This window comes from Perca flavescens, chromosome 17 (genome assembly GCF_004354835.1).
Source record: "Perca flavescens isolate YP-PL-M2 chromosome 17, PFLA_1.0, whole genome shotgun sequence".
Lineage (NCBI taxonomy): Eukaryota > Metazoa > Chordata > Actinopteri > Perciformes > Percidae > Perca > Perca flavescens.
This window is the reverse complement of record NC_041347.1, coordinates 1,419,122-1,558,046: the sequence shown is the minus strand read 5'-3', so window position 1 is coordinate 1,558,046 and position 138,925 is coordinate 1,419,122. Positions and strand designations below refer to the sequence as shown.

Below are 138,925 nucleotides of genomic sequence, written 5' to 3'. Positions count from 1 at the left end.
ATATGAGACAATGATGCATGTAGTTAAATGTTTGTTTCAAACTCCCAAACAGCGATCCATGTCTTTTACATCAAAGACATCGTGAATAAATTTGATTAAATCAAGTGACATTAATCCTGTCAGTGCACGTTTAACGCTTCATAGCAGCACTTGAAGCTATTATGCTTTCTAATCAGATTCACGGAGAAAAAAAAATATGTTGGTCTAAAAAATCCAGGGAAGGACGCTCAGGGGCTACAAGTCAGGATGGAGGACCTTGTGCCAAGGTGTTTGCCTCGGATGGATGGAGCTCTACAACCTTCCCTAGGCCTCACCTCTTTGCCTCTACGTGGGTGTACACTTCCAACCAAAACACCCCAAAGGGTGTTAGGGGTGGTCAGTCAGGCAGCAGCTGATCCAATCTGAGCTCACATGTGAGCCACAACTGTTGCCACTCAGTGGCTGCATGGTAGGGCAGGGGAGTGCTGTGGTGCTTTCATAGAGACCACCAGGGTTCAAGTCATTCAGCTGAAGCATGCTTAAGTAGGACAGAGAATCCCTTCCGCCCATTGATATATTAGCTTCCACCTCCAGGGAGGCATACTCTCTTGCTGACCCTGAACCTGAACTTAGTAGGGAGGGGAGAGAAACAAGAGGACTTCCCTATGGGGATTATTAAGGCATTAGCAGAATGGAGCTACAGTATATATTATGTATTTCAAAGAGGCAGTGATTCTTTGGAGGCATTTTATTGGTCGAGTTCAATAAAGAAAATTGGAAAAAATATTAAAAAAAATGTCTTTTGGAGATCAGTTCAATCTTGAAAAATATATGTTCGTTTTACGCAACACAACTACCAAAAGTTTGACAGTCAGAGGAACTGACATTTTAGCAACCTCATTCACACTTGTGCATTTTGTACTCATTTACACTTACAGTTAGGCGGTGCCCACAGATGTGATGCGACCTGGCAGCTCATGCTGTGTAAATGTGACATTTATAGTTCGAGTTGCAGTGGTCACAAATTGAGTAACAGGGTAGGAATGCAGAAAGATATATACTTCTGCAGCAAAAGGGTGATGTCTATTTTTCTTCAGGTTTTGCTCAAATCTTTGTGTTTTTCTTGTGAATTTCTTAACAATTTCACCTCCTGGGGCCTAGTCAACAAATTATTAAAACAAAAGAACTTGAGAGAAAAAAAATTACTCTTTGGCTAACTGTTCACAACTCGCAGACACACAAGTAGTAGTTGCTTTGTTTTAAAGTGAAAAAGTTGTAATCCAATGCCTTTGGGTAATTAAAGAATCATTTTACTGTAGGGAGCTAAAAATAACAGTTAAGAAAATATTCACTTTTCAGACTGTATCACGTAAAATAGAAGAAAATGAAGTATGGTAGTCTGACTTTTGAGATCTTGTTACGCCCAAAAAGCCTCTCTATCCATTCATCCGTCCATTCATCCATCCATCCCACAATTCAACAAAGAAATACAAGTCACATCCAGAAATGACCACCTGCCATGTCTTGCTGTCCTTGTAGCGTGTTCCAGACTTAATATCTTCTATTCTCTATCCTTGATGTTCCAACAGGGGACCCTCCCCCTGCCATTCTTTATGCAGAGAGGAACAGACAAGGGAAAAGATACGGCCGCTAACTTGAAGGCCATCATGCCGGCAACCTTTTCCTCCAACGACAGGCCCGCTTGTGATGAATCTCTCCCTGTCTCATTTGAATCCTGGTATTTCGCCATCCACCTGAGCCCTCATTCATCTGCTGCTGCTGCTTTCACCGAACCATCTAACCCAGGGTTATATGGCCATCTGCATGTTAAATGCATGATTTATGTGGGCTGTGTTCTCCTTTTTTTTCCAAATGTGGCAGTGAAGTAAGTCTTTGGAGTGTTCCAGTTGCCACTGAAGCACTTCAGAGTGTCTCTGTCTTGTCCAATCATTTAACATTTGACCACAGAGCCAGTAGAGCTAGCTGGGATATTAGCATGGCCGTGTATTATGCAACATTCCGACAACCACAATCTTTACGTTTAAACAATTCATCTAGATAAAAAAAAAAAAGGGTTTTCAATCAGTTGCAAGGTGACCCTGACCTCCCAATCTGTGTGATGGATTTCAGTGCAAAGCCTCAGGAATCACTCATCCACAATTTATTTTCCCAGCACAAGCGTGTGGCCTTTGCAGAGCTAGATCCATGCCGTCAACCATGGATTCTGCCCTTGACTTGGAGAGGTGAAGATTTATATCTATTTGGCAACAATTTCTGTACCATTAAAGCATTGTTATTTCTAAAATGACAATTATTTATAGGGCAAAAAAATGTCTTGACCCTTTATTCGCACTAGTTCAGAACCATGGACAGCAAACTGTTCTCTATGTCAGTGTGAGCAGCAGGGACTACAGCTGTATGGAACCCAACGGGGTAAGCTTCGCTTCAGAACTCGAGCCATCATGGCGCCATTTTGTTGCTAACTGGCCATCACCTCCTGTTAGCATTCCGCTGACCGCCATTTTTTTTTTTTACGTCACTTGACTGCGAATAACTTTACATCTGAAGCGTTTAAAGACTCTATTTGTCAGTTGTTTAGTTCCTAAGAAACACGACAATGTATAAAAGGCTCCATTACCTTGTACCTCACCTTATGGCTCCGTAGCAGACGTTTTTGTAAAAATAAGCTAACGATTGTGTCATAACCAAGTGACTTACTGTCGCATAGTAGAGGAATTACCGTATAGTACAGGAGAAGCTCGCAGGCAGTTTCGACTTACATTAGCTGTTTAGGTTTAATTACTAATGTTAACTAGCATGTTAGTGATCAATAATTAGCCTGTGCCCATGTTATCTCCTTACATACACCTACAGTCTCCGTATCTGTAAGATTGGGAATGATTGAGATTTCTCTTGGCACAGCTACCAGAAGACTTACAACTTTCAGACACGTTGCTCACGTCACATTCTCTCAGTTGGAGGCTGCGCAGTAAAGCTGGCCATCACCGGAAAAGTGCTTCTAATAGCCTTCACTGGTCTCCGTCCAGAGCAACGGGGTCTATTGGTCCATTATATACTGTCTATGATGGAACCCAGTGTTAGCAGTGTTAGCTATAGCTCCTTTTACTGTAACATTGAACGACCACAGAGAAAGACTTTCTGTCTTATTGTTCTTCAGTGCTGTGTGTCTTTTTCCGAGGAGCATCTTTAGATTCAAAATGTGGCAGAAGTAACAAACAAATATTGGCTGCTGCTGATATTGTCTCTTCACTTTTATGCTGACGAATGAACTAAGCTCACAACCGCGCCTAGCTAGTTAGTTACTCAGCTAGTTACATAATTAACATGTGCAGCCTTGTTAAGCTCAGTACATGAAAATGAGATGTTAGTTTCTGTGTACTGAGTTTATTTACAGCAGCAGCTAAGCAGTTGCAGCAGCTGGCTGATTCAGAACTACTTTGGCGTTTCTGCTCTATCTAAAAGGAGCTAACTGGCTAAATCTGCTAGCAGTTCTTTCCAGACAGACAGACAGACGGATAGATGTCTCTAGCTATTTGGAGTTACCAATAGCAGCTATTTATAGCTTTTATTAAATATTAGAACATTTAAAATTGTTTATTTGGGATTTATTTATTACAGTGACTAAACTATGTACAGTTTAATATTGCCAGAACCAGGGATTTAAACCTGCGTCTTAACACATGTTTACCCATTTTATAAATGTGCCCCCCCTTCTTTTTTTAAAGCTTATGTTTTGGGAAATTTTAGGCCTTTATTGACAGGACAGTTGAAGACATGAAAGGGGAGAGAGAGGGGGAATGACAGGCAGCAAAGGGTCACAGGTCGGAGTCGAACCCAGGCCCGCTGCGTCGAGGAGTAAACCTCTAAAGATGGGCGCCCGCTCTACCAACTGAGCTATCTGGGAGCCCATGTGCCCCCCCCCCCCCCTTCTTTATAAACTTGCCCCTGGTCATTTCTATAATCACAACCACAATAGAAAATGTGAGCAATGCACACCGTGCCTATTTGATGGAGTAAGGCCACAATTTAAGGCCACATTTAGCTTTCAGTCACACCTGAGTTATTTAGAGTTGGAGCCCCTAACTTGCAGCGATTACAAACCAATACATAGCTTGTTTAATTCAATATATGCCCCCAGCTTGGCTTGTACCATGGAAAGTAGACAAATACATATTGACTAGAAGCATGCAGTCCTATATTTTCTCCATGCAAACCCTTAAGATATATTTTTATAAATGCAATAAGAGATGAAGCATCTGGATACAGATTGGTAGAATTCGATTTTTAGACATCCAAACCTCTCTAAGACGTCTTATACATTTTAGCATTTGAGCTTTTCCCTCCTCATTAGATTGTATCTTCTTGAAAAGTTAGCAAACCTCATGATATCAAAGTGCCGTTATGTCTGGCTTCACAGGAGCTACTGTGCACCCATATTAGACAGATGTTAATGCCAGAGGGGACTGTGGTATCTGGGGTAAACTGTTAGTGGCATGCTTGCTTTCCTTTCACAGGAACAGATGTCAGAGGAAGATAGACTGCCTTGTCATTCCACCTGAGGTTTCCATCCTTTCATTTTCTGGTGTGTTCATATTGAATTGTTTTTTTGTGGAGTGTTCCCCCACACTGGTGCTGGGATGACTGGAATAACCCTGCGTACAAGGCTAGGTTGATGAATAAATCAAAACACGTTGCAATGATATGTGTCATTAGCTACGCAAGTAATTACAGAGCTAAAAAGTCACTTTCCAGCTTAACAATGTTATCTTTTTGCATGTCATTTATATTGCCTAGCTAGAAGGGATTTGGGGTCATTTAAAGTATGTGCTTCCTCTTTTTTTTAAAACAGGAATTTTATTCAGGAACATAAGAAGGAGATCTTTTTTTTGTAAAAGTTACTTAAAAACACAAGCACAACCAATTTAAGCATTGGGGGAGCTGGTAGGAGCACACCAAACATAATTGGTTCCCACAACACATTTCCCCGTTTCTTCCCCTTGTACCTTCATCTCTCACTCCTCTCTGTAAATATTTTCCCATTTGATCCCTTGCTCATTCAACCATGTTCTCTATCTTTGTCTTTCTCTCTGTTGGTTGTTTTACTCACATAATACAACATTACCCAGTAAAAGCTGACATTGCTTATTGGACAGAAAGAGAATATTCAGACTGGTAAAAATGATTTGCTACCAAGAGTTGAGAAAATGAAAACTTGCTTTTATCTTTCAAAAGTGAGTTGTTTTTTTTAACTTGATTCCCTGTCAAAATAGCCTTGAGTTTGCTTCACCTGTCAGCCTGTCACCTTGTTAAAATAATCGACCGGATTTTATCTTCAAACTGAAATGGCTACGAATGCAAAAATCCATCAAATCATAACAACACAGTGCTGTAGTTTGACAAACCAAAAACGTCTTAACCTTGCAGATACTGAGATAAACAAAACGCTATAAAAAGACAAACATTGCACCTCCAGTGGAATCGTGCTGAAGTTATTGCAATAAAATGTGTTCTGTGAGTCATCCGAGTCCACTGGAGACCCTTCCGCTTTAAGTACTCACACTTTCAGTTTGTTTTTCTCTGCTCCTAACAACTGGAGAAGCATTTGCATCACCCAAAAGTCGGTGAGTTACGAATGAACCAAGGCTTGCAAATGAGTCTCAGTGTAGTTTCAGAGTTTGTGACTAAGAGATTTTGTCAGAGCAAATGTGATTCCAGTTGATGCCATTCCAGTTGAGGATTTCTTTATTTTCTTGGCTGTTCATCCCTGGTGTAGCCAGTGGAAAATGGCTGAACATTATCTTTAGTGCAGGCCCATGTCTTCATATTTATTTCCTGCAGCCTGATCAACCTTAAACCAGCAACACCTGTGTTTTCTTGAAAGAGATGTGCATTTTCAGATGCCAAAACAAACCTGATTAATGTTGTCAATGCTGCAGACTTCCTTTGAATAAATAGTTTAACATTTATTTTTTTAATTTTTTTTTTGCCAAGAGTTAGAAGAGAAGATCGGTAGCACTTTCATGTCTGTGTGTTAGGTATGGAAATAGAGCTAGGAGGCAATCAGCATAGCTTAGCATAGAGACTGGAGGAAAAGGGTAATCTACTGTAGTCATTTCTTAGGAAACAGCCGGACGCACTAACTACTAGGAGTCTTGTCATTATTGGGAGCCAATCAGAGGAAATGACCAACTCAAGTGGCTTTGTTCACTCTTTAATAGCATAATCTTTGGCCAGAGCGTGTAGCTTTTTCGGTGTCAGCCCTAATCGTCAGTTCTCATAATCCCGTTTGTACAATTTGTATCTCATTTGATAGAAAGTATGGCTTATTACGTCTTTTTAATGTTCCGTAAAATAAAGTGCTGTCCTCATAATCTCGTTGTCCCTCCAGTTAGACATTTTCGTTGATCGCGTGATAGGAACGTCATCAACACGCCCACTCGCTCGCTGTGAATACTCAGAACCTCATCCTACACTGCAAATCCAGTGCAACACGTTGTATTCACACTGAATACTTCAGTGTTTGCTACGACCAGATCAATGGAAGGATGGTGAGGTGGGTAAAGAGGGTACGAAACTTGAATATGTAGGGCTGCATTCTGTCTTCCTTGAGCAACATCTGTACCAGTGTATGCAAGAAAAAAAACTAATTATACTAAGCCATTATGGTGTAGATTTGACATATTACACTATAGTACACATTTCATAAGCGGGTGAAAAATTGCAGTGGTTTATTCTTAGTTTTGTGATTTTCTCCCTAACCCGTATTAACATTCTTCATGTTGTAGAACAATATAAGCAAGTGCACTCCCAATTTGCTTGTTTGGTTTGACAATTAGACCGCTTAAACACTGATACATACTGAGGCAAATGTAAAAAAATTTTGTTGGTCCATGCAGAGTATGTTTTGTTTCCATGGTAACATCAGGAATATGCTTCATGTTGATGTCTGCAGGGATATTGATGGAAAACATAAGAAGACGAAAACAACATATCCCAGCTCTGACTTTAAACAGACCGGAGCTTGTATGCAAATGCTTCAAACATCATCAGCAAAAAAAACGAATCCCTCTGCAGGATGAGCCAGCGTCACTTCCACAGGACACTTTCATTTAGCCGCTCCTGGACTATTGTTTGGGCAGCATTTGCATTTGAGCAAATTTTGGCACCTCTTTGTGTGTCAGAGTTAGGGTTGGGTATTTTTTTTTTTTTTTTTTTTTACTTTAAAACGGTACCGGTGACTTAGCGGTGCCTGAACTGATACTTTTTAAGAAAGTAAAAAAAAAAAGAAGGGTACTAAACAACAGTTGGCGACATTAAAGAATGGCTTGTTTATTGCTAAGGCCATATGGTAAAAATTGTATTATTTAATAATAATGTAATAACTATAACAATAACTTATTTCACTAGTAAATAGCTGTTGAACGACAAAAACAACCATCAGATGGGGAAAGGGCACTTAACAATAACTTTGAATGCACCACAAGGCTGTAGGTTACCAGTTTCATTGAACGCACCGTCTGTGTTTTTCCGACAACGGCAGCAGCAGATTGTTACATCCCGGTGTCGGAATCCTCTACAGTGAAACACAGACACACTTTACAGCGTTTAGCGTTAGCTGTCAGCATTGTAACCGTGTTTAATCCAGCTACTAGCAAGCGGGAGGCTAACGTTAGCTGATGTTGAGCGTAGTGTTAACTAGCGTCACGTGCAGCGATGTGCAGGAATATCAGTGACACCGGAATGAGGCACCGAAATCCGCGTTGCTATTGTTAGGTTTTAAAAAGTTAAAAACGATGCTGATGTTTTGAAAACAATGTACTTTTGGTTTTTTCTAGCCTGCAGCTAGATCTAATCAATTAACTACACTTAATTAGCATTTGTCTGGCTCACACCTTCTCAAGCTTCTAAAGAATCATCAGGTCTTGTCTGTCATTTAGCATACTGGAGAAGACTCATTGTCCCCACAGGAAAGGTAACTGCTGTTTTTTACTTTTTGGGGAGCCACTCCCTAGTGGGCCAGACTTGATTAGAACGAAGGAAATGCATATCTCTGTGAAGTTGAATAGAATCGGCACTACCGTGATAAACGACCTTTGTCTGTGACCTGGAGTAAACCTGAATTTAGAGGTGTGTCCTTATCCTGGGAGAGTTTTCAATCAAGGAAACACCCACAATTAAAAAGGAATATAATGCTGAAACAGAGGTGATTTCGGCGCTGCAAACTGTGACCCCGACAGGGGAAACATGCTTGCAGACTGCTGTTTACAGTGTATTCTTTTGTCATGTCACGGGACTGGTTCTTATGTGACTCCATCAGGGAGAAACATAGATCCGCTGTTAGATAGATCATTAGATTATCATTTATTAAACCTTTTGCTTAATCTTCAATTGGACCAAGCCTATTCTCCTTCCTCATCAATCTAACAAACACATCTTAGATTATTTCTAACACTATTTGGTCTGGTAGATACCGGTTGTTAAGGCACCAGTGCCGTTTAAGTTTGAAAAATAGATGTCTGAAAAAACAGATTGTAGGACCACTGTCTCATAGCTACATACATTATTTAGAGAGGTTGCAAATCAGCCATATACTCCAGGCCACTCCGCTGAAAGTGAAGTGCCTGTCAGAGTAAATAATAAGCTGCTAGCAACAACTACATTTTGAAAAAACCAAACCACCTCATACTGTATCTGTAAAGATTTCAGACCCCAAGAAAATAAATATTTCAACTCACAGAACAAAGGAATGAGGCAAGGCATGCACAGGGCCTATGTGTTAATAACTCTATTCTTAGTGACTGGAAGTTACAGCTGAATTGAATCAACAGGTTCAAATAGCTGTACATATTTGTATTTCTATCACTGCACAGAAAAGTTTGGTGCATTAATAATCTCGTGGGAAAGCAATAACTTTCTGTTGGGTATCTGGCACATAGTTTGTTGCTGGCGCTTCACTTTTCTGTGCGATTGCGGCTGCTGAATTAACAGTAACATGGTACCAGGAGAAATGTTCAGCCAGCAGTCAGCTCAAGGGTCAGACACATAAACACACACATACACACACACACACACTCTGGTAATGTATCACGCACCGGCTACACATTGTTTTGGAAACCAAGAAAGGTCTGATGAGGTCAGAAAAACAAGAAGCTGCTATGGCAGATAACCAACAGTGTGTGTGCGTGCGTGTGTGTGTGTGTGTGCATGTGTGTGTGTGTGTGTGTGTGCGTGTGCACCTCTGTGGTTGCACAATACAATCTAATGCAATCTAATACAACAAAAACACCATTCCCAGCAAAACCATGCTTTCCTGTAGAGCTATTGTTTTGGATTGCATTACACTATAGTCAAATTCTGTTCAGAATACTCATACATTTTCTTCTTCCCCTCTCCTTACCTTGGGATAAGAATTTAGATTTGCCTGCACTAAACTGTCACCTACATTTTCTGTCACCCTTGTAACTGTCAGTATGAATGTTGAAAGCTGTTGTTTCTTTACTTTAGGTGATTTGGGGACAGTGTTGGACAAGGGGTTGTAAGCATTCGCCACTTTATTTCTGAAATCCACCCGAGAAAAACGGCTGCCCTTGCAGAGACATCGGCCTCTTTCCGACCAAGTAGTTACAGGAACGTAGTTATAGGAACAGTCCACTTCTAAACAGTTCTACAGGCCTCCAGCTCCGCAGTGGAGTTTCAAAAGAGGAACAGTTAATGCTGTCTGGGAAAGCCGCAAGGAGATCAGAGCGTTTGGACCACATTCACACAAAAGAGGGATGGGATAGCGAGGACTATGGTTTGTTCGTGCACCTGCATCTGCAGGAACCAAAGTTCCTCCAGCTCTTGCAGTTTTTTTCTGAGCTCATGCCAGAAGTGGCCATTCTTTACAATGTACTGCAAAAACAGGAAATTGATGTGGCTGGTATTAACCAGCTCCAGCTCCAATGGGTTGACGCTTATTTTCATCCCATTTCCAGCGCTATGCTGTGAAGCATGTCGCCTCCATCGGTAATTTGTATCATCTCAGCCAACAAATTCCGTCCGTCTCCACCCAAGTCGGCACCGAGTTTGAAAGAGAGACAGAATAGGTAACAGACTCTGGGGCGTGCGTGGTGGAGCGAATGAGAGAGGGATGGTGAATGCAGAGCGATCGGTCCGAGTGGATAACAGTTTAAGTTTATTAGTGAATATATCGAGTCAATGTACAGCAGAGTTTGCTGTTTTGTGCACTGTCGGAAAGCTGTAGCAGCTAGTTAACACTTGTCCAGCACGTTTGTGACGTTGAATGTGATGTATCACAAGTAAAGTCTATGGGCTATTTTTACGGGTTTAAAAAACCTGTATACACATGCACATTTGGGTGGATTAGGGGTATTACATAGTCTTGCTTTAAAGCTCTTCTATGAGAATATATTATTCACATGTGCGACAAGTGAGACTAAATTAAAAATGCAAAAAGAGTGATTGTCTACCTTCATTAGTGCTGTGATGGACAGGCAAACTGTCCAGGGTATCTCCTTGCCTTCGACTAAAAGCATGCTGGGATTTTGGTCCGGGACTCATGACCCTGAAAAAAAATACAATCCAATAAAGAAAATAAAAATGATATGAGGAATTTAGAGAATACAATACTATTGACACAAAAGGGATTACAAGATCTGGGCGTAATGCACGTGCAGTTTAGCAATGAATGACAGATGATTGATGACGAAGGATGATGGTTGCAGCTTCACTAGAATTATTTCCACGTATTTTCACAGTCTGCTCTGCCCGCGTTAGGGGACTGTCTGCTCCACATTTTTTCATGGGCTGTAATTAGGACACAGTTTTGCATAAAGTGTCACCACGAGGGAGAATCCATCATACTGTCTCTGTCAGCATGCTGTCAACACAAACGCATCATGAGACAGAGGGAAAGCTAAGAAACACACACATATACTGTATAGGCCTATATCCTGTATATATACACAGTACTGACAAGCATTCAGAAATCTTAGGAGTGTTTTTGCACCATGTATTTGAAGTTGCTTTTCAAAAATGTTCAAAGTCACCTAAAATAGTTTATGAAAAGATATAAATATGCTCAAAGCAAATGTGAACAATTAAAAGGCTCGTCGTAGAGCTTCTTGGCTTTAATAAGGTGGCATGGTCTCTGTGAATGTGTGCCTCTCCGAACATGTGTGGACACAAAAAGCCAGGAAGGGATGGGCAACTTGAGGCGACACATTTCCAGAGAAGCAATTGTCTTTATGTCTGTGAAGTATGATTAATAACCCACACGTTTATGGAATGAGAGTCTTTGTGAAGGTATCTACAGTATGTTGCTTCAGAAGTAATTACAGAACATGTACAAGCATCAATACACTCCTCATCAGTTCCTCATACCGTACGTTGTTTTATCAATAAATGAGAATTCCACACACTAGCGACAACTTATATTAAAATGATATTGATTAATGACCACTGAAATGAATAGAACTTGGTTGATTGCAAACTAAAGCAGTTCAGTATGGTTTTTTTTATGTAGAGACTGCGGTTCTATACGTAGCGTATTGAACAATGCATGTGACCTTCTCAAGTAAAGTGAGAAAAGATTCTTCCTTTAAAAGTGCTACATGATGATAACAGGGGCAGAGCAAAGGGGTGACTTCTTGGGCTCCAACCCCGAAGGTTTTCTCAAAAAGCCCAGAATCTTTGATGGTTTTAAAATAACTTCAATTTTGTGTAATTTCTCCTTATTCTCTCTGACTGGACCGGCAAATCAATGATGCAAAAGTTCTATAACTGGGGAAATACTGACGATCTACTCTACTGAAAATAGGTTTCAAGATTAGTAATGCGGGTAAAGTAATAACAGTATCAGGCAAATTTTGCCTGTTGTAAGTTGGCAGGAGTGAAAATGAGTCATCCTCAACATTTGTTGGGTTCTGCTTTAAGTGTTATGGAGACAGTTGGAGAACAATTAGTTACAGAACAGGATGTCAGCTCTACAGGATAATTCTTTTCCTTGGCAACTATCATGTTTTTCCCAAACAATGTATAGATTTGTAGGCTTTTTTTATCAAATGGTTTGAAAAATAGTGCCCCCTGTCCTCCAAAAGATTTAAACTGAGCCCTGAATGTTTACAACGTCTGGCTCCGCCCCTGGACAGTAAATAAAGCCTTTTTATCTTAAAGATTAGATCGGGCCCAAAAAAAATCACGCCCGACCCTACCCAAGCCCGTGCACGTTGTGTCGGAGCCCGGCCCAGCCCGACACATTAACTGTAATTATGAGCCCGAGCCTGATTTAAACCCGACAATTTTTAAATATGCTACGTGGGCCGCTATAACTGACGTTCTCAACTACAATTCTGAGTTTTTTGAATTGCAGAAATCTGTTTAGAAGGGGTATACTTGGAGAAGTGGTCCCCTAATACTGTATCTGAAGTCTCTTTTATATAGACCTTAGTGGTCCCCTAATACTGTATCTGAAGTCTCTTTTATATAGACCTTAGTGGTCCCCTAATACTGTATCTGAAGTATCTTTTATATAGACCTTAGTGGTCCCCTAATACTGTATCTGAAGTATCTTTTATATAGACCTTAGTGGTCCCCTAATACTGTATCTGAAGTCTCTTTTATATAGACCTTAGTGGTCCCTTAATACTGTATCTGAAGTCTCTTTTATATAGACCTTAGTGGCCCCCTAATACTGTATCTGAAGTCTCTTTTATATAGACCTTAGTGGTCCCCTAATACTGTATCTGAAGTCTCTTTTATATAGACCTTAGTGGTCCCCTAATACTGTATCTGAAGTATCTTTTATATAGACCTTAGTGGTCCCCTACTGTATCTGAAGTATCTTTTATATAGACCTTAGTGGTCCCCTATCTGTATCTGAAGTCTCTTTTATATAGACCTTAGTGGTCCCTTAATACTGTATCTGAAGTCTCTTTTTATATAGACCTTAGTGGCCCCCCTAATACTGTATCTGAAGTCTCTTTTATATAGACATTAGTGGTCCCCTAATACTGTATCTGAAGTCTCTTTTATATAGGCCTTAGTGGTCCCCTAATACTGTATCTGAAGTCTCTTTTATATAGACCTTAGTGGTCCCCTAATACTGTATCTGAATTCTCTTTTATATAGACCTTAGTGGTCCCCTAATACTGTATCTGAATTCTCTTTTATATAGACCTAAGTGGTCCCCTAATACTGTATCTGAAGTCTCTTTTATATAGACCTTAGTGGTCCCCTAATACTGTATCTGAAGTCTCTTTTATATAGGCCTTAGTGGTCCCCTAATACTGTATCTGAAGTCTCTTTTATATAGACCTTAGTGGTCCCCTAATACTGTATCTGAAGTCTCTTTTATATAGACCTTAGTGGTCCCCTAATACTGTATCTGAAGTGTCTTTCCCGAAATTCAGCCTTGGTGCAGAATTACAGCCAGTAGAGCCAGTTCCACAATGAGCTTTCCTTAGTATGTGCCATTTCTGTGTATGTAGCTATTGAGGAGGAGAGAGGGTGGGGGGCAAGGTGGAGAGTGGGGGTGTGGCCTTGACCAACTGCCACTTTGCTCATTTGAAAGCCATGATGTCTCTCTCTCATGGGTGGGCCAAATTCTCTGGGCGGGCAAAGCAGAGAAAGGGGAGGTAACCTTGCTCTGACTTTCCTCCAAACTTGCTCAAAGTTAATTTTCCTGTTTTTCTTTTTTTCTTTACATCTTTAAGCTCCATGTTGCACTTAAGCTACACAATACAGCACAGCAAGTCCAGTGTGATGTGTGCGAGTGGAGGAAACGCTGCGCATGATTATGGCATAGCTTTTTCCCCACCCAATTAGGCTAATAAAGTACTGATTAAAAAAAACACAAATGCTTGATCAAGGGCCTGGCCCGGCCCAGCCCGAGGATAGTGGCGGGAAATCGGCCCGACTCAGCCCGTATGTCGGGGCGGGTCAGGTTCGGACTCGGGCTTGGGCAGAGAATCTAAACTCTAATGCCTATTCAAGGAATCCTCCACCTTCCCTGTCCTTTATAAACAGCATCTCCTTTTAAAAAGAAGGTACAATCAACTCAGTCGTAAATTTAAGTTACCGAGTCACATGATGACATTTAATCAAGGCTCAATTTATAAGATTTGCTGGAATTCAAACACAGTTACCATCAAAGCTAATTGAAAAATTGAATATCACTGCTGAGGGAGAAAGAAAGAAGCATTTCACCATCTTAGAAAACTATTTTAAAACTCATTCATAAGAATTCAATGTTGTCACATGGTCCTCTTAATGCACCCTCAGGGCAGAGGAGGAGACAACACAACATGAATTCTTAACTTTATGACACAAGCTTGATCTTGCTTTTCTAAATGTCCTAAATGAGCTAGACATCGTCTTCGCAGCATGTTTCTTCTATAATACGCTGAAAAGGGATTTAGAATGTGATCCTGATTAAATGACTGTGAACTCTGAATAATGGATTGTCCAACATCTCCTCTGCTTCATGATAATGCAGCTCATCCCTGATTCTGGTTTATTTGTAGAGCAAAATCACATAAAAATGACATTGCTTCAAAGGGAGGTTACACAAATTAATTTAAGATGCTCAAATGCAGTAAGTTTATACAGTTATTATATACTGGCCACTACTTAACCAACTATATGTTGCATTCATACCGTATTCATACAGGAACCATCCAGAGTATCAGGTCACATCCATAAGTACCTAAAGTTTTTTTATGTGACCTCCAAGTAAGTCCTCCAAAACCATACGGCGATATAGGTCATTCATCCCTACCTTCTAAAACGACATACGCTTCATAAATTATACAGGAAGTAGGCAGGAAGTACGACCCACTGGGGTGTTTTCCATCCACATATCTAAACCACAGAATGTAACGTCACAGTTTGTTTAGGCACAAAAACATGTTATGTTTTAGACAGAATTGAACCCATATTGCAGACAACAACATAGAGCCGGAGAAGATTTAACAGGTTTATTACGATGTTCAATTGTTCCAGGTTTTCAGAAAAGGGGAGAACAAGTCCAGGTCTACAGATGGGTACAGGTCCAGGGATTCTGAGCAGGAATAGTACCGTACAGTTCAAGTGTCCGTGTTGAGTCCTTTGTGAGGTCCAGTTGTGGCTAGCAGGATAGGTGGGTGGCAGGAGTGAAGCAGAGGCAGGAGTCAGGTTACAATATACTGTAGCACAAGAAAGAAAAACAATCAGGACAGGCCAAAAACACAAAAAGCAATAACTAGCCGGTTTGTTCTAAGTAGTTAAAAAGTGTACTAATTTGAAAACATAATATAACATAAAACAGCTTTACAGCTAGGGTAAAAAAAGATCAAATTTGAGACTTCCACAGTGTATCAAAAACTAATACAGCTTTCTTACTGCATTGCCATGCATGGCATACTGTATTACCCAATACTTCTTCTGAGATAAAAAAAAAAAAAAAAAAAAAAAAATTATATATGCTGTACACATTACTTTAGAGTAGAGAGTTTTAATGACCCAGAGCTCATACAATAGGCAAGAAGATCTGTACAGTCTAGGGATTCATCAGTGTATGGCCTTACTCTGACCTACACTATGTTATGCACAAATACATTTTAATAACACCCTGTCCTCCACACATACTGAACATGTTCATCTGGCAAAGCAGGGCAAAGTAGCAACAAGACAACTGGTTTACTAAACAGCTTAAAGCTGTGGTAGTCAAATTACTTTATATTATACTTACTATATATTATTATGGAATTGTTGGGCAACGATTCCATAATAATTTTTCAGCATGTTGTTATTGAAGTGAAGAAAAAAAAACTAGACTTCTGCATCTCTGCTTGGCTCTGTTTTCAGGCTTTAGAAAATCTCGGCGTGACGAGAGACTTTGGCCAATCACAGGTCATTTCAGAGCGAGAGAGAGAGCGTTCCTATTGGCTGTGCATGCTTACGCCCATACGACGGAAAGGACAGAGGGAGAGCTGCAGGATAAAGTCTTACTCTACTTCAAATTCTGCAGTTTCCTTTTTGCATTCTACCCACTGAGGCTATAACGTAGCAGTATTCCAAGCATAAAGAGCCTCTTCATTGGTCATTACAGCATGCCCTCAGTGTTTAAATGAAGGGATCATGAACACAACCAAGGATAGGCTAACTCAGCATGAGGTCATCAGTACACTACAGTGAAAGTTCACTTTTGATAATCTGTTGTCTAACTACTTTTGTCTTACCTCACAATACTTTTTGCATTCACTTAGATCCATTGATCCAGAGGGAGCTGCACTGTGACTGGCTGCTGCTGCTGCTGCTGTGATTGTGACTGAGTCTGTGCCAGGGCTCTAAAGACATAGCTGTGGCTGTAGCTGTGATTATTGGCCATTGATGTTTCTGTAATCATGCAAGACATTCTCATGAACGTGTATCGTATGATAGCATGGATTTGGCACAGCATGATAGCAAGCATTACATTACCAGAGACGGTTTCCTGTTAACGCAAACTGTAGGGTTTCAGTGTTTCCATGAATAAGTAAAATAAATAAGAATTCTTTATGCACTGCATCTATCTGTAATAAATAATCTCCTGAAGCCTAGAACTTAAAAAATGGAAACTCCTTTCTGTACGCTGTAAAGTATATCATGTAACGCTGTATATTTTATGAGGCCGTGTAACTGGAGTTAAACATATGGCTTATCAGCAAGTTCAAGTCTATCAAAGCTTGCATCCGGTGTAAAATGTATTGCTTTGCATTGCTCATCTATCACGCTGCACCATCTGTCTGGGGATTAATTTCATTTTTTTCTCTCTCTCCTCATATGTATCGTCTCTCTCTATCACCGTCTGTCTCCCTCACATTGGTATGCTGTCTTTTTGATATCAGGATTCTACCAGTGATCAGGTGACAGGGGTGTACACCATGTCAGATTAGCAAGTCTGCCATGTTATCCAGATATGTGTGGGAGACTACAAAGCCCTGTCAAGAGCCAGAGAGGCTCACTGTATAATCTCTCAGTACAAACTCTGCCGCAGGACAAAGCAGCTGTTTTTTTTCTGCAACGTCACAAAAAAAAAGGAGTAAGGGTAAGGGAGAGGGATCATTCTTTTACTCCTAGTTCATGTTCGGCTGCTGTGGTTTTATACACGTAAAGGACAATATACATTTGCAGTCGTGGCCACAGTGATTACGAAAGCGGGAGGAGAAGACAAGTCAACGAGTCAAATGTCTCTCAGTCTCATCTAGCTGGTGCAGCTGTTATTAGACAAATCCTTCCTGTGGGATGGGAGGACAGATGAGTTTTAAATACTGCAGCATTGCATGATCTTTTATGTAATTTTTCCAGCCAGACATGTCAGCAAATTATTGAAGCTAATGGGCTACCTCACACTGAAGACAACGTTTTTCACCTACTACCTGTCCATCTGGCTGGAAGTCCACCTCCTGGGCGATTTCTGCACTTGGTGTTTCTTTGACACCATGAACACCATTGAAAAGATTCTCCTTGAAAAACATGGCCTAATCAAAGCCAAAGAAGGAACAGGAGAACATCTAGAAAGTTCACGATGAAGAGAAGCTAGTTTCCACGGCTCCAAAACACTATAAATTGACTCTTCAAAGCTCTATGGGTGACCTACTTTAGTGCAGCCAATTATGTTATGTCTCGCTCTTGCATCTTTTTTAAGTGGGTCAAGCAACACAAGAAATCTGAAAACAAAGTTGGTGCGTTTGTACACAGAAGGTGCTGGTATTTGTTCTTCTTTTCTGACTGATTATTAATAAACGTCTTCAGTTGTCAGGATCAATTCAACATGAAATACTTAGACAAAAAGAAAGCTGTTGATATAAATGGAAAGATTAAGTTTAGAAGTTTAAGAAAAAGACATACCGAGACCTAAGATAAAATGTAAATTTTGTTGAAAGGGTTAGGCATGGGAGCTGAATATCAACTTCTGTTATGCTATGACTTTTTGTGAATGTATCTTTAGCTCATACAGTACAGTATTCTAATAATCAAAACTTACTTTTGCCCTGTTTTAGTTACCATTTCCATTAAAGTATATGTTTTGTGGGCTGTTTTGGAATTTCTGAACACTTAAATTACCATAATCCTACTCTGAAAGTACTATTAACATCATGAGCATGTCAGACAGAAATACTGAACATCCATGATAGCCGAAAAACTGGCAACCCCAGAACAACCTGCTACTAAACAGTTGCCCAGACATGATTAATGGAGTCAAAGCATATTTGTATGATGCACAACATGAAAAACAACAGATTTGGCTTTCTTTTGATAAAGCCTAAATGTTAAAAGTGCTACAGTACAGCATGGGTGGCATTTATCTATATTACATAATATAATTCTGCCTTTTATACCTGATAGCTAACAGTGAATATGGGGAAACAAAGAGGGAGATATAAGAGCCCCTGCCCCCTGAGTATTGCAGTTACATGTTATATAAATGCAGTGTTCATTCACGTACAGATATCTATTGGTAAGCAACAATATTCACAATGCTGGTTGTCTTGTACAGGCCCAGGAGCCTTGCCAAATTATAATAATGGGACATGTTGCTGAATCAAGATGTGAAGGTTGTGAACAGCGTAGAGTGAAATGAAGCAGACATTTGCCAAAATGTCTTTTAGACCTAAATCACCTTCATCTGATGCTTGTAGATTGTAATAAAAGATGAACAAACAAAGGACATTGTAGGACAGCAGAATCTTTGATTGCAGTTTTTAGATCTCTTCACATGCCATGGAATTGTCATGAGGCTCACTGTTTAAACCTTCATTTTCATTTTCTCCTTTATTCAAATTTCTCCTTTTTTTTAAAAAAATGGGGGAAGTGCAACAATCTGTAAATGTAACACTGGCATATTATCACCTTATACAGTGAAGTTGATATGGCGAACATGCTGGCAAACTGTTGCCTCTTTATACATCCAGCAGACACAAAGCAACATTAGCATTCGTTAAGAGTTGTGTTTCTGGCTACACAATATAATAATAATAATAATAATAATAATAATAATAATAATAATAATAATAATAATTGTGAATCCAAAACTACACTCCTTTAATTTTTTTAGTCTCCACCAACTGCTGAGGAAAATATCTGTCTCTTTCGATCTTAGATGCTCATCAATGTTTACCAGCTGATCGATAACTTTGTCTGTCGGTATATTTCTCTGAGAGTTTTTTCACAGCTGCCGGCTTAAGGAAACAAGGTTGATGAGAGATGAGACAGTAAACCCAAACTGTAATGCTGTGGGCTGTTAAACCAATATGATCAGGGCAGCTTCAACTTTATGTGTAACTGATATGTGAAACATTTTCATTCATACAGTATATCACACAATAGGAAACAAGCTAATTCTAAATATGAATATGTGGGATACAAACATGAGGATAAAAACTGTCCATCTACATAGAATTTTCTTTGAGTTTTCTATCTTATAGTATAGGGCTGGGACGATATGCTTTGGTCCCGATTCGATTCTTTCACGATACATGGGTGCCAATTTGTATTTTGTATTTGATTATGCATTTCCTGCTTTCACTCTGATTTGCTGGAAACGGATATGATGTAGTCGCCGTCGGCGGTACTGTAAAAAAAAGGAAACATTTTGGTCAATCATTAGTAAAAACATAAATAAAAAAATATTGAATTAAATCACGATACATACAGTACGATTTGCGATTTTTTTTCCCCGCCCCTATTATAGTATGTTCTTTGTCCATGGTGTGTGCACACTGGTAATCCAGAATGTTAAAATACAGCAGCAGTGATCATTAATAACCCTTACCGACTGTCTCACTCAGCACGATGGAGATTTCTTCGTGCCTTGGTATGTGTGCTGTGCAGGTACCTGCACTTTTAGAAAATGACAGACAAATGGAATTAGACAGAGGCGCTAAGTCACCAGAATAATGGTGTCTTTTCTTTATTAGTACGATAATGTTGTTTACAAATTCCCCACTCTTTCTAGCACAAGCACAACAGAATACAGATTATTCCTCCCTCTCTTGTGGCTTTTCTTAAACTGTAAAAAAAATAAATAAAAAGAATAATGGCTTGGCAGCAATGCACTCAAGTTCTTTTAGAACTTCCTTACGATCCAAAGCCCCAACAAGACACAAGACAAACAGAGGTCTGAGTGGAATTTCAAATGCTAAGTTGAGGTATGAAACATGGGATAAAGCTGCTTAACAACTCCTATGAGTTCGCAGCTTACACCTCCGCCACAACAAAGCATCTGTCTGCTACACTCTCCGAGTTAACAAGGCATGACGCCTCAGTTCCAGCTGATATCTTACCTTCCGCTCTGTTGTCTCTCCTCTCTGTCTGGATATCCAACTCTATTTCACTCTTCTGAGACAGTGTTATGGATTGAAATAAAAATGGGTTTAAAGGACCAGTACTTTTTGGGCAAAAGCTGCTGAAAGCTCAAACCAACACTCAATACCAGTAATACCAAATACCAGTACTTGCTGAGAGAGGAGCATCTCACTGCAGCCTGCATGAAGGCAGGGACATCCGCAGGGGCGATTCTAGGATCTGACCTTTGTGGGGGCTCATCCCCTAATGAAAAGTTGACAGCAGTTAAGCTAGGGGGGTCCAGGGGCATGCCCCCATAAGATTTTTTTTTTTTAAACCCTTAAATCATGACTTCTGGTGAGTTTTGGGGAAAGAAAGTGTCATAATTGCATGTCTCAATCTGTCTAACTATCAACAGATTCAAGGCATCAGCTGTGAAAAAAAGATGGCAGCTACAAAGCATGATTATTGCAGCACACATACCCAGGGGCGTCGGACTGGGGGGAAAAAGGGGACTGAGTTCCTCATGTGAGGAGGGGCCCAAAAAGATGCTAGAATGAATAGTTGTGGATGCAGGGAGGGGCCCATAGAAAATGCCTTTCTACAGGGCCCAGAATTTTGAGCTACGCCCCTGCACATACCTTGAACTGGTAAAATAAGCCATAACATATTTTTAGACAGGATTATTCATGTTTTTTCTGCTGTTAATTTTCAACTTTTTCATTTACATCATTGATAGAAACTGATATGGTTATACAGCTAAATGATGAATAATCTAATCTAATAATGCCTCTGAACCAGATAGGGAAAAGCCAACATCTCTTTTTCTTAAGATCCTAGTCCTCCATGAAATGCATATGGAAATGTAACCTAATGGAATATTTTAAGTGTTTTAAGTGTTTTTGCCCGTACAATATTTGTCCACTTTCTCACCTGGTTCTTCCAGGTCCCTCTCTTTGTCCACTCTCTCTCCATCCTGCTCTCTCTCTCTCTCTCTCCATCCTCCTCTCTCCCTCCATCCTCCTCCCTCTGTCATATCACTGACAATCACATACAAAACATTTTGTAATCATCTAGAAAATAATCTTCAAATAAAAGAGAAAACAAAACACAGTAGTCCGATATATGTCTCATAGACTACCTAGCCATTTTCTCACATTGTTCATTCTTCTCTCTCCGCCCTTCTCCCTCTCTATTCTCCTCACTCCTTTGTGCTGTCAACCAGAAGGCAAATCTAATCGACTAATCAACAGAGAATGCATCATGTAGGCTACCAAAGGTTATAAATTCACCTATTTATAACATATGTGAATATGGGGTTGCTGTTCAGTGCAGTGGGATAATTTTAAAGGTTTATCTTATACTTCCTCACCTGAACCTGGCTGTTTTCTTCTAAAAAAGAAACTATAAATAAATAAATATATATATATATATATATATATATATATATATATATATATATATATATATATATATATATATATAATATATAAATAAATATATCCATCTATGAGGAAACAGACTGTGGGTCAGGGTTTGTTGTTCCAGTTCTGATATGAATGAGTCTGACGATCCGTCAGGTCGAATTATTTATTTTCCATAGGCATTTCCATTGACAAAAATATTTATTAATTTAACTTTTTAAGTAAGTGCTGTAGTATAACTAGCAGGAGACAAGTTATAATTGAGGTAAGTTTGGAGACATTACCTTATTTAATCATTAAATTAATAAATATTTTCCCTAAGTCCCTAAGCAATCTTACTGCCCGGTAGCAGCAGCAGCAGCAGCAGCAGAGAGCAGACGCCAGCAGGCAATTGTTATTTACATAAACTTCTGGTGTACTTACAAACTTTCCAATCCATTGTTTTATGAGTGCATAACCTATTTGTACTAGTGTAGAAGTTTGGTATCATTTCGGGCATTATTAGTGGGGTCATTTACGAGATACAAACGTGGATCCATTAGCGCCTGTGCTTATGGTGCGTTTTTGTCTTGTAATCGCGACTAGTAGCTCGAGTGTGACGTCACATCCGTGTCGAAAAACGAATAACCGCGGGTAGGCTACTGCTCTGCTTTCTGCTCAAGACTCGGGCCATTGTTGTCATATAGCAACCAAGCGTCTCTAGCCAATTTCAGCTGCACAAGCTACAAAATAACTAATTAGGCAGCATTTAACTCCTAATAAGACTGTAGCGACATGCCTATAGGTAGCAGTATACAGTGCTATGTGTACGACTTCTTCATTTGGTTACAACAAAGACAAAAGTGCTTAAAATTGTAGAAAACCACAATGTTTACTACGTGTGATGTACGACGTAGCCATCTTTGAAAGTGAACTCGGGGTCCTCTGAGTTCAGACGACTTGACGAGTCGTATATATACGACCTCGGGGGCGTTCTTTTTGCAGCTTCCAGTTCGTAACTCTGGAAAACGACTCATAGATCGACTTCGGTGGACAAAAAGAACGCACCATAAGCTATTCAGCTGATCACGCTAACTCGTCCAATGTTAGACCCAGCTGAAAAAAGCTTCTGGGGGTTTAATGGGGGGAAATTAGTTATTTGGCTCGAGGTCATGGTGCAAAGGACCCTAGGGTGAAATTTATCCGAACCATCACTTTAACGTGTTCATTTGATTAGCTAGATTTAATTTTCACTCCATCAGCCATACCTTTTCAGTGGTTGAAAGTAGCCATACTCTGACGACCATTCTCCAAAGTTATCTGCGCAGACTGAACAGTAGGCTGATGTGCCCTCGTTCAGGGAATTGCAGATTGACTTGGGCTACAACCGAGCTGAGCCTGTCGTCATTTATCCTATTCCATCGCTAAAATCAGGTTTGCAAAAGTAATAACGTTTGAGCACTAAACGATTTCACAAAATCACAGTAATAAGAACTCTATTTTTCAAGGGGTGCTGAGATGATTTTTAGGGGTGACTTTTATTGTAGATTTGATATCCATGATTTTATAGCTGAACAGGAATTGGTTCATGAAGAAATCAGTAGTATGAAGTGTGGGGACATTGGCATTTCTATAGATGATGTTTTGTCTTACTTTAGACATGTGAATCCCCGTAAAGCTAGTGGGCCTGATGGTATTAGCAGCAGGACATTAAGTTGGCACCGTCCTTTTTATGGCTGTTCTAGCTGTCAATAGACACTGGTGTGGTTCCTTGTCTATGGAAAAAATCTTTGATCGTGCCCGTACCCAAAAACAATAAACCTAGGGAACTTAATGACCTGCGCCCTGTTGCCCTAAACATCCAGAGCAATGAAATGTTTTGAAAAAATAATCCTGAAACAGCTTTTATGTGAGGTCACACCAACTTTAGACCCAAACCAATTTGCATATCGTGCAGACAGAGTGGTAGAAGATGCACTGCTGACCCTGACAAACAACATATATGAGCAGTATGAACAGTAGTCAACAAGTCAATTCAACTCATGTGTCTCATCGTTAAAAGCCATAAATACAGGGGCACCACAAGGGTGCGTTCTGTCCCCTATTCTATACACCTTATACACCAATAACTGCCAAGCAACCTCCTCAGACCATACTTATTTTAAATACACAGATGATACAGCATTAGTGGGTTTTGTAAAGTCTAATATTGCATCCCTAGAGGGTTTTGAGAGGGAGGTGCAGGGTTTTATTAAATGGTGTACAGATAATTTCTTTGTGGTTAATGCAAAAAAAAGCAAAGGAGATGACCATAGATTTTAATAAAAAGGGAATTATAGTTCCACCTTCAAATATAAATGATGTAGTGGTAGAGTGGGTTACAACATACATATATTTGGGTGTTGACATAGAAAATAAACTGACATTTAATGAATGTGCACAAAACAAGTGCAAAAAGTTACAGAAGAGGGTGTTTTTTCTAAGGAAACTCAATAATGTTAGAATAGACAGCTGTATTCTTCAGATGTTTGACAAAGCTCTCTTGCAGAGTGTCTTATCATTTGGCTTTATTTGTGCCTTTGGTAAAATGTTTATTAAGGACCAGAAGAAACTGCAACGAATAGTCAAAACAGCCAGTAAGATCATTGGAGTTGATCAGGTATCTGTAGCTCAACTATACAACGACCTTAGTTTAAAAAAGACAGAACAAACTCTAAATGATTCAACCCATCCTCTTCATCAGAATCTTTTAAGAAGTAACAGGTCAAGTGGCAGACTACAAGGTACAGCAAGTGTTTTGTGCCTACAGCAATTAGACTGCACAACAATAGACTTAAAAACTCGTAGCCATTTTAAACTGTGGGCATACTGTATATGTCAACACTCAACTTTTAAATACATGCTTGTCATGTTTCCTTAATGTTTGTATTGTCTTGTCTGTCTTGTCCTTGTTTTGCTGTCTTTTAATGTTTTGTATTTATGTTTTTAATGTTATGCAGTAGGCTGTATAACGATGGAGTGTGTAATGGTGACCACATGAATTTCCTACTTGTGGATAATAAAGTTTACCTTGACCTTGACCTTTTAGTTTTAGTTTGTGTTTTCTATATTTTATTTGTATATTATTCTTACAGGAATATGCCACCATTTGTTTGAAAAAATTTGAAATGGGGCTTATCACGGTCTACCCTGGCTGTAGATAGGTGGGCCAACACATTTTTTGTCTCAGTGGAAGTAATTAGGTTGTTTTTTTGCCTTTTGTTGGCTAACTTTTACTCACAACATGCTAACCGGCAACATAGAATTCCATTCAAGCTAAGGTAACTAGCTGCGGCGCTGCTGGTGTTGCACCGGACTAAAAGAATGCATGCACAAAAAATGCGTTGGCCCACCTATCTACAGCTAGGGGAGAACGTGATAAGCCCTATTTCAACAAATGGTGGCGTATCCCTTTAATATTTTATGTTATTGTTGCTCTCTGCTCTTGTAAAAAATTTTATGATTGTATATATTTTTGGCACATTTATATATATATAGTGTATATTTATTTTAAGTTCTGATAACCTATACTGTCATATTTTGTGCAAAATTGTGTTCATTGTCTTTTGGCAATGTTGAAGGTGGAGATTGTGCACCTTAAAAAGTGTGTTTCCTGTTGTAATTGCAATAGTTAAACTAGAACTGCAAGCAGTAATGATGGGTCCAAGCCTCATCGGCGCGAGTCGCCCCCGACAACCTGGGGGGGGGGAAAGCGGGACCCAAAGTGTAACGGTGGGGAGGCAAAGCAGGAAAATCAGGAAATATCGAGAAGTGTGAGCCGCAAGGTCTGTAGTACATTGCCATTGCAAATATCCCATTCACATTGATTGAGTAAAAGGGCCAAAACTGGTCTACGTTGACACAGATCCCTTAGTAAGTAAATAAACAACTATTGAAAAGTTTATATAATAAATTAATAAATTAGAATTAGAAATTAGAAACCGGGCACCCAGATAGCTCAGTTGGTAGAGCGGGCGCCCATATATAGAGGTGTACTCCTTGACGCAGCGGGTCCGGGTTTGACTCTGACCTGTGGCCCTTTGCTGCACGTCATCCCTCTCTCTCCCCTTTCATTTCTTCAGCTGTCCTTTCAATGAAAGCCTAAAAATGCCCCAAAAATACTCTTTTTAAAAATAAGAAATTAGAAACCATCAAATTTGCTTCTTCAAGACTGTGTGGGTGCAGTTTTATCAAATTTCATCGACAGTCTGGCAAAAGAAAACTTGGCAACTACGGAATAGTTAAGGTTAGGGAGAGATTGTGGTTATGTCAAATAAACTATGGTTCAGGTATGGTTAAATGTCCCATATTATGCTAATTTTCAGGTTTATACTTGTATTTTGTGTTTCTGCTGGAATATGTCTCTCATACTTTCTCATACTGTCCGTCTGAATATACCTGTATTCGCCCTTTGTCTGAAACGCTCCATTTAAGCACCTTTCGCTTTAAGCCCCCCTCCTGAATAAGCCCAGTCTGCTCTGATTAGTCAGCATTTCCGGTTCTTCCACATCGTCATTGCAGCCGGGGAATGACTGTAACGGTACTATAGCAGCACGTTTCACTTAGTCAGCCCAGTCTCACGGCAGTTCGTGAAATGTTCACGTAATTTAATATATTGATTATATATTGATATATGTTAGTTGTGCGTAGGCTCTTTGGGTTCGTGCATCATGTCATTGTGCAATACGTTAGGCTATTGGGGTTGGGCAATATGTCAGCTGTGCAATATTGTATTATTGTAATATTGTACTGTGCAAGGGCTGTGTCCCACTTATTGTGGAGAATACAGCCGATGGGTTGTTTAATGGGAAGTGCCAATGAAAAGAGTAGTTAATATGCTGCTCATTATATGTATATGGAAGCACGTTTGTATTGCAAGAGAGTATGTGTTGAGAGATATTTGTATTTGTTGTCTTTTCTGTATTTTTATTTTTTATTTTTTCTCTCTGTATTTAGTGTTGCCTTTTTTGTATTGTGTGTTGTCTTGTGATGCTGTAGAATGGACGGAGTCCAAAACAAATTTCCCTTCGGGGACAATAAAGTATATCTTATCTTATCTTTATTCGTGTACACGGACACATTTATCTCGTTTTTTTCATGATGGTCAGCACGTTTTTTTAATCTAATGTATTTCAATGGGAAGCATCTTTTGTGATCACAGCACGATTCTTTGGAAAACAATGCCAATGTAAAGTCAATGAGAAGATGACGTAGCATTAAGAGCGACTACAGTAGCGAGTATTATGAAAGCCCGAAAATCCGCGTAGGGAGGTTGGTTGGGGGGGTGGACCCAGGAGACCGGGTTTCGTTTCCCACGTGTCACGTTTCCTGAACCCAACCGTTGCTTTCTTCTTTTCCTAAACCCAACTGTCCCATTGTTGTCGAATCGTGCTGTGATCATGAAAGATGCTTCCCACTGAAATACATTAGTTTAAAAAACGTGCAGACCATCATAAAAAAAACGAGATAAACGTGTCCGTGTAGTACACAAATCAATAGATTAAATTACGTGAACATTTCACGAACTGCCGTGAGACTGGGTTGATATAGTATAGTCTTGACATCACAACCATACAGAAGTCCTGATGGCTTGTTTAAAGGCACAGTTTCTGAATAAGGCCTGTGTGCATTTCTCTGGATGGAGCTTTACATCTTCCCGGGACGCCAACTCCGCTCCCCTGCTTGAAAGCCCTGCTGTGTTTTATGACCCACCCATTAACCCTAACCTCCTCCCTATGTGGACCAGAGCGGTCATATACAGCAGTTGTCTATGTGGTGCACACAGCAAAAAATATGTGGAAAACATATTAATTGCAGTGCATTACATTACGTAGCTATATGTACGAATGGTTTATTAGAACAGCCTGGAAAATCTTTACAGTGTAAAGCCTTACCTTAAACTTACATGCTATTGTGGCCGGGTTGGGTCAATGGGCAGGCGCACATAAACTTGGAGGTTTATGCCTCGACGCAGAGGTCCAGGGTTCGAATTCGACCTGTGACGATTTCCTGCATGTCTTCCCCCCCTCTCTCTCCCCTTTCTCACCTAGCTGTCCGGTCAAATAATGGCAGAAAGCCCAAAAAAATAATCTTAAAAAAAAAGCTATCCCGCCTGAGAGCTGTTTTAATGAAAACAATGGCAGGGTTTGAAATGCAATTTGCTTTTGAGGGATTGTTTCTATCCATTTCCTCCTTTGTGCATTGGGTGTTTGACAGAAAACAGAGTGCAGAGTATAGGACTGATATGAAAACACTTAACTGAGAGATGCTGAAACAAGATTTAATAGAAACTTTGCCGAAATCAAATTAAAAGTAGATGCTTACTGATACTATTGATGTCTAGCTCTGCTGAAGTTGTTGTTGTCAGACTAAAGGAGAATGAATAATATCCATTTAAGGACAAAATGAGTTCTGGTATAGGATTGGATTTATCTTATCTTACTGGGTAGATATGATTCCATCTGTAAAAGAATGTACCTGTCCTGAAAACAAAGGTTAGAAAAGAATCTGTCCAATACATAATAATAATATAATTTAGCCTGTAGCTTTCTCACTTGTAAAGGACAATATAGCCACTCCATTACTGAGTGGCATTTTGTGTGTTTTTGTCTGTGAGTAAGAAGGCAAGAGGGAGAGAGAGAAAATGTGTGTGAGTAAATGCGAGTATAATGGGCTCCAGCAAGGAGCTGAGATTCAGAGATCATTTTGGGATGCATATGGTAGGAGGACAGAGAGGGTGGGCGGAGAGAGTGGAGAGGATAAGAGCGAGAAATTCTAATTTGCTCAGGGTTGCATGGCAAATACTTTTGGCTGATGTGTTTACAGAAAAACAGGCTGGTGGGATACTTGCTACCGTTTTCACAGCATTCACAAGCGTGCTCTAAATGTAGAATGTGTCGCAGTGCAATATGCTGCAGTTGTTACTATGACTGAGGCATTTTTCATCACCATAACACATATATACTGTATGCAGAAATGTCAAGTTTTGAGCAATTGTAACTTGAAGCATTTCCCCCTAGCTGGAAGTTAATACTGAAAAAAATGTCTTGATGTTCTTGCTCTTTGTCCTTTGCAGCTGCATTAGAACTGATGCACCACTAGTGACTTGATGTTTGTGTCACATCATGTCCCACTTTATCATGGATGACTCAATGTGTAGCACAAAAACACAGTGCCACTTTGCTAGTGTTTTATGGCAGCTACCATGGGAAATGGATGGTGGGGGAAGGGAAGCCTATGGTTCATATCACATTTAGCATGATTTTTCTAAGAAATTACAAAACTAGAAATAAATGCGTATTTATCCCACAACATCGTCCATTAGCTATGGTTGCTGTTTGAGCTGAAATCAATGGTTGTAACCTGCTGTGCCGTGTAATGAAAGTGCTATTCTGGCTTACAAATCAGCAGGTACCTCAATCGCAGTTCAAAATGTATTGTTCGATTTTAAAGTGACTCTATTCACTGGAGGATAATAGCAAAATAAAGAAGCTACCCATTTAGCCACGTTTGGCAGAAATGTGACTGGAACATACTGTGCAAACAGATGGACAGTAGAGAAGTGGATTATGCTGCAGGAGTGGTTTAAGATTTCATGTCTATTTGGAATCAATTGTAACTGATTGAATTCAGCCGGTCAAACCTTTGGGATGTTTTTTTTTTTGGCTGTGACCAGTAACTCAATAGATCCCTTTATCAACAAAAAAATCAACACGCTTTTTGCCCTAGGAAGTTGACATTTGGCAAGGAGGTCAAGTTTTGTTATTCTATGACTTCTTGCAAATGTCTCTTCAGCTCATACAGTACAATATTGTTATAAACGGAAGTTATGTTTGCCCTTCTTTAGTTTTTCCATAAAAGTCTAAATGTTGTTTGAATTTGGTTCAATGTTAATGATAGCCAAAAAAAACTGTCAACCCCCAGAACAACCTGATACTAAACAGTTGCCCAGACATGATTAATGCAGTTAAAGCAGTATCTGTATGATGCTTAATATGAAAATCTGGAGGCGGAAATTTGGCATGGAGGTCAAAGTGTTTGTGGGGTTATGTGTGTGCGTGAGTGTGTAATACATGGTCGTTGCTATTGCGAATTTTCAGTTGTTTATTTTTTAAAGAGACCAATCAAAGAGATTTTTTAAATGGAGTCCAGACACTGGCTGTGGTGAAGGAGTGATGAACAACCTAGCTGAAGATCTGGATGATGTGATGCCGAGCAGGATTCCTCTGCACGTACTAGAAGAACTAACTGTGATGAACGCTAGCCTGACAAACCAGACCCACATCAAGATGTTGGGTCTGGGAACTCACCATTGGCAGGGCTCAATCCGAGGGGCAGGATAAACGGTCTATACACGACGTGATTGGCCAGGCTGGAGTTTGGCTTTTCCAGCTCGCAAACCAACGCTTGACCCCCTGGCTGCAAATTACATTTGCTGCCGATAGGGTGCGTCTAGATTTCTAGGCTAGATGAACGCAATAGAACGATAAAAATCCAAGTGGCAGTTGCTGGTTGTATTTAGTCGCTACAGAGCTCCGGGACACCGGCTACCAGCGACGGGTGTTTAGCCGCCAATAGGTGACTGTGAGCCAGCTACAGGCACCGCCAGATGGCGGTCCTTTCAGGGGCCATGGTAGTGGAGTTTAGCCAGAAAAAGTGAGCATCATGCGCTGATGGCAGTTAACGACTAGCTACGTTTAGGAAAAAGATTGTGTTTGGATTAAAACACTTCTGAGGAACGAACAAGCGTTTCCTGGCTGAAATTTTTTGTCCCCCCCACCTGGTTTCTTCACAAATTGCACACTGACAATAGGACAGTGAAATGACAACTGACAGCAGCAGAGAAAGGGACACATTTTAAAGTCAGAGTGCTAGGAGATGATTGGCTCACAAAGGTTGTGGTAAAATCAGATTGGTTGAAGGGAAAAGTGAGCATGAAGGTATGCCCCATTAAGCTTGTGTCAACCTGTTACCTGCATATAATAGGTGATCATGACTTTTGAAAGCCTGAAAACAACAAAACCACGAAACTGATTGATGATGTCTTGAAAATGCAGTCAAAGTGACTGGACTTTGCTGGCAATGTGACAGGACCATGACAGCTTGGCCAGAGTAATCCTGATCCAAGGAAACACTGAATGAAGAAGTAACGGAGTGACAGCAAGACCTTCAGACACAAAATTGGCAAGGGTCACTGGACAAAGCCGGCAGTCAGCACTTGGCCAGCAAGGTCAGTGTTGTAGAAAGAGAATGGAGGATATGAGAGTAGTCTTGTTATAGGGCCATGCATGACTTAACCCCCCTGCAGGCTCCTCAAAAGAGACAGAGTTATGGAGGGTGTGGACATGGAGGAGAGAGAGTAGTCAGTAATAGGACATGACTTAACCCCCCTGCAGGCTCCTCAAAAGAGACAGAGTTATGGAGGGTGTGGACATGAGAGGAGGGGCATAGCCTGCATAAGGTTGAGCTTGATGTCTTGGCTCATAGGGGATAGATTTTCAGGAGCATAACAGCCCATCTGTCCCCTTACATAAAGTGTTTCCCCTCAAGTAGGATTGTGAATTGGGAGGGAAATGCCCTAATCTGCGACATTCATTCTGGTGAACCATAAAAAAGCTGGGACCAACCTAAAGGGCATCTGATGACAGAGGGGTATCCTGCCTCCCTCTTCCCCACTCTGCTGTTCTCTTTTAGATCCCTGGCTGTCATTCTTTACTAGTGACTTCACTCCCAACACCAGGGATAGAAGAGTACTGTGTATTTTACTCAAGTAAAAGGGAAATTACTTGTATAAAATGTGCTTTGATATAGGGCTGCAACTAATGATTATTTTCGTTATTGATTATTTTCTTGGTTTATCTATTACATTACATTACATGTCATTTAGCTGACACTTTTATCCAAAGCGACTTACAATTGCTATATATGATAGAGGTTGCGCATCTATGGATGCAACTAGGGGATAAGTGTTTTGCTCAAGGACACATTAGGAATTGAACCCAGGTCTCCCAGACCAAAGGCACGTGTCATATCCACTGCGCCATCACCCTCCCGATAAGTTGATTGCTCTTTGAAATGTCAGAAAATGTAACGTTGTTAATGTCGATCAGTGTTTTCTCAAAGCCCAAATGACGTTCTCAATGTCTTGTTTTGTCCAAAACTCAAAAATATTCAGTTTACTGTCACAGACGAGTGAAGAAACTACAAAATACTCACATTAAGAAGTTGGAATCACTTTTTTTTCCCAAAAATTTTACTCAAACCGTTTATCGATCAGCAAAATAGTCCACGATTAATTTAATAGTTGACAATAAATTGATTGTTAATCCATTAATCTTTGCAGCTCTTTGCTATAAATACAATGATAAATTGTTCGGTTGAAATGTACTCCGTTACTGTGTTACATTTTCAAACGGCTACAAAATGTGGAACACCATTTTCATTTAATTTCATTTAATTTTTTAATTGTATTATTTATCTCAAACAACCAACAATGCTGCAAAATTAAAAAATTAAAACCACAAAATAAAACACACTATCATAATTAAAAAAAAAAAAAAAAAAAGGATTAGTTCGAGAAGGAGCAGGCGGAAGCAAATAGCTTATTTGGTCCTGTCCCTATTTCACAAAATCATATTATTACAAAGCAAATAGATATGCAATTACAGCATATCATTTTTCAGGTCTTACAATAACTTACAATTATACAACATATACAACAATACCTTTACAACAATACCTTTACATTACAATTCCATTCCTATGTTTTGGTCTATTCTTTTCTGTATTGGTCAAGTAATGATTTCTTCTTCAATCTATTTTTGAACTGAATGATATTATGGCTCTGTTTGATTTGTCAGTGTTCAGTCCATTCCATAAGTTCCATGTCTCCCTCCCCGAGTGTGAACCACACTACCCTTATGTCCAAAACAACAAATTCCCTTTCTAGAAATGGACTTTTGCAGCCTGTGCATACAACTAATTATCAATTATAAATATCCAACCACCTTCCTGTCTATACACTAAAAACTTGAAAAGAGAACAAAACTCAGACAATTACACATAAATGAGCAACAATACATTAAAAGAAACATTCAGGCTAAATCAATTAAATAACCTGAACACTTGAACAACAGAATAAAGCAAAGCGGCCAACACAGAGATGTTAAGACAAAATGAACTCAACAGTGTAGCACACACACACACACACACTCAGAATGCTGTGTTTCTAGGCAACACAGTGGTTGTTGACGTTGTTCTCTCTCTCTGTAAATCGATGTTTGTTGTTGTACTCGCCTGTCTGAATATCATTCATTGAGTCTGTAAATCCTTCACAATCACACACTGAGAGCACTCAGTTTAACTTCTCTATTGTTTATTCCCAAAGCAGAATATAACCAGCCTCTTTTTTTTTACCCACTGTCCTTGGTGCTTTTGTATCAGTGTGTAGGCCAATGTAAGCAGCTCTGCCCTGCTTCCATGGATCTGGGTAAGTTTTAGTCAGGCAACCCCAGCCAAAGTAGATAGTGTTAGGGTATGTTTTATTTTCACCAACACGTTGATTAGCCTAATCCTGAAAGCGTTTTCTCTTGTAACATACCTGTCCACATAAATGTAGACATTTAGAATAACAATCTGAGCCTCTCAGTGGTAAAAAAAGCGCTGGTTACAATGCAGCCCGATCTGCGGCTGTTGGGTTTAGTGCTCTCACTCAATACTGGACCAATTTCAAAGATTTTTGTTCACATTAGTCAATTAGACACAAATGCATGGGAAAAAAAATATCATCCAGGTTAAAAAATACTGACATTCCACTTTAAGTGCAACCTATTTCTTCAGAAGGCTACATTATAATTACATCGCCATTATTCATCCCTTTCTTGTATTTGATCATGATTTTCTGCATTTTTTTAAGATTAACATTACCGGTACTCTTCTTTCGAAATAATAAAACCGAACATAAAATGCAATGGAATGGGTGACGTTGAGTTTATTAGGACTTACTATGACTTCGCTGTTATTAAATTGTGGGTTGCTCTATTTAGAATAATCATGCAGTGAAGGCCAGTGGGATGCTTTATTTTGGCGCTAGTCTTGAGGCTAGAGCCAATCTGTTGGGCAAACAGCCAAGGACCACCTGAGAAAAGACACAGCACAGTAACATAATGCCTACAGAAAAGACTCAAATAAATTCCTCCAAAACACTTGAATATACTATGACTGATCTAAATTAGTTTCTTTTAAATTTTGTTCTTTGACACATCTTTTTTTTTCTTCAATCACATTGTGACAGAACTGCATTTGAAGTTTCTTAAGGCACATGTTATTTTCTTATCATCAAAGAGAGAAAAGGGAGAAAGAGTGAAGAGGGGGACGGCGAGCGAGGGAGCTGTTCCCTTAGAAGTTGCTTTCATAATGTGACCGCGATGTGAACTTTTTCATCAGTATAGCATGTTAGCAGTTCTCAAGCAAGTCGCTAATATATGTACTGTAAAATTATCAGTCTGATACGGTCTGATGACCAGTTGCTTACCAAAAGTATGAGAATAGAGGAATAGAGAAAAACGAGATAAAATAAGACAGTAGTCAAAGAGAGAAGGGCAGTTCTGGCTGGTTACCATGGTACCTCAGCTCAGTGATGTTGCAGAAGTGTTAAAGTGCTCATATTATGCTTTTTGGCTTTTCCCCTTTCCTTCTTTTGTGTTATATATCTTTTTTGTGCAAGTTATAGGTTTACAAAGTGAAAAAGCCCAAAGTCCACCCCAAAGGGACTTACCATCTCCAACAGAAAGCACTGTTGGAGATCACAAACTGCTCCAAACAGCTCTATTGTAGTCCAGCCTTTACTTCAGAGACAAACGCTCGTCACTTTGTAACGCACGTTAAATACAATTATGAACCTGAAAATGAGCATAATATGAGCACTTTAAATATCACAGAGGGTCCTTTTGCTTTTCATCTAAATCTTCAAGACACCAGCTCCTGCCCCTTCCACATCCTAACAAGAGTGGCACCTGTCTGCAGAAAGACATCAACCACATGAGAAGTAAGATGCAATCATACACAATAACGCATACTCAAACTGATAAACAACAATACAACAGCAATACAAGTTCATTAGTTCATTAAAGTGTAGCATTCTGTGACTGACAAGTTCCTCCTGAAATATTCATGAAATGTCATGTCATCTTTTTAAAAAGGATGCTTTTGTCACAGTTCATAAAGTCAAGTCGGATATCTGACACTGTGCATATAGTCTTGCACTGCCAGACCTTCCTCCACAGCGCCGCAGAGGAAGGTCTGGCTAGTCCACACTAAAGTGCGGATCGGGCCGCATTTTTCTGTCCAAGCCCGGCCTGCGTCTGACAGAGCAGTAACCGAACTCGACCCGAGCCCGACAGGCATTAAGATATTTCTGTCCGAGCCCGAGCTGTACTATGCATATTTATTTATTTATTTATGTATCACTCTTTGTTACCTCCAACTGTGCAAGGTGTCATATCTATTCACCAGCAACTTATTCAATTGTATATCTGTGTATATAGGCTATACTGTCTGTTTATATAAGGATGTTTATTGTGTAAATATGTCTGTTTTGTATTACTATTATTATTATTATAACTGATTCAATTTTCTTGTTCATATACTTTATGTATATATTTTTTTCTCCTATGTCTACTTAACGTGTATTTGGGTTATTCTGATGTAGGCCTATGTACATTTATTTTTCTTTTTTCTTTTGAGCTGCTATAACACAGGAATTTCCCCAGTGTGGGATTAATAAAGTCTATCTTATCTTATCTTATCTTATCTTAGTCCACACAGCATTCCGGGATGGGGGAAAAACGTGCTCTGGTTTATTGGCATGTCTTTTTTGTCATTGCTTACAATTTACCATGCCCTGCTATAAAAAGAACAAGGCATGCATTTTAGATTTCCAACTGTGAGGAATTTACATGCAAGAATGATCCACATATCTTGGAACACATAAATAATGTAAATGATTATGTAAAAGGTGACAAGAAAGTATCTGTTTATCCAGTCAATTAAAAATATGGTGCAATGAATAGAAAATAGACTTGCATTTAGTACCTTTCTAGTCTTCGGACTACTAAAAGTGCTGCACTACATGCCACATTCACATGGGGTTCGAAATGCTGATCTTCCGATTAGTGGACAATTCGCCATACCTCCTGAGCACCCGCCCCTATCATACAAAAGCAGAATCATACAAAAACAAACACCTGTGCCATCATGTATCATCACTCATATTTTCACTTTGGAAAACACATATCTCATATACCTGATGCAGTAAACTCAATGAGCCAGGTGGAATGTATTGCATGAAACAATACAGAACATAGTTGACATATGATTCAGTTGACATTGACATGTGATGGCCTTTTTAGGGGCTACAGCCAATGTTAGATCACTAAAAGCATATTTCGGCCATCAAACCAAAGATTTGGTTAGAATTCAATCTACTAGCGAACATGTCACAAATAAACCGCCATGTTGCTGGAAAACATAACACAATCTAGAGAGCATCAAAACATAAAGCTGGCAAACTGCCAATGAACATGCTAATAAACAGTTGAAATGCGAGCATGTTACAGTCAAGCTCTTTACAGCCAGTGAAGTTAAGGTACCAGATGCTTTAGACGTAACCTTCTTTACTTGGTTTTCCGTCTGCGTAGCAACACACTGTAACTGAGAAATACTAAATACAACAATCTTTTAGTTTTGGCTAGTGACAGCTCAGTTTTGCAGTTTGAGTTTAAAGTGCCCATATTATAAAAAAAACACTTTTTCTGGGATTTGGGGTGTTCTTTTGTATCTATGGTGCTTCCACACACATACAAACTTTGAAAGAAATCCATCCATGCTGTTTTGAGTGAGATACGGTTTGTGAATGTGTCCTGCCTTCAGTCTCCGGGTGAGCTGTTCAAAATCGGCACAGCTTGTGACGTCACAGTCCGAAATGAGCTGGCTAACCACAACCGTTAGCTCGAAGCGTGAGCGCTAATGCTAACGCTAGCATGCTACGTCGTTCTCAATAGCAAAGCACTGCTACAACACACACAAGTTCACCATAACCTACAAAAGAACTACTTCCATGTGCGCCCTCATTTAGAAGTCTCCCAGCTAATCCTGCCTTGTAACTGACCAAAGTTGGAGAAACAGGCTTTCTTTTACTGTCTCTAGAGTTAGCTAGCTGACATGATCTACATCTGAGCTACTGAGCATGTGCGAGTGCAATCAAAGATAGTACAGAAGAAGAAGAAAAGAGGTCTCACTCTGTAGCTAAAACAGAAACCAGGTGAAAAGAGGATCTGCAGTAGTGAGAGAGAGCTGTGCAGTACAACAAAAATATGGTGTTTTTTGAAAATTAAACCATGTAAACCTATTCTGGTACAACCTTAAAATACAGTTATGAACCTGAAAATGAGCATAATATGGGCGCTTTAAGTCCTCATCTATACCTTATCACTCCTTTCCAATTTCAGCCTGCCACCACACAGCTGATTGAAATACTGTTAACCCTCCGCACACATATTAGTTTTCTTTATAGTTTACACTTAAAAGTAAATTTTCTCCTCATTGAGTTTGTTGACCTTTTGCAACAGCCAACAGATACACTAGCACACACAGCTTTTGTTTAATACTTATAGTTTATTTAGTATTGATGGCATACATTAGTGTCTATTTGCAGTGAACTAAATGTTCACTTCTGTACTGTCACGCGTTGCCTTAAGTTGTTCAAATTTCTGCTTCTTTGAGTTACCTGTGCTGAGAGTTCCGCTTCTGCTGCTGGAGGGACATCTTGCCCAGCTGGAGCCAAACATGCCCCCCCCAAAAAACAGAACTCTTCTAATGTCTATTAATTTATGTTTTTGGTTTGATTCATTTCTAAAATAGTTGGACTGATACTGATAGACAAATTGTCCACCTTTTGTTTTATTTGTAGTTGAGACGATAGTGTTTGTCTTTGGGTTTTCCCATTGTTTCAAAAATGTTCTGATCAGCTATTATATAGCTTCCTTTGATTTCAGTTTTTTTGTAGTTTCTGTCTTTGTTTGGTCTGTTTAGTCCGTTTGATTCACTGGGACTCAATGCACAAGCTACAGATTATTTATGACAATGAGCCTGAATTACAATCCCCTTGGTGAGGATACTCGGGGTGCAGTTATGTCTATTAATATGATCTATGGTTTATGTTCAGGTCAAGCTGTACTTAAGCAGTCAGGTGGCAAAAGATACGAGATAAAAGTGCAACCAGAGTGTGTCTTTAAGTGGTTTATTGATGCCTGTCAATGGAAATCCACAGTGCGGCTCATCACAACTGACACCCTGAGTGAATGGCCTAGAGATGGAGGTGTTGGAACCTCTTAAAAAGATCAATCAGCCTGGCTGATCCATACAGCAAGCTAAGTGGAAATGATTTAAGTCTATACAGTAGGCATTCTGCAGCATTGTGAAATTGAAATGATCTTTACACATCAGAAACGTTTTTGGATGAAAAAGACAGCTTAACTATTCTTAGATCATTATCATTAGTAGGGCAAAAGTTTAAAGTCAAAAGGGTTTATTTTATTGCGCAGATATTAGAAGTTCCAAAATGTTGTTTCCAAGTTTCCCTCTAAATGCAGTTTAATCAGGAGAGACTTGTTTAGAGTGAACAATTATTTCTTAAAGCTCCTATGACATGTTGCTTTTTGGATGCTTTTATACTGTATAGGCCTCAGTGGTCCCCTATTACTGTATCTGAAGTCTTTTTCCCAAAATTCAGACTTGGTGCAGAATTACAGCCACTAGAGCCAGTCCTACAATGAGCTTTCCTTAGGATGTGCCATTTCTGTGTCTGTAGCTTTAAATGCTATTGAGGAGGAGAGAGGGGGAGCAAGCTGGAGGGTGGGGGTGTGGCATTGACCAACTGCCATACTTCGCTCGTTTGCAAGCCATGATGTCTCTTTCTCACGGGCGGGCCAAATTCTCTGGGCGGGCAAAGCAGAGAAAGGGGAGGTAACCTTTCCCCTTCTGACGTCATAATGGGGAGATTCCAGATTGGCCCATCTGAGCTTTCATTTTCTCAAAGGCAGAGCAGGATACCCAGGGCTCGGTTTACACCTATCGCCATTTCTAGTCACTGGGGGACCATAGGCAGGCTGGGGGAACTCATATTAATGTTAAAAAAACCTCATAAAGTGAAATTGTCATGCCATGGGACCTTTAAAATGTGCACAGATGAAAAACAAAGTCTTTGGCGATTAGACCCATCGTGACGTCAGCATGATGGAGGGATAGAGAAGCCGTGAGTAGAATTAGATAGCAAGGAGAAGTGTCTGAATCTGATTGGTGTAGCAGAAGAGTAAACGCACCTTAATTAAGATGGTAGGCACTAAGAGAGGGTTTGTGAAGTAAGATAGTCTTCCTGGTAAAACTTACGCTAAGCTTCATTGCACATTTTAACATTTCCAAATAATCAGCAAAATCAAATTCAAATCAACGCAAATCTCTACTCCTGTTATGCGAAAACTTGAAAACTAGAAACTAAAACAGTTAATCCAACTGAATTGACACATTATTTCGCTTCATATTCAATCTGACATAGTCTTAAGCTTAGTCATTTTCTAGTGATCTAACCATTCAACAGCAAGGTACCAGACACCTACAATATGTGAATCACTGAAAAAATCTTCAAAGTCTGGAACATTCTGAAACATTAAGCTAGCTTCACAGACAACTTTCATTATAGTAAGCTAACAGTGTTCTTAATACCAGATATTTTTATCATGCTAAAATGCTAATGATGGGTATCCTGTAGAGCTCAACTGAAGTATTGGACAAGGGAAAAGCTTTTTTTAAGATTTATTCTTTGTGGGCGATAAATAGACTTTTTTTTGGCATTTAAGGCCTTTATTTGATAGGACAGCTTAAACATGAAAGGGAAGAGAGATGGGCAATGACATGCAGCAAAGGGCTGCAGGTTAGATTTGAAGCCATGGCAACTGCGCATGGACGGAGCCTCTGCTGGGGGTGCATGCTCTACCAGGTGAGCTATTCAGGTGCCCCGACCAAAAACTTAACATCACTTAATGTGATGGCAGTCACTCCAATAATTATCTGATATAGATATATCACTCTGGTCCAATGTATTAGCCAATGAATTGGCCAACCAAAATTGCAGTCCTGAGAATCACGCCTCTACTGCGGCTGAAAAAACATCTGCAGAATAAAATGTGTCATTTATCTTTCATGAACATCACTGTACAACTGATGAATTACTTCCCAATGGATCAGCAACCTCCATCAGATGCATTAGGGCTTTTTAATCAGTCTGTTGAGCAATTGCAGCAACATTAGACACTTAAACTGTCTAGTGATGATTTAAGTGTTTTTGGGAAGACCTTGCCAGAGCAGACATTTTAATATTTGCATGGGTACAAGATAATTACCCATAATCAATGAGATAACCAACAAGCACAATACAATAGATTCTGGTGCAGCGAATTGTGAAGCACTACATCAGAAGAATTTAAAACTACATGTACTTCATGTATTATTTTAGCCTCGTTTTACAGTATAACCTCAAACATAGTGTATATATCTTACATATTGAATCTACACTAACATATAACTGAGAGCATACATGTAATTTATATGCAGCCAAACAGTTTGAGTGCAATGCTTTGCTTCCATTAAATCGCTCTGGAGTGTAACCAAATCAGCAAAAACATGCAGTGAAGGATTAGGCATTGTGTCAGTTATTGCTACGTATGCATCCATGTATCCATCAAATCCAATCCTCACGCTGATGATGTTTAAACAAATCAGTGACATCCATCATCTCCAATAAGAGTGTAAGACCCTCATTAGCTGTCCGAACACATGCTTGAGTAGATAAGAAACTGTGTGTCTGACGGGCCAGCTCTGACAGACCAGATTATTTTCAAATGTCGAATTGTTTAAAATAGCAGATTGGGAAACCACATCATCCTCAAAGTGTGTTTGCTTAGTGTGCATAAAGTAGGACACTTAAACAGCTGAATGCAAATTTAGAGGAAATGCAACATTAACACACAGTGTTAGAAAAATCGGATTACAAAAATCTTGAGGGAAGTATATGTGCAAGCAAAGAACCTGTAAATGATTTATCACTTTAGATCACTCAGCATTACTTGGGGAGAGTGGTATTCTGCGCAAAATCTATGAGGTGTAACAAATAAAACGTTTAATAGCAGGAATCATGTTATTGATCAATTAATTAATTCATTTCATTTATTATACAGGAAAGGACTAAAAGTAACATTAAGTTACAGTTTAAATGGGCCTGACTCAGTTTAAAAACTGGTTTCCAGCAGGTTCCTGTTCTGCAGAAACATAGAACATAGAACACAGTTACGGCACATGAAGACAGAAACACTTGTACAGGACATTAGCATGGGCTAGACAGATACAGACAACTACAACAACGACAGACAGTGCAAACAAGACTTGGACAATACATGAACAATCAATGAGTGCAAGTGTAACTGTTGACAAGGAACAGTTTGTATACCTTTTTGAAATATGTGATGGTAGTGTTCTGATGTGATGGGAAATGTCATTCCAAATTTTGGTGTATGTATGAAAAAAGGATATCTGACCATAGTTGTTTTTGTATGGGGGGGACTGGAATGAATGCCTGTGAAACTGACCTAGTGAGGCGTACTGGTCTCATATTGTGTGTCGGAAGAAGTGCAGCAAGTGTTAGTGAAGTGCTATTTTGAATCTGAAAATAAAATGCAATAGCGTGGCTGTTTATGTAGTTCTGGTAAGTCAGAGCATTTGAGCGTGTGAGTGCAATGCAATGGTGAGACCACTTTGGAAGATTACTGTGGATCTTGAGACCTCGATTGTATCGTCGTGCTATTGGTTCAGTAATTTCCTTAGTGGTAAGAGACCAGATTGGAAGACAGTAGGACATTGTTGAAAACAGAATTGCATGTAGGTAGGTTTCAGAAACAGAAAAGGAAAGATATGATCTAATCTTGTTATACACATAAAGTTTCTGATTCAACTTTTTTGTTAAGTTAGAAATGTGTTCCCGGTATGTAAGGTGTGAATCAAGTAGCACACCAGTATATTTGTAAGTCTTTGTGACGACAAGATCTTGGTTTGCAAAGGTAATAGAATCAGTGAAATAAATATTTTTTCTGGGTGAGTGAATACCTACATTCAGTTTTCTTTACATTGATGGTCAAGTGGTTCTTTTTCAACCAGTCATGTAACTGAGGATCAGATTAATAATGGATTAATAATTACCCCTATTTAATAGAAAAACCTTACTACTAAGGGGAACTGAACATTATGGATCTGTGAATGAAACGAGACATCATAAGAACATTATTTGCCACATTTTTGTTTGGCCTGTCAGTTGATTTCACGTTAATTAATTAATTATTAATTAATAACCAAATGATTGATTGACTGAAAGGATTTGAAATGGGCACTGGGACAGGGCTTAGAATTTAGCCTGGGGCTCATTATTCAATCAATGATTTGTACTGGATGTCTGTTTTTTAAAAGAAGAGGGCTTTGGTTCACGAGAAACTGATCATACCCATTTTAATAAAAAAATAGCTTTCTCTGCAAATGCACATTGACTTTTGGATGCATTCAATTCAATTTACTTACACCTACATCTGTTTAGAATTCTGTGCTGGTTGAGTTATATCTTAAATGTGGGTGGTCATGTTGATTAGCTACTTACTGGTGCAGAAAACACTTGCAGTTATGACTCCCTGTGCCTATGCATACTGTATATATAGTGCGTAGGCTTGCGTGTGTTTTTAGCCATGCTAGTAACTTGGCTTTAGGATTTGAAATGTCGGTTGGTCAATCCACCACTTTTTCCAGGTTGAAATATCGCAAAAATTATTAAAGTCCCAGTGAGAGAGCATCTTTAGGTTCTGTACGGTGGCATATTTCCTAGTAAACCAGAATATTTAAGTGGTAAATTTAATCCATTTCATCTCGACTTTAAAGCTTTAGTGCGTAACTTTTTTATAATAATGAACGTCCGTTACATTCAAGCCATTGCCAAATGAGTTGCTACAAAGCTAATAAAGACTATCAGCTCCACACAACTCTCTGTATTTCTCAGTATGGCTGTGTTTAGAAATTGGTGTCGTCCGGCGACTTTTGTGCGCAGAAACTCAAGTGAAGATAATGACCTCTCTTGTTAAAGACTACACTTTAAAGATTAGACTTTAAAGCTATAGTGCCTGCATAGTTTCTGTCGCCGCCATGAGGAATTCTAAGTAATGACAACAAAACTTTCGCCATGTCCACAGGATACAAGCCTTCCGTGAAGAGGACACAGAGGATTAAAAAAACATGATGGACTCTTCAGAAGTGATAATAATCTTCACTTGAATTTAGCGAAAGTCGGCGGACAACATAATATTCTGAACATAACCATACTGAGAAATACAGAGAGAGAGCCTTAATAAGCTTTGTATCAACCAACTAATTTGGCAATGGCTTGAATGTAACGGACGTTCATTAAGCTGTAAAGATTGCTATGAATAGATAGACGTTCATGGTCCATGGAGGATGAAGCCTAATGAATTTGGGGATCCTCTAACTTTTCCTCTGGTGCCACCATAAAGGTATGTGGTTTTGAGAGAAATGTTTCAGCAACCACAAAATACCTAAGCAAATATGTTTAGTGCTTATTATTATTATTATTATTATTATTATTATTATTATTATTATTATTATTATTATTATTATTATTATTTATTTGCTCATTAGCTTACACTCAAACTAAGATGATTAACATGAAACACATAGCATTTCTATTGAGAGAATGCTGGCATTTTTATGTTAGCATACATTTATCATTTATCAACATTAGATTTCTAGTAACATGGCATGTTTGCTCTACCACAAGCCACGTTACTAGAAATCAAAGTAATTTTCCCAATGAGTCTGTACTGTGGAGAATTATTGGGAAAAGTACTTTGATTCAGACCAGTGTGAAACTTGGTACTAGTTGCATATCATTTTAATAAGCCTATCAAAGACACACCACATCTTTCTTATGCAATATTGATAAAAGATTTTACCAATTTTATATGATTTCAAAACTCTTACAAACTTTTTTTCCCTCATGCCAATGTGTCATCATCTTAATGAAAGGCTATTTCTAAGTATTGCTCTCTATTGCAGTTAACTCTATCAAAGACTGAAGTGTTTTGTAAACATACAGATAAAGAAATCTCTCTTTTCAATCGTAGATGATCATAACGGTTTTTGGCCTTTGAGCCCAACAGCAATACATCTGGTTCTTCTTTGTACTGTATTCATATAGCAAAGTATAATTGGACTCGCGTGTACAGAAACAACATAATTTGGCCTGATGTGATCACTGTTTGGCTGCTGCCATTCTTGTGTATGTGGGCTTAGCATGTGCAAAATGCTTAATTATTGATAGCAGTTTGAAAGTTGTTCAATAATTGATTTGATCCTGCTGATTTAACATCTTAAGGATATGCTGGTATTGTGGGGCTTTTCAGAGATGTTGAAAGTTATCCCATAAGGGGCATATAATGCAAAAGAGTTTGTTCCACACAATGGCTTTGATTCATTATGAATAAGAAGGGAACTTTGCATGTACGTAGCTTGACACAAATAACTACTTTTTATATCAAGATTTGATGTTCAAATTCCTGTTATCAAACAGCAAATTGTTTCATTATAACTTTTAATAGAATTAAGAAATAATTAAAAAGAGCTATGTGATATATCTTTTCTGACTCTTCTTGTTTATTGAATGCATGTTTACAACAAGCTTCCTGCAGTGAAACACTGGAGCGACAGCCTTTTGGGGTTTTGCTTTGATTCATCTCTGGAAAGTGTTGGGGTAATTAATGTAATGTCGCTGCTGGTGATGCATTGTTTATCTTTGTCCTCCACCTTTGTGTGCATCAGTGCTTCTGACAAGATTGTGACATGTGGTTAAATCCTCATTTAAATGTGGAAAGCGTCTGCGCACTGGTCCAAAGATAACACACAGACACAGCAAAGGCATTATCACTTAATGGTATTTCAATTTCCTTTCTTGTTTTACAAGAGACCACAATCCAAACATGCCGCATTTTGGCAAAATAGTATTTATGATGGCGTGTAAACAGAAGCTAAATTCTGCTATTGAGCCCTGACTGGAGCTTGGCATTTATTCATTGGATTTGACTTCAACGCACTCTTCAGTTTGTTTAAATTAAATGCATTTATTTCCACAGGACAGATGAAGACATGAAAGGGGGAATAACATGGAGCAAAGGGCCCCAGGTCAGAGTTGAACCCACGGCCGCTGCGTCGAGGACTAAACCTCTATGTGTGCCTGCTCTACCAACTGAGCTTACCGTCCATGTCCCAAAGAGGTTTTGCACTGACAGTACATGTTAAAGTCTTGGTTCTGGATTCTATATTTTTATTTTATTGACAGATATTGATAGAATTGAATGAGATTATTGTATAAATTCTGTTTCATAGGATTATACAGTAAAGATTCTTGCAAACTATACAGCAGGGAAGGGGTGTATTGTTGTAATAAAAGCCTATTCATCATCATATAATACCATCTGTGTTGGCCAGGTTGTCTGGCTGATTTTTCAAAGCCAGCCACACCATCTTCTGATATGAATTGATTATTTATTTATGGATTATTATTAATTCATGGATTATCAGTAACGTAAAACAAAACTACCTCTTCTGTACCTTCATTTTAAGAAAGTAGATTGTGCATGTTTGGTCGCATGCCCATAATTGTATCACTAATATTTGGAATTGCATGTATTATGCACAATGCACTGATACAAAAACCGTACGTCATACTAGACATGGACATAGACTATACAGAGACATGTTTTGAATTTTATCTGTACACCTGACCAAATCACTTTAAGAGGTCCAATCACAGTGATTTGTTCATCCCCTCTCTGAAATGTCCGGGAATAAAGCATATATAGGTGCTTTCTCTGCAACTCAACAGTGACCATACAGTAAAACTTATCAGTAAAAACACTGTGGTTCCTTTGACAGCTGTGACATTTTAAACTAACTACTAACTAACTAATAAAAGCATCAACTCAAACCATTAAGTAGGTCAAGAGGAAAAATATCTTCCAGTAAATAAATATATATTTCACATTTAACGCAATCCCAAAGGGTGAATATTCTCTTTGTTTGTATATTTAGACAGATGCCACGGTAAACTGCTTAACACATTTGCTTGAGGGCCACTGAGGAGCTATCGATGCTGCTTTGAAATTCTGGCAGGTAATACCTGATTCTGTAAATTTTACCTCAAACTAGAAACCCCAAGTCCATCATAGGGAGAGCCACTGTAGTTTGCCTTGCCTCACTACTTTCTCCTCTGTCACATCAGTAGCAGTATTTGGTTTGACCAAGTAAATTATGTTTGCCCACTGAGGGGCCTGATTTATAATGATGCACTTTGAAGTTTAGAAGCATTGGGCAGGCCACAAGCATAAAGAGGTGCTTTTTATGTGTGTGTGTGTGTGTGTGTGTGTGTGTGTGTGTGTGTGTGTGTGTGTGTGTGTGTGTGTGTGTGTGTGTGTGTGTGTGTGTGTCTCTCATTGACTATTGTGTGTACAGTGTGTGCGTGTGTGTGAGAGAGAGAGAGAGAGAGAGAGAGAGAGAGAGAGAGAAGAGAGTATTTGTATTGTAGTCTTTTTATTTTGTTTATATTCTTTTTAAATGAAAATGTATTTTTAAATGTAGTTGTGACATACATATTAATGACAAACAAGTATATTAGCTAGATTTGATAGCAAACGCTAGTATGATATATATACCTAAATATAATAGTTTACGACGTAAAACGACGTAAGCTTTACGTTGTTTTCACCTGTCTATGGTTTTCACCCTTTTTGTCCCATTTGTTTACCGTAGTTAAAGCCCAGTCTTCGGTTGCTTAGTAACGCTCTCTAACTACAAACACGGATGGTGGGAGAATTTGGAGAATTTCCGTCGACACTGGGTTAACGTTTACGTGGTTGTTAAAGAAACTAATAAGTGGCATATTTACCTTAACACCACATTTAACGTACGGACGTCTAACTTTTCTAACGGTTTAACAATGTTGCATTCTTGTTGACACCTGTACAGTTTAAATGGGGTAACGTTAGCGCTAACATTGCCGTTTAAACTGTCTGTCGTAGCTAGCTAATTAACTTTAATTTTACGGTAACGTTAGCTAACATACACAACTAATTTTTAGCTTAAACGTATTAGCTAACGTTAACTTTCTCCTGTCATGGACCTGGATATTCGCCAGTATCTCACCAAGGCAAAGGAACAACAAGGTTTGTAGCTAGCTACGTGTTAACGTTATTTAGGTCAATTCAGGAGCAATTAACGTTAACCTACAGTTTTAACGAGTTGGGAAAGTATGCCTTTCACTGTGTTTAACGTCATGTAACGTTTATTTATGTAGACTCTGGAGCTCTGCAGTCAGCCTACCAATTAATTAAGGACATGGCAGTAGCTGGAACCAGTGGACGAACTCCTCGCATTTCCCCGGATTTGTACGTTGTTTGTGCAGAAGCAGCTCTGCAGGTGAGAGACTTAAGGAAGGGATGAGTCAGTGTGATATGTGCCTGTTGATGTAGCTAGCTAGCCAGCGTACGTTAAGAAGGGTCAAAGCAAGGATTTTAGACATAACGTTAGGTCATCATGAGTCGCAGCCCCAGGATAAAAAGCCTCTGAATCTGTTGAGTGTGTGACTATAAGGACAAGAGTACAAGAGTGCTAAAGGACGTACTGTATTTCTAAGACAGTGAGTTCCTAGTGTGTTGTTCACAACATACAGCTTTTATTGAGGGGCTGGTTTCGTCTGGTCTGTTAAAAAATGACCAAACAATTATTAATTTCAATTACGCAAGTAATACGCAACTTATAACTCTTAATACCAAAAGTGCCAATATCATAATGGCAATGCGCATTGCCATTATGATATTGGCACTTTTGCCATTTAACTCTAAACTGCACCTGACGTTTTTTTGCCAAATTCTACTGAATATTAGTTCAATAGAGGAATTAAATTACTAGTATCATCATAGACTTCTAAATGATGTCACTAGGTTCATATACAATCATGTGTAATCATGTGTGTCTTTGCGTCTCCTTTTCTATTTTTTCAGCTGGGTTGTTTGGAGATAAGCACAGTGTGTGTAAAGATGTACTTTGAAGGGAATCCGCCGGCTAATCAATTTTTGTGTCGAGCCTACCTCTGCCAGGGCCAGCTGAAGTCTCCACCGGCAACTGGGAGTGTGGTGAGGACAGTAAATTGGGCACATCTCTTCAAGGGGGTTGTGTGTATTTGTGTGTCTTTGCCAATCACACACACACACACACACACACACACACACACACACACACACACACACACACACTACTGTAGAGATATACTTTACTTATAAACACAAGAAAAGGAGATGTTCTAGCTTCGTAAAGAACTATTTTTCCACAATGTGATTCTTAAAGGTATATATAATATATAATGGTCTTTGTCTATTTACAAGTTATTCCTTGGTATTTTATCAAACTGTGGTCTTTATTGAATAGTTGGTTTGTCTGATCTTTGTATGTTTGCATGAAGTGACAAGGTCTCACTTCCCCTTTTGCATTATTTTCTATTTCAGGAAGACTTTGAAGAGGCTGTGCTTTATTTTCTTAAAGCAATTGAAATTTCAAAGCATGAACCAAGGTATGTTAGCTCTCAGAAGTGCGCTTGGCTTTGTGTCAACTGTGTCAAGAAATTTGACCCATTTATGGCATGTACAGTTTATCATCTCTGTTATTGTTTGGCATTTGCCATTATAGTGCTAATGTGCACCTCGAAAGATACACAATAAAAGTGATATATTCTCAACAGAGAGTTTTTTATTTTTTTTTAGCTATGATAGGTTATGGTGGTTCAGTCTGCTGCATACAATATATTCTGGGACATGAAGGTTTGATTTGAAAAGAACATTGTTGAAATATAACATTATTTTTCATGCTTCACCCCAGCCCCTTATTCACAGCTGGATGATATTCAGCATGTTTTCTTCTAAATTTAACAGCTGACTGGATGTATCTGTGAGCAGGACGAAAAGCATGATGAATATAGATGTAATATTATAAATTGTAAAAGATAAATTCTGTTGTTCCTTGCTCTGAAAGATGTGATAGCGGTTTAGCCTTTGAGAGCAATTAGCGCTGAATCTCTTCGCTAATGAACTCATAACCTGTCAATAAAAGAGCTCAATGAGCAATTCCAATTAACACTAAGGGGAATACATATTTAATACGTCCAGCCCAGACTAATGTGCAACACACTCTCTGGTGAATAAATTAGCAGCACTCAAATAGCCTGTTCACACACTTTCTTCTAAAATAGTGCCTTGAATTCATAAATTTTCCTCATTTTACGTAGAAAGCCGTATACATGATGCTCTCCTGAGGCTCATTGGACGATGGTTAATCCACACACACATTTGCAATTCACAGAACCTCTCCATACAGAGACACATGGTCAGAATTGAGTTGTACTAAGAGATGAAATGGCCTGCATGGGCATCATATAAATAATTCAGTGTTCTCAACATATTTTGCATGTGGTTTCTTACAGATACCACTTCATAGTGTTCAATGCCTCAGTGCTATACTTCCAGTCAGTGTATCCTCTTCTGCAGCCAGGGCGATGCCTCCACCTTGTCCCCTCCCTTAGACAGGTGGTTCAAAGTCTGGAGGAGGTGGCAGACCAGGACCACAGCTGGAGGGCTGAACTCATGATGCAAGTGACCCTGCAATGCTCTCTCAGTTCTTCTTTATGAATAAAACCAGTCCTGATTCTGTCCAGTCTCATGTTGGATTCATGGGGATGAGGCACAGGGCTAATTAACCAGCAGTCCATGTGTGACCACAGCTTTCTGGTTCCTAGTTAATGTATTGCCTTATTCTTCTTAATGGAGTGGAGAATCTTTTCTAATGTAAGCTGTTCATGTTCTCCCATGACGCTTCAGGCTCAAATGTTAGTTTATCTTTATTCAGAGGCAATATGTACCTTCCATACAGTGATGTCAGTGATACAGTTAGCCAGGGTTAGTTAATAGGATCGGGTACATTATGTCTGAAATTCATTCATTCACAGTAATAAACTGGGAACTTGGTATAGTGCTGGGGACACTGGTGTAGTAAAACTCAACATCATGATCAATGTCCATATGTTGTAGAAAATCCTAGTAATCATTGCAAAACACTGTTCTTTCACACTGAAATAGTATCAGTCTCATTTGCACTCTGTTTCTCTTCAGGCATCTTATCAAATGTCTTATGGACTGTGGGAAAATGGACGATGCTGCAGGTTTTGCCAAAGTTACAGAAGAATTCATCAAGTCACATACCCCACATCTTTACCCAAGACTCTTTACAATACTGGTAAACAACATTTTTTTTTTTTTTTTTTTTTAAAGATAATCTTTTGGCAATTTTCAGCCTTTATTTTGATAAGACAGCTGAAGACAGGAAAGAGGAGAGAATGACATGCAGCAAAGGGCCGCAGGTCGGAGTCAAACCCGGGGTCGCTGTGTCGAGGAGTAAACCTCTATATATGGGTGCCTGCTCTACCACGTGAGCTAACCGGGCGCCCAGTAAACAACATTTCTTTGTGACTTACTAAAATGATAAAGATTAAGGAATTTTGTTTATTTATTTATAAATAAACATATACATTTATTTCAGGAGTTAACATATCCATTGAAAACCATGTATGTCCAGAATGTACATGTTTCACTAAATAAGATAAGCTTTGTTCTAACCTTTGTGGCATACAGTATAACACAATTATATTTAGAGTGTTTTTTTAGCGTAAAACAGTTTTTTTGTCTGAACCCACTAAAGAGCATTCTGAGTTTTTCTTTGGTCAGAATGGGCCATTGGGGGGACACACATTAAGTGGGGGGTCTCGGGGTCTGCGCCCAGGAAGTTTTGTGCATTGACACTTCATTTCCTGCATTCTGAGAAAGTTTTATGCACACGTTTATGGTGGAAAGATCTTTATTAATGTAAAGGAAAATGGTGACAGGTGACCATTCGAAATATAAAAAATATAATGGAATGTAACACAGTGAGGGGGCTTTTACATCAGGGACCTGGGCCTGGATCCTTGTACAGTTGACCCAAAAGTCCCCTTCATTTCTTTAGTGTGAAAATAATCTGTGCCAAAGTCCACATGAAAAGGTGGTCTTACAGTTCATGCGTGCTGTTACTCCTGTACGGTTCGCCGCCGGTCCCCGGGGCAGCACGGTTACAGAAGAGTCTGGTACAACCAGCTTGAATCTGGACAGTAAAACCAAGATCCCGTTAGCGCTAGCTTCACAACCGTTGTGATTTTGAATGCCGCTGTGTATGAGACTGCTGAAATTCAAAGACGTTTGGGTGCTGGTGATTTACCGTTTCAGCACTAGCTTAAACCTCCGATATGCAGGAAAAAGCTGCCATTTAATCTATCAATGTGTCTGAATATAGTGCTAAAAATCACCAAATACAGTATCTCACAAAAGTGAGTACACCCCTCACATTTTAGTAAATATTTCATTATATCTTTTAATGGGACAACACTGAGTGTTGTATTAAGTATTAAGTTTACAGCTTGTATAACAGTGTAAATATGCAGTCCCCTCAAAATAACTCAACATAGCCATTAATGTCTAAACCGCTGGCAACAAAAGTCAGTACACCCCTATGTTAAATTCCCATAGAGGCAGGCAGATTTTTATTTTTAAAGGACAGTTATTTCATGGATCCAGGATACTATGCATCCTGATAAAGTTCCCTTGGTCTTTGGAATTAAAATGTGCCCCCATCATGACATACCCTTCACCATACCTAGAGATTGCCATGGTTTTATGTCAGTTAGCCTAATAGCTAGTTTGATTTGCATTGAGAGATGATTTTATGGAAAGTACCCCATGCCAATCTCTAGGTATGGTGAAGGGCATGTGATGGGAACTTTATCAGGATGCATAGTATCCTGGATCCATGAAATAACTGGCCTTTAAAAATAAAAATCTGCCTGCCTCTATGGGAATTTAACATAGGGGTGTACTGACTTTTGTTGCCAACGGTTTAGACATTAATGGCTGTATGTTGAGTCATTTTGAGGGGACAGCACATTTACACTGTTATACAAGCTGTAAACTTAATAATTTACATTGTAGCAAAGTGTCATTTCTTCAGTGTTGTCCCATTAAAAGATATAATGAAATATTTACTAAAATGTGAGGGGTGTACTCACCTTTGTGAGATACAGTATGTAAATACTTGGTTATCATGGGAAAGTGTTGATGTACTATTGTGACTAACACATTAAAAGTAGTTCAAGGTTCCTATATTGTCATTGTACAACACAGGGTTGCATAACGAAATGCAGATGTAGTCCCTTTATGCTACACAAGAAAAAAAAAAAAAAGTAATGTATTCCTGTGGTGCATTTTTTTTTATTTGCATCATTAGGAATGTCAACAGCAACAACAAAAACACTGGTGAAAGATTACACTTGACTAAGATGATACTTGACTAACAGCCAATACTTGCATCTTTATTACATCTCCATAGATAACCAGAGTCCTGACTTTATCTCTACTTTCACCGTGACCCTAGGTGTAACCCATTGTTAACCTGAACCTATTTATAAAATGTACCCCTTCCCTATACTGGACACCAGCTGTCGGTGGACTAATTTTCTTGCAGTTAATGGAGTTAAAAAAAATTAAGTAGACCTTTTAGTGTAAGATTTTGGGGTGATAAATAAAGATTAACTTCTAACTTTACTCTTCACTTCTTAGGTACAACACAAGCTGACAGAGAGGGATGTCCTCGTTGAAATGAGCAGCCAGTGTACTACCTTAGCAGTCATTTACAAAATACAAGAATTTAAAAAGTAAGGACATTTTCTTATTTTTTTTTTCTGCTCTGAAATTGCTGGAGGATTTGTTTACCAGAAAGCATTGTTTTTGTGCTGTCGTGATGAAAGCACATTTCATCTATCTGCAGTTAAGATGAAGAAGTTGTACTCCGACAAACATACTTCGATCGCCTTTCATTATGAAGGCAAAATAGTATTTGGAAGAAAATTCTTTATTGCTTGCTTGATTGTTTGCTTTTGTTGGTCAGAGTTTTACCATTCTGTATTTTGTACATGTACTGTAAAGTATAATTTTTGATATACTATACCATGTTTTCTTAAGCTGTAGGACCTAAAGTGGGATATTGATGCATTTTTGATCATGAAGGTTGTATGCTTTCAGCTAACGTGGAAGTGCTACAAGCAAAAAAAAAAGTTGATCCAGCCTGTGGCATCCCATAGTGATATAGAGTATTTATTAGAAGCATAACCTTTGAGATGAATCATCTCATTTTTGAGGGCATCCTTAAAACAGTTATACAAAAAACACAAAATACATTCACAGATGCACATAATACTCCCATGCCTAACTACTCGAACACCGACTGATTCCCCCCCATACGAAATACAAAAAATAATAATAGAAAATATATGCAAGTAAATACACAATAAGTTTGCATACATCCCAATTGTGCTACTATTTACAGTACACACACACATATTAAGGAGCAGAAATGTAAGACACTAAGAGAAAAAATAGAAGAAGAAAAAAGTGGGCAAGTTTATCTGGATGCCTGCCTACAGTAATGATATAGTAACATGGCTTCTTGTGTGGCATAATACAAACCCAGTCCCAGCCCCCACCCCCTTTCTGCAGGCATGTATTCAACATGTCAAAGCTCCTTATGGCTCTTCAGTTCAGCTATAAAGGTCGGCAGCATGACTCAATCTGACCCAGCCATCATCAGCATCATATAGGTTATTTTGCCTAAGGTTTATGCACTGTTCGGATGCATGCATACTTTTGGATGCTGTCTTTGTACATTATTGTACACAGACAGGTTTTTTGTGTGTTTTGTAGCAGTTTGGAAAAAATAAATGAGGATGAGCCAACAAAAGAGCAGCTTCAGCAGATTTTTCATCTTCTAATGGATTGTACCAAAGCATCTGCTACGACTGTGAACTCCAGTCCTCTTCAGAGCCCAACACCCATCCAACCAGCTGACAGGTCTGTGACCCAAAGTGTCCTAACCAAATCTCCTATCCAACAAGCTTACCTTTGTTGCTCCCTGTCCTTTTCCTAAATCTCCCACTACCACATATGAATATCCCAAGGGCATGGCTCAGATTACTGTACTAAAGTGTTGTGGATTGTATAAATTATGTTTTATCTGGGATTTGCAGAGTTGCCTTCCTCCTGGAGTTGGCTCTGCTGGCCTTGCAAGTGAAGCATCAGGAATTAGCTCATGACTGTTTGAAAGAGCTAAAGTCGGCGGGAGTGGCTGTGAGTGTCCGGTATTCTCTTGAAACCTCAGGCAGTAGCGTGGCTACGTGCTGTACAACTGTACATATTATACTGAAGAAACATACAAATGTGTGCATGGTGTTTTGACATCCCATTTTAAGTAGGCTCTTGACAATAGATGAGATTGATTAGCTGAGCTCATGTCTAAGAGCTAAAGAGGTTGATGCATTTTTGATTACTGTCAGCAATGTAGAATTTATTTTATAGAAAGGTGTGTAGTATTTTCAAAAATGTGCCACTTTTCTCTCATAAGTGAAATTATGACATAATTAGAAACATTGCATGTTCTGGGTTATACTATTTATTTCTTGTCTTTTAGATTTAGATTCATAATACTGGGTGAACTGCTGCTAAAAATGTTGTTCATTTTGCACAATGACAATGAATCTTCTGATTCTGATTCTGAAGAACTTTTGGCATAAAATATGCCTACTTAGTTGTAAATGTGTCATCCTCTCTTGCATGCATTGCTGAACGCTGACTCTTGAAATGCCATGTATATGTCATTGTCTTTTTAGAGTATTGGCCAACGCATAATAATGGAATGTATCAACTGTGAGAATAACCTCCTGAAGAGAGAGGCAAAGATGAACGACTATTCCAAATCCAGCGTGGAGGTGCTCAATCAGTCTGAATTATGAGCAATGTGTTTCTGCCGCATGTTATGCAGGCAGTGGACCCTTTGGCAAAGTCTTGATTAACTGTTCAATAATATTTTCTGTAATCACATTCTTTGTTTAAAAGCAGTAAATCCAGAAATCTTTTTTCACTTGAATTGGTGTCCCTGCCTTTAGAACTGCTAACCCATCTAGAAGCGCTTCATCAGTTATTGTTTCAGTGAAGAAGTTTAATTATCATATATTTCACCCCAATATATCTTCAAGAATGTTTCCTCTCTGACAAGAAAAAAAAAAGTTGAAGGAAGTAGGACCATGTCATCTCATTTTGTACATATTATTTTGTTGTGAAAACTGTCACATTTAAAAAATTGGCACCACCTACTCAATCCAATTCAATCCAAGTATACTTGCCAAATGATAGAAGTGTTTTGCTGTCTTTGCCACAGGAGAGACTTTGAATCTGTAGTTGTTATCCCACAGGCCCGGCTGAAGGATATTAGCAAGCTGGATCAGTGGCTGCAGACTGCAGTGAGGGAGGGGGACCCTCAGGCCATGCAGACAGTGTGTGCTACCCAGTGGAGCCTCTGTCTGCCCCTCTTGCAGCACAACCTCAGGAAACGTATCAAGACACCTCTGCTCAGGGTGGCCCAAGTAATGGAAGACATGCAAAGGTTTCCAGCTTCTTTAAATTCATCATGATACTTTGTTATGTGTGAATGTCTCGGTGCTTTTCCATTTTTTTTATTGTTGTTTGCACTTCACTGGACATATGTTTGGCTATGCTCTGTAGCTTAGTTTATCAAAAAAGTGGCTATTTTACAGTCAGACATCAAACAGCATGGTATTGTGTGTGTGTTATATTTTAGCTCAACTTATGCAACCTGTGCATTAGATGCAATAATGTATAGTTTTCATAATCTTCCTTGGTTTTTGAGTTAATGCAGAGTCTGAGTGTAATTTATAGCTTCTTTTCAAAAGTGCAGTAATAGTTTGACATTTGGATCAAGAGAAATGCTAATATGAGGATTTATTGTAAGGCTTTCATTTTGTCAAGTTTCTTCTCTGTTGTATTTTGTTACAATTACTGAAAGCCAAACTTTAGGTATTTTTCCAGATGACATAAGTACATGTCATTACTATCTCCCTATTTTAAATTATGTTATGAGACCTACATATTTGTATTCATTTTTAATGTATTAGTTTATGGTGGAAGCGTTTGTTGACTATTTTCACAGTATGTTGCTGGAGATGCGCTGTCAAGTCCACTCAGAGCTGGCAGTTATTGAAGAGGAGGACGGGTGCCTTGAGGCTTCTTTGACTCACCTTCAGAAAGCTATGCTGCTGGATAACGGGACACAACGAGAACGCCTGTCATCTGCTTTCCGCCTCCTGCAGCTCAGAGGGACCCTCTACCAAACGCCCACCCGGACCGAGGACAAAGCCGCTATGCTTATGCAGCAGGTTGTCAGCCCATCTGTGTCAGACAGTTCTTAAAAACTTAACAAGTCAAGACTTTTACGCATACACATACTTGGCTTATCAACAGCAATCATACATAGGTACAGTGAAGGAGAATAGCATCCTTTTCCCCAGAACTTAGCTGTTGCAAGATTTTTGGGGTTTAAAGTCAAATCATTTTAACAATTAACTCACATGCAGTGTGCAGGTTCAATGAGACAAGAGTAAGTGTAATTTGTACGCCATAAGATATACATTCAGTTTTTTTGTGTATGGCGTTGGACTTGAAGTCACAGGGGTGACATAGAGTGTGCCTACTTAGAGTATTTAAGCCATGGCAACAGGTATTTCTGATCTAACCCTTCCTTCTCTTTCTCAGGCCAGAGACATGCAGCCCCAAGAAAGGACAGACATTCGTCCCATCCTGGTTGCTGTGGGTCTCCTTTTGGCCCCTGATGATTTCCAGATGGTGCTGGATGCTGACAACACCTCCAAAAGTACAGATTTCTCTTCTTTGCTTTCAGTTTTCACTAAGACCCAATATCATTTTCTTAAGGCATTTCCTTTTTGCAAGATTGTTGGGATAGCTTGAAACACACATCCATATTTACTCAGCTTTTTCCACCTTGTATCTGCACCTGCAATCACACTTTTGATTTAGTTTACTGGCCTGGAAGCATATACCCGAGATACCTCTTATCTGGGTAAAAGTGCACATTTCTCCTTTATGCAAATACATTTAAGGGAGGAACAAGAACATATGATAAGTATCTGACTACTCTATGGCATCAAACTATGTTTGGGCAAGCACTGGTGTTTTTGTGCTCATTATACTTGAACTTAACATTTGGTCAACTGTAAAATTACTTTAGGCTTCTAATCTTATGGTGTACATTTTACGGTGTACATTTTCTCCACCTGCTCTGTTTTAAGCTTCTGTTGAAGCAGCTGCTCGGTCCCACGCAGCCCTCTCTCTCTCTCTCTCTCTCTCTCTCTCTCTCTCTCTCTCTCTCTCTCTCTCTCAGCTTTTCTTTTTTAGCTATCTCTGCACTCACTGAAGTGATTTTGGTACATTGTTTTTTGTCATTTTCTTTGAAGTTTAATTTAATGAGTCCTGTTGCATTAATGTTAATAGGCTTACAGATCAGGAGATATTATAAATTATTCATTTATTATTCAGCAACAATCATTGCTCTTAGGTGTTGAACTGTTGCACAGATAAATATTATATAAATCTTGTTTGATGAATTTCAATGCAGCATGACTACTTTATAATATCTTTTCTGAGCTCAGTGATCTCAGATAAATCCCACTGTTCTGCGCCGACTTAGCACTCCTTTAAAGGCTCTGACACACCAACCAGATGGCCGACCTTCGGCAGAAAAGGCAGTCGGACTGACTCCTCCCCGAGTTGGTCAAAAAAGTGCCTTGGAACACGCCAAAGCGACGACAACTTGAGCGTAGATTCTGCAGGCGGCGCTAATCTGTATTGTCGGCAAAAAATTAAAACCGGCAGCTGATTGGATGAACACGTCACATGGGTCTGGCTTCTCCCGAATTTCAAAGACGGAATACGATCTCATATTTTACGAAAATAGTTCACCAAAACGTGTTTCTAAAACGTTTTAAGCGAGAAATAGGACATGCAGTTGCTGAATCTGTCTTGATTTCAGCTCAACAAAGGTCAGTTTAAAAGATTTTCGTCAGATTTTGAGAGACTCTAGTCACGCTCATCCCGCTCGTCATTTCCAGGTTAGCACTCCACCAATCAGATTGGTCATTGAGTCCGACTGCCTGCCTTCCAATTCAACATGTCAAATCCGATGGCTCCTCCGACTGACGACGGCATGGAACACACCGAACAGACTCGAGTCACTGACCTCGCCAGACTGTCCGATGGCCGATAATCAGGTTGGTGTGTCAGGGCCTTTACTTGCAGAATGCACCTGCAGTCCTTTGTGCTGATTGTGTAATGGGCTGCTGTCTCAGTAAAGCAGGCACTGATTTATACGCATTTTGAATGCAAATTGAATGAACGCCATAGAACAAAATTAATGCGCACTGTCTTTTGCAAATTTGTCCATTGTTCTTCAAGTCTGGACAGAAGGTCTTTCATTGGCAGTGGTAAACTTTTTAAAATGTCTCAGAGAATCAGGATGTCTTCCAATGGAGCTCGCTGCAAAGCCATATCAACTGTGTGCAGTAGATCATGCAACAGAGGGGCCTGAACTGTGGAAGGGCCTTTGATCTCAGACTTATTCCAGGCTCCTTGGTACACAGCATCAAATGAACATTCAGCAGTCTTAATAAGCCAGGAAAGAACTCAACAAAGGTTCGGTCTGTAGGGGCACCTCTTGCTTCTTAAACCTCAAGCCTCCCCAGATGATGACAGTTAACCATTGTGTTTGGAGCTTCAAAGCCACACACCAAGTATCCCTTGAGAGGAGGTTTAATTAATTGTAGCATGTATTGTTGCCACAATTTTGTATTTTTACTCAGATGCTCATCAACGAGATGTGTGTGCATGAGTGGGTATTCTTAGGGTGAGCACACAGGCACTGGAGCATTTTGCTTATTTAAAACACTTCAGTCAAAGTTCCAGACTTCTATTTATGATTCAGTCCATAAAACAAATACCCCTGTTGCTGGAGACTGCTCTGAATAAAAATCTGGAACATGCTTCTTTGAGTTCTGTTTTTGGTCCTTCATGTCTAATCGGATTACAGTCAGTCAGTAACATCCCTGTTTGAAAGAGTTGGTAATGTTGTCCCTTGTGTGAAAATGAAAGAGTCCCTTGTATTAGTTTTCTTTTACGTACAACTACGAACTAATAATCATTTTGTAACGTCCACAAAAGGATAACATTCTCACTATGTATATTGGTGCACATGTATTCAATTTTCTATGAATTAAAGACAATCATTTAGGCCCAAGGGTTTGTGTAAAAGAATGACTAAAGATTTTGATATGCAAACTAGATGAAAAATTGTATTGATTAAAATTATATATATATATATATATTTATATATATATATATATATATATATATATATATATATATATATATATATATATATAGCTTTTCAATAGCATTTATAAAGATTAACTTATGTATTTAGTCCTCCAACAATTGTCTAGTTCCTGTAGGCAGTCTTGGATCTGGACCAGTGGCTCAGCTCTCTGCTAAGGCTCAGCATCACTCTACATGTGTACAGAAGGTGGATGTACATCTGGCCAGACAAGGAGATGACACAGACAACACAGAGAGGTGTGTGTGTGTGTGTGTGTGTGTGTGTGTGTGTGTGTGTGTGTGTGTTTGTACATTAACATGTATTATTTGTGATTATATATGTATGTGTATGAATACAAGTAAAAGCTTGTCATCTTGCCAGTGTAAAGTTCTCTTAATAATTATGTTTAGGTTGTCAGGCTTCCAGAAACCCAGTTGGAAAGTTGCCTATAAAATTATGCGTTGTTGGATTTATTACTCCTTGCTGTTACTAAACATTATACACTAATGGATGTATGATCTGTTGGTCCTCTCTACAGTTAAAGTTATTGTGTGACTATAGGAGTCCACAACCTTCTCCTAAATCTCCTTATTCATAGTGCATAGTTGAGTCCCCCCGATACCAATATCATTTCAGTAAAAAGTGTGTGCACTGAATCATCAGAAATTGCAGGCTTATTGGTCAGCAGTGAGCAGAGACTTGAAGATTCCCCAAAGGAAAATGTTATTTTTCATAGCCCTGCAAACAAACAACCTTAGATTATATACGGTGTGCTGCTGTGCCCTGGCCCTGACCTCCACCTCTTTAAAAAGGAATAATTTTGAAGTGTTCTTTATTTCTTGGCTGCTCCAGATTGATGTTGTGGGCAACACTGGTGAAGACAGCCAGGAAACTCGAAGTTTGGGATGTGTGCCGAGCTGCTTGCCGATTCTGTTTGCTTTACGATGATGGGAGATGGAAGATTTCCAAGACTGACAGTAAGATAATGAATGATCCTCAGACTGATGATAAAGAAACAGAAACATCCCTCTAATATTAGAATATTCAACAGGGAGTAGTAACCCTAGTTGTATTATTCAAAATACAAGAAGGAAAGGATTTCCTTCATTGAAATAATTTACATCACAGTTTTTGTCAATTAGATCCAGAATGTGGATGCAAGGAGGAAGAAAGCTGTGCAGAATGTCTTGACAGTTGCAATGGAAGCCAAACCTGTGTGAGGGATTTGCTGCGCCTTTTAGCTGAAATCTGCTTCATCAGTGCTGAGGTGGGTGCTTGCTAACTCGTGTCAGAGATTGTTGTGCTTTTCTTATGAGCTTGTCTTATTGTGTAATCCCAATTCCTATCAAGCCTGTAGCTCCAAGTCATTATTAAGTACATACAGATATTACCTTGACAGCATTATGCAGAAAATGGAGACAACTATCCCCAGCAATTAAGCGACTTTGAGTCCTTGAAAAAGCGCTATACAAATTCAATTTATTATTATTATTATTATTATTATTATTATTACATGACCTGATGATAAAGACAAGTTCTTCCCGTCTTACCTGAGTTGTCCGCCACTAGAGTAAAATGCTCACCATTCATTTCTTTGTTCTTTGATGTACTACAGTTGAGCTTTAACAGTTCTCAACCGTCATTCCCATAGTGTAATGTGAGGTCTTCTCTTTTCTTTGTATTATGAAGTGATCAAATAAGGTCAACGTTAGTATTATTTTTGAGGTTGAGAAATTTATGTATCTTGTGTCTTGTTCAGGCCACTGTCCAAAAGTTGCTAACAGAGGGGGTGCAGCTTAACAGCCCTGTTGTCCCTGCAGTGGAAAGTGAGCTGTGTGTGTCTGAAGAGGATCCACACTGGGTTGTTTACAGGTAAAAAACAATGCTCACACTGCTAGAATCATGAAACTAGAATACTCTGTCCGTATTTTGTCTTTTGTCTATGCACTATATGTTTCTGATTTATTATTTGCATATCACAAATGTAATACATTATTCATTCATTTCTAAGTTCACATTTGTAATATTAAATGCTTTTACATTGTACACGATCATATCAAGCAATTTAAATTTTTGTGTTTATGACTGTTAATAGCTATAGCAGCAATATCAGCAGCGATTTAAAGGACAAATCAGGCGCAAAATAATTCTAGGAGTTAATTGCATACGTGTAGCGAGTCGACCGTTCTCTGGGATATATTTTCATGCTAATCGAATGTGACCAGTTTTATCGCAAACGCTAATTACCTTATAACGCCAGTCGTCGGGACACGGGTAAAGTAAAAAGAAATCACTATTTCTACACCACTAACAAGGCTCAAAATAGCACCACAATTCCACGGTAGCATAATGAGGATCCCTACATGTAAACTGAAGCATTGAGAACTTTGTAAGTGTACAGACAGTTTAAAAGATAGTTTATGAAGACAGTACTGTTCACGTGTACAGGCGGGCGAAAACAGTCACAACCAGTGACTTCACTAATGCCAGTGTTGTGCATTAATGGACCTTTTTCACAGCAGACATTTTGACTTGTCATAGTAGGAAAAGTACAGCTGAAATTGATAACCCTAACGATGGCTCAGTTCCATCAAGTGTCCCAGTAAGCTATTTCAGTGCGTCAGCATGCACAATACCAGGGCCTCTCCTAAGTGGAATGCAGCCATTATTAATGCTTTAGAATACACCTGTGCTTTTCCTATTATGACATGTCAACATGTCTGCCGTGAAAAAGGTCTATACACTAAAGGAGTGCCGTTCATTTAACATGCTTATATTTGTGGTGAATGGTGAACTGTTCTGTTTGCAAATTAACCACGGAGGGGGCGCTGCGGGAGAAATCACTTAACTGGCGAACAGACTTAAACATTAGCCACATCGGCAATGAATTTAAAACGACACCTCGAGTAGAAGCATCTGACCAGTCTCGGAGCAGAAAAAAATTAAAAAGAATTAGTTAAAAAATGATTTGCTATAAACGTGAACTAGTTCTGTGTGAACTGAACTTGAGCTAGCTCTTGTTAAGTGTGAACTTGCAAAACACTGACTAATGCCGCTATGTGCACTGTCAACTCTAGGGGCTCTATCTTGCACTCAGCGCAATTGCCTTTGTACACCGACGCATGTATCATTCCTATTTTGCACCCGACGTACAGCGGACTTTTCCCTCCACAGACACACGTCGGTAAATTAGGGAATGTATTTGCGATCCCGGGGGCGGTTCAGCGAAAAGAGTGGGCGTGTTCAGGCGCAAACAGTCCCTGGTGCTATTTTGCAGTTTCAGAAAACAATTCCGCCACAGACAAGGAAAAACCTGGTCTAAAGTCAGTGTCGCGTTATTGAGATGCTATTTTAGGGGCGCATGCTTGGCCGTAATGCGCATACACTTTGATTCTCTCATCTACACGGACGCAGCAGTTCATATTTTTGCAAACCATACATAATTACAAAGAAAAATATGACTGAAAATGCACTTCAGGTGTTTGGATCGGTCAGGAGGCACTTTACAGTACAGTCCTCAATGGCTGCAAAAATCCTCTCCAGACTTGAGGAGATGCGCCCGAGAGGCTGCAACAACATCGCCACCCGGCCAAGACGGGCATTTATTACTTTGCTGCATCCCGGACAGCTCCCGCTGGCGTGCGCCAGGCAAATCCGCCGTTATAATAGCAATCCGCCATGGAACAAGCGCCAGGCTCTGATTGGTTTATTGCACGTTACGCCCAAACCACACCTAGCTACTTCAGACCAACCCATTTTAGATTTGCGTTGGGCGCAAGAGTCAATTAACCCGCCGGTATAATAGCAACAGTGTCCGAGATCCGCCCACAAAGCTACTTGCATTTCACGTTTGATACGTTTCAGAAAATTGGGCCCTAGCTGTTCATAGTCTCTGTTGGTGTGGTTATAAAATGTAAGTGTATAAAGGGACAATAACTTGTACTCCAGGGACAGTGGCTCGTTTAATGGGGCAGTGAGCACACATTTGCATAACTCGTCAGAGGTGATGACAGGCAGTGATGGGAATGAAACAATCTCTTGAACTATAAAGCCATTTCCTAAAAGAGGTTTTGTTTCCTTATCTCTTAAACCAAAAATGCACACCAGAACTGAAACCGTTCCTATAACAATAACATGGTTTAACCAGCCTGAATCACACAGTCTCAACAGCCTATTTTCTTTACTGATTTGACAAGACCTGACTTGTGATTTCATATTAAGCAGTGAAATTAATGCACTAAGTTTACCTTCAGCACATTGCTACATAATGCAGGCTGAGAGCTATAAAGAGCTCATACTAATATATATATATATATATATATATATATATATATATATATATATATATATATATATATATATATAACTTACATGATATAGTTAAAGTGCTCATATTAGGCTTTTTGGCTTTTTCCCCTTTACTTTATTGTGTTATATATCTTTTTTGTGCATGTTATACGTTTACAAAGTGAAAAAGCCCAAAGTCACGTATCTGTTCTTTACTTAAATACAATCAATAGTGCATACTTTTGACTTTTACTGTGTTACATTTTGCAACAATTATCTATACTTTCTACTCCACTACATTTCCACAACGTTTCGTTACATTTTAGTTACATTTCCTGATCAGTTTTCCCCCCTGCCAAAACACCTTCCTGACCTTCACACGTTTGCAGTCCGCAGGGAAGCCTTCAGCAGCGGCCGTACAGCTCCCGGTGCCGCTCGCGATATTACCAATCCCACTATGGTCACGCTAAGACCTGCCCTTCAATAGCATTTATTGGCCATGCGCTTACCGCTCCGGGTACTACCGCTGCTCCTGTCACTGCTGCCGCTGGTCCCGATACACTGCTTGGTCATATGTGAAGCATCCGCTCACACAGGGTTAATATACAACCTGTATATTTATCTTAAAAACACTCTCGGTCCTCCTCAGCTGTGAAGCCACGTACTTGTTGTTCAAGCCCGTGTGTTCTCGCTAGATAAATGTGTGCAACATTCACTGTCCCGTGGGAAATAATGCAAAGTCGAGTTTCATGCGGATCACCCTGACAGATAACCAGAACTTTAAGTCAGAATGTAAACTGGGCCACAGATGGTAACCACAATTACATTAACCTAAAACTAACTTAATTCAAATGCCACAGGCCATACTGTTTTTTTTTTTTTATTATTATGAGAATATAGACATTAAGAGAATAAATCGTTATGCAAGTACCTTTACTTTTAATACTTAATGTACATTTAAAATCAGGTACTTTTTACTTTTACTTAAGTAGGGTTGTCATTGTTGTACTTCTACTTTTACTAAACTAAATATATCTCTGGTTATTTGTACTTTTACTTAAGTACTGAGATTCAGTACTCTGCTTCTGACTGGCTAGTAGTCCTTACCTAGGTACTGCGCATGTGCGACTCCCAACAAAGATGGAACAGAAGTGAGATGGCTCACTCTGTAGCTAAAACAGAGAGCTCAACACACAGGGTGAAAAGAGGAGCTGCAGCAATGTGCAGTACAACAAAAATATGGTGTTTTTTGAAAATTAAACCATGTAAACCTATTCTTATATAACCTCTAAATACAATTATGAACCTGAAAATGAGCATAATATGAGCACTTTAAGTTGGGGTTCCACTCTCCCTTGTGCATCAAGCAGTAAAGCCTGTTAGCAAATGTATTTATGTACATAAAAATCCAATGCTTGCAATCAAACAAGCAACTTTTTAAAAATTCATCAACTTTTTCACCTTTGGTTTAATTGGTCACTAGAGACAACACCATGGGGCCAGGATACTGTCTTTCTCTCTCAAACAAAACACACAACTTTCTCTCTCCCTTTCCCACTCGCCACTGTACTTCTCCATCTCTTTCACCCAGAGACTGGATCCAGGCTCTGTCTGCCTACGCCACCTCCAAATTCTTGCGGGCAGCGGAGCTCGGAGTAGAGATCAGGGAGCCGTGGGTGGTAGCAAATGCAGCCATTTACCTGTGGAACTACAGCAGCCACTTGTTGGCAGCTGGGGAGTACCAATGCCTGCTGCCCACCTTCCAGAGTCTAATGGCAATGCTTCAAAAGACAGAGTTCACTGGGTAGGTTGGATCTAAATTAGTATCCGTTTTTATTAGTGTATATACCTGTTAGGTAGAATAGTTTTGGTGATTGGCTTGGAGTTCTTGCAAAGTTTATTTTGAGCCAAGCTACTTCACCAACAATGAATGAAACAAAAATGTGGGTGCTCAGTGTGTTTTCATAAACAGGTCTCAGTGATTTTTTTTTTAGCAGTGGGGGCAGCAACCCCATCATTGTTCAGAATCCCGTTTATCTTCCAAAATGTAATGCTTCGTATACAAACGAATTGTGCTTGAAGCTGCAGGCCATCCAATTATAACGACCTCATCCACGTTGTCGAAATCATTTAGATATTGAGCCATTACATTGTACATCTTTTAAATAACAGGAGCCTATCCCGTTTCACTCTCCACAACGCTGTCTTTGGGCAAAAAGTCACGTTGTGAGATTGATAACAGTAAGCTTGCTAGCCTGTTTATGTTTCTTGTAATGTTAGCCATAGTTATTTATTTCTTACCTTGATTTTGGTTTCTGCGTTTCAAAGCCATCTCCCGCGGTGACGTTTTTGTTGGAGCTGGTCGTTTAATAGTCGACTCCGAAGAAAGCGAACGTTTTGACAATAAACTACATCAACACAACAGCATGTGGAGTTAAACTGGACGGGCCCAATAACCTCTGAATAGTTCTACTTGTTGTTAAATTGCAATGTGAGCGGCAGCCAACCTTATGTTATGTTGGCAGGATCATTTATTTTAAAAGGCAACCGCGACTATTGAGTGTCTGCCCTATTTCTGATACTGTGGCGGAAGAAATTTTGCCATGGCACACCACCACAATAAAATCAACATAGAGGAAACACTGGGTCTAAACCAGAATATCACGTGTTTGATAAAAAAACTCACAAAATGTCAACATTTCAGCAAACATGAAACAGCTGTTTTTAGACCGATGACTGTACATTTTTTAAATTACTTAGTGAGTTTTGAAATTGTTTCATCAGCCCAGCAGTAATTTATTCAACCCTCAGTGGACTACTGTGCCAATATAGTCTTTCAATTGAGGTGAAACTTGAAATTTTTTTTTTTGCTGGTAACCAATATATACACTTAAAATAGAAATAGAAAATTATTTTATGCACAAAAGTTGACTGAAAATATATTTTCTATGGCATTGTAGCTCACTCACACAAAAAACCCCGGCTGTGTTCTTATTTTGGCTATAGAAAGAAGCAGTGAATATTCATGAAAACCGATGAAACTGTCCTAGGGCATACAAATAATTATGTGAATGTTGGGATTCAATGATATTCTCATGTAATGATGTGGCCAAGGAGAGAAACATTTTGCAGTCCTAATCTGTGGTAAGGGTTTTCACTTTTAGGAAGAACTAAAATATAAAAACAAAGATATTTGGCCTTCAAGCCAAACTTTCAGTCCTTGTTTTTTCCAGATAATGTCAGTTTGGAGCATTCTTCAACTGTATTTTCAGGAATCGTGCTTTATTTGTGCTGCTGTGTGATGCTGTGGCCCGAGGGTTGATCCAGCCTCTGTGTAGACCAGACAGCGCTGAGCTAGCCCCGCCAGGAGACAAGGACATAAACAAACCTAAGAAGGGGATGGAGAAGGCTGTCAGTGGGGTTCTCTTAGACCCTGTTGCCCTTCAGGATGTCCACAAGGCATCAGAGGTATGTCAGTATCTGTGTATGTGTGTGTGGGATGTGGGCCATGGGCACCTGTGTGTGGCTGTGAACTGTCTTATTAATATATTTAATAAGTACCATAGAATTATTTGTGACGAATAGTGACTTTCGGTTTTGTTAAGTTACAGTTACATTATTGGAGCATTCGTCTTTGGTCTAATAAAATGCCTTTTTAAACAAACCCGCCTGTTATGCAGTAGCAGGGGTGAACCCCGACCTACACCAATTCATGTCCCTATGTCCCTAACGTGTGCATAAAACCTACCTATGTCACCCTATTTTTTCATAGAATTCTCTCTGACTCCATATATTTTTATAAAATCATAACCACAGTTGGATACAAATTCCTATGTCACAATACATTTGCATTAAAGCTGCACACATCACTATACATTTGCATCAAAATGCCCTCTCTTACCATACATTTATATTAAAACTCCCTATATCAACATTAATTTGCACCATATTTGCATAAAAGATAATTACTTAGAGGGCAACTATCTGGTAAGATTCCATTGGTAATTGCACAGTCACTAATTCTGCCCAAAATAATATAGAAGATAAGAAATAATCAATCCCAAAGAAGGATTGATGAGGTTGAGAGGGTTTTGAAACCTCCAATTAGTATGCAAATTATGAAAACTCAGAAACCAGTTTTTCTGGGACCTACATGAACATCAGATAGTAAAGTAAAATAAAACATGTTTAGTTGGGAATTTTTTGATTGGTTGCATTTTGTTGAAGCAAAAATGATTGATCCTCTGTCAAATCCCCAGACTGAATGTGGTGGCTTGAGCTGCTTCTTTTCAGTCTCTGATCTTTCCACTGTGAAAACAATGTCTGAAATTAGAGGATGGATACCCGAACCGAGCCCATCGGGACCCAGCAGTACCCAACGTGCCGGGCCGCGTTCGGACAGATATTTAGAAATGATGTTTGGGTTTGGGTCGGGCTCGGTCACATCAGCGCGATAAGGCATTGAACATTTAAAATGAAACAGCTTATTAACGTGCGCTTGTTGCCCTGCGTGCACTGATGCGCTCATCTGTTGATGTTTCCGAATGCCTTCCTACAGTTGCTTAATAAAAGCGGGCTTTCCACACAAACAAACCTACATGTGTCATTATTATGAGAAAAAAAAATTAGATTTTAACTGGGTCGGGCTCGGACATAAATATCTTAATGCCTGTCGGGCTCAGGCCGGACTCGGTTACTGCTCTGTCGGGCTCGGAGAGAAAAATGCAGCCCGATCTGCACTCTATCTGTAATGTCAGCTTGAAAACAGATCACAATCTCTGAAAAACGCTGAATGGAGTGTGAGTGAGACTCTGAAAGGAGAAATGTGTATAATCTGCATGGAGTTTGCCTAATCTTTGCAAGACGTGTTCAGAAACTCAAATTTTAGTCTTTTGCACAGATAGGTATAAAACGGTTTACACGCTGACAACTCATTGAATGTTTTAAACTTTCAAATTTCCTCATTCAAACTACATTTCAAACCATCACAGCTTGCTTTCAACCTTCTGCGTGTTCTATGTTAATTTTATGAATTATGAAACAGGTTTCAAACTTGAAATGATAAGCTTTTTTCATGTTATTTCCAAGCTATCAAACTTCATGTCATTCTCGATAAAATGTAAACTTCTAGTACATCATCTCTTGGAATGTACTGTATTTCAGCCCTTTTATTAGTATTAATAATAATATTTATTATTACTATGTCATAAAGGTAATGGGGTTTATCAAAGCCAGAGGTGACAACGAAACATGTTGTTTTGCTAATTGGCAATTTGTTATTAGTCATGAAAACTTCATTTGGAGTACCAATGCACAAATACTTACCAAAACATGCTTCCGCAGATTAGATGTGGAGTTATCAAATGCTGCCAGTTCAGTCACCTTTGGCAGGCACATCTGGCGTTGCATGATGGTACTCTTGTGGCCAAGGATTTTCATTGTTTTGGGAAGCAGAATTCAATGTTTCAGCTAGCATTTCTACTGAAACAGTCACTAAACCGTCGTGGCTCGCCTGATCCACCTCCATCTCGTTCTCAATCTCCTACAGAAAGACTTGGCGCCTGCTAGGCAGCCTAGATGCTGATCATTCGTCACTGTAGTGGTTCCGGGCGCGATTTATTTTCTTCCTTTCGGTTTTCGTTTTTTGTTCAAAGTTGTTGTTTTTTTACTCCATAACGGATGTAGCAAAATACAATACTTCACTCAAAATGTAAGTAAATTTTAAATTACTGATTTAAAAAACTACTTGAAAAATACAAAATACAAAACTACTCAATACAGTAACATGAGTAAATTTATTTCATTACTTTCCACCTCTAATCAAAGCATACAAGAATGCAAAGAAAAAAAAATCACTTTGTATATCTTGAGGCTTAGCAATCGAGGCAAAAAAAGGGTTATGGACACAGACATTGTTTACACATTGCATTTGTATCTGTATTTTAAAACTATGAAGCCTTTCTGTCTATGACAGATGTTGTTGACATTCCTATGTTCTTTTCTCATCCATCCTTTGAAACACATTACACCATGCATGCACACACATACATACACGCTCACTCACTCACTCACATGTAGTTTCCATGACTTAGTGTCTTTATGCCATTGAAGTCTGCTGTCTCAGTTCTCTTACTGTGCTGCAGTTGCCAATTAAACCCTGTTTCCTTTCTCCTTTTCTATTCAAAGGATCCACCATGAATATCAGCTCTAAATCCAGATAAAAGGCACTTTATCAGTGAATTATTAACTAAATTTCATCGTGTCTGTTTCCCTTTTGAAGGAAAGATTAAAAAAAAAAATCATTCCAATACATTTTTTATAAATAGTCTTCAGTACAACAGGGTCAGATACAGTGTCTGACTTGAACAAAGTCTTACTGAGTTCTGAGTGTTTCGCGTGTTTTGTGTCCCTGCAGCTGATAGACTGGCAGAGGGCCTTGAGCTAGAGAAAACACAGGGTGTACATTGTCTTACAGATGTGTATCATCATGTATAGTATTTGATAGATACTTTGATCCACATTAACATTTTTAATATCATTTAGGATTATGCCTAATCTTGACTATGTTAATGTCATGTCCTACTTCATGTCCTACTAGCTTCTCAGACTGCTAATACCGTACCAAGTACTTCATCTAGTTGATAGAATGCAAGCTCACTGTTGTTTTCTACACTTCCTCCTAGCTGTGTGACTACGCCCTTTGCATATCCAACATCCCCGGGGAGACTGTCCCCATCGCAGCAAGGAAGCAAGTGGTGGCCACATGGGTGCAGATCAAGAGGCTCTTGCAACAGCAGATTGGCTCAAAGATGGACACTAACGATGAGGTACCATTCTCTGTGTCGTAGTTTTAAATTGCTAAACCGTTTTTAGGGCATAATCAACATTGTAAAGCACTGTTCATAACATTTTAGTCCAGGATTAGGTTGCACTAGTTATTCATAAATCAATTACTATGTTTGAATATAAAGTCCTTCCCAAGCTCCTTCCCATAGTAACTACTAGCTAGTAATTTACTAAATCAGGTTGCACCATTGAAACTTAAGAAATGTCTTAGCTATCAAAGATTTTAGTAATGTGTAAATTAGTGCTGTCAAACGATTAAAATATTTAATTGCAATTAATCGCATTAATGTCATAGTTAACTCACGATTAATCTCACATTTTTATCCATTCTAAATGTCCCTTGATTTCTTTTTGTCCCATTATATTTTTTCATTTTAATACTCTTATCAACATGGAAAAGTGGATCGGCTTGCTTTGTGTGCTTTTTTTTTGTTGAAAACAACATTGGCATATACGTAGTGTTCAATTTCACACTAACATTCTCACTTGGAACTAATAATCTGTCACATAATGTAACACTGTTACATTTGTGCTCTTTCAAATTCAGTGTCACTTTTGAAGATGCAACATATAAGGTTAACTGACAGCCCCATTGCTGTCATGACAGTAAAAAAAAAAAAATATATATATATATATATATATATATATATATATATATATAGTTTATTATTGTATTTTATAATTTTATTTTCATTAATGTTTCATGTAAAGCACTTTGAATTGCCTTGTTTCTGAAAAGGTGCTGTAGAAGTAAAGTTGCCTTGCCTTACAACCTCAGCCTGTCAGTCAGTCCCCAGGGTCAGAAACCACTGTGCCTGCCTGCTCGACTCTGAGGAAGTGTAACATCAACAGCACCGTGACCGCTTTCGGCTCGCCATTAATATCATATCGCAGCAAACGCTGTCTGCGTGAAGTTATGAAAAACTGTAACCACACTTGAAACCACTTTATCTGCATTGCCGTGACATCAAGAAAACTGCAGACCATTTGGTCGCAGTCTGGAGCCCTGTGTTACCTTCATTTTCCATTGCTGAGGCGAGCGTGGCTGGTCGTCATAGCGACTATGGTTTCCCCGACTCATTTCCAGGTTCTCCTTCTCCCAACGCAAAATCAAGGAGAGGGTTAACTTTCCCTGCTGCAGGTTTCCCACCGTGGTCAGAAAAAACAGGGGAGACACTTTGTTTCTCTCCCTGACTGTAGAGTCACTACTCGCTCCGAAGCTAATCGCCGTGACGAGCCTACTAGCTAGCTACACGGCTCGCAAGCTATAGCCCAAACAAGTGTGTGCGGCTGCAGCGTGTCTGTTTTGTTTCCGGTCTGCTATGGCCACGCCAAGACCCGCCCTTCAATCACTACTATTGGCCAGGCGTCCAAGGTAACGTAACCCCATTTGTTCAGGTCCTATCCCCTGACCAATCGGCTATCCTAACCACCCCCGTAGGGCGGGTCTTGGCGTCCTTTGCTTCCTAGCTAGATCCGAAAGAACATTAATCCTTCTTTAACTGTTATGCGTTAATCGCGCAATAAAAAAATGGTCGCCGTTAAAATGGGTTTGCGTTAACGCCGTTAATAACGCATTAAACTGACAGCCCTAGTGTAAATCATTGATTATTTTGTGAAATGCAATTTAAAATCTATAAGATTTACATCATTATGAAAGCATTTGTCAATTTACAGCTTAGATATGTCAACTTTATTCCATTATTACCTCTTTTACCCTTCACTCATATATTAGCAAGCTTTCGTTCATTTTAACCACACAATGGTTAAATCACTAAATAGGAACTATTTAGTATCTTTAATCTTTATGTAAAAAGCAACCGGTCATAATTCATTGATGTGTAAAACTCCAATTAGTAAACGCTTACTGTATGTTAGAGTTAGGCTAAGTTTGGACTTACAAACAGTGGGTGCAACCGGCTCCAGTGGTTGGCAAGCTTTTCTCAACAGATTACTGTCAATTAACAAATATGACAGGTGTCAGTAGTGTTTGTTATTGAGCATGTCATTTACTTTCAATTTATGCACTGATAGTTACTAGAGTTACTAGATAGTGACAGTTTTATCTTGTTTATAATAATTATAGAGATGTGGACCAATTATTTGCACAGGGTTCCCTCTTTTTGTTACTCATTCACACATATGAATTCATGTTGTGATGTAGGCAGCTGCTGAGTAAAATGTAAACTGGTCTTACCAATTATAGCAATCCCTGGCCCTGCCTTTCACTGCTCAGTCATACTATGTCTGGTCTGCATGTTGATACTTTCAGCTGCACACATGCCTCTGAGTGGTCTGTTGTCAGCCGACTGTGAGATAGATTAAGCACAGTCTCAAGATGTGAAAAAGATCTGTTTACACATGTAGGTAGATTCAAATGTTGAGATTTATGCAAACGCCACCTTCTTCAAAGAAGCTTTGAAGTCACTTTACACTTTTTCACCACATTTTAGAAGTTTAATGTTCTACAAACTAGGATTTGCAACTTGTGGAAGAAGTATACTGTGATTGTGAAAATAACCAGAAATAGTTAAAAGTTGGGTGAATGCATTAGGGGTTGTGATTAGGGTTGCAAGATATATCAACTCAATATTGTTATCGCAATATATCGAAAGTATATATCGAAATTGCAATAAGTATGCAATATTTAGTTTATTTTGTGGAGCGCTGCGTCCCGTCCATTGGCTGTGTGGCTTAGTTGTGTTTGATTTTAGAGCCCGCTTGAAATGCTGTAATGATCATGTTTACTACGTGACAAACCCTATTAAGGCTGTCCCAAACGATTATTTTTTAAACGATTAATCTAGAGATTATTTTTTCAATTAATCTAACGATAAATTTTTCGATTAATCTAATGATAAATTTTTCAATTAGCGATTATTTTCCCATTGCTCAATTATTAACAATTTACACAAAACAAACTTCAATAAGGTTCATATCTCTATTTATTAAAATTGTTTAACACTGCACTATTCAAGTAAAATGAATTTGTAGTGCAACCTGAAGCCAGCTTTCAATGCAACAACAAAATAAAGTCACTTTCAGGAGGAATACAAAAATAAAAACTTCAAGTAAACCGAGCAAGTGCAAAAAGAGTAGCCTGTATTTGCTTTTTTTAACAGTAGTAGGTAAAATAACGAATAAGCTCTTGTTTAACATCCAAGCTCTTTTCCCTTTAATTTAACTTTAATTATTTGTATCTAAAGGCTGGTTAAGCACTGTAGGGAGGATAAGTTGGACAGTTTTTTTTTTTCTCTCGTTACAGTGATTGGCACATCTGGGTGATGGCGTCGGATATGCGTTAGCATGTCCTGTTCTATAGACATGGTCGTTATTTATTTATTCATGTTGGACCAGTCCAATTAATATCGATATCGCAATATTCATAATCGATATCGCAATATCACGTTTTGTCAATATCGTGCAACCCTAGTTGTGATCACTGCAATTGGAGTTTGAACACCCTGCTATTTTGAAAGTTCTCCAACTTAGAAACAATGGAGGGGTCTGAAATTGTCATCGTAGGTGCATGTCCACTGTGAGAGACATAATCTAAAAAATAAAAATCCAGAAATCACAATGTATGATTTTTTAACTATTTCTTTGTATGATACAGCTGCAAATAAGTATTTGAACACCTGAGAAAACCAATGTTAATATTTGGTACAGTCATTTGGTACTGTTTGCAAGTACAGAGGTCAAATGTTTCCTGTAGTTTTTCACTACCACAGTGCAGGAGGGATTTTGGCCCACTCCTCCACACAGATCTTCTCTAGATCAGTCAGGTTTCTGGGCTGTCGCTGAGAAACATGGAGTTTGAGCTCCCTCCAAAGATTCTCTATTGGGTTTAGGTCTGTAGACTGGCTAGGCCATGCCAGAACCTTGATATGCTTCTTACAGAGCCACTCCTTGGTTATCCTGGCTGTGCTTCGGGTCATTATCATGTTGGAAGACCCAGCCTCGACCCATCTTCAATGCTCTAACTGAGGGAAGGAGGTTGTTCCCCAAAATCTCGCAATACATGGCCCCGGTCATCCTCTCCTTAATACAGTGCAATCGCCCTGTCCCATGTGCAGAAAAACACCCCCAAAGCATGATGCTACCACCCCCATGCTTCACAGTAGGGATGGTGTTCTTGGGATGGTACTCATCATTCTTCTTCCTCCAAACACGGTTAGTGGAATTATGACCAAAAATCTATTTTGGTCTCATCTGACCACATGACTTTCTCCCATGACTCATGGATCATCCAAATGGTCATTGGCAAACTTAAGACGGGCCTTGACATGTGCTGGTTTAAGCAGGGGAACGTTCCGTGCCATGCATGATTTGAAACCATGACGTCTTAGTGTATTACCAACAGTAACCTTGGAAACGGTGGTCCCAGCTCTTTTCAGGTCATTGACCAGCTCCTCCCGTGTAGTCCTGGGCTAATTTCTCACCTTTCTTAGGATCATTGAGACCAGGCACGGCGCCAGGATTCCAGTTTTGGATGGGCCAGACCAATTGTGGGTTGGCCTTAAATTAAAAACGTTATCAAATCCCTGTTTAACCTAATAAAAATGACTGGCTAATATACTGTTATATTATATATATTATATGTGCTTACATAATAAAGATTGTAATAGCCTGATGCTATTTATATGTTGTTGCATTGTAAAAAGTTTCGGTGCAAAGGACGGACCTATCCGCGATCGCTCTCCTTGGTTCTGCCCAAAAGAAGAGCGCTTTGGAATCTCCATTACGCACCATACCTGGCTGCGCTATAGCGCATCTCTCCTAACCTAAGGCCTATAGACTGTAAAAGTGGTCGGGAATCTAATATTTACCTAAAACATAGTTTATGAGAATGAGGCCGAATATTTCATAATTCTTTTCAACTGTTTTAAGTTTTCAACAATATACAGATCAACAACACTGCCTGACGGTTTCAATCAATACTCGGCCACAGAACATGTTCATTGACAACGTCAACTGTCATGTAAAACAAGACTCAAGTTATTTCCTATACTTTAGTGTGATGATTCATGTTAAAAACATGTTTAACAAAAATAAATAAATCGCATTAATAGCCCTAAAGCATTATTGGCCATAACAAGAGAAAACCATGAGGGAAAAAACAACTTGACAACAGTAACAAGCTGTTATAGAAATAGAACTGCGCCTGCAGCTTCTGTAGTTACGGTTATGAATTGATTATTTTAATCCATATATCTCATATAACGACATAATACAATACAGGCAGAGTAGCCACATACCTTACTGTTATCCTCTGGCGGTCCTACACAATTAAACTCAGCAGAAGAAGTGACCGGATACTTTAGCACTGGTTGAGTGGCGGGCTCATCCACGGAAGACGGATCCACAGGGCTATATCCATAGGGGCTATATCATCCACTCGCGAGGAAGAGGCAAAGGCGGTCGCGCTGGTCGCGCTGGCCGCGTTAGCATCCTGCTGTGGCCGAGACAAAGATGTGCTAGGCGTTGTGGATCTCAGCTCTCCTTCATCTCCTGGTTGCAGCGATGACTCTGAGACCGTTCGTGCACGTTTAAGGCACCTAAACAACGGCTGTTGCAACCTTGTCCTTTACTGGAAATGATTTTCACACTCTCAGATCACTGGGAGCTAGCCTAGCATACCTACCACCTACATCCGATCCGAACGTCACTGTCTGCTGAAACATTTAGACAATTTTAGCACAAACTATGAGATTATTTGCCGATTTTTAATGATTCTTCACCAAATTATAATATATTAATTAATTAATGTTTTTTGAGGAAATGTTTTGGGTGGCCCTGTTGAAAAGTGGGTGGGCCTAGGCCCGTCAGGCCAACCCATAACGCCGTGCCTGATTGAGACCCCACGAGGTGAGATCTTGCATGGAGCTCCAGTCCGAGGGAGATTGACAGTCATGTTTAGCTTCTTCCATTTTCTAATGATTGCTCCAACAGTGGACCTTTTTTCACCAAGCTGCTTGGCAATTTCCCCGGTCTTTGAGGGTCAGAATTCTAGCTGATAGACAGGTGTTCAAATACTTATTTGCAGCTGTATCACACAAATAAATAGTTAAAAAATCATATATTGTGATTTCTGGATTTTTTTTTAGATTATGTCTCTCACAGTGGACATGCACCTACGATGACAATTTCAGACCCCTCCATGATTTCCAAGTGAGAGAACTTGCAAAATAGCAGGGTGTTCCAATACTTATTTTCCTCACTGTAGTTGGCAAGTGCAAAAGTGCAGAATAATGGAGAAAATATGTAACAAAATTGGTTTTAAGTAAGGGCAAAAATTTTTTGTGATGTATGAAGGATGATATTCTTATACTTTCCTATGCAGTTATTTTCTATTTCTTGGAGGGCCGGTATCCTCTATGTATACTATGTCTAAGATTAAAAAGCCTGCTTTAAAACTTATAATTGCACGAAAAAATGTGTGATATGTAAAGGAGGGTGAATACCTGCTGAGACAACTGTATAGCTGATTTTCATAACATAATCATGTTACATTCAGAAGGTATTCTGTATTATGGTCTCAGGTCACAGTTATTGTATAATGTGTTTATAATATTGTAGACTGATGATGCCTGACATTTTCATTAATCTTTTTGATGTGGTAGGTGTTCCGTTTATCCTTATTACATTATTGTATCCACTGGTCTGTAATCACCTCCAGCTGTCTTCTTTCCTGATTGTACTGCTTTTCAGTGGGACAGAAATCTGGGCGCTTATACAATTTGTCAGTTAAACAGTCACAATAATCCTCCAACCATTTGTCAGCCCAGAATTTCCTGCCCTACATTAGTCCCTTCAGCCTGATGTGCTTTGAGTCACAGCTAAATGGGGTTTGCTTCTTGCAAATTAAGACATCCAGTGTTAATACAGTATAAATGGGGTTGTCTCTAATCTCAATAAATCATTCATCAACTCATTTTCCACACAATAGCAAGTCATACATTATCAATGAGGTTATCTCTGCGGTATTTGGGACACATACTATATCATATAGTATGATAATCATACTGCAGGGCCATGTATAATTTATAAGCAAATAGTAATACATCTATATGTCTTTTGAAAAACTAAAGTTGGTGTATATTCAGCAAAGGACTGCATTGCTCAGTATGCATCGTTCTTTTCCCCATTTGCAGAGTGAGAATGACGAAGTGTCAGTGATGACGCGTGTGGTGGTTGGAGTGGAGATGCTCCAGTGCAATAGGAACCCGAGGCATATGGAGTTCTCTGTTCCCAGTCTCTCAACGGTATGTACTTCTTTGGTCATGTTTTCTTACAATAGCTGTTGCCCAGATGGTAACAGCAGATGCCAAGATAGCCTGTGCACCATCAGACCCTCTCTGCATCATCATGTGTCAATCTCTTTAAAATACTCTAGCTGCCTTTATCATCATGCATGATGAAGAATTTCCTTGACATGAGATGTGCTATGCAAATCTGTGGAGAATCCCACTGAAGGCCCTTTGTCCTTTTTCTACACTTATATTGTCTTATACTCTTTCCTTCCTTTTCTTCACATAATCTGTGCATCCTGTCCTCTTTTGAATCCTATGCACTTGCCCCATTTTCCCCATAATCTTCCCATCACTCTCTACCCCCTTTTTCCTCATCCTTTTTCCCTTTTTCCCTTGTTTTGTATTTTTATTTTCCACTTCTCCATAATCCTTCTTCCATCTCATCTTTCATTTTCTGTGTACCCTCACTATTCTCATTCATTTGCTACCTTCCTCTCCATCCCTGATTACCTCCTACATTTGCTTTACCTTTGTTCTTTGCTATTTCTTTTTCCCACTCTTGTCCTTTCTTTTTCTTTGGCAATCATTTCTTCATCCCCTTTCTTTTTGACTTCAATGACTGTTTTGCCTTTCCTTTGCCTTTCACTCACTCCTTCCAATTTCTCCATTCCCGGGTTGCCTTAATTGCCCCTCCCACACACACACACACACACTTTTCCCTCCCCTGTTTTCATTCCCTTCCTACTTGCCTCCCCTACCCTCTCTCTTCTCATCTTTTCTCTCACTCAATCCTCCTTTCCTTTTCCCATACTCCTCTCCTTTTCCCTCACCACCTCCATTTTCCTGCCCTCCCTTCTTCTCTTTCCTCACCTAAAGCTGGTGAGCATGGCGTCTGAATGCAGCTGGACTGACGCTGTGGTGAAGTTGCATGTGTGGTGCCAGCTGGCTGCCTTCTGCCACAATGCCAAGAACCACAGCTTGGTGTTGTGCTGCACCAAGAACGCTCTGCAACTGGAAGAAGCAGCAGCAAGGAGCCTTAACACCATGCCCTGTGTTTTGTAAGTGTAGTTGGCTGATTAGTTTTAACGTTATTTCAACAATAAGAGAATTTTAGAAATGCTTGGGTAGATCTGTCTTTTTTTCTCTAATTCTTAAAAATGGGCAAGAGACAATGCACTTGATATGAATGTGTGCACTTTGTTATGGAAAGCACTAAAAGTAGGTGTTAGGAGAGGTTGAGACATTTGCTTCCAAAGCTCTCTGAGGAGCAGGTGACATCTTGTGCATATTCAAGAGTATTGCAGTTTATATAAATGAGCAAGCATTGCTTTCCATTTTTACATGAAGTCCCAATGTTTGAATTTCATGAATATGCAAAGTGTCAGTTTTCTAGGTAATGTCAGTTTTACATTTTGAATGAGTGAGTGACTTTGAATGACAGCTAATACATATCTTCATATCCCTAGGTATGGCCTGACTGCGGTGAATGAGATGCTGAGCAGTGCCAGTTGTTTGAGGGGTTTAAGTTTAGTCCATGAGTCCAATGGAGATCTACACACTTACAGAGAGGCTTTGAGGGTGCTTCTGTCCAGTGTCAGGTGCTGTTTACAGTCAGTTTATGTATTGACTAATGCCTTGGGCAGCTAAAAATTTGTTTTGAAAGATTTTCCCCTACATTTTTAAATTATTCACCTTATATGTGCTTGCTATCTTCTCATGTCCATAGCTATGCAGAGAAGGCTGAGAATCCAGCAATGTGTGCCACTGCTGCCAGGCATTACTGGAAAACATGTCTACCCCTGACACAAACTCCTGAGGATAGGTGGCAGCTCCATCAGTCCCTGGAGAAGATTCTGTTTGCTCTGGTTCATACCAACACAAAACATGCAAATGTAGGGACCCATCTTTAGCCACATTCATACATTATTATTTATTTTAGTGTCATGTATAGGCATGAGCCAGAGTTGATTTTTGTATTATACTTACTCCTTACTACATAAATCTTCTTTTTTATTGTGAACAAAAGCAAAACTAAATCCTTTTGAAGATACTTCTGTGATGTTTAGACCCTCCCAGGTCTTTATCAGGCAAATGGTCAACATGACGATAGACAATGTACTGTATACAGTAGATAACTGATGACATGTTGTAGTCCTAGCCAAGTGATCAGGCAAGAAATATACAGCCACACACAACATTAAAATTGAAATAGTTTTACAAAAGTTTTATAAATTGCAAAATGTAAATACACTATTTCAATATATATAAATATTTGAGCTATTTAAAAAGAGGTGTACAGCAGTTTTTGGGAGCTTTAATCTAGCGTCCTCCATGAATCTGTTATTCAGCAACACTTTAAATTTTTAGTCTTGCCAACTGCTGACAGGACAAAAGTTCCGCCATAAAAGTACTAGCAACAAAATGAATAGCAAGTGAGCAAAACGAGAATTGAATGACAGCCAAACTGACATTTCATGTTCTGCTATATTTAACAACTGTAGTTTAGTTGCTATTAAACTGAGTAAAATATGCTGCAAAGTTCTTAAACTTGCTCAGTCATGTTTAATTGATTATAGAATTGATGAAAAAAATGTTGAGGGTGCTACAGGGGAGAAGTGGGAGAAAACCTATCCTGCCTGCGGACAGCAATCTAGCCAGGGGGATAAACACTCGTTCAAATGCAAAATAACTCAATATCCATAATTCATTGATTCATCTGTGGTGTTTTTTTCCAACTTATCACAGTTCAGCTGTGCTGTGAATCACAATAAACAAGGAAAAAAGCTAACCCGTACAGCTGTGTCTTGTCTAAACAGACAATGTGATTATTTTTTTCTGCATGGGATGCCCAAGTATGAACCCAATAATGGGTGTGAAAGGAGATTTACAGATAAAGGGGCAGAGTGATAGACAGGGCAAGGCCAGATAGCAGTCTGTTATCAGTAAGCTTTAAGTATGACCAACTATCCAACATTCTTTTATCCCCTTGTAGCAACTTAAATATTAACCCTTTCCCTTTTGTTCAGAAACAGGGTAGAGTGAAAGGCTTGCTGACCTCGACAGCACTGCCTCTCAGGAGTTCTAAACATGAAGCAACAGGTGAGTGGTAAAAGGACCCCGACATGTTTCAACTGAAATTTCTTTTTGAATTTTGGAAGATAGCTTCATGTTTATTTTTTGTTTTTTTTGCTTGCTGTTGTGATTCTGATTGTTTTTCTATATATGTATATATAATATATAGATAAATCGTATATAGATGTTAACTTTTTGCCATTTGAAAAAAAAACATGAATTTGGATTTGTCTGCATTTAACACCAACTTAAGTTGAGTTAAATGGGACTGAACAACATCAGGCAGGCTGAAGGAATTAATTATTGATGGAACAAAAAAAAATGTATTTATTCCACAACAAGCAATTAAGCTTTGGTGCCTGTGACATTTGTATTTGGACAGGCTATTTGGACATCTGAATTTCTTAGATCTACATTGATAGTTACATTATTACCACACGCCTACATTAGATTACTGATTAATGATCTAAATATGCATTTCTGTGTAACCATAGATGAAGAGGACCTAATCCTGAGAGCAGCCATTTACAGCTTGTTGCTCCACAACCACATTGATAAATCAGCCTGGAAAAGTGCTTTGCAGCTGCTGGACCAAGCTATTAGAGACATGCCTCGCACCAGACACCAAGTGTGAGTAAAAAAATAAATAATGTTGGGCAAGAAGGGCTGGGGAACAAATATGAGAGAGACTGGCAAGGTAGATAGAAAGAAATCTTATTGTCCTTTGTGTTTTACCAGACCTTTGCTGAAACACAGAATTCTGGTAAAAGCACGACTGGGAGAAAATGTACTGACGGACATGCAGATGTTACAAGACGAAGGAGAGCAGTGCTGTTCATTTATGTGGCACCAGATGGCACTGTGTGCTGGCAGTCTAACCCAACAGCTCACCTGCTACCAGAAATCCATCACCTCTTTGTTGGTAATACCTCTGTTCTGGCACCATTTTTACATCCTTACCCAAACCTGATACATCAGCAGATTCACGCAGATCGATCATGCTTTGAATCTGTCATATTAGAAAGTTGTAGTTGTGAAGTTCATAATTTGATCTCCTGTGTAGTCTGACACTGAACAAAGGCAATATTTCTAGCAAGGTCTCCAGCACCATCATGTGCAGCCACTGTGTCATTGCAACTGTGTTTACAAGTGCACATTGCGATGACTTGGAATACCAGAGGAGATTGTTGGGATAGGTTAAGTTTAGTAGAGTTAGGTTTAGGATGAAATAAATGTGTTATACCATCAATAGGTGTCACTTCCAAAACATCCAAAAGCTCCAGGCCACAAAAAGGACTATTTCCTGTCAACTATCTAACATAGGCGAAATGGAAAAAATAAATGTTTTGATTGACTTGTGTTTTTGTGATGCCATTTGTGAACAGAATGTAGAGACTCAGTGGCAGAAGGCCAACCTTCTACTAGAGTTTGGAGAGTGGCTGTACTGTCACAACTTCCCCAAATGCAATGCCCAACACCAGGTCCAGTGGGCCATAGATATCCTTCTACACTTGGAAACTGAACAGGCAGAAGGAGCAGGTACAAATCATTGACTCACCTTGTTCACTGTATCATGACAAAACTTTGTAAATGGCTTGTGGGTTTTGTTAATTATGCTTTTAAATCTAGAAGAAAAGGTAACCGATTTAGAGAATTCCCCTTAACGCATAAATCTCAGGGGTCTTATGCCACATGGATTCAGTTGTGGCTGTGTACTTTTATTTTAGAAAATCCCTGAAGTGTTACACTAAGGGGAATGTATGGTTTTAAAACAGTCTAATAAGTATATACAAACAAATTTCAAGTTACATAACTCGCAAAACGCAAACTTGCATTGTTTTACAAATTATGTAACTTGAACTTGATTTGTTTGTTTTAACACCATATAGTACAGTAACGTCTGATCTGTCTGATCCAGGAGAGAGCCGTGCCACAGCTTTTTGATTATTGCATCAGCAATGTAATTCAGTGTTTTTACTTTCATTTCAATTGTTACCCTGTGTAAACATTAAACCAAGCAAATGTTGTTCAGAGGAAAAGGAACTGACCAGACAAAGACACTGAATTCTTAACATCCCATGTGGGTACTGCTGAGAATTGCATAGCATATTTAAAAGCCTGCTGTGAGAAGTCGTTTTAGTCTCCTGCTATGAGCCTCGTGAACTATTCCCAGAGAGACAAACTGAACACTGTTTACATAGATATGTGCCTGTGTATTATTATCTTTTTTTCTATAATTGCTAAAAATAATGGTAATGTTGGTGTTCAAATATGCTTACAGATTATTGTACATATCTGTCCTGTTTCCTGTTAAAGTCTTTGTCACAGTAAATGTTATATGTTATCTTTCCTCCAGAGGATAAGTCCAAAAGAAGGGATTTAAGCTCCGTTAAATGTGAGTCCCTGGTGGGAGTCCAGGGCTTGTTATTTACACAAAGTTTGTCAAATCTGAAGGAGGTGCGGCACCTTGACAGCTTGGTTCGAGCACACACTCTGCTCGCTGTCATGGCAGACAAGACTTCACTTGAGCACCAGCCTAACCTGCTCAGAGCCTACAGTTTTGTGCTTCAAATATGGCAGGTACTGTATCTTTACAACTTCACAACATTGTCCTAAACTCACCCAACTCTGACAATGTGGATGAGGCTTTCCTTCAAATGCAAATTATGTTTAAGTTGAGTATGGGACATCTATGTGCGCTGTTTGTCACTCCAGGTGTCCATGGCAGTGGCTTGTGAGATTTCCAATGAGATGGTAAAGAGCCAGCCACCCCAGCCTCCTCCCTCTGCTGGATCCAAAAAAGACAAAGACAAAGACAAGGGCAAAAGCAAAAAAGTAAAAGATGTAGGTCTGTGACTGTGTAACATACAGTGCTAGGTATTTACTTTTGAAAAATAATGCAGTTACTTGTTTTTCAGTAACTGTCAGCTATTGTTGTTCACCCTCTAAGTCTGTATGATGAAAAAAAATAATGCTTTGAAATGCTGTCTTATGATTTTTGTCATGTTCACTAGTTTCAGTATTTTATTTATTATATTCTTTACAGATATTTACTGAACTTTAATTAGTTGTGATTCATTTAAAAATGGTGACTGCTTTTTAGTAATAAAATATCAATTCTGTGTCTAATCTGTTTGACCAGCCTCCCCCTGCAGAAGAGAGACCTAAACCTGTTTCCTTGGATCCGGCAATTCCTTCCAGCCCTAAGGACTGGGCTCGCTACGTATGTCCTGACCAGGCCAGGCAGATCTTCAGAAGCAACATTAACCCCTACTGTATCAATACACAGAGCATAACAAAGCAGGCAGGACTCCATATCTTTCCTTTACATTTCTCTCAGTGTCATAACCATCTACCATACATGGTATTGTCACTGATTTCAGTCTTGTTTTTAACATAGCAGGGATTGTATGGTTATATATGATCAAAGGGTCAGCTGCCTAAAGCATCGATTTGTTATTGATGTCGCTCTAAGAAGCTGTCGTTTATTGGTCAAGAGGATGTACATTTATTGATCTGTGTGGCTCCAATTAAGATGTAAGGTTGAAAGCCAAGTATTCTGAATTCAATATGTGTTGTAACTGACTCATTAGTGGATCTCCAACCAGACTGGGATGACAGTAATGAGAGAGAATGATATATGATAGGATTTAATTCATTAGGAAATGCCGCAAACAGGTGAAACCATGGGCCGTTTCCTATTATTGTATTACAATTTTGTGAGTATCCCTGTGAGAATAAGATTTTTATTTTTCCATTTATTTGTTTTTTTGCTGTAGACGCAAAGCCTGTTTTATCTCAACCTTCTGGAAAAAGAGCTCCACTCACTCTCACTCGACCACCTCACCCTACCCATAATGCATCTAGCTGAGACCATTGCTAATGACCTTTTGGATAGGAGGAGCCTCTCCGACCTCTATCGACTTAGGTAAGAACATAGACTCCATAGATTTTACATGTTAAAGTCTTGAAGAAAAATGTTGTATGAAGCCTTTTGTAAAACTGCGGAAGTGAGGAATTACGTTTTATATAGTAACTTTGTTTTTGTTGCTTTGTTTTTTCCTAAATAGAATTGTGAGGACCTGTTGTCAGCTGGGTTTGGAGACACATTCACCATATCAGGAGAATCTCCTGAATATGAGTAGAATCCAAGAACAAGAGCAGATGGGGTATGTCAACTCAGCTATAGCAAAAAAATAAAATGTTTGTACATTTTGCTTTAATGATCTTACGATATGATGTTTATGATTCCAGGTGCCAAAAAGTGATTGCTGTTTTACAGGAGAGGAGAGGCCTTCACAAAGCTTACAATCAGGTCAGCCTGCTTTTCATAAAAGAAATATATGTTTTAAATTTGGCATCAAACGCTCCACAGTGTGGAGCAGTTTGATGGCATATTAATACATGAGGTTCACTGGAGTTTTTAAGCCAGTTATGTGTGATGATTTTTTAATTTAAAATTATTAATAGTTATGACTTGTCTTTCTCCATGTCAATTTCATATTGAAATCTACAAGGTTCATCCCATAAACTATAAAGACTATAACTTTTTTTCTTCAGTTGCACCCATTTTTTCACATGGTGGGGTGTGTGTGTGTGTGTGTGTGTGTGTGTGTGTGTGTGTGTGTGTGTGTGTGTGTGTGTGTGTGTGTGTGTGTGTGTGTGTGTATGTAAAGTGTCTTGCATCTATCAAAACTGTTAACAAGTTGGCAGTTTTAAAAATCATAATCCGTTTAAACCATTCTAAACCATTTTAAACCATTTTCAATTTAGAAAAAGAGTGAATTGTCATATATCTTGGTGATTTTTCAGAAAGGTAAGGTGGATAAAAAGGCTGCGTCTGGGCAACAAAGTATGGATGTGTGCGCTCAGGACATCTGGCTGGACAAAGCTGAGGTTTGCCTCAGCATCGGGCTCTTCCAACCAGCCAGGCAGCTCCTGGCAGAGGCTCACTTTGTGGCTATGGTGAGTTATTACACAGGAAGGCCGCAGTGTTAGACTCAGTCAGAATCTGACCAATCAGTCTTGCTCACATTGAATTTTCAAAAACATTGTTTTACTATCTTACACATACCAGACTGATCCATTTTATACATCTGCAATATTGACAAAAACACTGATAGCCTTACTATTCAGTCCTTCCAGGATTTTGCAGCCTTTTTTTTGAATTGAAAATTGCAATAAAAGTTGCGATGTCTTTTGTATTTTTGTTGCAATGAAGTTACGAGAGACAGTGAAAATTGCGATTTTTTGCTGTTGTATAGTTCTTTAAAAATAAAAAAGGAAACTTTTTTTTGGGGAGAATAAAACTACTCTGGTCTGAGTTTTCCTATTAGGGTGCTGCAAATGTTGGTATAATATTAAAATGGTTGGTGGATTTAAGACAAAAAATTATAATTTATTGAATGAATCAAATGTGTCAGTGGCTTGTTGATCTTTACATTGTTAGTTAATTTCCTATCCTGGGCTGGGACACCATTCATACGGTTTGATAAAGTACTTATTGGACTTTAAATTATCATTGCACTTACAATAACGAGCGTAGCTGTCCTCTATTTAGGTCATTGTGTCATCTCATCTGTGTTTGTGTGTGTGTGCGTGCGTCAGTCGCAGGGGGAACTGAGCAGCAGCCCCGCCCGCTGCAGTCAGCCGACGGATTTAAACAGAAGACGCTTTCAGCGACTTTAGAGTGAAAAAAAACGTTACAGCGGACCTTGATGTTTAAATGTATACAGGTTTGCAGGACGGTCTGAAATGTCTTTTGCTGTACGTTTTGTTGGTAAATGTGAGATCTTCAAGTCACACACGTCTCGTCTTCATATCAAAAACGAGGAAATTAATTTGGCGTTGTGCGTGTGTTATGTCAACCCGTTCTCACTCCCGCTTGGTCAGTGGCTGTCAGAGTCACATACTAATACAAAGTCTGGCACGTGGGACTGCTGGGATTGGTTGAAGTCGCGGGAAACTTCGGTTATTGGTCAAATTTGCGGAAAAGTTGCAGTGACTGGTCAAAATTGGGAGTCGCACCAAATTCACGGTGATTGGTTGAATTTGCGTGAATTGTTGTGATCGCGAAATCCTGGAGGGACTGACTATTGGCCGTTAAGTTATGCCCACTAAAATAATATTATAATTGTTCTGCTAATTTTCTTCTTCATTATAACTCTTTTTTTAAATTTGTCTCTGTTCAGGAGCTCGGAGACCAGAAAGCAATGGCTAGAAGTTTGCTCAGTCTGGCCATTCTGGCTTGTGAAGAGCAGGACAATGCCCTGGCTTTGAACCTGCTGGATAAAGCCCAAGCCCTTGGTGGGGATGAGGAGTTCTGGTACCAGCTCACCCTCACCAGGGTCAGAGCTGTAGTGGGCCAGAGAGACGAGGACGCAAACATCAAGGTATACAGTCGAATTACTACCTTCCAACAGCCCTTTTTGAAGTGAATACTTTTCCCATCATGGCTTTTTTCTTTCACAGGCTGGTCAGATTATAAAACAAGGCTGTGGTGCTCTGAAGCTGGTTCTGGAGCAGCAGGTTAACAGAGTCCCAGAAATCACATTCCTGATTACCTCATTAGAGATGAGGTAACCCCAAACTTCTGTGTTCAATCCTGCTAAATGTATCATTTTTCCTGGTTAAAATGCTAAAAATGTGTGTTTGGCCTAATGCTATATGCATTTAAAGGCCTTCCTGTTCAAAGGCACAGAATATAGGAAGAAAGAATGTAAAAGCACCGGTTTTAGCACCACAAACTGATCATTGTGGCAGATGAAACTACATCTAAAATGTAATGCCTGGAAAAAGAACACTGTTTTATAGGACCTATAATTTGTATCTCTGCCGGTGTCTGAATGTATCATGACTAAACTTAATATGGATATTATACTCAATCAAAAGTCAACTTTAACAAGTGAAACCTACTTTTAGCATGTAACTGCATGCATTTAAACATCCAGTCAATGTCATATTTTAAACAGGGTTCCCACGGTCATGGAAAACCTGGAAAAGTTATGGAATTACTTGAATCCTTGCAAGTTTTGAAAATGTCATTGGATTTGTTAAATTTAATGAAATCTGTGGATAACCTTCCACATAATGTAACATAAGCTGTTGATGTAATGTAGCTTTAACATGCTTCAAAAGGTTTTGTTTACCATCAGAAACGTTTCTTCATTTTCTCAATTTGACCGAAATAAATAGTCATGAAATATTCTGAAAATGCAACATAAGTATATGTAGCATATACTTATGTTGCAGTTTCCGCATTGTTAATCAGACTTGCATCTAGAAATTAGTTTACAATCCTCCTCCCCCTCTCGCTATCTCTAGCACTGCCCAGGACGGTTGTGATTAGTTTGAAGAAATGAAGACAAGTCAGAGATTTTAATTCCCCTATCCCTTAATAGATAAGCTATGTAGCCAGGCCATAATCCAGCGCTGACACAGCACTGTGGAGATAGGTCTGTCAATGCCAGACTAAGAATACACTGATAGTACAATCGGTTCTGTTTTCCCTCATGTTTGAACGCCAGTGCCTGACTGATATAAGTGCTTGTAAAGTATAGGACAGTGTATTGACTGTGCCTGTAGTTTGAAGTATTTGAAGTGAATATGAACATAACTAGTTTCAGAAAAGGTTGCTCTTTATGTCCATACAATAATTACCATTTGGAGTTAATGGGCATGGACTGTACATTTTATTGTGTCCTTGAAAAGTCATGGAATTCTTTTTAAATGCTTAGCCAGACACACTCAAATAAGTTTTGACTTTGACAGGCATTCATGTAATCCTGATCTGATGAGATGTCTTGTGTTCCAGAGGTGCCATCGAATGTATACGTTCCCTTGGTGGTGGTGAACCTGGAGGGCCACTCAGCACCGAGGTTGTCAAGAAGCTAACGGCTGCCTGTGATACACTCAGAGAGTGTGCCAGTGGCTTCACTAAACTCAGCTATAGAGAACACGCAGCAGAGGCACATGTAGAGTTCGCACATGGTCTGAGGTTAGTGCATCTGCAAATGGAACAACAAATCCCCCTCCCCCTTTTTCGATCTTTTTCGCTCTTTATTTGATTTGATTTTTGGATTTTGGATTATTAATTTATTTATTTATTCACGTAAAAAAAAAAAAAAAAAACCAACAATGATACATTTAAGAGACATTAAAGGAGAATTCTGGTCGATTTCAACACGTACTGTAGCTCTGATGTTTGTAAATTTGGAGTACTGTCAGTAGCGAGAAAAACGAAAAGAATCGGTGTTGCCTACACCGTGTTATCCTCCTTCTAAATTTTGCACTCAGGAGGCTGAAACAGGCCAAGTTTTAAACGTGCTTTTAGCCTCTTAACATGTTCGAAATGCCATTACAAGTGCCTAACCATGTGAAGTGATTCCTTCCGAGTGAACACGGTGAATCTGACTGCATTATATGTGAAAGAAATGCATACAATTTGTGCTGATTCAGCTCTGTTTAGTTCCGGTGTTGAGAAGACAAGACGAGTGCTTCGGGACCGTCTACAAACTACAACACCGAAAAGAGATAAAAAACATATTTTCAAAAATAGGCATATACTTATTTTTTTAAAGTAAGTGCTGTAGTACAACTAGCAGGAGACAAGTTATAATTGAGTTAAGTTTGGAGACACTACCTTATTTAATATATTTAATATATTTTTGTTGTATCTCTTTTCGGTGTTGTAGTTTGTAGACGGTCCCTAAGTCTTGCTGCCTATAAATTACTCGTACTTGCCACGTAAGAACTGTTTGTACGAGTGGTTCTTGTATTAGGCCCAGTGTGATTTGTCTGTTTGACTCAGGCTCATTTGATGTCTCACTCACAAACTGATACTTTGTTTTCTTTGTCTGGTCACTCTTAACAATATTGTCTTACAGAATCCTAGCCAACCATACCACTTATACAGAAGACAAACAACGCTTTCTGCTTGATGGCCTTTCCCAAATGCAGCTAGCTGTTACAGAGCAGGAACATGTGGCGTTGAATGCTCAGAGACTGCTCACCTCACAGGAGGAGGTAAATAAAGGGCATGCATGTTTCTTAAAAATCCATCTTTCACTGTGATGAACCATGGGAGGCATTTCATCTCTCACACGTTCTGGCATTATCCACACTTTTAACCAGTCTTAGCCACTCTACTCAGAGGCGTAGCACAAAGTTCTGGGCATTATTGAAAGGCATTCTCAATGGGCCCCTCCCCGCATCCACAGCTATTCATTCTAGCATATTTTTGCCCAGTCCAACACCCCTGACTCTACTTAACTTTCCTTCAAGGACACTGATCAGCACAGAAGGTGGCTGAATATGAACACCAGAAATAGAGAATCAAATTTTTCAATTTTTCAAAGTGTGGAAGTGCATTTGCTCGGCTGTTACCCTCTAGCTCAGAAGCTGAGAAGCTGAGTTCTGGCTAAAATTGCTGGCCCATTAAGGATGTGCAGATGGCAAAATGTTTGATCCTATTTAGAGAACTTGTATCTGAACATTTTTTTCAGTTTTGAGGGAAAAAAGGATTTTCCTGTGAAAAGCCCTTTTTAATGGCTAAATGACAAAGAGAGAGGCTTTGTTTGTGCTTTCCGAATCTAATTTCCTAAAGAGTCTAATTGACCGAATCACAGTTAAGCTGCTGCATGAGGTTAATAAGGCCCTGTTGTGTCACTGTCGTATTCTGGGCTTCTTGGCTGTGTGATATCTTAGCTAAATAGATGTGTGTATTGCTGTTTATATCTTAAAGATGTTTTGACACAGATAAAGCCTCCACTACTGTTAGTTGTCAACAGCAGATGGCTATTAGAATCCTATTTTATCCAGACACTATACAAGCTGTCATACAGATGAAGTTATCTGAGGGCTTCAGTGCCAGAGATGGCCTGGCATTACACTGGCTGCAGCCTTGATTTTACATGTTGATAGAATCATGAAAGAAAGATTGATTGAACTCTCACACCTGCTGCTTGCTGTATTAAGTTTTTTATTAAATTGTCTGTGGATGTTTGACTCAGCCATTGGAGGCTGGATTATAGCAATGTGCTTTCAGCAGATGGTGCTGCTGCCCTGGTAAATTTGGCATCCAATCTGCTTTGGAAACGAGAGAAAAAGCTGAAATGTTCATTTATTAATCTTCATGAGCTGGGCTTTTGTTCCATATTCAGTTCTGTCATGTTTAAATTAGTGGTTTTCAGTCTGATTCAGACCATTGCCCAAATTTCTCATTTGCCTTGTCTCATAATATGTGATCACACATCTTGTCTAAATTACTATTTGTCTGTGAACTCATCATTACAGTCTACTCCTGCACCCTAACCTGCCACTTGAGAAGTGTTTCAAATTACCATTTTAATTGTAGTGAGACTTTTTAATATTATAAAGAAAAGGTGCTTCTGATTTCAAGTTGACAGCCCATTGAAATAGGAAAACAAATAGACTGCTGTGGTGTTTTATCTTTTAAACTTGAGTTACTGGAGTTTTCCTTTACTGCATGTTTGACTATAATTTTGAGTGCATTTTCTCTTTTTTGTTTTTATGTTGGTGCTTTTATCCTTGCCAGAGTCATGGACTGTCACTGAAAGCCATGCGGAGGTTGCTGCGTCTGCGAGTGGCTCTGGCAGAATTTTGTCTGGCCGTGCTGGAGGAACATTGTGCTGAAGAGAAACGCCAAGCTCTGGCCCACGAGAGGAAGACCTCTGCTGAGATAGCACTTGAGGAGTTTACACGCTGCACACCTGAGCCCAATTCTATAAAACAGGTTAGACAGTAAACACCTCAAACCTGAGTTAACTGTTAGATATAATCTACGACTGCTAGATATAATCACCTTGCATGGTAATGATGTAGACTGTAGTCTTGCCCTATAACACCAAACAATGTAGCAAATTAACAGATTATGCCAAAGCACTTTCACACTAACAACCTATTGCATTACCTGGGCATTTCTTTATTATTAGGGTGTAGCATCTTATTTCAAAGGATTATTAATTATTTTATCTTTATATCATCAATGAATGAAAAGACTGATACCAACTATTTATTCTACTCAGAAATATAGCGTATACCTGTGTCCCGTAGAAGCCCATTGTTGTCCAAAAACTAAAAGCATTGCTTTAGGGCAGCCATTGTCAACTGGTGGCCCGCGGGCCAGATCCGGCCCGCCAAAGCTTTTAGTCTGGATAATCACGAATTCAGAAAATGTAAAGGGGAAAAAATGCATTCTGTTATTTAGCATTTCAAGCATTTACAGCAGGTAACATTACACAGGTAGAGCAAAAACCCAGCCCCCTGTATTTGCATCTCTATTCACATGCCCGGATTCTGTACAGCGATGCCTGCGCTCCACACACACAGCTGAGCCAAGATGTGTGTGCGTTAAAACACACAGTATCTGACTGGGAACGATACAAAGAGGTTAACCAATGGCCGCTGGGGCATATTAACTCACGCTAGTCTCGTTACTGTAAGTAGGCTACAATAAAATCTTTGTGAGTAAAAAGTCAAAACTTCATCAATGCACTCACCTGTGTAGACTGTTTTACGCAAACACGGCTCTACTCTGCAAATAGAGAATTTTTACAAACAAGCTAAAACAAAATCTATCAGTTTGTAGTCTAACTGTTTCTTAGTTTGCCAGGAAACTTGCAATTTGGACAAATTCTTATGAACTTAAATGCCGGCTGAGCGAACCCTCCTCTCCGCTGGAGCGGTAAATCTATGGATGTATTAAGACCAAAACAGATGCATGTGGCTACTTAATATGCACGTGAATGACGCGACCATTATGTTTGCGTTCTTCATTCTTGATGATGATGCTGGTTGTATTATTTTGCAACAACATCGTTTCATTGCAAATGAGGCATACATGACGAATGCGTAGCCTGCTTATCAGTCCATTCATCATTAAAGCTGGGCTTTTCCACGTCAACTTTTCGCTTCAGCCTCTTTGACGGTGACATGTTTACCTGACAACAGCCGTTTCTTTCTGCAGGCATTTTCCACCAATCAGGACGCTGCATACTACAACCATGTTTCCTAATCACAGACTTTAACCATCACTTCTCAGTGAACTACCTCCTAGTCTGAGATCTTTTTCTACTTAAAGAGCCAGTTATCATTATGAAGTTTCCATGTTTTTTAGGTGTTTGCTCACACTAATACATGTAAAAAAAAGAAAAAAAAAGAAAGAAAATATATATATGTATATATATATATATATTAGAGCCGGGACTTTAACGCGTTAATTAAGATTAATTAATTACAGACTTTAATGTGTTAATTAATTACACAAAAAATAACACATTAAACATTTTTTACGCATTTTAATCACACTTATTTTTGCACCGCGGGACGTTTCTCACTGGATGAGTTTCGGCGGACCGATTATACTGGAGCACCAACTAGCGTTCATGACTTCAGACCTTTTATATACTGTATGTCAATGCTTCAGACAACAACAAACCACGGTGAACATGAACGAAGAAGCTGACGAGACCGCTTTGGTTGGCTCCGTGGATGGGAAATTTTGTTATAAAAAACGAACGGATGGAAGCGTCGATTAGAGCATGGTTGTGTGCAAGCTATGCAACAAGGAATTCGCATATCACCGCAGCACATCGAGCCTCAAGTATCACCTCGACGCAAAACATTTAGCAGCTAACGTGGACGTTAGCCCGACTCCGAGTACAAGGACCCACACCCAACCCACACTCCACCAGATGACTGGTTTAAGGACCAGGGTAACTAAGTCTGAATGTACTTGAAAGTATTGTGTTTTACTTAAAAAAACATAGTTTACAGAAGGTCTACCTACCTATAGGCTACCTGAATTTCTGAAATTTACTATATTTCTAAATATGCTATTGCTACACTTAATGGCAAAAATTGCACTGGTCTGCTGGACTTGGTTGAACAAAAATAAACAATATTGTGTTGCTTAAGCTTATGTATTCAGTCATTATTCAATGGTATACTAAAAATCCATGTGAAAAAAATTACTTCTCACTGTTCTCAGGTCAAATATTTATGCAATTAAAATGCAATTAATTTCGATTAATTAATTACAAAGCCTGTAATTAATTAGATAAATTTTTTTAATCGAGTCCCGGCCCTAATATATATATATATTATATATATATATATATAAATATAATTAGCAAGAAAGTGAACATTTCAAACAGAAATAGGCGTATTAGATATAAATTCATTTTATTTTCTTTATTTGAAAGTCCTTGGAAAAATGTAGTTGATGACCCCTGCTTTAGGGCAAATATTTCTTCATTACAATATACATGACTTGTTTAGGTCAGCATATATAGATGAGCTGTTAAACTAGATAAATATATATTTAAAAACTTAAAAACATGCACAAATCACACATACACAAATCAGGGCTGGAAAAGATAGAAACATTCCATGCTATGTAACTCAGATTTGCCCTGTCTAAATTATTTCAAGTTTCATGTACAGTATAGTATTGAGGACAAAATGTCCTTAGGGCACAGGAAGTGACACATTTACACTTCAAAGAATACAAAATATTACTCTAAACATTAAGAAGATAAACATCCATGTTGATAAATTCTGGCTTACTATGTTGGTCAGAAAGTTGGTTGCGTATGATTGCCATTTGGGGACGCTAACGTGCAAAGTAACACCAGGCTGTTTTGTACTTTATACCCTTATCTGTGACCACTCTCACTCACCCCTCCAGCTTTATTGACATGTAATTGTGTATTACTATCACTGTCATAACCAAACCGAAATCAAAGTGCAGCTACAAGTCATCACTCCAAGGTGGCTTTCCACCAATGTGTTCATTTGGGACACCACTGCCTAAGAATTAAGTTGTTGGGAGTGTCCATTAGAGTATTTATGTAGGATTTCAAACTAGAGTGTTGAGTTCAGGAGACAGGCATGGTAAGTTGTGTGTATAAGATGTTCTAAAAGTTGCCAAGGTTCATGGGTTAGCGCTCACTTGACTCTTCTAAGCTTCTTCTCAAGAAAACGGGGAGCCAACTAGTAACATGGAGTTTGGATTTGGATCCATAATGTAATACAACAGATTTTAAAACAAAAATAAAAATTGATTTCTGCGTGTACCAAAAAGAAAACCTTAAAACTCCAGTCAGAAGATGCATACACTATGTAAGAAATCCCTCCATTCGGAATGGGCAACAAATGTTAGAAAAGCCAAATAAGATGTTAGCTATTGCATCACACCGAACTCTAAAACTCATTTCATATTAACTGATGCAGTGCCCGTTAAAAACGTGTCAGATTAATTGCCCTGTGGTATTGCTGCTTGCAGCTTTCTTGAGAACTGCTCAAACAAACAACTTTACTACTTTACTAATCACACTGAATACTGCTTCCATGGGTCCTGAGCAATACACCTGCCATTTGTGTCACATACCCAAGTCGTGGCCACTCACGGTCAGAAACACTGGTGAAATACGTACGTTCTGGCTCACAGGAACAAAAACTCCAAGAGCAGACTTTACCACTAGGAAAGGTAGGCAACTGACCTGGGGGCTGGGGTTAAGAGCCCCAAACAGCTATAGATTCATTAGGATGTTTAGATATGAAAAATATTGTTTGTGTTACTATTCTAACTCACTATAATACCCGATATAACTTACAAAAGGCCCCCCAAAGCACAGTTGGGGGTAATTTACAGGGGTAACTATCAGTCCACATTTGACACCTGGTCCGAGCTGGACTGTCAACTCTTTGGTTCCCATGCCAAGTCCTAATGGACTGAGCTACTGTGATGAAAAAAAAAATAGACTTAAAAATAGACTACTTACATGTTTTCTCCATAGACACCAAGCCTCCTTCCACTCCACTGCTTCCAATGCTGCTTTCTGAGCAGCTTTTTTAACAGATTTTCCTGTTGAAAAAAGGGGAAAAGTAAATATGTATAAAGATGTTAGGATTTGCTTCCAAAATGAGTTTTTGTTTAGCCAAGTACTGAACTTCATTTAATGCATCCAGTCAAATTGAGAGAGGTTTGTGTTTCCAAAAGCTTGTTCATCAAATGATATTGCAAGTAAGTGCATTGCTTTTCCTCCATCCATCTCCTCATATGACCTTAACTTGCTTGTGTCTTGTCCAGGAATGGGTGAGTGTGGGCAGTACCTTGGGGCAGATGGCTCTGGGCCAGCTGGCTACAGTCAGCTCTCACTCCCTGGACAACATGGAGACCAGAGCTTGCTGCCTAAGTCTGATGGGAAAGTACTTCAGACTGCTGGCTGTGCAAGAGGACCCCATTTATCTGTGTGCTCTCTGGGACAGACACAAACAGGTAGACAACACAAATGTTCATATATTTACACATAATTCTCATGTATACATATGTCTGGTACATACTGTAGATAGGATTTGGTTTAAAGTGAAAGTCAAATCTGCAGAATCCGATCATTTATGTTATATATTGATATCGTTTAAAATAGATTAGAGTGTGTATACTTGCCAGATTCACATGCGGCTTGCAGAGAAAATAGACCAGAAAATAGATTGCAAGCTTACCCCGAACTCCACGTCGCTGTCTAAATAGCCCAATTGGTTAACATCATATTTATATACAGCCTATGGTTGACATGGCCACCCAAGGGAAGTGGGCGGTGCTTCTGCCTCTTGTCTTAACCCAGCATCTGCCAAAATGAGCTTTGCAGCAAAAGCTTAACCAGAGAGTCAGAGTGACCAGACAGCCATGGAGCCTTTACGGTGTAATCAGTTACTTCGGTGTTGTGAAAGGTTTATTAACTCGTGGGAAAACTTCCTCACAGCAGCATTTCTACTTTTTACCATTTAAGTACAAAATATCTTCATCAGATCAATATAACTTGGTGGTTTTAATCTTTTAATTCAAGAAGTATCAAGAACTTTATGGTATGGAATGAATTCCTCGAAAAACAGTAGGAAAACAAATCATAAAAACATCATGACAAAATTGTCTTAAAGGGACCAATTGTATAATGTCTTATGTAATTCTGGAAGGAATTTCATGGGGCTAATGAAATATGCTATTCAGTTGTATTATTGGAAATGTAGTATATATTGTTTTTGTAGGTTTTGTAGACTCATACTAGGAACTAAAATTCAAACTTAGTCTCTGCTGCTTGCTTTCGACCATTAAAATGCAATACTAAATGTCTGAAGTACCTAGATATAAACCTTCCCACAGTAGTCTGAAGCTTGTAAGGCACTGAATTTGTTTAATTGGAGCCGTGAGTGTTTATTTGTTGATGTTTAATTTAAGCAGTGTAGGCATGGGACATCAGCCTACTTGGTGCAACTGAGTAATGCTGAGCAGCTGGCATACCTGGAATTTATTTACTGTTGTTTGCTGACATCACTACCTGTCCCTGATGATGGTTTTAAAGTAAAATATTGAGACTGCACCTATGCATCTGTCCTTTTTTTTGAAGTAACTCTACACCAGACTGTCCATGCCTTCAGAGCTTTTGTGACCACGAAAACAACATACCAGAAAGAAATCACTTTTCTGTCAAGTTTTCAACACGCTACTGCTTAAGTATTGGAAGTCATATCAACCTTGGTAGCTTGGTTGCAGGCCTTTTTGGCGATCTTGATGCAGACGTGCACGCACACACACACACACACACACACACACACACACACACACACACACACACACACACACACGCACGCACGCACGCACACACACACACACCAATGGGCAAGGAAAAAGTTACAACACAAGGTGAAAAGCTTATAGTGATTAGAGAGATGGATGTCCGCTTACATAATTTAAGACAGAAAAGCTCAGGTCTTCATGGTTTGTGATCATGAGGGGATTTTATACTAATCACGATTATTGTTCTGTGATCTTGAAATCATTTTGTGCAGAAAGAGGCCTGGGCTGACCCTAAAGCTATTTACATGGAGGAGGAGAATTCAGAGAAAGAGAAAAACAGAGAATCAAGCAGAGGAGAGCAAAGGGTGACCTCTGCCAAAAGTGCTGAGCTGCAGGTACATACCTCCTGACAAGTGATCCCATCTCTTTTGACTCATCTCTAGTCTCAGGTCTTTAAACTGAGGATCACCTCACATCTTAAATCCCCCGGAGGTAAATCCCCGGGCGCTCTGCATAGCTCTCATATTGAAAGTCAGCACAGAGAGATCTATTGTCCACATCAAACTTGGTGCACAATAAAATGGGGCCAATGTATTATTTATGTGCAACATTTGGAATTTTAAGCAAGATTCAATTGGTAATGTTGAATGGCTCAGTTTTGACTATTGTGTCTCCATTGGGATAAACTATAATGAAACAAAATGATTTGAATCATATTAAAATTAGAATAATGCATTCACAGACAGCTTTGTTCAATTAATTTATTGTGCTTTTGTCATTGGGGGACTTACAATTATTGTTGCCAGTCAAAAGGGCCTGCTTTGAAATAGTGTATAACTTTAGAAGAAAACATAAACTATAAACATGAAGTATTCAGTGCCTTTTAAAGTATTTTAAAATATATTACCTACAAATGTAAGAACAAAGCATTTAATAAGACATGAATGAATCATAATACAGGTGCAATATGATGATATTTTAGAATGATGGAGATATAATGCAGTGTATTGATAGCATTGTAATTTATATACACAGTGTAACATGCTTGTATGTGTACTGTACGTGCGAATGTTTGACTGATTATGCAGTGTACAGGGATTTTAATCTGCCTGTATTTTCTATATATGTGTTGGTGATGTCTGTAGCAGGGGAGGAGGTGTAGAGCCCAGCAGCTGTTGGCAAGGGCCAGTAAGGCTCTGGCTGAGGCCATCAACCTGTGTCTCCAACACAAGCTGCCTTCCTCCATCCTGGCTGATGCCTCTCTCAACATGTTGGAGTGTCATGGCCAGTCTGACCCTGCAGTGGCAGGTCAATATATTGCCCTATTTCAGGTATTGTGCATCAGATAATATGGGCACTTTTTTACTACATTGCCTGAGTGTGCTGGCATTGTCTTGAGAGTGCAGTGTTTGTATAATGTGTAGAAACTACTTGCTAATCATCAGGTTTCACTTCCATTCTCATCACTGTTATGCCCATGCACACTGTAGAAAGGTCCACATAGAGTACATTGTATGAAACAGGGGTCCATATGCTACCACTGTCCAATTGCAGGCAGGTGGCTCTATGCACAATACAGTCCCTTGCATCTGTACCCACACATTATCTTCGCTTACTTAATCGTAATCTTTAGGATATCGTCGCCTACTATAATTTGTGCTATTACCAACAGCTATTTCATCCATCTTCTGTTTTTTTCCCAGAGCTGCTGCACTGCCGCTACAATGGCCGAGGTCCTACGTTCTGCCTGTGCTGGCACTAGCGTGTCCCAGCTCTCCGCTCTGCTCAGCCTTCACAGGAAGCTGCTCCTCTCTCAGGAGGAGATGCCAAGCAGCATGCTGAAGGGAGTGGAAGACTCCCTCAACAGCCTCTCCAAGGTACCGGTCACCAACCCCCCCCCGCGCACTTATGATTTATGGATGCTGTCATATTCAGCCCGGAAAATTCCCTTGATGGCTGACACACTATCGGTACTGTTATGGCCTCTGCTCTAAATGCACTACCAAAACCACACAGAGTAGTGGAGCTTCAAACACACTTCTTTTTAGTTACACCAACATGTGCAGTAGCTGGTACTGTATGTGGGACAACTTTGTGGCATCTGTAGCTTAATGAACATGATACAGCAAGAAGTTGCCCCATGTAAGGCAGAGGAATCCTTTGGAATCTTATTTCAGAAACATGTTAATGTGTTAATATTACCAGTAAAAATACAAATTAATAGTTGCCCAATAATTGTAGTGTTATATTTTATAATTGGGATTAGTCCTCAATTTAACTCAAAGCAAGTTACGTCTCTTATTAAATCCTGTTATATACAAACAGTTATGTCTTCAGAAGCAATTTAAAATTGACAAAATGCTCTTTATTTTCGATATGACAAAGTAAAAACTGACTTTGCTTTTATCTGACAACATGGACTTGACTTAAATGTCATTATTTTATCTGTGACGTTTTTGGACAAATTACACCTGGTAGTGTTGAACTTCTCATAATCAGTTTTGGATAATTAAGGTAATGAATAATAGATCATTCACTATTGTTGTTTTATTGCATGGCAATTACAAATCCTTTTTCAAAATAAAGGGTGTAGGTTGGCTTTAATTTTGGTAGGGATATTTGTAGCGGATGGTCAATATGCACAGCTGCATATATGTGCTCTGTTCTTTTTCTCTTTCATACAGTATGTCTACCATGCGCATCCACATACAGTATACACACACAGATAGCTTCACTCTGCAAAATGTTTACTTCATTAAATATATATTATTATATATGTATTTAGTTCTCTGATTTTAAACACATATTTTACATTTTATGTATTAATATTAAATCTGAGACTCAAATCAATAAATAATTAAAAAAAATGTATATGATAGATTTGTTTTACAATAAACAGACCTGTAAATAATCTGTTACTCTGTTTGGATCAATTGCCGCTGTAAACCATATTAAACCTGAATTTTTGAAACATTTTAATATTCTTCAGTCAGTTTAAATGACAAGATATTTTGAGATGTGTAAAAATATTGCTAGTGTCAATTCAGCAGCACCTCAACATTGGTAGAGACTTGTCCCTAGTGTCTATACCCAAAACTATGCCTATGTTCAAAATGCTTTTAAATTTAAACAAAGAAATATGTCTCTGTTCCTCTTCACATACTGTATCTCTGGTGGAACTTTTGTTATGCAACAGGCTTTTTTATGTTCTGAAATCAAACCAGACCAACAACCTACCTGTTATAAGGCTAAGCTAACCTGGGCTGGTATTACAAAGACACACAGCTAGCGTTTAACATTAATGGTATTGTCATTAATGGTTTTAAAAGGTGTATTTACAAAAGTTGAGGGAAAACAAGAATAGTCTTTAGGCATTTTTGTCTTCAATAGTGTTCTCTGCGTGGTAAGCGTGTGGTTTGCAGCCGTCAGCGTGCTGTTTCTGTGACTGTCTCCCGCCGGAGACAATCTCCTGAATGAATCTCATCCCATACGGCTGCAATGGACTGAGTTATCAGCGTCCCACAAACGCACACCCTCATGTCACGTGTCAGCGCTTGCCCTATCAGCTAACTATTCGAAAAACACTGAACTGATATCATAACACTTACCTTTTATTCTTTAAAAAAAGTCCTTTATTCACATAATGAAGGATAAAAAAATCAAAGGCACTTTAAGTTTCTATAATATGCTGTTAAATTTGTGTTCTTGGAATGACTTTCTGGTTTGCAGGCCTTCAGCCACCTGACCATCTATCCCAGCCACCTAAATATCCTTGCAGAGCTCCCGCCTAACCTGAAAATCCTGCTGCTTCAGCACTCTGAAGATGGGTAATTTCTATTTTGTTGTCCTCTGTTTACTCTCTATTCCCTTTTCTTTGCCATGCTGTAAATTCTGTCCTTATCTGCCCCTGACAGTGTAATGGTACATGAATACATGATTTAAAAAAGGCCATGCAAGTCACAATAGATATAGGCTAAAGTAATACTGTACCTGTAGAAGAGGGGGCCTGCTGTGTGTTACACCTGCCACTAGAGGGCTGATGTAGCGTATATGTACTTGTGGATATAGAAGGAATTTCTTACTTTCATTATTTGAAATTTAAGGTATTTTAAATATATAAGTGAACCAATGCGTACAGTATATAGGTAAGATGTAAAAAGTGTTTTTTGAGTGTTTGTTTTGTTTTTAGGTCAGAACTTTATGGGGCCTTCTATGAGATGACCAAAGCTCCAAATCAAAAGGGAAAGACTACGCAAGTTACAGGTCAGGACTTGTACGTTTTTTTTTTAACCAATGTTCATAATACAAAGAGCTGCCAGACTTGTATGAGAGATGTGGGCCATTTCAAACAGAAGATTTACTGCATTTATGTATTTTTATACTTTATCTAATTTGTTCCATAGCCCCAGGAATACAGTCTTCACACACACATACAATGCTGTTCACAGCATTGTTGTCAGCATTTAAATAGAACCAGATTAATTCAGTATTCCCATGTAACATTTACCTGCAAGGCAGATGAAAAGTTCAGATTTAATGAAGACTAGACAGAAGAAAAGATGACAAAGTGTATAATAAGCCAGCTGAACTTCCCTTTCACCTTTTTGCTACTGGTCTGGCATGGAACACCAGCTTGCATTAGTCATCACAGGGTATTAGCATACTGTATTACCTGCTCGCATGACCTTTCCTGCGACTAGTCTGACATAAGTAGTTGTAGGAATTGGGGAAAAAGGGATTAGGCTGGCATCTTGACTCCATTGTCTGAGAATGAGGACAAAAAACAGAAAGGAAAAAATAAGATGAGACAGAATAAGAGAAAAGGGGATCTTACAAAAGGTCCAGGAGGAGGAGGGGTTGGAGGTACTCATGGGGACCAATTACAAGGCCTGTATGTGTCGATGTCTATGCGTATTTGATTGATTGTCAATCCTGTTGTTGCAGGTACTCTGACGTGCTCTAGGGTGGCCAAGGTTTCAGTCTGCCCACAGGCTCTGCTGGCACTGAGGGAGCAGACTCGGACCTTTGGCCAGGAGACAAGACATGCTCTCCTCAAGCAAGGCTGTTGGCACAGTGCTCAGGGCAGGCTGGAGGCCTCTGAGGAGCATCATGTTTTTCCCCGTGTATGTCTTGTTGAGACCTCTGCTCTTATTTCACTCTATTAACAATATCCACTGCAAGCATCTTAAAAAGTCTCACTCCACTGCAATTATTATCATCTCATGCCTGTTCTTTCTTGCTTACTGGGGAGACATGAAAGGAATCAGTGACCTAAAACAATAAAAACTCTCTTTTCTTTTTTTTTCTTGTTTTCCTAAACAGAAAACTGCTGCAGAAGAAATGTTAGGACCCCACTTCAGAGAAATTGTACAAGATATGGAAGACTATTTGAATCCACTTCTCACACAGTTTGACTTCTCATGCTTAAGGTGAAGTGCTTTATGTGTCATCAGATTCCCCAATTTTTCCCAAACCGCTTTGGCAGGTACAACTGTGGGAAGAGTCTTTTCAAGTGTGTGGTACCTGTTGCGTTCACAAATGCATGCAGCAAGCTTACACAAAGCGAGTGCTGCGTGTCTCTATTTCTATTTCTGGTTCTATAGTATGTCCTTGTCAGACAGAAGGCAGTGTAGCCCTACTGATCCTTAGCCCTCCTTACATCCCTCAGGCCCCAGGCTGCATCACTACCAGTGCCTGAGATGGCCAAAGCCAAAGATAAAGAAGAAAAAGGGAGTTCAGGTAAAGGAAGAGTATGTTGGGTGTGAGCTTGCTTTCTTATTTTGCTGTGTTTGGTACTTTTATGGGCATCAGCAAAGAGTCTTTGAGCCCCACATGGGTGTGTAAACCCCAGCCAATAACAGCACATTCTCATTCCCATGTTGTCAAATACCACCGCTTTGTTAATCCCCTCAGCGACTGATACTGAGGCACAAAGCACCCTTTAGCATCTGCATGATACAAAGCGGCTGTATTTGACGACCTGGGATGAGACTAGGTTGTTATATCGCTGTGTGCTTCAGTGTTTCCCCTGCTCACCGTCTCTCTCTGCTTTGCTGTGTAATGTTTTCGGTGTCAGTTTGGCCTAGGGCGGGTGTGAGCCATACACAGAGTCGAGAGGCACAGCGGACAGGATAAGCTGTATTTAAACAAAATCCTTCCCGTAGGGTTGTGTGGAGGTGTGTGTGTGTGTTTATTTGTGCTTTAGAACGCAACTGCTGTGAAACAATCAGAACATTGCATTTTATTCCTCCAATTCACTGCTAATGATGAGTTATTTTACAAAGCACTGTGGGGATTGTATTGCCTTCAGAAATGGAGCAATAGTTCCTTAAAGGTTGCTTTACAGAAACATCTAATTTTCTTAAACAGTTCTACTGTCAGAGAGCATACAATATGTGCAAAAATGGTAGTACTTGTGTGTATGTATACAGGTAAATTACCAGCAGAACCAGGGGAGTATGTGGTATTGCTGGCAGACAAGAAGTTACTGGAGTTGCCGCTGGAAGCCTTGTCCATCCTGCAGGACGAAAGCCTGAGTTCTGTGTCACGTGACTTCTCCCTCCAGCTTCTCCACAGTCGCCTGAACAGAGAAGAACAAGACAAAGGTACCAGAGACATGCATGCACACACATTTTAAGAAATGTTTGCAAGCACTGCCTATGGATTCCTAACCATTTGCATGAACATGCAACTTTAGGAACATAGATAAGTGATCTAAGATAAGTGCTCTAAGATAAGTTTTGAATGGATGGCAACCAAGTAATTTCAGACAATTAGGAGAGTTCCTGCTCAATATTCATTCGGTCTGTTATTACTTCCCTAATTAAACAAGCACCCTGTTTAAATTGTTGGTAAAACTTTGTCTTATTGTCCAAGGAATGGCTAATCTAGAACTTTGATCACTTATTTCCCCTAATTTCCTTTGTTAATTTCTAAGAAACCCCTTTTTTTGTTGGAGACTAAATATTATACTTCTGCAAAATTCAGGGAAAGGAACTTGTATACCTAATGTCAATTTGTTTTGGACAACAGTATTACAGATAATGTAAGACATATGCTTTATTAGAGATATATCACTTATTTGCTCATTTTTGTTTTGTTGATATCTGTAGTGCTGCCACTCCATATTAAGGGCAGATGAGGCATTTAGCATTGGCATTTATTGATAAAAGGTTTACTGAAACAAAGGGCAAAAGTGAAACCTGTCAGATTCAATAAAACTAAACTATAAGCAAAAGAACACTAAACGAATGAAAATACTGCCTCACAACAAGCTGCCAACTCCTTTTCCCCTCTTACTCAAGTCAATGGCATTTGACCTTCTCAGCCTCACCTAGCTGAAACCTACCACCTGCCCAGGTTAGTATGGAGTAAGCTATCCAAATCACACAGAATATTGAACATTAATACAAGATCTCTAAGTTACTGCTGATATCACTATCTATCTATCTATCTATCTATCTATCTATCTATCTATCTATCTATTAGGGGTGGTCTCACGATTCAATTAGATTACGATTTTCCTGTCAACAAATCAAATCGATTCGATATCACGATGCGTCACCTCCTGAATGTTATATATTGGTTTTCCATCGACAAATTCAAGCAGTCAGATATACAGAATATGAACTCCCCTTTTTATTGTATCTGCTCTTAAAAAGACACTTCCTGAATGTAGTCTAAGTCTAAACAAAAGGCAAAAATTAAATAAAGCAGCGACAGGAAAATCAACAAGTACCATGGTCTGTCACTGCATCGATGCAGAATAGTCTAGGTCCAAATCGCGATAATTAATTTCAATGCCAAGTTTACACCCCTGGCCCAATTTGGCGCCGCAGCTGGTGTGATCCCTTCACAAGACAGTTAATTACTGTGAACTATGGTGAACAGTTTTTTCTTGGCGCATGAAACAAACAACAAAAAACATTTGGATGTGTGAGGACAGAATCTGATTTAAAAAGTCAGCTTAAAAAGTTTTTCTCAGGTGAAAATAAACAATAACAACTGAAAAGGATTCACTTCATAATTTTAATTAATATTATCCACCACATTGTGTCCTTCTCCAGTCTTTCAGGGTTTTATTTTGAGGGCTCCTATGAGTGTAAAATTCCGTTGTTTTTTGGCAATGATGCTTTAGTTCTCTGGGAAATTATGCACAGTAACATCTTTACCTTTTTAAAGGTTGAATGATTTGCATAACTTAAGTGAATGTTCAAAGGTTACTGTTACTAGTGTGAATGTGTGTGTGTCACTTGGCAATTGCATATGCCACAGGCAGGAAACAAAAAGAACATGTTTCCTTATATATCTTTTAATGCCTGGATCAAATACATGGGTGACGATGAGACCAGAAAAAAAAATTATGATCTTTTTCTGGATCATCATTACCATAATTTTGACATCTACAGTTTACCATTGTGTCAAGAAGATATAGTGCCTGAAACCACTTTTGAAAGGGCTATTTGTTATTCTGTGCAGTGCCCTGCATGAAGTATACACAGGACAAATTAGCACAAAAAAAAACCCACTGCCTTCAGGTGGGAAATGTTTGCCTTTATATGAACTTGTGTTCTTACCAGCTCAAATTTGACTATGTCTGAGAGTAATTGAGTGATATTTCTTGAATTGTGAACTATACAGATTTCATGACCAATTTTACATTTGCAGTCTTATTTTAAAGTTTTTCATATTCGCAGGGATTTAGTGAAATAACAAAAACTTGTACTTTTAGTTAGAGCATGAACAGTAGAAGCCACTACAAATGATGGTTGGACCTGTTTAGTTGTAGTGGCAATCAATGTTACTGAAAAATAGTAATTAGTTACAGTTAGTCCACCAAAAACTGTTATAAGTATCTTTTTTGGGGTTATTTATTTATGAATTCATTTTTATTACATAGTGCAGATAGACCAGAAAGGGGGGAGAGAGAGGGGATGACACACAGCAAAGGGCTGCGGGTCGGATTCGGATCTGGGCTACTGGCAAGGACTCATGGCAAAAGCCTACATGGAGCGCACACTCCTGGTAAAAGTCTACTTTGAAATGCTGCCATTGGTAATGTGCCTATAGCTTTCATTATCTCCGCGGGGATCATGATTTCGGTTTTGTGTGTGTAGGCTATCGTTTGTCCAATCTGTCTAATCAAGGGCCCTATCTTACACCCAGCGGAATTGACTTTGTACACCGACGCATGTATCATTCCTATTTTGTTGTGTTATTCAGATGCTATTTTAGGGGTGCATGCTTGGCCGTAATGTAGAGTGTGCACACCGCGCATACACTTTGCTTATCTCATCTCATGGACCCAGCAGTTCCCACTTTTGTAAACCATACATAAATACAAGGAAAAATATGACCTTGTTTTACACAACATTTCCATGGATCACGGATGTGTTGATGACATAAATGAGGAAATATTAGAGGACTTAAGGAGATGTGATGTTGAACTGCATGTGCCGATGCCACTTAACCCAAATGCCCCAGCAGCATCACGGGAGAGGAGAGGCAGAAGAGCTGCATCATCTATGGTGAGGTAATCTCGGTCTGATGTTAGACTACATTGCAAAAATATCACCATGCATTCATAACCTCGTGATTCAGTGAGAGTGAGCCCAAAACATTGGAAAGTATGTTTTTGTGACATTTCTTTATTTACATTTTGTCAAATAAAAATCAATAGCAAACATCGCTCTCCTCGGCTGTGAACCGCTCCTGGCGTGTGCCCATGGATGTATTAAGAACATGCGCCTAGCAAATCCTCCATTATAATAGCAATCTGCCATGGAACAAGCGTGCCTGCTTTTAAAGGGAATGTGAGATAACGCTCTGATTGGTTTATTACACGCCCAAACCACAACTATGAGTAATGAAGCTACTTCAGACCAAACCATTTTAGATTTGCGTCGGGCGCAAGAGTCATTTATCCCGCCGGTATAATAGCAACAGTGCCCGAGATCTGCCCACAAAGCTACTTGCGTTTGCCGTTTGATACTTGCATTTCAGATCATTAAAATAGGGCCCCAAAATGTTTTATGGTCACAATTCATCTCCTTGCTGGTTAGCTTTGTTTCAGGCTTCAAACTCTTATGTAAGCATTTTCTGAAAAGCCAATGGAGCCATTGAATGGGGAAAATCACTTCCGGAACCAGAGCCATTTCAAAAAGTGGGTGGTCACTGTTGAGCTGTTGAGCTCTATGATGGTATAAAAAAGCGTCCTTGAGCGTTCAGTCATAAATGTGCACAAAAATATTAGGCTGATGGCTGGATGAAACACTTTGCCCTCTTGTGGACATTAACCTAGTCATCTACTTTATTAGGATTTTAGAATTCCCAATCTCGATGACATACTAAGTACACATTGGGCTTTGAAAAATGTAGGCCTATTTTAAGCATACTGCAGTACAGTGTTTTGTGGCAGACTTAGGGCTTCACGGGCAATAAAACTACTATAAACCGGCTAAAGGTTCAGACACAAAACCGACTGAATGGTCTGAAAATATTGCCCTGAGCTTGGCATTTAATGTTGACAGTAGTGGCAAGTTGCCTGGGTCATTTCAACAGATCAAACACTCTACAATGGTGTTTCTGCTTTTTTTGATTTTGAATGATGTTACTATACAGTTGGAAACCTAAGGTGAGTGCTCCAGGTGGTTTGAGATCAGAGTGAGGAAAATCATTGATTCCTTCTTTGTGTGCATGGAATTTCAACAGCATATTTTTTTTAGCAGTTGAGTCATTCGTTTTTAAAGCAACTTTTTATGAAAAAAGGAGTAGTAAGTGGAAATTTGGAGTTCCTGCTGGTGATCAATAAAAACTAATGTTATATATACAGTAAATATTGCAATGCATTTCCTTTGGCAGACACTTTTGTCCAAAGCACCTTGTAAGTGTGTGAGCACATTCAGACTCAATAGATGAGTTAATCTCAAATGAACACCTAAAAACATGTTGGAGTGGTACAGTACAAGTGCTTTGTTTTTTTAATTGTTGTTTTTTATTACACACAAGTACGTGCTGTCATGGGGTGTGGGGATGTAGTGGGTTTCTATCCTGCACATTGACTATTGAGATTTTTAGATAAATAATAATAATGAACTTAAAGAAGACTTTTCTTTGTTTAATAAGAAATGAGGGTTTTAAACAAATGAATCAGGTAATTAAATTGATAAAGCCATGCTCAATCAATAGTTAGTGTTTTATTTGCAGAGGGTGATATGTGTTGCAGCCATAAGGAAACTTTTAGAACTGGTCTTCAGTCACTAATAAATGTCATTGACTTTGCAGATACTGAGTTTTTTTTTCTCCCAGTCCAAAAACTGTGTAATCTACCCTGCAGACAAGTGTATGTATTAATTCTGCCTCCTGTCTGTGGCAGTTGAAAGTGACAACAAAAAGGAGACCAAAGGTGGCAAGGGAACTAAGGGGAAGGGAGATCAAAGCCAAGCCATCAAAGTGGTGAGTTTGGTAAATTAATCTGGGCCTGCCAGATAGAGACAGCAATATTACTTTTACCTGCTGTCAGCAATGGCAATTATTTAAGTTCCTCTCGCCTCTCTTTTAAGTGTGGGTTTTCAATCAATTACATAATTTGTTTTCATAGAGGTGCTATGTCTAGCTTCTGTGCATTTATAGTTTATCTGTTTTTTCCACCAACCCCTTCCTTTTTACTTCAATTTCTTTTGCTTTGTCTCATTTTTAAAAAACAATTTACTATCATAGTCTTTCTTGTAACTGTTTTTTGCAGATGTATATGTGCAAGAGACAATATTTGCATGTGCATGTACAGTGCATACACACTTTTTGTTTCTAACTATTCTTGCTTTGAGCTGTAATGACTGTAATTTATTTATTCATTCAGAATCATGTGTTGCCTTCTAACACCTTCCCAGTGGACATACGTAAACTTAAATGTATCCTTTTTTTTGTTAAATATTATACCCATTTCTGTTGTGTCTAAAATAGCTGTTTATATGTGTTCTTGACATATAGTTTAACATTAAATTTTGTTTCATAGATTATTATTATTCTTAACATACCCCCACAGATGTTGTTGACACTCACAATGAAGGCAACTTTGGTAAGTAAATGTAGAGGATTCAATAATTTTTTTGGAGAGATTAGATTACAGTGCATTACATATTTACAGAAATAAATGGGAACTTTGGTGAACTGTAATGTAATCCTATGGGGCAATTACACACCGTCAAAACTTATAATAATAATCTCACATTTCAGCTCCCAGTTAGTGTCACCCCTTTAGCAAGTGTAGGGTTTCATAATAATTATGTGTTGATGTCTATCTGGCACAGAAGGGACCAGCCTGTGCACGAGGATGGAGGAGATTTTGGAAACCCACAGCCAGCATTTTACCCATCTGTGGGAGGGCTTCATGGGCAGCAAACAAACGCCGAGGTAAGAATGCAGCATGTCTTTGTTTGGTTTTTGCACTGAGCATACTGAAATCCTACTGTATTTGTTACATTGCAACACACCTGCTTATTTCTACACCACTAACCCTTCTCCAATATGTATCCAGTCTGTCGGAGGTGGAGCAGCTGCTGTGCAGATGCAGTGCCTTCATTTACCTGGGGATGGAGCGCTTTATGGCAAGCATTCCACCGGCCAAACTGGCAGCCCTCAATCTGTCTGGTACTTTACACCCATATACAGCATTTGTATTTGAATTAATGTATGATGTTTTTAAAATGTTAGATTAAAATTAGCAGTATGCTTAACATATCCATATAAATACCACTGTATATGACTGCACAGAAACTTGATGTACAGGTCTGTTGCATGCTATGGTCTGTTAGGATCTGTCCAGACACCAGCATCACAGACATCCATACTTAATGTCAGAAACCCATAGAAAAATCCAAACTTATAATGTGTCCATCACTAACCTGCATTTAACGTTAATGACACCAGTCTACTGTGTGTTTTCAGCTGACGACAAGTAGCCTACTTATTGGGTGGTCAGTAAAATAAATAACATTTGGAAGAAAACTTAATTTTCACTTGGTTTTGCTCAGGCTGACTTCATTTACTGCATTCAGGCCCTTTAAAACCAATACAAATGTAATATAAACATTACAACATCATGTTAAACACAAAATGATGAGAATGATAAAGAACCAAATGTCTTGAGTCCTCGTAATGTACCAGCTTTCATGAAATCACACAGCAGAAGAAAAATAGGCGGCAATGACTGCATGACTGTTGGAGCGGAGCTGTTTGCGGATTATGTAAGCAGTACATGGAGCAGTAGGCTTAATCTCTTCAAACCCATCAATCTTTTATTCCGTGTGGGTATATATATATATAGAAATAACCCTGTTCTGTGAGAAATCTATGAGGTTTTACTATCAGACGCCTGCTATAACATAATCACAATTTAACTAAGTGACTGTAAAAAAATATTTAACTGAGATAATCTAATCAGGATTGCTTAAGAAAACTATAATTATTTCAGTCATTCAATCCTACCAAGGATTCTTATTTATTCCAGATGTAAAGGGCAGCCTTCTTAAAATCTTTAGATACATTTTTTATTTGGAAAATGTGATAATGGCATGAAGTCATCCAAGATAACAAATCTATATGGAGTATTTTAAGATATTTGCTGAATCATTTCGACCTAAAGTCACTCAAGTCAGCCTTTTTTTCTTTTTCTTGGAGTAGTCTTAAAAGAACCCCTGGTCATAATTTATTTACAGTCAGGGGACAAGAAGACTCGTCTCCCTCTTCTTAATTATTATATGACGCCTTAATACTCTTTAAATAAATAATAACCTGCCCCAAATGACCTTTCAGTTCCTCACACCTTTAAATATATTTTCACAAAACCAATATGGCTTCATCTTCATGGCTCCTTTTCCCTCTTTCACCAGCAGGAGAATGGGTGGACTTAGTGTGATTGACAGAGTGTCAGGTTGTCCTTCCACATCGCCCCAGGTCAGACATATGTACTAGCCTGGCCTGCTGCTAACTATAGTGACACCATGGTCTGAATTCCAGCTGTTAACAACAAAACAAACCGCTCCTACTTAATTGGCCAGGATATGATTAGGCGAGGGCAGATTTGTATTTCTCAGAAAAAAAGGTGTCATGCAGTGCACGCGGCACCAGCTGCACTCATATCTTATCTGGGAATTGTTACTTGATCACTGCATCTTTATCGTGTTAAATGCTTCACAAGGTAGAAAGCAAAGAAATGGCTGAATTTGAAGTAGAGGGAGACCTCTTCCTGTAACTCTCCCTCTCCTATCTCTATCCAGCAACTCCAATTAGACAAGCACAGGCTTCATACACTAACCTGTGTACTAGTCATAGCGGTGCTACAGACAGACATATATATATATATATATATATATATATATATATATATATATATATATATATATATATAGCTGCAAGGCACTGCCTATCCTTATCAACAGAGAAGATGGTAAGATGACCTCACTGACATACACCTGGGGCTTGATGCATGCAACTCTGTGTAGATTCACGACTAAAACAGTGTGTATGCTGTGTGTATACAAAGACAGAAATATGCACCTAAACCTACACCTAAATTTGTAGCTGGGTACACATGCACAAACCTTCTTCCACTCCCACAGTTCGCCATACATCTAATCTGTTTGCATATCAATACGTGTCCCCGCACCACCATTCAATAGACCAGAGAAATATGGCCAACCTGGTGAAATTTCACCGACTGCGTCGCATCAGCAAGGTTTTCCAATGGTGCTAGAACAGCTGTCATTAAGCACAGCTGTGGCTATTTGTAGCATTCGTACCACTATTTCATCACGTTTCTGCAAACCATTATCATGGTAAAATTTAAATCATCATTTTTAAAAATGTCAGAAGGATGATCAATATACAGTTACAATACAATTAATTCATAGTGCTCATGTTGAAGCTGACTTAAAAATGTGCTTTACAATTCAGGATCAAATCAAACGATCCTTAACATGGATATAATGCTCAAATCTAAATAAAAATAATGATGAAATGCATCATCACAAATAATTTTAAATTAAGTTTATATATGTGCCTTTGATTGACATTTTACACAAAAACTGTGTAGACTGCAATAAATAATAACACAATCAGTGAAATTGGCAAACTCAACTTAAATTCAATTTCCTCTTCATGATATCACCCGCAGCTATCTCAGCTAAAAGTGTATGGTCTAAAATATGTGTGAGGTGCGCACATTCTTCCTTGGTAAATACTAGTTGTTTGTTTGTGCACATCTTATATACCCCCGGTGTCTGACTGTGACACTGACACAAGCACAAGTTTCCTCAGACCTACGAGTCTAGACTAAGTGCTTGTACAGTAAAAGCCTGTTTTGTGTACTAATAAGTGTGTGAATGTGTTGAAGTAACGGTGTTTATGTGCTGGAGAGTCTTTGGCTCTGTGGCAGTAACTGATTGTCACAATATTCTAAAGTTTTTTTCATGTTTGTTTCTTCTCCTTGTGTAAAGTAGCTTATATATTTTTCTACAGAGAAAATGGAGCACCTCTTTCAGCTTCAAAGTGATTCCGGGAAACCATAGAAAATGAATAAAACCTTAAGTAGCAGAAAATGCCAAATGCATAAGTTCCATATACATTATCCATAACTCAACTCAACTTTATTTATAAACACAGTTGATCCATAGTTCTTTAATTAAAAAAGTATACACATGTACATGTGCAGCCTCTGTATTTTTGCCTCTGTTTGCTTAATGTTCTGTGACAGTTTTCTTGTGTAGGGAAATAAATGGCTAGTGTGGACAGCATATTGTGTTTAGTACTCATACTCAATACAGTACTAATGTGGAATTATCATAATCATTTTAGTCTTTTTTTTTTTTTTTTTTTTTTACCACATGGCTTTTTATAGTAGATTTTTACAAAGGTATGTTTCTTAGTCCCACCTTTTTCCACGCCTCTGCTCCATGATGTATTCTTAAATAGAGAGCTTCTTCAATAGAGGGCTTCTTTCATTATTCTTTGTGGCTGAAATGATTGGGTGATGGGTGTTTTGTCTATAATTTAAGCTAAATGGGTATGTAATACTGTAAATACGTGTAAAATGAACCGCTTGTCATTTTAACAAACTAAAGTAACAAACCAAAGAATACAACAAAAATACAATGTAGTGTCTCAAAAGTTGGAAGTAATGCTGGACTTTGGCTGTTTTATACTGTTGCAAATGCAACAGTATAAAACAAATCAGAAATTTTCAATAACATTCTGTACTTTACTATGCTTCATTCTGCCTGTACAGACACTGGGCTTAACTTCCACTGTACCACTTAACTTTAAATGTGTTCAGGTGGAGATGAGGAAAGCTCTTGTTGTTTAAGGAAGAACATGATGTGCATCCTCAAAGATGGGGTTTATGCTTCATTTGGAAATGTATAAGAAAAACTGTGCAAGCAGTGTGCATTTCTACAGCAAGAAAGAGAGAGCCAGCCAGACTGAGGGGCCACTAAGGCGCCTATTACTGTGTTTTTTGTGTATTTTGCTTGTAAGCAGTTCTGTTTTTCTAGAGAACATCGATTTATTCTGTTTCCAGGTAATGATAATGATGTTTACTCTCCTCAGAGTGTCACATGGCTCTGCTCTTTGACCTGGTTCAGAACAGTGCCAGTGTTCTCCGCCAATCAAACCTTGACATGCACAAGAGGTAACACAATAGCTCTAACTTGGTTTGTCAGATTAATTTGCACTTACCTTTCTGTCGTCCCTTTTTAACCTACCTAATGTGTTTTACTGGATATAACCCTTGTATTGTCTTCCCATCGACCAAAATTGACCTGGTTTGGTTTGCCTGTTTATAAAGCATAAAGTAGCCTGTAAATTATCTCCCATTTCTGTCTTACGTCTTCTTAGCCAACTTTATTACAACTTATTACCATTACTTGTTTTACACTTCTGTTTGGAATGTATGGTCACTGCACCTCATTTACATGAAATGATGCCTAATATTTTTGTAAAATTAGCAGAAATTCCGCCTTTAAGAAAATGAAAGCTCAGATGGGCCGACCTGGAATCTCCCCCTTATGAGGTCATAATGAGCAAGTTTACCTCTTCTTTCTATGCTTTGCCCGCCCAGAGAATTTGGCCCGCCCATGAGAAAGAGAGAGACATCATGGCCTCCTCAACAGCTACAGACACAGAAATGGCACATACTAAGGAAAGCTCATTGTAGGACTGGCTCTAGTGGCTGTCATTCTGCACTAAGGCTGAATTTCAGGAAAGAGACTTCAGATACAGTATTAGGGGACCACTAAGGTCTATATAAAAGAGACTTCAGATACAGTATTAGGGGACCACTAAGGTCTATATAAAAGAGACTTCAGATACAGTATTAGGGGACCACTAAGGCCTATATAAAAGAGACTTCAGATACAGTATTATGGGACCACTAAGGTCTATATAAAAGAGACTTCAGATACAGTATTAGGGGACCACTAAGGTCTATATAAAAGAGACTTCAGATACAGTATTAGGGGACCACTAAGGTCTATATAAAAGAGACTTCAGATACAGTATTAGGGGACCACTAAGGCCTATATAAAAGAGACTTCAGATACAGTATTAGGGGACCACTAAGGTCTATATAAAAGAGACTTTAGATACAGTATTAGGGGACCACTGAGGCCTATATAAAAGCATCCAAAGAGCACCATGTCATGGGACCTTTAACTAAAATAGTAACTGTTGATGTTGTCTTTTTGCCCTTTGAAAGTATTTTATCATTTTGGTTGGTTATAGTTTCTAGAAATAGGACTTCCCTGCTCTCTGTCTTTGATAATGTCAGTATTTCTATCCTCTCCAGTGCAGGACAGTTTGACCTGGAGAAGCCACTGGAGACTGCTCTGCTGTTCAGTATGGGTGGTGTTGGCTGTATTGCACTCAACCAGTGGCACAGCAGCCTTCAACAGAACACACACATTATGGCCAGTGTCCTAGACAGTACGTTATCCTAACCTCTTTAAATATTAACTTTTTTTTTTGCCTGTTGGGAAACATTAGGAGTTACAGTTATACATCTGTGTGTGTTGCCATGTGTTGCAGATCTACTGAGGGTCAGACAGACCTCTGGCCAGACCATCCATGCCCTGAGGAGAGGGGACAGTTCAGAGAAATCACATCACATGGTTACAGGATCATATGGTACTGTATATCCTATTCACCTCCCTTATTACGCCTCACGCATTTCTATTTACTGTAAATACCATGTGTCTTTTTTAATAGCATCAAAGCATACATCTCTCTTTCTCTGTATGTGAGGTATGGGTTTCTTTGCAAAGAGAAATAATGAATGTCATTCAAAACAGTTCAAATTATGAATCCAACTAATCTGGATTTTAGTTCAACCCTCAGATATAGTTATTGCTTTCTGTGGCTTTCCTCTGCAGATCAAGTGCTCCTTAGTGACTCAAAGGAAGAGGATGTTCACCACAAAATGACTCTCACACCATCAGCCTTCAACTGCATTATTTATGGACTCCCTAACCTAACTGTCATGTAATATGCTGTATATCCTCACTTATATTTCACAGTTCAAGATGATTACAGGCATACATGTCGGCTTTGAAGATATTACTGTGTGCAAAAAACTAAAGCTACTGTAGAATGAGCGAGTTAGATTTTCTACGTTTTCCACTGTCATTTCATGACAATACAGATTTTATACTTGGTGTTTTTACTGTTTTTACGTTAGACGTAACTCCATGAAAAAAGGCTGGAGCTCTCAGTGCTCTGGGAGAGGGTAGCTTGCAAAGATTCACCCTATATAGTACATGTCTTGTATTATTAAAATGCCAATGTTACTCTTTACATTGTCCAGACAAGTTGTACCTTATAACATATATTACAGTTCTGTTGTCTTGACTGTTGACATGAAATTATCTTTTAATTAAACAATTTCAAACATTGAAGAGAGAGTGCACTCATTTTTCAACACGGTGTGTCGCACTGCGTCAAGATCCAAACCACTAGAACTCGCTTTAGTTGACTTCTTTTAAGAGAAGCTTGATTCATCCTGTCATGGAAATGAGGCTCAAATTAAATGTAAATGTGTTTGCTCATTTTAATTTAGAGAATGCCTCTATCAGAAATTGCAGTGCTTAATCCTTATATTTGTTGTATTTAACTAAATGTTAATTTAGTACTTTTTTTCCCTTGAGAAAAAAGGGTTCTTACTGTGAGAACAGTGTGCCCTGAGGTTTTAAATGCTGCCCTGTTTTTTTGTAATTAAGTCAAACCTAAAATTAGAGAGTGGTAGTCACAATCACAATTATTTTAATGCTTACTCCTCAATAGATTTGGAAACACAAACAAACCAAAGACGCAAACAGCATGGCGGAGAAACGCGAGATCCAACACCTGTTTGGTGAGTTGAAAGACTCTCTAACTAAAGAAGTTCAACGGCTAAGATTGGAACTGAAAGAGTTTTGCCAAGACAGTGACCGAGACATTAAGGGCCCTATCTTGCACTCAGCGCAATTGCCTTTGTACACCGACACATGTATCATTCCTATTTTGCACCCGACGCACAGCAGACGTTTCCCTCCACAGACTCACGTCCGTATATTAGGGAATGAACTTGCGCTCCCGGGGGCGGTTCAGCAAAAAGAGGAGGCGTGTTCAGGCGCAAACGTTCCCTGGTGCTATTTTATAGCAATCCGCCATGGAACAAGCGCGCCTGTTCTTAAAGGGAATGTGAGATGACACTCTGATTGGTTTATTGCACGTTACACCCAAGCTACTTCTACCTAGCTACTTCAGACCAACCCATTTTAGATATGCATCAGGCGCAAGACTCATTTATCCCGCCGGTATAATAGCAACGGCGCTTGAGATCCGCCCACAAAGCTACTTTACGTTTCGCGTTTGATACTTGCGTTTCAGATCGTTAAAATAGGGCCCTAAAACTATAAGGCAACAAACAGCGGACTTACGTGAAGGCATGGAGCACATAGGGGTCCGAGTTGATGAACTTGAGGCCAGAGTAAGCAGCCTGGATGATACTGGGATTAATAACAAAACATCGATGGAATTTATGAAGTCTCAAGTTGAACAGCTTACGGAACAAGTGAACTATTTGGAAACTAAATCCAGACAGAACAACATATGCATCTCCAACGTTCCTGAAGGAAGTGAAAGATCCGATATGACGGCTTTCCTTAAACAGCTGATTTCCTTAAACAGCTGATTAGAGAGAGTCTCGGAGTGACAGGAGATCTAAATATCGTGTGGGCTCACCGAACTGCAACTGAGAGACAAAACTTGGCACGACCATAGACTGTATATTAATGGACAGAGCACGTGTGACGTCACCGGTTGGTTTGTGGAGATCTGGTATCCGTCGCCGAGTTTGCCGTTAGGGGCGCAGCCATCCTGGTTGCGGATGTGACGATTTTAGACGAGAGGGAGGAGTGAGGGAGGAGCTGCTTACACTCTACGTTACGTTACACACTTTCAACTGGCAATCGCATCATAGCCACGCCCTAAAAACACCCCCTGCTATATCACCAATTTTAAAATCGAGACCATAATTCAAAAAATTAACATAATTCAGAAGACTTAAAACTAGCGATTGAGACCATAAACTCATTATGAAGATGTTTTCTGAGGTAATAAATCAAGTGAGAAGTGGGTCACTTTCTCATAGACTTCTACAGAAACAAGAACTCCTTTTGCAACCGCACGTGTCTCCCCCTGCTGGAATTCAGATAGAATGCAGGTTTAAGGCACTTCTGCATTTGCAGCACTTCGCCGAACCGGATGCGTTGTCCATTAATATTAACAGTCTATGGGCACGACCCATCATTGCTGCCTTTCTGAACTATGACATGGATAACGCTCTTATCAATACATTACGGTAATAGTGTTGGTTGTTATATTTGAGGTATTACGGTTTCTCATACCTGCGTGTATGCCATGTATGTAAAAATGTATTTCTAAATAACTATATAAAATAGACGCTCCGCTTAAACTTTCACGTCAAGTTAAGCCTGCGCACAATCAGTTAACTTAACAACGACACTAAAAAGATTGTACTGCAAGCCGCGTGGAGTCAGAAAGTGATTAAACTTTAGGAGGAACGGATTTTTCTCGAACCATGATTTCACAAACCAATTAGAGAGCAGCTGAAATTGCAGCACAGTCACATCTTAGCACCGGCTAAGCTAAAAGTATACAACAGCGATGGGACAACCACTATGTTTCCAAACCTGACACTAGCTGCAAAGGAATTAGAAGAAAAGGGCCTCTATAAAGCAGTGGATGGAGGAAGATAATGGACACACTCTCTCTCTCTCTTTCTCTCTCTCTCTTTTTCAATTACATTTGCATTATTGGCATGAACAAAGAAAACATATTATTGCCAAAGCAGTTTCTCTCTCTCAGCAGTGCACTGTTGCACTTCGTCTTTCCCCTCTCCCTCTCTCTTGACCTTTTTATTTTTCTTTTCCCTCATCTGAGGTGTTTAAATGGTCAATGGTAGTGACATGGACATGGAAAAGATTATCTATGGCCTATAGGCCTTGAAAAAGACAGGACTTGTTTTTTTCACACTTCAAGCTTCTTTCTTTCTTTCTTTCTTTTTCTTTGTTTTCACTTTGTATGTGTTTGTATGTGTGGTACGGGGATGTGGGTGGGTGAGTGTGTGGGAAGGTGAGTGTGTTTTGTATGAGTGTGAGTAAGGGAGTGGGTGGGTGTGTATAGGGTATACATTTTGTTTGTAAGTGTGTGTGTGTGTGTTTGTGTGTGTGTGTGGGAGGGGGGTTGGGGATGATGATGAGGAAAATGGTGATGATGATATAAATTGCTAAAACTTGTTTAATTAATGAAATTCCTATTAATTCCATTTAAATTAAGAGAACATATGATTTTGAAAATGGGATAACGATTAAGAAATTCTAAGGAAAAAAAAGTTGTTAACGTTATACTCATAACTTTTCAATAATAACTGGAAACACTGGTGACTAGATATGGTTTAGAATAAAAACTGTTTTTTAAATACTTGCAAGTAAGGAGTTATGTTAAACGGAATAAAGAGGGGAAGCTAGACAATTATATATAAAAATTCATAGTAGAAAATAGAAGTAAAAACACCCTAACATTAGCAAGTATCTATTCAATCCTGCAAAATGCAACAGCTATGGAAATTAAGATCCAGATACAATGGGAGAAAGAGTTATGTATAGACATTTCAGATGAAGAGTGGAGAGAATCCTTAAAATAACGCAATCTAAACGCTGGAAGGAATATGCCTGGAAAATAAGCCAAAGATGTTTCATTACTCCAGAGAGATGTAAAACAAACACCGCAACAGAGGAAACAAGGTGCAGGGGAGGATGTGGTGAGAGAAAAGCAAATATGTGCAGACGCACATATCTTTTACCTGCTCAGTAATTCAGGTGTTCTGGCAAATGAGCGATATTAAACACATACTTGACATTACAGTTCCACTCACACCTGGAAATCTTTTGGCTAACCTCACGATCAATGCTAGATACAGATACAGACAGATACATATTTAAAACGCTCAGCTTAACGGCACTGAGGTCAGTGACCAGGCTTTGGAAACAAGCCAAATCCCCAGATCTTCAAGCATGGTACAAGAAAATAGAACAAACACTGGAAATGGAAAAACTCTCTGACTAACCATCAGAAATCAAATAGAAAAATGGAATAAATTGTGTCCGGAGCATATATTTGGAAGAATAATCAAACTTTCTAATAAGTGCATACTGTAGATGGATATGCACACACACACACACACACACACACACACACACACACAGTCAGACTGTCCCCTTTTTTGTGCGCGTGCGTTTTGTTGTTGCTATCTTCCTGTGTTTTTTATTATTTTTATTTTATTTTTTTCCCTGTTGTGTTCCCCCTGTTCCCCTTTGGTGTTTTCTATTGAATGTTAATATGGGGAGAAAAAAAAGTAGTACAATAAAGAATGTAATGCTTTTTTGCAAAAAAAAAAGACATTCTGAGCAATTTTCTGGATACCACGTTTCTTTTCTTTTTTTCTTTTTTTCGTTATTCTGATAAATAACTGCTGCTAACTCAGCAGCTTGTCTGTCCTTTCACCCAGGAATAACTTGGCTTTTCACCCCTCTGGGCAGTCAACAGATGTCTCTCCGTTGCTGTTGTGCTACTAAAGTCCAACTTACTTGCGCTTAAGAGCTCCACTTGATGAGAGCTTCCATGTTTAAATGCTGTATAGATATTAACATCATACTGGAGTCGCTGAATTTAATTTTTTTTTTTTATTTGACATACATTGGTATGTATACAATTTTGCTTCCTTTTTCATCATGAAAGTTGATTTTTACCTTAATCAATTGAAGCCCTTCTGCCATCAATCAGTTAATCAAACTAATGGTTTCATGAATTTGTCTTATTGATTGACATACAGTGGAAGAATTGTGCTGATGACCTATTAAAACAGTGGCATGTAGAGCACACTACTACTGCTAAAGATAACTATTTCTAACCCATTATTTATACACTTTGTTATATCCTTAAGGTTTGGAGTTCACATTAACATTGCATTTGTTTTGACCAAAGAGAAGAATTACAGCTAGCGGATGTTCTTCTGACCTTTGTATGTACTATTTGTATGTAAGTAGGTCAGAGAAAGCTCTTCGCTGTGCAGCCGGCTTAGCACACACTGGAGGCAGCAGAGACAGGAGGAAGGAAAGCAGAGGCGCTGGAGATTAGGGTACTAGTACATGCTCAGGATAAACAGTAAGCATCATCACTTCACTATTATGATTCTGGATGGCATCGGCAACCACTGGCAAGCAGTATGTTGTGGCCTGTTAGCTGGGATAGCTGAAAGGCTTGGAGTTATATTCCCTAGACATAAATTGTTTCTCCACTTCTACCCCTGCCGTGACACTTTGCTGTTCTCATTTTCTATAGTTATACTCGTACTGTTTATTAAATACAACTTCAAGGGGGAATCTTTGGGAATCCCACGATTGGATTTGATTCTGGATCCTGGTTTCATGATTCGATTCAGAATCGATTGTCGATTTAAACTCAATTCTCGATTGAATACGTGTGAGTACACAGCCTTCTGTTTTTTAAAAGTTAACTGCACTCATTTGGACGCGTGCTACAGCCTTTAGGCCTGTAAAAGAACAGTACAATTAAAATAGCAGTGGAAAAGGTAACACCAATACCAGTGAAGTAACTTTTAACTACACTCTTTTGAAGTTTAGCTATGGACTATTTATTGGAGTTGGTGGAAGTCCTCTGCTCTGGTATTGTTGTAAATGTGATGACGCTATTATTTTAATAAGTTATAAAATCAAAATGCACCAAAAAACTTGCCTTCTTTGAAGATGGACTACGAGTGTGTGTGTGTGTGTGTGTGTGTGTATGTGTGCTCTACACTGTCAGGGTTCTGCACTTTGCCCTCGTGGTTTTATGTTTTTCACATAATCATAAAAATAAGATGCTCAGATGCAGCGCCCTTACAAAATAGATAGCGGAAGGGGGAGAAACATCACGTGTCTGATGTCAGGCTTTATCTCAGCACTAAACTTGAACAAACCTTCGTTTAGAGAGTTTAAAAAAAGTTCAAACAATGCTGATCTCTGATGTCCTATGTACTTTTATGTTGTAATGTTTTCACAATATACGCTGCAGCTGGGTTAAGGCAGAAGGATTGTATCGATGCTGTTAGACCCAATCGATATCTTTCTGTTTCATACTGATTCTTCAAGATTCCAAAGAGTTTCTCAACATAATTAGATCATGTCGGTCTTTGTTCCAAATGGTCAAAGGGGCAGCCCTGCTTTTGTCACACGGCAAGAAGAAACCTTTTTTCTATCCGTCTTGGAGCCAACTCCTGCTGTCATTCCGACTACATTCGAGCAAAAGAAAGTTAATTCCTGTAGCTTAAAAAGAAGTTACATCCTCATGCGAAAATCTTTGATCTATGACCGAGAGTAACCTAAGAATTTAGAAGTACACCCTCCTTATTTGGGCAACGAAGAAAACCAATGAGATACGCCCAACATGCCACCGTGCCATTGAAGGACCAATGGGAATGGTTTTGCTCCAAGTGGGGAAAAGGAACCGCCCACATGTCCAGGAGAATATATTGAACAAGCGAAGGGTCGTTAGGGACTGAATAGATGTGGATCCGCAAGAAGAGACAGCTATTTCAGCCCGCTGCAGCGTAAAACTTGTTTTTCTCATGTCATTTCGTTGTTAAATCTTTTTGTTAATCTTCATTGGACCAAGCCTCTCTTTCCTCAAAATTCAAGAAAACGTAACAAGACAAAGGATCAATGGGACCGGCAGACTAGTCTGACATTTTCAACTAAATGTGTACCGTATACTAGAAGATTCTGAACTTTCAAAAGACTAAAGTCTGACAATCATCTCACATCTAATCTCATAGTATGTAAAGACTGGGGATCTTGCAGGATCACACATTGCAAGACTACAACTATTTGTTTTAAAAAGTTTAACTGCTAGCGTTAGCTGGTAAGTTGATGGAAAGTTTACGGATTTTCTGTTCTACCTCACATGGAGATGAATGGCGGCAGTACCCCGAGGTCTGTGTTTATCTGCCGGTAAAACACCCATTGGCTTACATGCTTCATAAGGGTTGAAAATCTAACCGTTTACTGCTTCCAGTTTGGTGCTGGAGGGAGCTCAACCATTGGTTGTTGACAGTGTTCACATGATTTAACTTCACTACCAAGACTTAAAACTTAACTATAATATCAAACACGTTTGATTTTGTCGGAATGTCAAGACGGGAAAAAGACTGACTGATTGAGTTTTATGACCACCTCACACCAAACGATTGAGATGACGGGAGCGCGCCCCAACTCTAGCAAGACTCGTGATTTCATTCAGATATTGGAAATTAGTCTGCGACAGGGGAATCACATGAAAAGTCATTTGGTGTCAGGTCGACATAAACAACCCCTCTGCCCCAGCACTCTCTCTGCTACTAGGGAATGGAGAGGGGGATGCAGGTTAACAAAAGACATGCATTTTCGGCATTTTGCTAACAATAGGATGGCCTCCCCCTGGAATCGCCTACTGTCCCAAAGGCACTTTATATTATAAAGGAGAAGTTGCAAAAGATGTCTGTCTACTGGTCCAGAAACCTGAACCAACTCAATTCACATTAACATAAATCTTAGAAAAGTAGGTAAACCAACTCATCTAAAAAGCTGAAACCGACAATGTGTGGCATCTTTACAGTAAAAACACAGAAGTGATAAATCCGTTATTAAATATAACCTTTAAAGGAACACGCTAACTTGTTGGGAATTTATCTTATTCACCGTATCCCCCAGAGTTAGATAAGTCAACTCCGTGCGTGTCGTAACTCTGTCTGATGCACCCACCGCTAGCCTAGCTTAGCACAGATCCTGGAGGTAACCGGTTCCAACTAGCCTACTGCTCCCAATAAGTGACAAAATAATGCCAACATGTTCCTATTTACATGTTGTGATTTGTATAGTCACAGCGTGTACAAATAACAAGGTCACATTGGACACAGCCATCTACTAACATACTGGGAACTATTCTCCACAGAAGGCGAAGCACTGCTACTTCTGCTACTTGGGCGGAGTGATTTGCTCCTAACACCTAAGAAGCCCCGTGGTGAGGAGCAGAGAGTAACAACGGTGCTTTTCGCTTTTCAGGTGTTGCGCTAATCACTCCGCCCAAGTAGCAGTGCTTCACCTTCTGTGGAGAATCAACCTGATATCATGACTTCGCGTAAACATACACACCACTTTCCTAAAGCCAAGTGGCGTGTTATCTGTACGCATTTTGAGCTATCCGCGTGTATGTCTACTGCTGCAGCCTATACAGCGGACAGCAGTCTGCAACGTCACAGCGTAAACATACACGCCACGTGGCTTTAGAAAGTGCCACGTGGCGTGGTTATCGCGAGGCTACGTGTTATCGCGAGACTACGGTTGGGTTTAGGAAAACAAGAAACGGAGGCTAGATTACCTCCAGGATCTGTGGTAAGCTAGGCTATGGGTGGGTGTGTCAGACAGAGTTACGACACACACGGAGATGAGAAATGTATGTATGGACTTATCTAACTCTGGGGGATACGGTGAATAAGCTAAAGTCTCAATAAGTCAGCGTGTTCCTTTAATCAATTCTCCATTGGTTGACCCATTATTGAATTGGCCCTATCATCCCAACTCCAAAAGATTTAACATCATACATCAGACTTTCTTTTGGAGTTGGGATGATAGGGCCAATTCAATAATGGGTCAACCAAAGTCCTTTTTGTTTTGGGTCAAGCTAAATGAGGGCTCTTCCATTCAGCACGGTACAGGCAAAATAATACCGTAGTAAGGCAAATTCATACCGGTGTACTTTCTATACTGTTTATACCGTCCACCCCTATGTGGAATACTAATACTCGTGACTCCTCTTGCTACCTAGCAAATGCTTGCAATCAAAAACCAACACTATTTCCCTGTTTCTTCGATGTGCAAGTAAATTTTGCTCGGCTAATTCTGATGCAGTAGTCCCTTCATGAGATGTATTTTCTTTCCATTGGTAGACTTGACCCCACCATCATCTACTTTTTCAACCATGTAAGGTATGTGGGCATTGGAGGGCTGCATTTAGGCTAACTTCGGCAAGGAGTATATGGGCTACATTTCTGTGACACAGCCATTCAGACAAGCAAGGTTGATTGATGTAGCCCTGTGAAGTCCATGAAACGTCTGCTTCTTTATTCAAGGCCAGGGCAGTCAGCTTGGTAACTATGGATGCCCAGACAAAGCTCTGATTCATGGCAATGCTTTATTTGACAGCCACCTTTCCTTAGCAAAGTTTAGGGGTTTGTTATTTTGCATACTAGAAACATCCTAAATGTTGTTTTGTTTGGTTTTTTAGACAGACGCTATTATTATTTTCTTACTGAGTTCACAAAACAGCTTAACCAACTGCAAGTTGCAAAGAGACATTTATATATATATATATATATAATATTAAAAATGTATTTAGCGCTCTGCCCTGATGCATTATGTGAGTGCTCTGATAATAAATGTAGATGGGCAATGAAAGCACTTTTTTTTATTATTTAACTTAAACACAACATTTGATACCAGTTAGTAAGAAATTATGAATTTTCTATTTTTATTGTTTGTTTGGATGGAAAGCAGCTGGTGACAGATTTACTTTTTTACTTCTTTTTTTAAACCAAGGAATGTACTGCTGGCTTTTGTATGTACTCTGTCAAATAATGCACTAGTATTTTGACCAAAACCGTATTTATTGGATCAGGTTATTATTTGCATCTTCACTTTGAACTGGAAGAGGAAAAACAGCCAGTAATCATTTTATTACCAACATTCCCCCTAGTTTTTAAAGCATGGTAAGATTTGGGCTTTTCACATTTGGTGTCAGTAGTCATAATCATATTATCCATGCTAAAAAATGCAATTAGGGTGTAAAATCATAACAGAACAGCAAGGATAGCAGCCCTCCGCCTGAGCACACATACTTTTTTTGATTTTATAATTGAATGTGTTGAGAGATGACTTTATGTCAATCACATGATGAGCCAGTACAGGAACTATGGCCATCCGAGTTTCACATGAGAGGTGGAGGGCAGTAGAGAGGAAATTGTTACATTACAAGTCTCATTATTTCACACACACAAAAACCAAGACAAAGACAATTTCATTACTGGCAGACAGTGCACAAGTGTTTCTGTTTCTGTAGATTATTTGCATAGTCTGCAAATTGTTTTTGCAGTCATACATGACAGTTTTTTTTATTCAGGTTCACACACACACACACACACACACACACGTATAGCTAGTAAACTGAAGTAATATCAGTTATAATGAAACAACTGCAGCACAATAAAAATGTTGGCAGATAGAAAAGGCCCGCTGACAGCGCTGTAAATTTCACATAAGCCTTGGATCAGTCGAATTGCTGAGGTTGAATTCCAACTAGATAAGCAGAGAAATGTACCACTTGCCACAATATAATAATATATTTACACATATTTGAAGTACACCGTAACAATAAGATTTGCAATGTACATGCAATGTAGTGCAACCTATTATCTTAATAATTCTTTAACACAGCATACTCAGAAACATCTAACATATAGGAGGAACATTTGAAATTAATTACTAACACTTGTGTATTAAATAACTTTTCAATTTATTATATATATTTTAAGCTATAGTGTGCTTCAATAGTTCACAAACACCCTCACACTGATTGTTTGTAGGTGTCTAAAAAGTGAAAGGGATACAGAGCCAATCACTTTGAAAACATTGAAGAAGGATCATTAATCATATCATGCATAAGGCCAGGTCAAATTAATAATTTTAATTTAATAATTAATTTGATATAGCACCTTTTACAGTCACAAAGTGCTTCACACAATAAACATTTGTTAAAATACAGTAGGATCCAAAACAGAAAATAAAGAAGCAAAAACAAATACAATACCAATAAAGGTAAAAGATTAAAAGACTAAAAAACCCAAAAAACAAACGTGAGACAAAGGCGAGTTGAAACAAGTGTGTCTTCAGCTGCTTTCTAAAAGCGTCAACCGAGACGGCAGAACATAAGTTAATAGGAAGGGCGTTTGCATTTAGGGCTGTCTGAGTAAAATATATACCTTTTAAATACTTGTGCATAGCTGAATTGCAAATCAAAAGTATGATTTAACAAACCAAATGGGTGTGTGACATTTCCAAAGTGCACCTGAGCTAAGCACTTAAATCCTTATAGCTGCTCCAGTCGGAGCTGCTCAGGTTTTAACAGATGCTGTACTGGGAAGCTCCCAGTTGCAAATATGTGTGTGTGTAACTATGAATGTTAGGAAAGGCATTGCTGCACTATGCACTTCAAAAGATAAAACATGAAGAAAAAAAACACAACACACTCTTCTTCTTTTGCTTCACTGCTTGATTGGTCTTTAATATGTTTTGTTTTATCATCTCTGCCCTCATTATTTTTGTTTTTTTTCTTCCCTTTCCCTCTTTTAGCTGTCATTAACCACAATATGGTATTCGGGAGGATCTGATATTTCCACACTGTGCTGTAATAAAAGTGAATCCATTTTGCATCTAATTTACATTCCCTATAACAACCCATCACACTCAATTTTCTGTGAAGGCTCAGCTCTGCTGCAGGTAAGTTATTGCTGAAACAATGCCTTTGCTTTCAGTGTTTCCAACTCTTTTCCAAAGAAAGTAGCCAACATGGCACTAGCTCCAAAAGTCATATGCTCATCTTCATATTAGTGATGTAATTTGCATAAAGCTTAGTGTTGTTTGAGTTGCAGTGAGGGAGAGATCACCTAAAGCCAAATAATACTCACTACAGGGTCATCGTATATTCGAAGTAAAAAAAGTAAATAGAAAATCCATATAGGGAGGGAGAGGAGTAAACGCGTCAGTGTAACCATACTAACTCACTACAACTGAACTTCTGTGGCGAGCTGCGGCCTCCTGCCTACCCCAAACCTACTGACTATCTGCGCACGGCACAAGGGGAGAGTGAAAGATCCCGTGCAGCTGGCAGAAGTGGACTGTAATTCCTCTGACATACTTAACATACCTATCTTGATTGTGATTGGCCAAATGACACGCGTGACGTATCACCAAAGATTCGTTATTGTGAAAAAGACCGCAGTAGGTTTTTGAAACTCCCGTTTATGGGAAATTACTAGCATACTAACATGTTTTCAATGACAATGCATACACGCTGATAAGATAAAATAGACTTTATTAATCCCACACTGGGGAAATTCCTGTGTTACAGCAGCTCAAAAGAAAAAAGAAAAACAATGTACACACATCAGAATAACACAAAGTAGACATAGGAGAAAAACAATATATACATAAAGTATATGAACAAGAAAATAGAATCAGTTATAATAAAAGTAATAAAAAAAACAGACATATTTAAACAATAAACACCCTTATATAAACAGACAGCATATAGACACAGATGTACAGATGAGTAAGGTGCTGGTGAATAGATATGACATATTGCACAGTTGCAGGTGACACAGAGTAATAAATAATAAAGCGTAGTGCAACATATTGTCCAGAGATGGCTCATATTGGCTAAGATCCTCCTCTCCCCCCCACCTCCTCTATGCTGTCCAGAGGGCAGACCAGTATTACTAGAATGTATCCTCTTGCCCATTCACATTAGAAATTAGATACAGAATTTGAATGAACATTAATGATGTTTGCTAGGTTTGATTGCACTGAGCAAGTCAATCCCTATTCTCATATGCAACAAACTATGTCATCATTTTTATAAAGACTGTGGCTAATGTACATCCTAATGTCTGGGCAATTGAATGAACAAAGCACTGCCGCTATCGCTAAAAGAGCTTTTGGGTCTGAAAGGCTTCTCTGATATTTTCAAGGCCAGTTCTTCCTGTTTACTTGCATTACTGTGACCGCCCACGTTGAGGTAATAAGCACATATGCCTTGTCAATGCCATGTTGTCCAAACATGTTAAAAAAGATGCAAAGGTACTCATTCAGTATCTCACCAACTCACACTGAAGTCCTATATTATTCTTTAGTATTGGGACATACTGAATAATCTGTATGTCTACCACATTCCTCCCTGTAAGCCTTCAGGCAGGAAGTCAGATGAGAAGTTTATTCTCGTTGCTGGAAAGCAGAGGGAACTGTAACTGAGTCAAACAATTACAGGGCTTTTGCTGCGCGGATGCTGTTTGGCTTCCTAAATGGCCATGCTTGCCTTGAAAGTTCAACTCTGGAAGCGAACAATGGATTTCAGACAGAACAGCACAAAATTCCACAATAAATGTACTCAGAAATAATACAGAAGTTGCTTCACTGCAAATTGCCTCTATGTCACTAGAAGTAGTAGGAAAAAAAGGAGATTACTCTTTTTATTTAATATTATTATATCATGTTTCTGCGTTGTGTGTAATGAATCCGTATTAGGCTACATATATTGCATATTACTCTATGCAGCCGTACTAGCCTAATGCATATACTGTGCTCACCCAAAAAAATACATCATTGGTCACTACATCAAATACCGAGAAAAACCTGCACACCAGCTAATAAAAATGTAAAGAAATCATTGTTTCCAGCAGCAGCAGCAGCAAGCTGTTCACAACCAAAAACCTTTATTAAACCAACTGTACACTACCTGTCTTGCACTAAATGGCAAGTAGACAACAACTTGTTAACAAAGAATTAGCGAAGACTAAAACAGAGATAAAAAGAGAATCAGTATTTAACTTATATTAATATTAATAACCCCCTGCAGTGGGCCTCATGTGAACTTTGACACTGCATTAACGTTTTTTATTTATAAACGTGTATTACCAGTATCTATCTTCCAAATGCAGGCTATCTTTCATGTTTGCTGGATGGATAAATAGGCAATTGTTTGCTTCCACCAGCCGGCTGACTTAGCTTAAAGGGTAACTACTGTTTTTTTCAACCTGGACCCTATTTTCCCATATTTCTGTGTCGAAGTGTCAGATGGGAACAATCTTTGACATTGGTGCAGTATTACAAGAACGCTGCAGTAGGCAGTAGGGAAACATGCTACAATATAAGTTATAGGGCAATTGTGCACAAAAGTGCTTGTTTTGCCACTGACAGACTCAGATGACAGACATGCTATATTATAGCTTTTTGCTCGCGGGGGCACGCGGTGCATCCAGAACGCAGCGCAGAGGTGCCCAGAAGATCCTGCTGTTGATTCGTGGAGTCAGTATATTTTATATTCCAACTTTCTGGATGATGGACGAGCATCTGCCCGGTCCCCGTCTAGCCAACTTGAGCAGCGCAGACAGAAAACGACCTCCATACCAGCAAAACAGGGTTTTTCCATCATCTTCTGTAGTATCCTTCTGCTGTGTGGGGACATCCATCTGAACCCTGGGCCTGTGACCTACGAGTCACAACTCGCGGAAAATTGGAAATCAGCTGTTCCCCGTGGACATGTGGCAAGATTGATGACCTACTTATGTGACGCTCTCCCTGCAGGATTACGAGGTAAAAATCCTCTGATAAAATCAGGGTCTGAACATACTGTTGCCCAAACACTGAAAAAAGCGTGCCCATGTATTAAGACAAATGCCTCACAGACTGCCACCATGTTTTTTAAACAGCATCAAACAAAACTGTTTCAGACTGTTAACCATGCGAGCGTATTATGGAACCCGAAAACAAAACCGAAAGGTGTTTTTGGTGGATATTTGAATATATGTAGCGTTGTATCAAAAACTGAACAATTGGAACATTTGCTAACGGACTCAAACCTTGACTATCTGTGTCTCACTGAAACCTGGCTAACTCCTACAGCTCCTTTATCTGTATTTAATATCCCGGGTTATAAAGTGTACAGACGAGCAGAAGTCAAGGGAAAGGTGGTGGGGTTTTAATTTATGTTAAGGAGAGCATTCTAAGCAAACAAATAGATATTAATGAAAACACCCTGGAGTGTGTAGGGGTTACTATTACATTGTCCCCAGAAAAGTCTTTTGTTGTCTTTGCAGTTTATCGCCCACCTACTGCCACAAATGAGTTTTTTAGCTGTTTATCTGCAACCCTTAAACAACATGAAAGAAAAGAAGTTATACTTATGGGTGACTTCAACTTAAACTGGCTTGATAAATCACGCAGAAAAGCTTAAGGATGTTGCAAAAACATTTAATATGGTACAAAAGATAAATAAACCCACACGAATAACTAAATCTTCCCAAACATTATTGGATTTCATTTTTACAAATACACCAGGAAGGATAACTAAAACATACAACCTGGTTACTGGCCTGTCAGATCATAATCTTACATTAGCTGCTAGGAAACTGACTAAATCACGATACAGGGACCAAAATACAGTGAAAGGTAACTCCACCATATCATTTATTCCAAAGAGAGTTAATACAAATTGAGAATGAAATAAAACAAACAAATTGGAGGGACACTGTTGAAAATAAATCCTGTGAGCAAGCATGCAATGAAATAATGTCAGCCCTCAACAATATAATAGCAAGATATACAAAAACAATGGCCAGAAAACCTAGAGCTAAACATAGATTGCCTTGGTTTAATAGTAATCTCTGGGAACTAATGAAAAAAAGAGATGCTTCTCTAAAAAGGTTTCTAAAATTGGGTTTAACTACTGATCATCTAATCTATAAAGGCCTGAGAAATAAGGTTACAATGCAGCTTAGAAAGGCTAAAGCATCCTTTTTCCTTGAAATCATTAGAGAAGCAAAAGGGAATAATAATAACAACTATAGAAGACCATTGACAAAATAACAGGGCTCGACATTGAGGCTTGTCCGCTTGTCCGGGACAAGTGGATTTTTTGTAGGGCAAGTGGAAGAGAAATGTACTTGCCCCACTGGACAAGTTAAAACTCAAACAAAATAAAATGCCATGTTAGTTCACGTAATGTGCCACACATTACGTCTATGTTACCGTTTCTCCCGGGCAGCGGACCCAGCGGTAGTCGGTCAGCGGCCCGCTAACGTTAGACCCAGCCCGCTATTCAGCTCATTCTCTGGAAGCGATGCAGCATGAAAGGACGGCGAACCTGCCGGTGTTAGTTAGCTAACGTTAGCTTGCTAACTCAGACCTCCTATGCACATCGTTGACAGAAAACGAGAGACCCGGTGCCATAATGACAGTTATCTACCGGACCGAATTGCAACGCAGATTTCGGTGCCACTGAAATGCCTGCGCTTCTCTCTGATGCTCCGAAAACGGACAAGAGAACCAAAACATCGCCGCTTGTCACGCTAGTTAACATTACACTTGGCAGCAGGTAACGTTAGCCTACCGTTAACTAGCAGCTAGAGTAAACACGGTTAAAATGCTGACAGCTAAACGGTGTAAAAGTGTGTCTGTATGTATTTCACTGGAGAGGAACGTATGACGTTGTAGCTGTGTTCCAAAAACACAGATGTTGCGTTCACTTGAAATTGGCCTGGCCATACTCGTGCTGCATTCAAAGTTGTTGTAAAATACCATTTTCCCATCCAGAGGTCGTTTTTGCCGTTCTATAATGTCGTTTTTTTTGTGCTCCTTTTTGAAACAAATAAATAAGTAACATGCAGATTAAATATCAGGTAATAATCAACTGTAAAGTAGCTACAGCTTTTTAAAGGATCTCTAAATCAGCCTCTGCTGGGTAGAAATTTGTGAAAAAAAATAGTTAACACCAACATTTATTGGCAAAATCCATTGTTATGTCTACAAAATTATTTTAGATATAGTATAAGTTCAAGTTTAAGTCACCACTACGTCTGGTCAAAATATTGACTTATTATCTCTGAATATAAACTAAGAATCTCAAAGTAATGAGAAAATGTAAAATATTGCTTTAGAATCTCAATATATTGACTTAGTATCTCAATATATTGACTTATCTCAAAATATTGACTTAGTATCTCAATATATTGACTTATCCCAAAATATTGACTTAGTATATCAATATACTGACTTAGTAAGTCAGAATATTGACTAAGAATCTCAAACCAATGAGAACATTTAAAATATTGACTTATAATCTTAATAAATTGACTCAACATCTCAAAGTATCGACTTAGTATCTCAATATATTGACTTAGTAACTTAGAATATTGACTGGGAATCTGAAAGTAATGACAAACTTTAAAATACTGACTTAGAATCTCAATATATTAACTTCTGCACATCGGCGTGCAACATATTACTTTGTATTATGAAGTCTGGAGATCCTTTTTTCTTGTTGAAGGGGAAATCTATTGTTGGGACACGTTTGTTTCTACTGTTTCAACAGAATTTTATTAATGCTGATAGTGTTTGGATGCTTTCAACGGTTTGTTTGAATTCTGCATTAGCAAAACAATTTTTTTTTATAAAATGATGACTCTTTACCCGGACAAGTGACTTTTGTGCATGGACAAGTGAAATGTAAATGTACTTGTCCAAAGGACAAGTGCCTCAAAAAGTTAATGTCAAACCCTGGCCAAGGATAAGCCCAAGTGTGATAGCATACAGCTCTAGCCTAGCTATTGCAACAGAATTTAATGATTATTTTTTTAATTCTGTGGAACTACAGGGTCAGAATTTTATTAAAAAAACATTGAATTATTCCCTAGTCTGTGATAGCGCTGATTTTATAATGACTCCCACAAACGATATAAAGGTTAGTAAACTCTCAACACTGAATAATAGTAAAGCAAAGGACATTTATGGTCTTGATACTGCTTTCTTAAAAACTCATAAAGAATCTTTGACCATCCCTTTAACTAAAGTTTTAAATAAATCTATTAATGAAAGCACCTTTCCAAGTGTCTTAAAGCTTGCTATTGTGACCCCGGTGTATAAATCTGGTGACAAACAAGAGGTTAGCAATTACTGACCTATTAGCATCCTTCCGGTCATCTCAAAGGTCATTGAAAAGGTTGTAACTAATTGCTCACCTTGACTCTAAGGCCTTTTTACACCCTATGCAATTTGGATTCATGAAAAAACACTCAACTGAAACAGCGTGCTGCTACTTCCTTGAACAAATTAAAACAAATTTAGATCAAGGTGGAGTGGCGGGAGCAGTTTTTCTTGATTTAAGCAAGGCTTTTGATACGGTTAATCATGAGATACTAATAAGCAAATTGGCAAACTACAATCTTTCAATAAGCACACAAAACTGGTTCAAATCTTACCTGAGTGGACGACATCAGTGCGTGCGGATGAACAATACATTATCCCCACTGAAAAGATGTACCATGGGGGTCCTGCAAGGGTCAATCTTAGGACCGCTTCTTTTTAGTATATATATAAATGACCTTCCACTAGTATGTAATGATATTGATTTAATAATGTATGCAGATGATACTGTGCTGTACACTCATGGGAAGAATGCCACAGAGGTTGCTTTAAAATTAACGAATGTTATGCATAAGGTTTTTGATTGGTTACATAACTCAAGTCTTACTTTGAATACTGAAAAGACGGTAACCATGTTTTTTAAAAATAAATGCAAACTTAAGGAATGTCCTGAGGTCTTAGTAAATGGGCATACAATTAAAAATGTGGACGAATTCAAATATTTGGGTGTCACCCTGGACCCAACTCTTACCTTTAACCCTCGTATTATGTTAAGGGTCAATTTGACCCATTTTTGTTTTTGTGTTGCCCAAAGTACTGGTTAACCTATCTTTTTCTTCATGAAATCTTATGACATTTCCTCATTTAGGGTCATAAACGTTTCTGTTAAATCAGAACACACTGATGTGTAGTGGAATATCTGTTCAGAGTTTGTATACAAAGATGATGTTGCAGGTCATTTTGACACAGAGACTTTGATGTGGGTAGGTAGTTGTTAAGACCCAAAATAAATATCTCTCTTTGATGCCCTTTATTTTAATTGCATTTATTTGCAATTTGACTGTCTTTCAACACCCAGTTAGAACCAGTTGTGTGTTTGTAAAGGAGGAGAAGCTTTCTCACGCTTGTCCTCTTTACTGTTGTAATGTCATCTCTTTGACACGCACACTACAAAATGAGCAAGAAGTTTTAGCACATATTTTTGATGGTAATCGTGATGTAGAGGAAGAGGTTTCAGAGTCAGAGGCTCTTTCAGAGACCGAGGACAATGCAATTGTTGATCCGGATCTTTCGAGCAACAATGTCTCTGGAGTCATTTCACGTGATATCTCGGGTGTTCCACCACACCAGAGCTGGTTGACGTGAAAGAGACAAACTAGCTGCAATCAGAGATGTAAGGGATAAATGGGTCGAAATTGTACCTGTCTTGTACAATCCTGGTCCCCATGTCACTGTAGACGAAAGCTTTGTTCAATTCAGGAGGCGCTGTCCCTTGCCACTGCCAAGTATGGCATCAAAATATGGGCATCCTATGATGCCAAATCCAGCTATGCATGGCATATGCAAGTGTAAAACAAGCACATCTGCAGAGAGCACACAGTTACACTCTGCCCATCATGTGGAGAGTAATGGAAATGTGAAAAGAATATTTTGAGAAAATGGGACAAGTTCCATGAAAAAAAATTTTGTGATGAGGAAAAAATGTTGACTAAATAATTGCTAAATATAGTTTTGGAATTAAAAATGTATTGCATTTCTCCTTTCTAAATGTTCATATGATGTAAAATAAACTCCTTATTGGTTTTACCTGATTCTTTGACTGTTTTGAGTGTATTTACCCCGTACGGGTAATTTTGACCCGTAACATCATCAATGTAATTTTTTTTCAACATAATACGAGGGTTAAAAAACATGTTAAAAAACTGAGTAGTACACTGAAATTTAACCTTATAAATGTCAGACATATAAGAAACTCTCTTACCATTGAGGCATCAAATACCTACTTATTGTTCCACACTTTTTGTATTGCATGACAAGTTGGTCTCAAGCAGGTAAGACAGCCTTAAGACCACTTGAATCATTATATAAAACAGCACTTAAGATCCATGATAAAAAAAACACATCAATATCACCACTGCAAAATAATCACTAAGTATAATATTTAAAATTTAGAAAATTAGATAATGCATTCAAATGTTTGCTTACTTTTTAAAATCATTCATAATGCTGTCGCTCCTCCTCTAAAAAAAATGTATTACGCTCAACTCAGAAAAAAAAAGAGCTACCTGGTCGGCCACTAGAGGAGAGTGCAATATTCCCAATCGCAAAACTTCATTTGGGAAATCATCATTTTCTTTTGTGGCCATAAGTCAGTGGAATACTCTCCCCACACATATTATTACATGTACAAATCCTCAAACCTTTTCGAGTTTGACAAAAGCATGGTTACTGTCACTACAAAATTGCACACATGAGGTGTGTATGTGCCTCAGCCTCAGTGGGCCAATGGAAGCTGTGTGTGTTTGTGTGTGTGTGTGTGTGTGTGTGTGTTGGGAGATATAAGGATTTTGAGTGCATAGCTTTATTGGTGTGGTGTGTGTGTATGTGTGTGTGTGTGTGTGTGTGTGTGTGTGTGTGTGGGGGGGGGGGGGGGTTGGTTTTAGGAAGGGGGAACAATTGAGCACATGGTAGTTTTTAATTGTAAATTAGGTGTGACTGTGGTTGTAAAATTGTATATTTTAATGTTTTGTATTTCACTTGCATGGCATTTTATTGTGTTAATGACCTGTTAAGGGACTACGGCGGAAAATAGCACTTGTGCAACAACCTGGCACAATGCATCTCTCCTTGTTCTTATACAAGGTTAATGTTAACTTGTGCATTGTCCCTGTTTTAAATAAAATGAATCTGAATTAATATTCTAAGTATCTGACAACATTATGGAAAGGATTTCTAAGGAGGTCGACCTTTCTGTTAAAGAGTATAAGATCCTTTTTTTAAACATAAAAACATCCGTGACATTGCGTTTGCTAAAACCACCAGACTCCATGTAAATAAACAGTAATTTTAGCATCGTAAAATACACTTCATTCAAAGTCGACAGAAACAAAGTAAAACTATGAAAAGCCGTTTTGGGTCGTCTTTCCACTTTTACAACCATCACAAGTCTAGATTTGGTTGAAATAAAATCATAGTTTACCGATTAACGTGAAAATATGTTGGCTCTATACACGCTAAAAGTATTGCTTTTTTAAACAGAGTCTGGTGGGTTTTAACGCTAGCGACTTCAGAGCTGTTTCTGGTTAAACAGAAAGGTCTCAAAGAGCTTTTAAAAGGGTCTATCTCTGAAGGGATCCTTCCCATAATGTTGTCAGATACTTAGAATATTAATCTGCGCCTGACAGTGGCAAAACGAGCACTTTTGTGAAGGTAAATACAGCTGGACAATTACCCTATAAACTTACATTGTAGCTTGTTTCGCCGCTGCCGTGTCCTACTATGTTGCTTAATACTGGACCAATGTCAAAAATTGTTGTTCCCATCTGTCACTTAGACACAAAAACATAGGAAAGGTTGAAAAAAAAACGGTAGTTACACTTACAAATACCGGAAACAGAGGGAAACAGCTGGCTCTTTCCAAAAACAACCAAAGCTGCCTTCCAACAATAGCGTCATATTTACCGTACAGACAAGAAAGGGGTAGAGATCCTCTCATCTAACTGTGGTTAAGCGTATTTCCCAAAATGTTGAATATTTATTTGACAAAAATTATTAACCTAGCAAAATTCTATAAAACCTTTGCAATTGTGCAAAAAGGTTTTAACACTTGAGGTGGGTTTTTTTTCACCTAACAATAGAATGGAAACATGACTCATTTGTGGTTAAACCCATTCTACAAGTTCCACCTCTCTTTCTTTTCCCACTCTTCACTTACCTGATTTGCTTTCCCCAGCCATCACACACTTATTTCGGCGTTTCAGGGTGTAATCTGTAGCAGCTGAGTGCAGATAAGGTTTAGACTTCACTTACTAGACTTCAATTTCAGCTTTCAGTCATGCTTTGTATGCTACTGAAGTCCCTAACAACTAACACACAATGTTCCTCAAAGCAAGGCATTAGTGTCAGGAGTGCTCATTTATAAGAAGCGACTCTGACATCATTCCTGCCCTATGCTCATAGGCAGATGGCTCATATAAGAGCACTGCCAGCACATTATCGGTGGATAAAAGACAGTAAACAGCCATTGCAGCGAGACATGGGAGTTATAGCATGTAAACAAAATGGGAACAGTTCGTTCATTTTGGAGATGAACAAAACATAGGTTTCCTCAAATATTGCCTCAGCATTAGTATAGTTGGAAAATACATGATGATATGGCCTGCAATATATCTTGCTAATTCACATAAGGGAAGCTTATTGGACCGTTTCATTAGCGCAGATGTTCTAATATTTTAGCCTTTAGACTTTTGTACTATGCAGTCACCACAGACAAAATCACACTTCTACTGATTGTGACCTTTAGATTTCTCACCGTGTGATTATAGCGTGTCGCTCTCTTATCACTGAGGGTGTGTTTAGGGAATTCTGATTCTGATTGAGTAGGCTGAGCTAAATTAAATCTCTGGCCTCTCCTTAGTAGAGTAAATAGCTACTTAGTCATGTAGAAGAAGTTCAGTTACTGGCAGCTTATTGTGTTTCTGTGCCTAGTAGGGATTGCTTTCTCATTTTGTTAACTGTACCCCATTGGCTGTTTTCCCTAACCTTTTATCCATTTGAGCTCTTGATGGCTGGTGTATTTCTGTGAATCCTAATGGTTGCAGGTATAGTATTGCTGATGTTAGACATCTTATGTGCCTCTTTGTTTCATGTAGGGACGTCACTAGGATTGAAAGGCTTAGCCCCCAAGGTATTTGTAACTTGCGTTTGCACTCACATCTTTTGTTACTGTATTAGAGCTACACTTATGTCAACAACCAGTCAAGAAACCAAGATGTTAACAAGTAAAAAGTGACAGACATATCCTCTTCTTCCATTTCTACTCTGTTCCTTCTGTCTTATCCTTTAAGAAAAAAAAACCCTGATGCCAATTTCATGACTTTGAAATGCAAATTGGTCACATGAAACAACATCCAAAATGTCCAAAAACTGACAAAC

At 39.0% G+C, this 138,925-nt stretch overlaps 1 protein-coding gene across 6 annotated transcripts; it reads left to right on the top strand.

The window, feature by feature from the left end:
• Nucleotides 1-46,720: 46,720 nt before the first annotated feature.
• cfap46 (cilia and flagella associated protein 46) lies at nucleotides 46,721-116,273 on the top strand. Of its 6 annotated transcripts, none has more exons than XM_028603724.1 (59): nucleotides 46,721-47,122; nucleotides 47,254-47,375; nucleotides 47,960-48,091; nucleotides 48,461-48,525; nucleotides 49,432-49,596; nucleotides 50,117-50,240; nucleotides 52,649-52,743; nucleotides 53,789-53,935; nucleotides 54,112-54,211; nucleotides 54,751-54,849; nucleotides 55,333-55,523; nucleotides 56,088-56,313; nucleotides 56,690-56,807; nucleotides 59,449-59,578; nucleotides 60,174-60,298; nucleotides 60,464-60,588; nucleotides 61,081-61,193; nucleotides 65,200-65,412; nucleotides 66,881-67,076; nucleotides 70,292-70,435; nucleotides 77,609-77,719; nucleotides 78,584-78,765; nucleotides 79,174-79,305; nucleotides 79,434-79,599; nucleotides 80,734-80,806; nucleotides 81,274-81,409; nucleotides 81,518-81,701; nucleotides 82,165-82,318; nucleotides 83,136-83,359; nucleotides 83,495-83,623; nucleotides 83,922-84,083; nucleotides 84,559-84,707; nucleotides 84,850-84,948; nucleotides 85,034-85,094; nucleotides 85,592-85,744; nucleotides 86,971-87,171; nucleotides 87,251-87,357; nucleotides 88,593-88,775; nucleotides 89,665-89,803; nucleotides 91,335-91,532; nucleotides 95,892-96,080; nucleotides 97,649-97,771; nucleotides 98,522-98,707; nucleotides 99,080-99,253; nucleotides 101,106-101,203; nucleotides 101,566-101,639; nucleotides 102,321-102,499; nucleotides 102,699-102,805; nucleotides 103,045-103,115; nucleotides 103,808-103,981; nucleotides 108,751-108,830; nucleotides 109,234-109,285; nucleotides 109,420-109,452; nucleotides 109,685-109,787; nucleotides 109,912-110,024; nucleotides 113,979-114,060; nucleotides 115,216-115,352; nucleotides 115,455-115,553; nucleotides 115,799-116,273. In XM_028603724.1, exons 1-59 carry the CDS (start codon nucleotides 47,074-47,076, stop codon nucleotides 115,909-115,911), a joined length of 7,809 nt encoding a protein of 2,602 aa, XP_028459525.1. In that variant the 5' UTR covers nucleotides 46,721-47,073; the 3' UTR covers nucleotides 115,912-116,273. The 6 variants fall into 6 exon arrangements, with proteins under 6 accessions (XP_028459525.1, XP_028459524.1, XP_028459523.1 ...); XM_028603723.1 differs by having other exon boundaries at nucleotides 53,765-53,935; nucleotides 83,495-83,614; XM_028603722.1 differs by having other exon boundaries at nucleotides 53,765-53,935; nucleotides 109,688-109,787.
• Nucleotides 116,274-138,925: the final 22,652 nt, after the last annotated feature.

Bases quoted from the DNA above. Each gene is read 5' to 3' on its own strand.
- cfap46 (XM_028603721.1), top strand. From the start codon at position 47,074: ATGGACCTGGATATTCGCCAGTATCTCACCAAGGCAAAGGAACAACAA. The intron at 54,850-55,332 runs GTGCTCAATCAG...GTTATCCCACAG, and splicing joins ATTCCAAATCCAGCGTGGAG to GCCCGGCTGAAGGATATTAG. The intron at 101,204-101,565 runs GTAATTTCTATT...TTTTGTTTTTAG, and splicing joins CTTCAGCACTCTGAAGATGG to GTCAGAACTTTATGGGGCCT.